Raw genomic sequence first — 144,179 nt, 5'->3', positions numbered from 1 at the left:
ATGTATCTGTACATTCTTTTATGGATTCTTGGTTTTCATCATGTTTATAAACCCTTTACCAAACTTAGAAAACATTTCACCCGTTTTACTCCCATACTTTAAGAGTTTCATTCTTTACTTTTAAAATCATGCGCTGATCTGGAATTTGTAGTGATATAAAGAATGCCAAAAGGATCCAACATTTTTTAAAAATTACCAATTGTCCTGCCATGTATGCCTAATTAACTTTTCCCCCCTGATTTGAAATATCAGCTTTATTGTGTTTGGTTCTAGCTCTGGGATTTATTTGATTCCCTTAATTTGTCTAATTCTGCCCAGGACTAAACGGTTTTAATTACTATAATTTTATACCCTATTTTGGTAACTGGTAGGAGAGTTATCTCTGCTCGTTGTTCTTTTTTCAGAATTTGCTCTGTTGTGCTCACATTTTTTGTATTTCCATATGACCTTGAACTTTAGCATCATTTGGTTGGGTTTCAAAGATAAATAATCTCAGTATTTTGATCGCACAATCATTAATCCGCATATGCTCGCCACCTTTATACAGAATTCAAGATACTCTCCCAGGCTGTGGAGAGAGAGAGAGAGAGAGAGAGAGAGAGAGAGAGAGAGAATATCATTGGCGGCTGTAAAGATTTCTTAACAGATGGGATGTTAAGTTGATTGTTTTCAGTGGTCATACAACCTTTTTTCATACATACTCTAAGCCTCAAGCCCAGAATATGTTTTAAAAGAAGCTGTCCTATGATTCAGGGTCATATTGATTATCACAGAATATCCTCGGGGTTCAAATAATGTTGCAAAAGCTACAGGAAGTTTTTAGCCAGTATAATTCAGTGCTTACCTTGTGCTGGGGACTGTCTTACGTGCTTTACATGTGCTTCTCGTGTAATAATTACAACTCCGTGCTTTTGGTACCATTGTTAGCTCCACTTTACAGATTGAGGCACAGAGAGTTTAAGTGGCTTTCCTCAGGTCACACAGCTTGTATGTGCCAGAGCCATGATTTGGACACAGGTAATTGTCTCCAGCGCCTGTAACCACTATGCTGGTTTTCAGTAAACTCGAATAAGACAGATCAGGTTCCCTTACTGTATGGTGTTCTAATTGTTCACAGGTATCACTTACCTTTGAGCCAGGTTAGCAAACAGGAGTGTTTTAGGACCCAGAGGAGTACAAATGGTAGAGAAGGAAGTAGGGTGAGTTTAATCTGAACTGCTATAAGGAAGTGAATTTGCAGGTAGCTTTTTTGGCCTCATTCTGTATCCACAGGTACCGGCTACAGGTAATTCTCATTTGGGGTCTGGGTAGGGTCACAATTAAAAAGGCTAAGAGGATCCTCTGTCACAGATTTTGCATTTTGATCATATAATTAGCTACATTTTCTTTATGCAAAGAGCCAACATTATATTCATTTGTTTAAAAAATATGTAAGAACCGCCGAAACCGGTTTGGCTCAGTGGATAGAGCGTCGGCCTGCGGACTGAAAGGTCCCAGGTTCGATTCCGGTCAAGGGCATGTACCTTGGTTGCGGGCACAACCCCAGTAGGGGGTGTGCAAGAGGCAGCTGATCGATGTTTCTAACTCTCTATCCCTCTCTCTTCCTCTCTGTAAAAAATCAATAAAATATATTTTAAAAAAATGTAAGAACCATATTAGGGCTAGGGGACAGTAACATTTTATTTACTAATTCAGTTTGGACCAAAGAAATTCTTCAGAGGAAATGGTAGACCTGTTTTCCTATTGGCCAATCGAAAGAGATTTACAGGATCTCTTTGTAAATCATAGTGCGCTTCGGACCAAACCTAATTTTCTGCATTCGCATAAAACTGATGTTCGTTCCTAAATGGTGGTTCGTAAATACACATTTTCTGCAGAATGTAGGAGAAAGACAAAGCCTACAAGTTTTTCTTTGGAAGAAGTGACCGTGGACTTGGCAAAGAGAAAGGGAAGTGGCTTAGTCATAGAGGAAGCCTGGCAAGGCTGTAATGCCTGCTCAGCCGGCTCAAAGGTAAACGATACCTGAGAACAGTAAGAACACCACCATACAGCGAGGGAAACCGGTCACAAGGCCATCTTACATAAGACGGGGACTGAGTGTGCAACACATTAAAATAGCCTCATGGCCCTAGCCGGTTTGCTCAGTGGGTAGAGCGTCGGCCTGTGGACTAAAGGGTCCCAGGTTCCATTCCGGCCAAGGCCACATGCCCTGGTTTCGGGCTCGATCCCCCCCAGTGGAGGGCATGCAGGAGGCAGCCAATCAATGATTCTCTTCATTGATGTTTTCTATCTCTTTCTCTACCTTCCTCTCTGAAATCAATAAAAAAATATATTTTAAAAAAATAATAAAATAGCCTCATGGTTAAGACATCTGGATAGTACAGGTTAGTTGCCTGAATACTATCTTTTCCAGTGCAGAATACTATAAATCAGGTATCTGGCTGGTTGTAGATATGAGGGAGAAGAGATAAGGCAAGTGTTTTGTAAAATTACTTCTCCTGAGAAATAGCAATTAGCATAACCCATTTTTCCACGTGTAACACCTCGTATGCCAAGAAAATGAATATTGCCTGACTGTGATGTAACAAGGTAAACAGACTTGAAATACATTGAAACCCACTTTATTTTCATCTTAATTCCAGACAGCTGTTGGTCACAGTATGGTATCCGCTACCTTTTAGTTTGCATTTCAATTTCAGTTCTTTTCTTCTGAAGGGTTTCAAACACTTCCCTTGTTTGCTGTCTCATCGATGTTCATAATCCCTGTGAATGATTACTTTTCTACATGATTGGTCTTCAGTTAGTTATGCTGCCTGGTAAATAATCAGCAGGTGAAATTTCACTTCATCTCTAAAGCAGTATTCGCCGATTTTTCAGAAGCTAATTGTAATCACATGCAATCCCTCCCCTTTTTAATTACTCTACACATACAGGGTGTCCCCCCAAAAAATGTATGCACACTATGTCTGTAGATTCGATTTCATTTTGAAAATGAAATGTATTTTAGTAATACTACTGCCTTTATAATTATGCCAAGTGTGTATCCATTTTTGGGGGGCACCCTGTATATCCACACCCCTCATGCTGTTCACACCTGTCTTGGCACCAGTTCTGTGCTGTGGACCTGAGGGTTCAGTATTTTATTCCCAGCGCACCACAGTATCTACTCTTCAAGGAAGATGGTATATAGTTCCAGCCCCGGAAGCACCCACCACAGTCTTTGCACGTCACACACCTCGTTCCTAAAGCTTTCTCGCGTGCTCCATCGGCTTGGACCTGTTGCTTCCACGTGTCCCATCTGCAGAGAGAGAAGACTTAGAGTTTTTTGAGAGCTATTGCCAAAATTGGGGTTTTTCCAGGTCTCTCAGAATGATCTCTACAGTTAAATGGGGCAGTCCCAAGTAAGCATGCAATATACACTGAGTGGCCAGATGATGATGATCTCTGAATGCATAATAATCTGGCTACTCAGTGTATATCCTATATAATGAAAGGCTAATATGCAAATTGTCCCCTGGACCAGGAGTTCGACCAGCAGGCAGGCCAGCCAACCGCCCATGTCCCTTCCCCCTGGCCAGGCTGGCCGGACCCCCACCCATGCACGAATTCATGCACCGGGCCTCTAATACACACACACACACACACACACACACACACACACACACACACTGAGTGGCCAGATTATTATGCGTTCAGAGATCATCATAATCTGGCCACTCAGTGTATACGTACTGAATTGAATTCAAGTAAATAAAAGCCAGTGGTTGGCTTTGAAAGTAACAAAACCTTTCTCTCCCATTCCCTCTAGGGCTGACCATGGCTTCCGGTCACACCGTGCTGATGCGGTTGGTAGCCTCCGCATATTCCATAGCTCAGAAGGCAGGAACCATCGTCAGACGTGTGATCGCCGAAGGGGACCTGGGAATCGTGGAGAAGGTACTGAGAAATCTCATCGTATTTCGTACCGACTTCGTTTTTGCTCCTTGAGGTTTTGCTCAAGGATGTATTAATCTGGACAGACTTTGGTAGCTGAAATAATCAATGGCTCCCTTCTGGAGACTGCGGAATGGTGGGGTCTGACACTCTATCAGTAGGAAGAGCAGGAAATATTTGCCCTAGGAAGAAAAGAGTAGGAATAGCTTCCTCAGATAGTTAAATGGCTGCCAACGTGTGTGTGTTTCTCTGGAGTGGTGGTCTCTAAACTTCATGGATATATGTCGTCTTCCAATTCAACAATTCTCTTCAGAGGTTTCATTCAGCAGATACTTATAGAGTACCTACTGTGCGCCAGGCATCATTCTTTAGGGAATGAAACAGAGATCTCTACATTGGAGCACTTTGCATCGAGATAAGCAGCAAACCGCAGTCGGCCATAAAGGAGTTGATTTTCATGATCATTGTCAAACTCGTTCCAAAGCATTATAAAAATTCCGCTGTGTACGGAAATTCATATCATCTGTGAATTCGCCTAACCAGGCATACGTAAATTACAGCTAGTCATAGTTCTCTGAAAGGAAATTAGCAAAGGAGGTTGTGGCTGTCAATTCTGAGATTTTGCACCGTCTTTCACTAGCATGACTCTCTGGATTGAGTGAGGGTACCATAGGTGAGCAGCATATTAAATATTATAGTTGTTCATTTTTATGTTTCAGGAATAGGAATTTTTTTTCTTTACACTGAGGAAGTGCCCCCTTGAGTTACTAGGATTAGGATTAGTGAGTGAAAGTTATGGAAGAATCCACACAAAGAATACCTTTCAGGTAACTAAAAATACAGTTTTTCTTTAGCTTTGACCGCCTTGAAGAAGTTATGGATTTTCTATCTCTTAACCTGTTTAAGCAAAAAAATTATCTAGAGATCTTACGAAAGCAATTTCTTTTCTTTTTGTAAAATATGTTTTTATTGACTTTAGAGAGAGGAAGGGAGAGGGAGAGAGATAGAAACCTCCATAGAAACATTGATCAGCTCCCCACGCCCCCTACTGGGGATCGAGTCCACAATCCGGGCATATGCCCTGACCGGGAATCCAACTTCTACCTTCTCATGCGCAGGATGACACTCAACCAACAGAGCCATACTGGCCAGGCGTGAAAGCAATTTCTGAATTGGGAAGAAAATCTGATCATTTGAAAGCTCCTCTCCAAACTTTTACCTCTTTGAATCCCCTGAGAAAAACCAAGACGAGAAAATAGTTGACCATTTGATGTTAAGTCCCATGAATCTAACAATAGACAGTGTCATTTAAATGACACAGACACTCATGCCTTAGGCATCGGAGGACGACCTTGCACACGAGCTCTGCTAACATGTGCCTCTCTGTTGCAGACCAGTCCAACGGACCTGCAGACCAAAGCCGACCGACTGGCGCAAATGAGCATCTGCTCCTCCCTGGCCCGGAAATTCCCCAAACTAACAATCATAGGGGAAGAGGTGAGAGTTGGCAGGGATATGGTAATTATTTAAGTGCCTGTTTACCATATGGATGTACAGTTGCCACTTTAGTGATTCACATACCACTATTATGATCTCAAGCATTAGATCTACCATTTTAATGCAAACATAATTATATTCCTTGAGACTTGAAGGAAATGTTTGATTATGAAATAATGTGGTCCATTTCTAGGCCAGATGTCTCAATTCTTGACCATCAAAGACATGGTGTCTGTTACAATATTCAGCATCTGAACTAAAAGATGGGCAGAGTTCTAGAAGTTTAGAATAAAATGGGTTTTGTTTCTGTTTTTTTCAAAACATATTTTACTGATTTTAGAGAGGAAGGGAGAGGGAGAGAGAGAGAAACATCAATGATGAGAGAGAATCATGGTTCGGCTGCCTCCTGCATGTCCCATACTGGGGACCGTGCCCCCATCCCCGGGCATGTGCCCTGACCAGGAATCGAACCATGACCTCCTGGTTCATAAGTCGACGCTCAACCACTGAGCCATGCCTGCAGGGCGTCTGTTTTTCTAGTTAGGCTTACGTACATACTTAGCCGAACACCCTAACACTGGGAAAGTAAAAGAATGGATGGCTCATGTAATTGAGAGAGAAGTAGCTGATATCAGAACCACTTATTTTGAAAAGTTTATAGTACTTAAAAATTCTTTTCCTTCTCACTGTTCAGCATAATGAAGTTGGGACTCTGTGTAGTCAGCTTTGACGAGCCCTGTCTGGTTGTGTTTGCAATTTTACTCGGTTTGCTTTATTTATTTATTTATTTTTAAATATATTCCATTGATTCTTTACAGAGAGGAAGGGAGAGGGATAGAGAGTTAGAAACATCGATGAGAGAGAAACATCGATCAGCTGCCTCCTGCACACTCCCCACTGGGGATGTGCCTGCAACCAAGGTACATGCCGTTGACTGGAATCGAACCTGGGACCCTTGAGTCCACAGGCCGACGCTCTATCCACTGAGCCAAACCGGTTAGGGCTACTGAACCTAAATGGTAGGACCAGGGAAAACGGATGCTGCGATTTCTTCCGTCACTGGCACCGAAGCTCGGTAGACACTCGGCAGCTGCAGTGACCCGTGTTCTCTGCTGCAGGACCTGCCTTCGGAGGACGTGGATCAGGAGCTGATTGAAGACGGCCAGTGGGAAGAAATACTCAGGAAGCCATGCCCGGCCCAGTACAGCGCGATTAAAGAGGAAGATGTATGATCCACATCATTGCTTAGCTCTCTGTTCACCGTTCTCGGTGGTCTTTTTGTGTTTGTTTCTGCCATAGTAAAGGGAATAAGACTCACCTATATTGATGGGAAGTCAGTAGTTGTAAAATAGGGGCACCTGGGACTTGGGAAACTTTCAGAGCCAACGTGGAGTGTCAGGCACCACATGGAATGTCTGACCTGTTCATTTCGAGTTCAGTTTCTCATGCTGTTGGTTTCTTCTTCTTCACTCTAAAGCTATTATTAAAACTACTTTTAGGGAGAAAATCTAATTTTTAAAAAATATATATTTTATTAATTTTTTACAGAGAGGAAGAGAGAGGGATAGAGAGTTAGAAACATCGATCAGCTGCCTCTTGCACACCCCCTACTGGGGATGTGCCCACAACCAAGGTACATGCCCTTGACCGGAATCGAACCTGGGACCCTTGAGTCCGCAGGCCGACGCTCTATCCACTGAGCCAAACCGGTTTTGGCAGAAAAATCTAATTTTTAAAAATATATATTTTATTGATATTTTACAGAGAGGAAAGGAGAGGGATAGAGAGTTAGAAACATCAATGAGAGAGAAACATCGACCAGCTGCTTCCTACACACCCGCTACTGGGGATGTGCCTGCAACAATGCCCTTGACCGGAATTGAACCTGGGACCCTTGAGTTCACAGGGCGATGCTCTATCCACTGAGCCAAACCGGTTAGAGCTGAAAAAATCTAATTTTTTATGTAGTGGATTTGGTAGTAAAACACTTCATTGGCAACTGGGGCCGGAAGGAGACGAAACAGACCACTGCCTTATATTTGTGGAAGGCCGTGAAACTCGCCTCGCTTGCGTTTTGTCCTTGCTTAAGTGACATCTGTGACTTCAGCTAACTGTCGGACTTCTTTGATTTTCTACTTTGAATTTGTTTCACTCACACCCATTGAATACTCACTGTGAGTAAGGCACTTGGCTCTGGGGTCTGAAGGATGCAAAGGAAACGAGACGCGTCTTTCATCAGAAGTAGCCCTCGCTGGCAAAGTCACGTCGCATTACAATTCTAGTGGTTCATGGCCGCCTGGCCTGAATCAGGTGAATAGTCCCAAGTAGAAGGGACTCCTTTTTCTGTCCACCGTCAGTTATATACACTGTGGGTTTTTACTTGTCATATACAGACGGTGCCCGTAAGTCAGTCACGTGGTTGTTTTTTAAATCGGCATACTTTGGTGCCACTGTGGAGTTTCCCCGTCTCACCATTTAGAGCTCAGTGTGTACCTGGCATTGTGTCCAGTTGCAGCTGACAGTCAACTTTCACCCGGAAGCACTTCATTTTTAACCCTTTGCACTCGCTTGCTTTTTTCTCGATTCCTTTATTCTACTCGGGATTTAATTTTTTAAATACCCCAGATTTTACAAAGCGCGGCAGTAGAATAAAAAACTGGTGTTTCTTTTCATACAAACTTATTTATTTGGATTTTTTTATATTTCAAATTATTGATACATTCAAAGAGTAATTTTAATCTCGACATCCGAGTGCAAAAGGTTAAAATTCTTAGGTCGGACTTTTCTCCAACTGAAGGGGACTTTTTCCATGACTGCAAAACAGTACGTTTCTTTTTACTGCCACAAAACTGATGACCCTGGCGTAAGCCATCCATAATACATTTTCAGAACTGAAATAAAAAGGGAGTTGTTTTGGTCAGTCTATTTAAGTCTTTTCTTTTTACATATGTATATTTTGGAGACTTAATCTGGATATTTCCTTGTGTCTTTTAGCTCGTGGTCTGGGTCGATCCTCTGGATGGCACCAAGGAGTACACGGAAGGTTGGTACCTCTTTCCTGGTTGTATTGGAAGCACGAGGGCTAGCCTGTGATGTTGAGTGTAAACATTTACTGTTCCTTATGTTGTGTGAAAAGCCGGTGTTACGTCTCATGTGTGTGTCCTCAAGCTGTATTTGTGCCCATCCTAGCTAACTGTGGTTATACATCAGTGATTGTCACAAGACAGAAAATTCATCTCCTTCTAGAACCGCCCCCCGCACCCTCCCCCCACACACAGTCTACCAGCCCCACAATACTAATGGCCTGACGTGAGAATAACTAACATTGAACCAGTGTTACCAGACGGAACCCCAGCTTTGTTGGTGTAGAACCCCAAAGGGAAGCACAACCGTACTGCCCTTGTTCCTCCATTGGCCCTACCCACCGCACCCCCCCCACACACACACACCCACACACCCGCTGCCCCCTCACTGTCTTTTGGTACAGCCTCCCCTTTAAAGATGGGTTTGGTAACACAGTGCAATATTTCTCTCTCCTGAAATGACTGAAGATGAGAAAAAGAACAAAGCAGCAAATTAACATAAAATGGGCAACATTAGCATAAGCAAGACCAGGCTCAGAGCCCAAGTTTTAGATTTTACGAGCATAACGTAAGCTTTGAGTTTTATTTCTGAAATAAAGATCTGCCTGGTTTTTCTTATGTTGGTTCTCAGCTTCATGGCTTGAAAAAAGAAAATTTCTCATAATTACTGAGAAAACTTCTCTGTCCTTGGAGGAGACGTATCTGCAATGAGTGAGTCCTGCAGAGTGTGTGTGTGTGTGCGTGTGTGAGCACGTGTACGCATGCGTGTGCGTGTGTATATATGTGTGTGCACTGAAGACATCTCCACTGAGAAACGGAGGCTCTGGACAGCTTTAGGGTACATACAGCACCTACACAGCTTGTCTAGATCCCCACCTCCCCCACCTCTGGAGATTTTGATTCACTGGTTCTGGGAAAGGGCTTGAGAACCTGTATTATAAAAGTGACTCCAGCAGGCAGGAGTGAGCTGGATGGTGGCAGAGGGGGCACAGGGATCCAATGATAATGGCTGTGGAATTATGGCTGCTCAATTGAACTGGTTTTCAGAGTGTACTGATGAGACCATTGTAGCGATCCAGTGAAGTGGCCCTAGACCCCTCTGCTCTCTCTGGCCAGCTCTCTTACAATTTGTGCATTTTGCCAGAAGTTGGATTGATCATGGATGAATCACTGTGGATCCCATACCTTTTCTGCAAAAATAACCCGCAGCAATTCACGTGCTGATGACGAGTCATAACATGAAAAAGTTACAGAATAATTGATACTCGTTTCTTCTTTATAGGTCTTCTTGACAATGTAACAGTTCTTATTGGAATTGCTTATGAAGGGAAAGCCATAGCAGGTGTTATTAACCAGCCATATTACAACTACCAGGTATGACTCTAACTGATACAGTTGTTTTTTTTTCTTTCTTGTTTTGTTTCTTTTTGGTGTCAGAAGTGGGATACAGTTGTTTTTTTTTAATGCAACAAGGACAGTTTATTTCAAGAGGCAGCCAGATGAGAAGGGAGAAAGCCCGACCCGCTTCCCCCAGGCAGATGAAGGTTATTAAGGAGCTGAAAAGGGGTCTTTTCATGCAAAGGGAGAGGAACCAAACAAGTCTAGAACCAGGTAAAGGGAGTTAGTGATTTGGTCTGGAGGGCAGTTTTCACGGGACTCCTGTGCTAATTCTTCCCCATCGCCGTGGTGCGTGGTGTCTGAGGAGCCGTCCCCTGTTAGAACAGACTACTTGGACTCTCCTGGGTTTCCCTCCATACTATCTTTAGATTCAGTCTCCTGATTCCCGATGTTGAAACAGACAAGCCACGTTTCAGCATCTCCAAGCCTCAATGGCACCTGCTCACATTTCTTTCCCAATTGAATCACTTCTTTTGAGGGAAGCCAGATGCCAGGAAGCAAGGCCCCTCGAGCAGGCTATGGAGGGGTCCAGGGGTCAAGGAACGGAGGACTCTGGCCAGTGACCAGTGAGGACGGAGGCCTCGCCGTGCACCTGGCTGTGCTCTCCTGCTCTCTCATGCGGACATGAGAGCTAAGCTGAGGTGGCCAGCAGGTCGACGTTGCCCACACATGGCAGCCCCCACCAGCAGGGAGGTGGCAGGGGAGCCACACACAAATATTTTATTAGATCAATAATTATAGTGTTATGTGGTTCCTGATACTATCCAGTCTAGTGGTTTCTAGCTTCGTTGCACATGCATTCATCTTGTCAAAATACACCCCACACCTCTGGAGTCAGAACTTCTGGGGCCATTGGTACCAGGGATGCATATGTAATGCACACAGCGTATGCCTTAACACTCAAATGCAGACATTTGGGAATTACTGATGCGGTTCTGGGTTAGCCTGGTCACTGAGACACCTGATTTACAGGTGGTCCTTCCAGCACATTGAAGAAGTGAGCCACTCGAACCGAGACAGATGCTAGCCATGTTGTTTTCCAGGTAATACTGCCTCGCGCCTAAACTGTAGTCAGCGTTGAAGCAGAACTAAGGACGCTCTTGCACCCTTCCTTCCTTTTACTTTCTCTCTGGTGGAGTTGGGCTTTCTACTATACTCCCAAGAAATTGTCTTCCTTAGAAGCAGGAGATGAATGTGCTTCCAAAGCAGGAATAGATCATTAGATCCCATTAAAGTTAAAGGAAATGATTGAGATAATTGCTTCAGGTTTTGGCATGAGTCTGACCTTAAAAGAACTTTGGAGAAACAAAGTAATCGGAGTGAGGACTATTCCTTCTGAATTTCCTATTTGAGTTGAGAGCAACCGTAACCTCTACTTCTAAGATAGTTTTGTTTTATTCTGCCATTTGTATGATAATAACTGTAATCATGTTCTTCTTAGCATTATTTCGCAAAACTAGTTATGCATTATGGGTAAAGTTTCTCATATTAAGTATCCACTAAGTATTTTACTATGACTTTAATGTTTATGTAATATTTTATACAGATACAAGTCTGTGGCCATTATGGAAACTTTAAAATAAGTTAACACTGTGGCTTGAAAGACACTTTTTAAAAATATATGTTTTATTGATTTTTTTACAGAGAAGAAGGGAGAGGGAGAGAGAGTTAGAAACATCGATGAGAGAGAAACATCTATCAGCTGCCTCCTGCACACTCCCCACTGGGGATGTGCCCGCAACCAAGGTACATGCCCTTGACCGGAATCGAACCTGGGACCCTTGAGTCCGCAGGCTGACGCTCTATCCACTGAGCCAAACCGGCTAGGGCAAGAGAGAGAGACACTTTTATTCCTAGATCACATTGTAATGCATGGCACCTTTCATCAACAAAGGATCTGAGTGCTTAGAAGTTGTTAATAATGTCCATCCCTCCCATCCCTTCTGAGATGAGAAAAATTGTATTCATTTTCCACAGAACAATGACAAGCAGAAGTTGAGGGAGCACAGCAAGGAAGCAAAGGTGAGCGGAATAGCTAGGGCTTTGGCTCCACTAGCTGGCAGCAGAGAGGTAGGAAACCCGTGTCGCCGGCCAGTCCGCGTGGAGCCCACGCAGCCGCCCATCCTCTCCTGTTCTGCTTCTCCCCTTTGTCGCCTGTCCCTCCACCACGTTCCCTTCTGTATACTCCCGTTATCCTTTCTTCCTTCCCTCTTGCTTGTGCCTTGAAATACGTTGCAGCCAGGAGAAAGTTGCTCAGCTCTGTTGGTGGTGCGCAAGGCTGAATATTCAACTTCCAGTCATCATTGTCATCACCATCACCATCACCATCACCATCACCATCACCACCACCATAGTAGCTAAAATGTATCAAGAACTTATATCCTACCGGACTCAAGGGGTTCACATGCATTATCTCATTTAATGCTCACCATCATCCTTTCACCTTGTCCCTGTTTTATTTTTTATTTTTATTTTTAAAATATTTTTATTGATTTCAGAGAGTAAGGGAGAGGGAGAGAGAGATGGAAACATCAATGATGAGAGAGAACCACCGACCGGCTGCCTCCTGCACACCCCACACTGGGGATCGAGCTCGCAACCTGGGCATGTGCCCTTGACTGGAATCGAACCTGGGACCCTTCAGTCCTCGGGCTGATGCTCTTTCCACTGAGCCACACTTCTAGGGCCCTTGTCCCTGTTTTAAAGAAAGAGAAACTAAAGCAGGTAACTTCCCTGGGTCACCCAGGTTGTCGATGGCACGTCTAGAATTCAAACCCCAGTCCAACCTTTTTTTTTTTTTTTTAATATATTTTTATTGATTTCAGAGAGGAAGGGAGAGGGAGAGAGAGATAGAAACATCCATGATGAGAGAGAATCATGGATCGGCTGCCTCCTGCAAGTCCCCCACCGGGGATTGAGCCCACAACCCGGGCATGTGCCCTTGACCGGAATTGAACCTGGGACCCTCCAGTTCGCAGGCCGACGCTCTGTCCACTGAGCCAAACCAGCTAGGGCCCAGTCCAAGCTCTTACCAATTCCTCTACATTGCTCTGTTGAGCTGGATGATCGACCTTTTAAAACTCCATAATTGCTTCTAACAGATACCGAAGCTGGTAGGCAGTTGAAGGAAAACTTGGCTCAGTGCAGAGAAACCCAATGTATCTAAATGGGAGCTAGCTTCTTAGCCGTTCTGAGTCTTAATTAGCTCATCGCTAAGGTGAAACGAGTAGCCTCGTTGCCCCCAGAAGGTTGGTGGGGAGCCTTTGAGGGAGAGAGACAGCGAGGAGATGGAGATCAGGGGCACAGAGGACGCGGCTGGCCGCCTCGTGGGCCTGCATGGCCCCGCCCACCAGATGCCGGATCCCATGGCCCCGTACTCTTTGCCTCCATATCATTTATGTGACTTTTTCAGGCCCAGAATACTCGTGCCCGCTGTTTGTATTGCTTTCCTTCTTTCTTCAGAATAACGAAAGCTAAGTAAGTAGGCTTCCTGAGGATTCGTCTCAGCAGTCAATCTGAGGCCTAATGAGCACCCAGAGCCACCACTGAGCCCATCGGTGCGCGTCAGGCTCCAGGGGCAGGGGGAGCCCCCAGTGCCGGCCCTTCGGTGCCTTTGGTGCCCCATTTGCAGGGCATGATACCGGCAGGCAGCCTCCAGGGATTGCAGGGCAGGATACTGCCGGCGTCCTCGGGATCGCTCACCTGTAAAGAGCTGCCTCGCCCAGTGGCACGCTCCTTCCCAAGCAGCCCACTTCCGGTAACTGATGAGTGCAGGACGAAGGCCTGGCATTTCACCCCGGTGGGTACAACCCTGAAGGGCCAGTCTAGCTCCAGAGCTCCCGTAGGGTCGACGGAGGCTGTTGTTGGGTCTGCATCACAGCTCAGTTTCCCCCTCTCTCCACTCCTGCTGCCTTCCCTCCCTCCCACGGATGTTGACCCCAAGGGCACTCCTCCATCTCCATCCTACCACCTCAGGGTCCTGCTGCGGGACACACAGGGAGCTGTGTTTGAAAGCTTTTCGCAAGGAAAGTGAGGCAGTCCAGCCTAATGATGAGGAGCTTGGATAGGATCTTCCTAGAGTCCTTGGTCAGGTTATTTAATGGTTCCAATCTCTTTTATCCTCGTCTGTAAAATAAGGGTGATAACACCTACTTCACGGGGTCGTTTTGGAGATTAAATGAGATACTACATGTAAAGCACTTCGTATGTGTCAAGTATTCAGTAACCTACTTATGTCTGTATGCCTACCAGATATGTCTATTATCTATAATAATAAAAGCATTAATATGCTAATTAGACTGGACTGCCGAATGACCTTCTGGATGAACTTGCACGAATTTTGTGCATCGGGCCTCTAGTGTTAAGTAATGGTCTTTTGATGACTTTGCATTAATCATTTTATGCATCAGTTTTACTTGTAATGAAATAGCAGTTATGGGCCCTAGCTGGTTTGGCTCAGTGGATAGAGCGTCAGCCTACGGACTGAAGGGTCCCAGGTTCGATTCTGGTCAAGGGCACATGCCTAGGTTGTGGGCTTGATCCCCAGTGGGGGACATGCAGGAGGCAGCCAATCAATGATTCTCTCTCATCATTGATGTTTCTATCTCTCTTTCCCTCTCCCTTCCTCTCTGAAATCAATAAAGATATATATTTAAAAAAAAAAAAGAAATAGCGGTTATGTTTTTCTGCATGAAGTGCATAGTCATAAACAATGTGGTGGAAAATGCTTCGAGCTCTGCAAAGGCAAGTACAGATTCTAAGGCTGCGTCATCATTGTCATTTTACAACCCCCATTGGCAGTGAAGTCTGTGACCTTGACCTCCATTATCCAAGCTGCTCTTCGGTATCAGCCGGTTCAGCTGTTCTGTCTCTGTAGCAGCAAAATGCATTATCACCACCGCCTATGCCCATGTCAACAGGATCCCGCCTGCTTCTCGGATATTGGAAAGTACTAATCAATACGTGCGTTTCATTTCCTGGGGACTTCAGTGCCCTTTGCAAAGAGCTATTTCAAGTATGATAATGAGCTTGTTCGACGATTCAGAGAGCAACGGGAATTACCATATCTCCTTTCCCGGGGACTCCAGGGAATAACCAAAAGTTCCCTTCTATACCTTTGAAACCAAATTATCAACCAGAACAGCAATGAGAACAACCCGTTGATTCTCTAGGGAAAATTTCTCTGTCGGTGATATTGTCTTTGTGCTCTGGTATAACATGATCATGTTTTTTTGATCTAAAAGTTAGGATGCTATGCTAGCTCAATATTCTATTTGTGGCTGCCATGTTCTCCCGGTAATCACAGGCTACGCTGGTGTTTCCCCGTTTCCACAGGCAGGGCCGGGCGCTGCGCTGGGAAGGACAATCTGGGGCGTTCTAGGTTTGGGTGCCTTTGGGTTCCAGCTGAAAGAAGTGCCCGCTGGGAAGCACATCATCACCACCACCCGGTCCCACAGCAACAAGCTGGTCACCGACTGCGTCACTGCCATGAACCCCGACGACGTGCTGCGCGTGGGCGGGGCAGGAAATAAGGTACGAAACAGTCCGACACCCCCTCGGAACGCAGTGGAATCCCTGAAAGGAACACGGAGCTTTTAACCAATGTCAAAGAGGAGTTTGGGAGGAGAGACTACAGATTGTAATTTGCCATTCAGAGCACGTTTCAGCAACATTTTTGAATTTTTTTTTTTTTTTAATGTGAAGGTTCAAATCTCTTGTGAAGACAGTTCAGAGAAAATATGTCAACTGGCTGGTGTGCTCAGTGGTTAGAGGGTCTCAGTTTTGCTTCCCCCCACCCCCTTGAGGCACGTGTGGGAGGCAACCAGTCAGTGTCTCTCTCTCACATAGATGTTTCTCTCTCCCTCCCTCCCTCCCTCCCTCCCTCCCTCCCTCCCTTCTACTCTCTTTGAAAAGCAATGGAAAAAATATCCTCAGGTGAGGCTTAACTAAAAAATATATATATATAAAATGTCGTTAGGATAAGATCCCATGCCTCTTGCCAACCCTTTTTTTCTCAAGGACCCTCTTGGATTACCTCCTAGATCTCTCTTTAAAGATTTTAAAGGTGCTCCCCCCCCCCCCCCCCCCCCCCCGGCCAGGTACTTCGCCCATGATTTCCTCCAGGTTCCCATCCTCCTGAGGAAATTGTGCAATGGAACACAGTGTGATCTGCATTTCTTCTAATTGCCCCCCAGATACCATCATGATGACATCTTTCAGGCTCTCAAATTCAGCATGCCTGATTGGAACTCACCTTCTTTCTGCCTGACCCAGATGTGTTCCTCTCCCTATCCCTTTCTGGTTTATGGTACCAGCATTTTCCCAACTGTTCCAGCTGGGAAAGTCATCCTAGACTCCTTTGCTCAGGTCCTATCAATTAGTCCTAGCTATAGATTATATATATTATTGATTTGGAGAGGAAGGGAGAGGGAGAGATAGAAACATGAATGATGAGAGAAAATCATTGATTGGCTGCCTCCTGCTCGCCCCCTAGTGGAATGACCAGGAATCGAACCATGAACTCCTGGTTCCTGGGTCTACACTCAACCACTGAGCCAGGCCAGCAGGACCTAGCTATAGATCTTAATTCTTCCCAAATGTCTCTTGTCCATCTCAACTGTCAGTGCCCCAGTTGCAACCTATCATCATCCTTCACCAGACTTTGCAGAAGCTTCCAGAGTTTTATGTCATGCAATTTCTATCAGTGGCCTCAGTTTTATGTGAGTATTACAAGAATCATTAAGATGACTATTTAAAAATTCACATTTTGGCAGTGCAACTAATAATGGATCTGAGCCCAAAGACAAATAACTAACTACTTGTTAGATTGACTAGTCAGCATCACACATCTCTTAGGACCTATTACAGTTGACACATTATTGTACTAGTTGATACTTCTCTATCGCTTGTATAATAATGGTCAATTGTTTATTACATTGAATAACTTAATTTTTCTACAGTAAATACAGGGTGCCCCCTCAAAAATGTACACACACTTTAACAAGTGATACTTCAATTTTGAAAATGAAATGTATTTTATTTATTTATTTTTAATATATTTTATTGATTTTTTACAGAGAGGAAGGGAGAGGGATAGAGAGTTAGAAACATCGATGAGAGAGAAACACCGATCAGCTGCCTCCTGCACACCTCCTCCTGGGGATGTGCCCGCAACCAAGGTACATGCCCTTGACCGGAATCGAACCCAGGACCCTTGAGTCCGCAGGCCGACGCTCTAGCCACTGAGCCAAACCGGTCAGGGCATGAAATGTATTTTAATAAACACTGCCTTTATAATTATTCAAAGTGTGTGTATACATTTTTGGAACTATATATATACATATATATATTGCTTTTACAGTAAGAAAGAAAAACAAACATAAAAAAGCAAACTATTTTTTCTCTAACTTGAAATATGGAGACTGTTCATTCACCCTTCTTGTAGCTCATTGACCACTTTTTCCCCTTGGATATTATGATGCATGTATTCTGTGTGTTTCTTCATAATAGTCCTGTCACTTAAACCTGCTAAAGGCTTTCACCTAAGAGGAGTCTAACAGAGGAGTTGAAATATATTTCATAGAAACAAGCAATTCTCTCATTGTCGAGGGATAATTACCATCATTCACTTTACAGATCATTCAGCTGATTGAAGGCAAAGCCTCCGCTTATGTGTTTGCAAGTCCTGGCTGTAAGAAGTGGGACACTTGTGCTCCGGAAGTTATTCTGCACGCCGTGGGAGGTGAGTCCATTTTATTAGCGGGGATTACAGTTTTTACGGTAATGCCACTTTACCTAGACTCTCAGGACATAAGAGCTAGAAGGAAAGTTGGTGATTATCTGTTCCAACCACCACTTTTCATAGGCGAGAAAGTAGATTTTCAGCCAGATCATTGTTCTTTACATATAGTTACTTTTTTTGGACCTTGATCTGCATATAGTTAATTTAATTAAACCCTTATTAATTATGGCTTTAATGCTTTTAGGGTTTTTAAATATATATATTTTTATTGATTTCTGAGAGGAAGGAAGAGTGAGAGAAATAGAGACATCAGTGATGAGAGAGAATCATTGATTGGCTGTCTCCTGCACACTCCCTACTGGCGAATGAGCACACAACCAGGGCATGTGCCCTTTGCGAGAATCGAACCTGGGACCCTTCAGTCCGCAGGCCAATGCTCTATCCACAGCCAAATCAGCAAGGGGTAGGGGTTTTTTTTCTTGAAAAAACCACCTAATTTATTTTGAACCAATGTCGGTAAATATCTCAGGTCATAGAGTTAGAATTTTATAAATCTGACTAAAATATATTATAAATATGTACATAGTTAGGTGATTTTAAAATTTCAAATAGACATCAGGTCAAACCTTGATTTTCTTTATTTTTATTTTTTTATCTTCTCCTTTTTCTGAGTACATTATTTTATCAATATCTCATTAACATTACATGACAAGGAAGTTAAATTCATCACAATCCATTTTCATTAGAATTATTAAATGAAACTAATATAATAGTTATATTTTCTGAACATACTTCATTTAAACTCTTACCAAATAAAGTGTTAATATTAAATGGTAGAATAAAGAAAGTAGTTTTAAAAATGGGAATAGTGACGATGAAGTATAACCAATAGAAAAAGCAATCAGCTCAGGAAAAGAGAAAGGAATTGATACTGAGAAATAAAAATTGAAAAGGCTAAGTGAAATGATTTTAATCAGAAGAAAACATGTTTTATCCTTCAGTTAGTTAAAATGGTTCTGTGAATTAACACTTACCCATTATCTTCCTTCTCCAGAACGAATTGGATATTATTGCACAGGGAAGCGAAAGGCGCTTACAAATAATGAACTGTAATGGTAGAATCGGCCATTAACGTCCTGTGTTTTTTCTGTAGGCAAGTTAACCGACGTCCATGGCAATGCCCTTCAGTACGACAAGGAAGTGAAGCACATGAACTCCGCCGGGGTCCTGGCCTCGCTGAGGAACCATGACTACTATGCCAGCCGCGTCCCCGAATCTGTTAAAAACGCTCTTGTTCCTTAAGGCACGTCTCGTTGCCTTAGCTAGGGGGACAGCTGCGGAGGAGAGGGAGGAGAGAGGACTACGTTCCCGAAGTCTCAGCCTTGGATGAGGATGTCCTGGAAGTTGATGCTGACACCCTTGGACTTGGGCAGTCTGTCCAGCCTGCAGGTCACTCAGCCGACCATTGGGATGAATTTCAAGACACCACGTGGAGCCGTTGGAATCTGTCTGCTGTGCTGCAATATTATCAATAAATCACAGACAACCTAAAAACATGCACTCATTCTTTAAGGGAACATTTCATTTACTTAGCTAGGAGAAGGACTTGCTTCTCAAAATCATACAGTTTAAGACTCATTGGATGTAATCAGAGCTCCACCTTCATTCTGCATTGATCAGTGATCTGTTTTTAGGTACTTAGGAGTAGACAATAGATTTTAAGAACTTGATGATTAACTCATCAACCAGACCAATTTTAGCATCTGGAGAATCTATAAAGTCTGTCTGTGACATTTCTGTCCCTCCTTTTATTGGGAGAAGTAAAAGAGAAGTTTAGTTCCAATTGACTATCCTTGTCAGTTGTTTAATCAACATTCCTATTGTATGAACCAGATTTTTTTAGGGCACAGAAGCACAAGTTGTTACCTGAATCTCATTCTTGTTTTCACAGTAATTTTTAAAATTTTCCAGTTACGAATATACTAAAATATTATGTATGTTGATGAAACAGATTTATGGAAAAAATGGCTTCTTTATAATAAATTATTTCATTCTAACTGGTCTCTGTCCAGTGCTTTTATTATTTTTTTAAATTTAAATTACAGTTGACATACAATTTTATTTTAGTTTCAGATGTACAACATAGTGATTAGACTTTTATATAACTTAGAAAATGATCAACCCTGTAAGTGTAGTACCCATGTAACTGCTTTTAAATAAATTGTTCTGTTATTGGATTAAGCAAGTGGCTGAAATTAATCATTCCCAACCCCAACTGCATCTCGGAATCAACCTAGGAAGCTTTGCAAAAATAGTCACAGGCTCCATCCAGCAATTGTGATTCTGAATCATTTAAGACAGTGGTCAGCAAACTGCGGCTCGCGAGCCACATGCAGCTCTTTGGCCCCTTGAGTGTGGCTCTTCCACAAAATACCACGGCCTGGGCGAGACTATTTTGAAGAAGTGGCGTTAGAAGAAGTTTAAGTTTAAAAAATTTGTCTCTCAAAAGAAATTTCAATCGTTGTACTGTTGATATTTGACTCTGTTGACTAATGAGTTTGCTGACTACTGATTTAAGAAGACTACTCCAAGGATTCACTTGGCATTAAAATTCAGAACTCCCTCGATGAGATAGTATCATTTTACGGAGAGCATCAGTAATGGAGCCTGAAGAGGTCTTGACTTTGACACCTGTGTCTACTCCCTCCTGCAGTTTTCTCTTCATCCTGATATTTTCCCTCCCTTTTCTACCAATTCCTTCTCAGTTTCCTTTCTCAGTTTTTCTTTATCTTCTTTCCCTTAAGTATCAACATTCCCACTAAAATCAGGAATTAGATAAAAATGTTCTTGTTCAACATCATCATGCCTCTTATTCAACATTATACTGAATTCCTAGACAAGGAAAAAGATGACCTATAAGGGATACAAATATTGGATAGAATCCAGCCAGTGTGGCTCAATGGTTGAGCATCCACCAATGAACCATGCCTGAGTTTTTGGCTCAGTCCCCAGTAGGGGGCATGCAGAAGGCAGCTGATCAATGATTCTCTCTCATCATTGATGTACCTATCTCTCCCTCTCCCTCTCTGAAATCAATAAAAATACATTTTTTAAAAATGTGTTGGATAGAAGGAAAAAATTATCCAGAAAGTGCAACCTAACTAGAACTCTTGGAACTAATTAATAAAAGCATCCAACAAGATCTCTTATCACTAGCACTCTTACTGGTATGTCTTGCTTTCCTGAAAGCAGGTTTCTATTTGTGTACCACAGCTCTGAACTAATTTTTTGGCATGCTTTCTACAAGTCATTTTTTATTGATGACATCCATTTTCTTGATTCCATTCTCTCAAAAATCAACAATGATAGATGACTTGGATGCACTGAGTGATAGAGGTGGAAATAAATGATCTCAAAAGTTAAAATTTAGCAATGATATTCAAAATGAGAAAATTAGTTCTATTAAATCCAGTATGGACCAAGACAAGGGTAAATGAATACATGCAATGTCTTACATTAGATAACTGGAGATTGGGGGACTCTGGGGACTTGTTTACAATCTTGACATGAGTGGACACTTTACTGTAGCTGTAAAGAGCGAATGTGGTGCCTTAATGGCATTGTAATGGGCAACATTAAGAGTGTGCTTCTACCAGCACTCAGCCCCCATCACACCACACCCGGAACATTTTGCTTAGCTCCGAGTATCACATTTCAAAAGGCACATTGACTCACAGGAGTATATTTGGAAAAGGGCAGCTGGAATAGATTGAAACTCTCATTTGAAGGATTGTTGAATGGACTGGAGACATCTGACCTAGGGAGCAAAAGCATGGGAGACAGGACAGCCTTTGACATATGAGTGTCAGATGGGGGCTCCAGACCTGTTCTGGAGAGCCTGAGAGGAAAGTGGACAGAGGTATGAAAAAGCATTCTTAGGTTCATAGTAATAGGTATTTAGAAACAGCGGGTCCTGTCTTGGGCAGCATTAAGTTCTTCAGCACAAAGGGAGGTAGAAAGATGAAGTTTCGTGTGCACAGAATGACCTAGAGAACTTCATAAAATGAGATTATGGATCCTATCCCTAGAATTCTGATAGGAAGGTAAGGGGAGGGTGGAGAGGGAGGAGTCTTGTTCTGATGCAGATGCTTTATCTACTCTAGAGGCTGGCTATAAAGAGGCAGCCACCTTCGATGGTGGGTTGGAACAGATAGAAATAACTTCTCTATAGCTGCATTAAGTCCCACAGTTAAGCAGCACTATAGTAAAAACAGGGGTGTCTTTAGGAGGTTAAAAGAAAGTGGGGGTGGTGATGAGGTTGAGATGATTTTTGCAATCAATCCTCAGCCCCTTGAGCTTGACTACCAGCCCCTGAAGTGTGTGTGGTCATACACACACACACACACACACACACACACACACACACTCATTACTGAGGATTTAAGAGCAGGAAACAGATGACCCTCTAAAAGGATAGCGCAGTTCAGGCAAACAACGCCAAGACAAATTGGGACAGGGGCTTTTAGTAGTAATGCCTTTTGTCAATAAATCCTTTCTTTAAAATTTTTTTCATTTTCAATTACAGATTACATTTATTATTATTTTGTGTTAGTTTCAGATATACAGCGAAGTAGTTAGACAATCCCCCTGATATTTCCAGTATCGAACTGGCACCATACATAATGATTACCATATTATTGACTATATTCCCTATGCTGTACTTGAATCCCCATGAACTATTTTGAAACTATCAGTCTGTACCTCTCAACCCTTTCACCTTTTTCACCCAGTCCAATAAATCCTTTCTTTATAACTATTACTTTCAAGTACGAAAAGAACTATTGAAAATGCATTCTCCTTTTGAACAAAAAATGGAGGAAACACGAGATAAGTTCCCGCATCCACAGTGTCACCACAGCTGTGGGCTTGGTGTGTGCGCCCAGGACTTGTTCTGTGTTCACATACACACCGTGGGTACGGGCTGCCTGTCACTACTTGAGCCAATTCGGCAGAGACAGGGTTGAATCATATCTGAGCGTTTATTCCAATAATGCCAGCAGCATGGGAAAGCAGCAGGTCACCCACAGAAATCTGCTCTGCAGTCCGCCATAAGCCAGCTGCTTGTATAGGGTAGGACAAAGATTCCATGGGGAAGTAGGGAGTACAGGCATGGAGAGGTAGGCAATGCAGGCTGGGGTGGGACTCCATTGTTTGGGCAACAAGGTTGTTAATCTTTCCATGATAATAGGAAGTTCTTGAATGAGAATGGACCACATTCCAAAGTTGACTCTCAGGTGCAAGGTTGACTCCTAGGTGCAAGGTGACTCCCTGGTCCCAGGAGCAAAAAAATTTTTATTTTATTGATTATTTTTACAGAGAGGAAGGGAGAAGGACAGTGAGTTAGAAACATCGCTGAGAGAGAAACATTGATCAGCTGCCTCCTGCACACCCCCCACTGGGGATGTGCCCACAACCAAGGTACATGCCCTTGACCGGAATCGAACCCGGGATCCTTCAGTCCGCAGGCCAACGCTCTATCCACTGAGCCAAACCGGTTTCGGCTAGAATGCCCTTTCTTTAACCAGCACCAGGCAATCATGGTAACAGAGCATGATTAATATTTCCCATAACCATAGCTAGCCCCCAATATTCTACTTTTGCTCCTAGCACTCAGGACAATAAACACCACCATTTGTTTATTTCACGTTGTACTTCACGTGAACTTGGCCTCGCCACCTGCTTTCCTTGCTTTACGGAATGTCGTAAATGCCGCGGCTGCAGCGTCTTTCCCATGGCAACCAGGAAGGCCACGTAGGCCCCGGGGTCCCTAGATGCGGGGGGGGGGGGGGGGGGCGGGGCGAGGGGGGAGGGGACGGGTTGTGGGACGCAGAGGGCGCGCGGCGATGACGTAAGCAGTGTGCGCCAGGACGCGGCGGCCACGGCGCAGGGGCGGGGCGAGAGCTGCGGCTGCGTCAGGCGTGCGCACACCTTGCGGCTTCTCCCCGTCGGCGCGTCTGTCCGGAGTGGATTCGGCAGCCAGGCAGGCGCAGTAACAGGTGGACCCGCAGACCCACGGCGATGGCGACGCTGTGTCTGACCGTGAATTCAGGGGACCCTCCTCTGGGTAAGGGCCCGAGGCCCCGGCCGGGGCGGGTTGCATCAGCCGGGGAGGGTGCGGGGCGGGAAGGTCGCGGCGCCGGGCTGCGCAGTGGCGATCCTGGTCCCGGAGGCCAGGCCTCCCCCCACACACCTCCCCCCACACCCCCACATCCCCACACCCCCACACCCCTGAGCTCCGAGTCGGCTCCGCGCCCCTCGCCTCTGCCTCGGCGGGTGGACCCGCTCCTGAAGCCCGTTCTCTCGGGCGCGGAGGGCGACGCTGGGCTCAGCCCGGGACCTTCTCTCGGTCCGGGGGACCACTTCCAGCCGACTCCCTCCCTCTTTGAAGTGGTTGTCCCCGGAGAACCGAGAGCTGCTCGTAGGAATAACATTTCAAAACTTCAAACCCCATTCTTCCCTCCCTCCCTCCCCCACCGTTTTTAGACTTTTCCCCCCATGAGTCTCTCTATCATCTCTCCTTCCCTCGCTTCCTCCTGAAAAGCTCTTCAATCCACTGGCTTTGACTTTTCTTTACTTTTCGTTGGGTTCAAAGGGACCGGGGCGGACGATCACAGCAGCATTTACAGATTCGACGGAGGTTGTATTTATTTTTTAATTGGAGGTGACGGGCTCATGACTGGAGCACCCCAGCACCCTGCGGGCTGGCGGGGTTGCTTGGCTCCTCGCCCTGTAGATGGAGGAAATGTCAGGAGCTGTCATCTTCCTGATACGCCTTAAGTTCAGTCTGGAATTGCATTTTTGTGGAGAGAGAGCTTAGAATTTCTGCTTTAATTACTTTGGGAAAGTTGCACAAAATAATTTAGTTTCTTGATCTCATATGTGTTAATGCCTATAGATAGTATAGACAAATGGGCACTTTGCTAATGTTTAAGAAGCCCAGATCTTCATTCATTTCAGAGAGGAAGGGAGAGGGAGAGAGAGAGAGATAGAAACAGAAACATCAATGATGAGAGAGAAGCATTGATTGGCTGCCTCCTGCACATCTCCCACTGGGGATGAGCCTGCATATGCCCTGACCCGGAACATAACCGTGACCTCCTGGTTCCTAGGTCCACGCTCAACCATTGAGTCATGCCGGCCTGGCCAGATCTTTGGATACAGTTGGCCACAAAGGGCTAATGAAGTATGCATTACATTTTCAACTTTGGTGGTGGTCTGAGTGGACTGTAACATAAACTACAATTGAAAAGCCATTTTAAACATTCTTTTTTAAAATGCTATTGTTTTAGCATGTTGGTTCCAGTAATTATGGGCTAACCTCACACAGATCAATGCACTTTGAAAGAAATGGGTTTGATTCCCAAGCTGAAAAGCACTAGGCAGTGTGGTCTCACGGTTGAGAGCAAAGACGTTGGTTCCTGGAGACCTGAGTCCATTCCTGGTCGCCACTTGCTCATGGTGGGAGCATGGCAAGTCCCTGGTTTGGCTGCCCCCACGGTTTCCTTGAGGAAGGAGGAGTGCTATCTTCCACATGGGGTTGGTTGCCAGATCTAAGGGACAAAGGATTAATGAATCAATTTAGTAAACTTTCGTATGTGTTGAGAGGCAGATGACACCGTGTTTTAGATTTTGAATTCTGGACTGCTTTAGACCTGCATTCAAATACCAACAGCCACATATTTGGCCAAGGACTTTGGGCTAGAACTCCTTCAAGCCTCAGTTTCCTCTCCTGTAAAATGGAGATAAAAGGTGTCTATTTCTTAAGGTTACTACAAAGATTAAAAATTTTAAAGTCTGTAAAACATTAAGCACAGTGCCTACCACATGGTAATCACTCAAATATCATTAACAATAGCTTTCTATAAAGCACTATTCCAATTTTTTCTTCCCTCCTGAAGGAGGGAAAGATTAATTGCAGAGTCCCTAACTGGAAGCTGAGCATCTTTGAAAGCAGTTGGACTGTGCCAGGGAATGGTTTCTGATTTGTTTTTTTCTCCAAAACCAGAAGATTAGTACTTTCTGTTTATAGACTCCTAGGAAAAAAGATTATCCTTTTCGAGACTTAATATTGGTGTGTTAAGTCATCTTTATTGCTTTATGATTCAGGTTTTAAATACTAGAGTATTTATGAAGAGAAATCTTTCCCTCTTGTTATTTTTAGGTGCTTTGCTGGCAGTAGAACATGTGAAAGACAACGTCAGCATTTTTGTGGAAGAAGGGAAAGAGAATATTCTTCGTGTGTCTGAGTAAGTACTTTTATATCTTTGTTTTCAGTACTCAACAGCATTTTAAAAACACTCAGGATTAGATGTTGTAGCTTGTTTTACTTGCTAATTGGTAGATGGTCCCTAGAAAGAAGAATGCTTTTCTTCATTCTAAAAGAACTCTGTTTAGAGACTTATATTTATAATCTGTTTGAAAGAAAGTAAAAATATACAGAAAGATATATATATTTATATATATGTAGATTTTATTTTTTTAATTAAAAAAATCATTGTTGAAAGTATCTATAAGGATTTAAAATTCCATTATAATTTATTCTGATGGGGAATTATAAGAATTTAAAGTCAATGGTAATAGGAAATAAATTTAGTAAGAATTATTTTATTGTCTCTTCTCATCTTTTTTTCTTTATGGTTTTGGATCTTTTAAAATACTTCTTAAAAACAATTTTGATGGGGTTTGATCTTCTATCTTTACCTGGAAGTTGATAGAACTAGCTTCTCTCTGAGAATCTATCCTTGACTTTGTTACTTTGATTTATTTTAAACCAGTTATTCTCAATATTCCAATTATATTTTCATATTTGCACCACTGGATAGACACATAGAAACTAATAGGAGGAGGATGCATCATATAGATAATCTACTATGGAGTCAGTTGTTGGATTCAGCTGAACATTTCAGAACAAATTGGAATTTGATAGAAATGGAGTAAAGAACAAATTACATTTTTTGGCTGTAGTAGAAAATACCTGGTAAATGGGAGATTTCTATCTTTATATTTCTTCATAAGTCTCATGAGTCTTACTAATTTGCTAGAGCCCGTAATATTTTGTCTCATGCTTATGTTCTAGAAATGTGGTCTTCACGGACATTAATTCCATTCTTCGATACTTGGCTAGAGTGGCAATGACGGCCAGGCTCTACGGCTCTAACCTGATGGAACACACTGAGGTGCGGAATGAACATTTTCCTGGTGTGATTGGTTTTGATTTATGCTTCTGCTCTTTTGAGAACTTCATTTTACCACTGGCTTATGTACCCTCCTTCTATTTAAGGCTATTGACAGAGTGTTAGTTATAGACCAAGTTAAGGAATTCTGAGCCCATTTTTATTTTCAGAAAAAAACTTCGCTCCTAACTTGGAACATTTAATCCCATAGTTGGGTCATTGAGTGCTTTTTTCCTCTTCCTAGATTCCTAGAATTTCGTAGCTGGGTGTGACCATGTCGATCATTTTATGCAATTCCCTTACTTTACAGATGAGGCATCAGGCCTAGAAAAGTTCAAGTTAAGTTTTCCCACGGTCACACACGTAGGTTGGACCCCATTTTCCTTTCTAAGTATATACCTTATTAATTACAGCTGTTACTATTCTAATTATTATAAAATTTAGAATACAAAGAATAGTTTCCAAGTGTTTACTTTTAAACCCTGCAAGTGGATGACTCTGTTTCGTCTAGCTACCACCTATTGGGTCCAATCAGTTGGTTATTCTTTTCTGCTGCCAGTTCTATCTTTTTCTTTTTCTTCCCTGAAAGTGCCCCTTAATGTCCTGCAGAAAAAAATAACATAGAAAAATAACCACAAAACGTGTTTGTAAACGCCAATTTTGATCCCATGCAATTAGAATTAAATCCACATAATGGTAAATTCTGTCACTTAAAAGAAAGGCATGGTTCTAACTGAGGTTGTTTGTTTGTTTTTTATTAAAACCTAAATTCCAAGATGCATTTCTTTTATGTTCACAGATTGATCACTGGTTGGAGTTTAGTGCCACCAAATTGTCTTCATGTAATTTGTTCCCTTCTGCCATCAATGAGCTCAATCATTGCCTGTCTCTGAGGACATACTTGGTTGGAAACTCCTTGAGCTTAGCTGATTTATGTGTTTGGGCCACCCTGAAAGGTATCAATAATTCTCCTTGAAGAAGGTTGTGTTTTAATTAATGTTTTGCTGGATAAGAAGTACACGTGCTTCTCTGTATTTGAATAAACATCCATTTATCTGTCTTATCGGCAGACACTTAGGACTTTCTTACAAAGAAATTACCACCCCAGCTATTTTATCCCTGTCCAGTTACAGGGTTTCCATATCTGTGCCCCTGGGGGTCATCTCTCTCACCATCTCAGATGCACTCTTGCCTCTGGAGTTGGCCTTGTTCCTGCTAAAGATGCCCTCATCCCATTTATGTTAGACCTCTCCTTTCTCAGCCATTACTGTGCTCCAAGCACTGTTGTCTAATTGCTCAGTAGGAGTGTGAGTGAGGGGGTGAGCTGGAGCTGTCTGTTTCTCATGGGACTAGTTTGCAACAGGTAAGGATATAGGATTGAGGAGCGGTACAAAGGGGACCTGAATTTTGTTAATTTACTTTCTGTAAAAACAAACCTGAAGGAAATATGCCATTGTATTTTATTATTCTTTGGATTTGGGTTATGTGGGGTTTTAAAAATATTTTCTATTCATTTTTGTGGCTTAAACTTTTCTCCAAATTAAATTGTTGTTACAATAACCAACATAAACTGAAGGCCTTTTCTAGTTAGACCTTTTCATTGATAGGTTTGTCATGACATTTTTGTGTATATTGATTTTTGACTTAATGTTTATGAAAGAAAGATATCTTAAGGATGTAACTTTGTGATGTTAAAGTTAAATACATTTCCTTCAGTACCTGTTTTTAATATTATATCTGAAGGAATGAGCTGCTTCTTGATCTTAATTTTTATTTTGATCTCTAGTTGACTTCCTTAAAGCTTTTCCTTAATGCTGAAATGTAGCAATGGCCTTACAGTGGGCGTGAGGCAGTGGTGAGGGCACGGTTTACTATTGATTTCAGTGACTTGAATTGAAAACATTTTTCTGTTAGGAAAGTGGGGGGAGGGAGAGAGAGACAGACAGATTGCCTCCCGCACACGCACGGACAGTTCATGACCTTGACCAGAATCGAACCTCTGACCCTTCATTCCATGGGCTGATGCTCTAACCACCAAGCAAAACTGGTCAGGGCCTGAAAGGTATTCTTAATGAACTTCTGTGAATTCTGTAAAGTATATAAAGTTTTGGAAAACAATTCAGTGTATACCCTGATTTCATTCATTATAGAAGCACAGCTCTGAGCCGTCTCCTTTCCTTAAATTAACCCCGACTAGAGCTTTGCTCTTGAAGTTGCAGACTTACTGAGTGATGTTAAAACTATGTTTGCTGACAGGAAACGTGGCCTGGCAGGAGCAGCTGCAGCAGAACAGCGCTCCGGTTCATGTAAAGCGCTGGTTTGGCTTTCTCGAAGCCCAGCAGGCCTTCCAGTCAGTGGGTACCAAGTGGAATGTCTCAGCCACCAAAGCTAAAGGGGTAAGCCTGTTTCACTTGTACAATGCTGACGTCTTTGCTGTCAGAGACCCCAGATCGGAAAAGAAAGTTCTTCCTAGTCTTAGTTCATTTCTTTTCATGAATAAAAAAGGTCGTCTTGGATGAATCTGCCATTGTAAGTCTTGCTTGCCTCTGCAGCTGGTTAACTACATATAGCCACCATCTACATAATTCTAGGTCTAAACAATGATGATCATCTAGCATGTGTCCCTCAGGAATTCCAAACTCCAAGTTACTTTTAGGTATACCATCTTTTCTTCCTCCCAAATCTCCTCTTTGGTTTTTGAACCACTGACCATCGGGTGCTGGGCTTCTGCAGAGCATTCTTGTCATTTTGGGGTGTGGGGGGGCGTGGGAAGGGTTTAATATGTTGAATTAATATATTCCTAAACATTTAACCATATAACTCTTTTGTTGTTTGTTTTCAGGCACCTCAGAAAAAGCCAGATGTTGGGAAGTTTGTTGAGCTTCCAGGTGCTGAGATGGGAAAGGTTACTGTCAGATTTCCTCCAGAGGCTAGTGGGTAAGAAAATAAAACTTAAAATTATAATAGTGGAAAATCTTTAGATAGTTCTACAGTATTTTTTAACATGAATAGGTTAATATAGAATAAAAAATTTTAATTGTGGGAGTTAAAATTTTAAGTATTTTAATCCTTTTTAAATTATTGACAGTTAATGTATTAAATTTATAGTTTTAAGTTTATTAATTCCAGGAGAGAAACAGTGTTTGTGTTTTACCCCAGCCAGAATTTTAATTATGATAGAAAAATCTCCATAAGTAGAAAGGCTTAAGTTTTACTTACATTTTGAGATTTTTAGGTTTTCATTTAATAAAGACTTATATTTGTGTCATTAGTAGTAGAAGTTATGGTAGAATTCTTTTCAGTTACTTTTTCCCCAAATAAAGGAAGGGGGGGGGGTCCTAAAAATTATTAACGGGTTTCTCCATCCTTTTCACTCTTGGCGCCCACAGACGATAATAAGAGGTCGCTAGCTCATTGGGAAAAAGACTGTTGTGGCTGGAGGTCAGCCGCCTGGAGCTGCTTCGGGCCTTGCCCAGCATCCCCAAGCCTGGGGGAGTCTCGGCTTTCGCACACCTGTCAGCCTCTGGGAGCACAGGAGACAAGCTTTGTAACGGAGCCCTTCACTGATACTAATATGATTCAGTGCCTCTTGTTAAAGCAGTTAGCCACGGAGCTTAGCCATTAGGAAGGTATTATACACATTTTATAAATGAGATGATTATTTTTCCCCAAAGCATTTTATTTAATTTCAGGTTTTGTATTGTATAGCCAAATTCTTCCCAATATGTGGCTAATGGGATGTGTAGACAATAGAAAGTGGCAGATACACAGTTTTTTAGCCATTTATTCTTAACTAGAGTCCTGTTGCAGGAAGATTCCTGCAAGAATAGGGCTTCCTGTGGCCGGAGTGAAGCAGAAAAGGGAACTTCGCTCCTGTCTCCGCCACCCCACTTGCTTCCCTCCCATCTCCGCCGCTCTGCTTGCTTCTCCGCAGCTTCCCTCCCTTCTGCAGCGCTTGGCTTCCTTCTATGCTGTCTTCAGTCTTTGCTCCATGCCTGTGTATGCAAATTAACTGCCATCTTTGCTGGGTTAATTTGTGTACTTGCTTTGATTGGCTGGCGGGCGTATCGGAGGGATGGTCAATTTGCATGTTTCTCTTTTATTAGTGTAGCTAGTTCTTCACAAACTATTTCACAAGTGCCATTAACGGCAAAGCCAGTTTTAGAATTGCCCGTTTTCTGTCTGCTTTTCTAAGTTTGCTGATTTAGGTGGTGAAATAATGGGTGGGTAGAGGAGATGAAAGAGAAATAATGATTCTGGAAAATTCACAGACTAAATCATTAAGTGATTGATTGGTAGTCGACTGGATGGAATCAGTCATCATTACCTATCTTACATGGTTTAATTCCCACGGAGCCTGCCCCGTTTTCTGCTCCTGTGTCCCTGGGGTGAGAGGTCATGGCTGTCCTGTTGGGTAGTGACTTCTGTGATTTGATAAAACCCACTTTCTTAGCAGTAGTTGTTTATAGCGATGCCATTTGAACATTTGTCCTTTTTGAATCTTTTTATATTTTCTGTCACTTGGAGTAACGAGTTCCTCATTTGTTCTAAATTATGTCAGTGTCAGAGCATGGTCTTATCTGAATACAGGTTTTGGATTTGGGAATATAAATCAATGTTTAGGTTGTCCATGTTTTTTATCATATATTCTTATATTGCTAAAGAATTCTTTAATTATTTTTTAATCACTTTTTGGTCTTGCATGCAAGGCCAGAAGGCTTGACTCTCGCCCTTTATTCTTATTCTTAGCAGACATGATATATACCTTTTTTGTGCAAATGCTACTGAGCACTTTACATATAGTAACTTATTTAATCCTAATAAGCCTGTGAGAAAGGCACTGCTAGTATCTCCATTTTACAAATGCTTTCCGAGGCTGATTCATACGATGTTTTAGTAACTTGGCCAGCTCAAACCTGCACTGTCTGGCTCTAGAGTCCCTATGACTTAAAATTATATGCCTGTGTCTGTCACGTGTGGCAGGAGCCCAATCCAGCATCAGTACTAACACAGCATGAATCGTATTTTCTTCAGCTATTCTAATACAGGTTGTCTCTTGGGAATGAATGTTTTACAGTCCTGGTAGCTTTCTTGAGATTTGAATTGTTAGAACTGCACACATTATTTCAGAGTCAGAAATACCTTAGAGTTTACGATAATGGTTTGATTTTATCACTTCTCCTAAATTAATCTCTGTGTGTATTGCCTAACACATTAACTGCCAGAAGCAAGTAGTCAGTGATTATTAATCTTTTTTTCCTTAACAATGGGGGGGAGTAACATGTTATGGGTTTAATGCTTTCAGTGAGAACTGAACACAGTATTTCTGTTTGTTTCTTGAAACTCAGTTCTCTATTTTATTTTTAATGAATTTTTTATTTTAGAATAGTTCTAAATTTACAGGAATGTTGCAAAAAAAGTACAAAAAGTTCCCTTACACACTGTACATAGTTTTTCCCTAATGTTAATGCCTTACATCACTGTTGTACCTTTGCCACAACTAATGAGCCAGTATTGATACGTTATTATCTTCTAAACTCCATATCTTTTTTAAATTTTATCAGTTTTTTCCTAGTGTTCTTTTTCTGTTCTAGAATATCATCTGGGATACCGTTTACAGCCCTTTATTTTATGCAGAAAGTTTTGAATAACCCTAAATGTATTGCATTGTACTTGTCTACTTTAACCTGTGCATATAAACTCTTAAAATGGAATCATTGATTTAGAATGTTATATGAATTTCTAAGAAGGGTTGATTTTAAAAATGATATAGGGACATACAGAGTTCTGTATTTTTTTCTTCCTTGTTGATATTAACCAAGATCAGAGGTGTGTGTGACAGTAGGTGACTGTAGAACAATGTGACTGCAGCTACCTTTATCAATTGAAACTAGTAAAAAGGAGTGAGAGCCGATTAAAGTTCCATGCTTCATACCTTGTTTGCTGGCAGATAAATTATGTTTTCAACAGCAATAGTGGAGGTATTTCTTTTCACTCACTTCATTGGTAGAGGAGGGTGTTGATGTGTGTGCCATTATCAACATTGCCTCTGTTTATTTTATATCTTATAATTGTCAGCTGCCCTTAGGAGCAGTCATGTTTGCATAGACTGTGGTTTACGGAGTGAGACCTTAGTACTGGACGAGACCCTTAGTGAGAGTCCTTTTGTAAAGAACTTGGTGAGCTTTTACATATGAAATGATTTCTTAAGGTAAATGTGGTAGTCTGTTTTTCTTCCTGTCAAGGTCAGAGTTCCTATCCCAGTACCTTGTGTTCGAAAAGAAAATGCGGCTGGAATACCAGCTAGAAGCAGTTTTGTTTAGTTCTCATCTCCTCAGAAAGGTTAAGTGTAAGTCTTCAGTCAAGACGTGTTAATGAGTGTCTCTGTGAAATGTTTTTGTTTTAGTTACTTACACATTGGGCATGCCAAAGCTGCTCTTCTCAACCAGCACTACCAGGTTAACTTTAAAGGGAAACTGATCATGAGATTCGATGACACAAATCCTGAAAAAGAAAAGGAAGATTTTGAGAAGGTAATTAAAGGTGTAGTGATAACCCTTTGTCAGAAAAGTTAATTTCAAATTAGACGGTGACCTGATACCTTCATGGTACGTGAGTTAAATAGAAACTTAATTCCTGACACTAAATTAAGTTTGTTCTCATAGACGCTTTTTTCCTTCATCTGTGTATTCTGTCTCAGACCTAAGACCTGAGCTCCGATACCAAAACCTTCCATTTATTTGTTCTTTCTCGATTGTTGTAGAATTTACCTAAGTACTCCCCTTTTCCTGTAAGTACCAATTTCTTAAATGAATGGGTAACTAGAGGCAGGTTTCCTTTCTGTCATAAAATTTTAAGTTTATGGCTGAAACACACACCGACTCTGTATCAGGGAATGGGAAGGTCTCCTCACCTCTCATATCATTTTTATCCAGAAGCACTGCAAGGTGTGCAGAGAGGGCACGTAATTGTCAGAACGGCCTTTTGTAATAACCAGCTTTTCCAGAGTAAATGGAAAGCTCCATCAGGAGGCCACTTTCTCAGCTGACCGTTCAGAAGTTAGTAGAATGAGTCTCTTTTTCTTTTCCGACCTAATACAACTTCCACAACCATTTTCAGGCTAAATAAGACTGATGGTGTGTTATTACATTTTGCCCAAATACAGTATCAAGGAATGAAAAGACACAAGGAAATGTGCACGATAAACTGATGGTGATTTGGGGTTCCCGTTGCAGGTTATCCTGGAAGATGTTGCGATGTTGCATATCGAACCAGATCAGTTTACGTACACTTCGGATCATTTTGAAACTATAATGAAATACGCCGAGAAGCTAATTCAGGAAGGGAAGGCTTATGTGGATGATACTCCTGCCGAGCGGATGAAAGCTGAGCGAGAGCAGAGGACAGAATCCAAACACAGAAACAACTGTAAGGCACAGTCAGTGTTTGATTGATGTCCTTGTGCTTTGCGCCTTTAGTAGAACGTGGTTTCTTTTCTGTGAAAGACGCTGTTTTGAAACACATTTGGGAACATGATTCATGCATTAGTTCATCTCTCACCAATCTTTTTGCTTTCTCTGTCATCTTTATCTTATTTTGGAAGAATCACAACTGCGCGTGAGGTACGCGTGCCCTTTGCATCTCACGTACTACGTGCAGCCTTGTGCACTTCATTCATTCTATTTGAGTGATTCCTTCTGTGGCATTTCTGTATTTTCCTCAGTTGAAATGCTTAGCCTTTGTAAAGTGTTGGGTGATAATATTATTCATGCCTTAAACCTTTCAGCATGTGGGTAAATGTGAACATAATATATAATCTTGGTGTTGCGCTAAATCTCGGAAATAGCACTTGACAAATAGGCACATCTTTCTTATTACTTGTCCTCGGGCTTCAGAATTGGCCTATATTCATTCTGTAATTATGTTGCCAGAACTTCCACACTATTATAGTTAAATCTTGAATGTCACATTTGGGAAGTAAAGTCAAATAGTTATAGAGGTCTTTTATCAAAAAGTTATAGAAGTCTTTTTTCTTTTGAAGCTTTTCTCAGTTACCAACTGGACTTTTAGACCTTTGGGAGCAGGTCACGTGTCCACCGTATTTCAGTAGTTTCCCCAGAGAATCATTGTTTAACGGGTCTTTTTATCCAAAAGATTTCGCTATTCTGACATAGGTAAGACCATAGTCACTTGGGATGTAGCATTCTTTTTCTAGGGTTAAACTTGTATCGCTATCTGTTTTCTGTCATCTCATTTTCTTGGATCCAAGGGTGTCCTGCTTCCCACTGGAATGACGGATTTTCAGGGAGTCCCCAGGCTCAGGCTCTCAGCCCACGCCTGGTCTCCAGATGGGCCCCATGGACCGGGCCAGACCGGGCTGTCCCTGGGCAATAGGTGGCAATGGAACAGTGCTTCCACTTCAAAGGCACAGGGTTCATTGGAGGGGGGCCGGCCTGTTGGGTCATGATGGGAAATGCGGATGAGAGAAACCTCCAGGCCTCATGCTTCTTGTCCTAGCCTTCATCAGTGCTACACGTAGAATGTTTGACTTCTAAAAGATGTTTATAGAGGGCATTTTCTAAAAAAAAACACCTGTGCATTTACTTTTGGTACCAGATATTGGAACTATTATCGTACTTTTAAATTGCTGATAATATAAAACCAGAGCATGAACACTTATATAAAATTACAGGACTCTTAAATTTGAATTCAACTCGATTAGTAATATGCTAGATAAACTAATATAACTCTCATTTTATAGCTGTTGAGAAGAATCTGCAAATGTGGGAAGAAATGAAAAAAGGAAGTCCGTTTGGTCAGTCCTGTTGTTTGCGAGCAAAAATTGACATGAACAGTAACAATGGGTGCATGAGGGACCCGACACTGTACCGCTGCAAAATTCAGCCTCACCCGAGGACTGGAAATCGATACAAGTAAGGTGATCGCCTGCCAGGCTCTGCTCTGTTTCTCCCTGTAAACTCAGAGTCGATAGAGAAGAGAATAGTTATGATTCCTGATCTTTGTTCATCGCGGATGAACTGGGCTTGTGTAAAGCAGGCAGCCTCTTGGGAAAACACCAGTTAAGGTTCCACATTATTTCTAAGATGCCTTGTATCTATAAAAGTCCTCGAGGCTGCCTGCAGTTGCTTTGTAATGTATTGATTAGATACACTGTGGTATCTATTTTTTATTTCTCTTTAGATGAAGATGCTAGGCATAAATTCATTCATAAATGTGATGGAATTGAAAATTTACAGAAATAGGAACAGTAAAAGAAAGGATCATGTGTTTTTAGTTTCTATTAGTTTTCTGTGTGGGTTTTCAGGTTAATAGAATTTTTTCTTTCAAAAGTTCCTCCTTCATTAGTTTACTTCATAAAGTAATCATAGGATATATTTTCTTATACTTTGAAGAAGCCTACTGCATACTCATACTGACTTATAACTTGAAGAGATTGTTGAATACAATGATTACCTGGTTAGTTAGTGTGACTTTATGTAAACTTGGGCAGTGTTGATGTGTGGCTCCTTGTTTTACTAAGCAGATGCTTGGAACACACTTGGAAAAGTGAGTTTGCATCCACATTTTCAGTATCAAATAATTGCGAAGCCTAATGCAGGAGCATCTTCAAGAAGCTGTATCTTAAAAATTAGGAGCCTTAACGCAGTAATATGTTTTTTAAAATTCAAATTAAAACTGCGTATGTGCTGTGTACATTTTTTTAGGCCGAAATTTATTTTAGGTGTATTCAATCTTAAATGGAATTTTAATTTACCTAATTTTTTTCCCTCTTATCTCTTCTTGAATGCAGTTATTACAAAAGTAATTTAGTTTACTTGAGTGTGAGATTAATAAGATATTGAAAAGCTAAATTCCCTCCAAATGATTATATCTTGCTTCCTACCATGATGTACATTGGTCATTACAGAAATATGGTTGTACAGTTGGCTGTGCTAATACCCGATTGTCTATTAACCTTTTGCAATCGGATGTCTAGTGTGACTCAATACAGTTAGCATCGGTAGCAGCTCGTATGTCGAATTGTATTGAATGTATCAATAATTTGAAATATAAAAAAATCCAAATAAATAAGTTTGTATGAAAAGAAACTCCAGTTTTTTATTCTACTGCCGCTCTTTGTAAAATCTGGGGTATTTAAAAAATTAAATCCCGAGTAGAATAAAGGAATCGAGAAAAAAGCAAGTGAGTGCAAAGGGTTAAATTGCAAATTTGCTTTTTTGTTTGAATATTGAGTTGGGTAACCAATTCATTATTCTCAAAATCTAATAATGTTTTGATATACTTTGATTATTAATAGTCATAAAATATGTTGGGTTTTAAGAGCTTCCTAACTTGTAAAGATTATGTTTTAAATTAGTATTGCTGCTTGTAATACCTAATCTATGACAGAAAGGCTAAAATGCTTCTTGTTGATTTGTTAAATATTCCCTTTTTCCCTAGTGTTTATCCAACATACGATTTTGCCTGCCCTATAGTGGACAGCATCGAAGGGGTTACCCATGCCTTGAGAACAACAGAATACCATGACCGAGATGAGCAGTTTTATTGGATTATTGAAGCCTTAGGCATAAGAAAACCGTACATTTGGGAATACAGTCGGCTGAATCTCAACAACACAGTGCTGTCCAAGAGAAAACTCACGTGGTTTGTAAACGAAGGACTGGTGGATGGATGGTATGTTTACTGTTGCCTTGAATGGGGGGGAAGCCAGGGCGTGGTATCTCAGCGACTTTTTAACTGCTGGGAGGGCTGGGAGGGCTGGGAGGAGGTGGAATGCGAGGCCTGTAGGGTTTCTGTCCTTGTCTTTGTTTGCTCCAGTGCATCAGGTCCCCCTTCCCCTTTGTTTCAATGCCACAAACATAGAGCACTTTGTGGGCCATGGTGCGTGGGAATGAAAAGCACATGGGGGTACATCCCCTGGAGATCTCAGCGTTTCATAGCAAAGTACTTGTGAGTCTGGTCCTTCAGAGACCTGGTCTCCTGGTCGTATGTACAGCAGGGACCTTGAATGTTTGTGAAGTAAAAAGCACCTACTGTTTAATGCCCGGATTTTCTGTAGTTGAAGGTGTCACCCTGTGTCTTTCTTCAAATGTACTTGTACTGTTTCCAGTAGTTGACTGGTGAGCAGCTTTCCTCTTCCATGCACGTGGGCTCTGGGTTGTGATCTACCCAATTACTACAACCACCTCTCAGTCCAAATATTTAACAAGCTGAATGTAGTATTACTCGTTAAGGTATTTTGTACTCTCTGCATCTACACATTAAAAAAAATCTCACTGATACTGAAAAATGTCTGTTTCCCAGGGATGACCCCAGATTTCCCACGGTTCGTGGTGTGCTGAGAAGAGGGATGACAGTTGAAGGACTGAAACAGTTTATTGCTGCTCAGGTGAGTGATGGTTCCTTTCCCAGATTGTCTGCTTGGATTTTCAAGTGTCTCTTAATACCTCCTTGGTATTTACTATTTCTATTCTTTCTATTCCTTCTTTGTTCCTTATAATGCAAGGGCAGAATGTTTTTTTTAAAAAGAGGCTGTTTAGTACTGTTTATACTCTGAGAATGGGAAACTGAGAATGTCCTAAACTCCTAAGCTGGGGTTGGACAAAGGCAGCTGGAGTATTTTTACCCAGTGCAGTATGTGACTGTTGACTCTACCTATTGAAGGTACCAGATTAGCTTGTACATAATAAGTTTATATTCCAATGGAAATAAACTTGCAAGCAGTTATTGGGCTTGTTTTTTCTAACATGCACAACTAAAGTTAAAGGGAATATTTTAATTACTTCTTGTCCTTTAAGTCATTTTATTACTGTTTTTCTAGGGTTCCTCGCGTTCAGTTGTGAACATGGAATGGGACAAAATTTGGGCATTTAACAAAAAGGTAAATGTTCTGACTCTTAAGCCTCTTTTCTCATGCCTAACTCCTACCTGTAGAATTCATTAGCATCTCATGGTAGAGACAGTTTTGTGAAGAATATTATCATTTTTGCAGACTTACAGGAAAATGGAATGTTTTCCTTTTTTAAACATGTAAAGAGCGTTAAGCCTATTAACTGTACCAAACAGTGATTCAAGCAAGCAAACTTGGAGTGATGGGGAACAGTAACGGTTTTTCCTTAAATCGTTTATGAACACTCTGCATTCATTTTTCTGCTTTCAAGCTGCGAACTCTCTGTAAGAAGGTATTAATGCTTTTATTCGCCTTACTTAGCACAGAGCTTCTAGCATATCTTATAACCTGAGCTGTTGTACAGCTTTGAAGCACAATCACATTTATGTAAGACTTGTTTATACAAACCCATTGAAAATGCACTATTCCTAGTTTTAAAAAATGTGGCCAAGGGAAGATTTGACTCTTCCACTGTTCCCTTGTGACCTGAGAGAACAGAGTTTTAAAGTTACAGATTCCATTGAGTTGTATTAACTATGATTCCTGTGTCTTACTCAATCTAGCTTTTAAAAAAGCGTTTCTTAAAAGAACTCAAATGAGGAATACTGCATATTGACACTCTTAATAAGACTAATTGGAAGCAGATGCTTGGACACTATAATAAGGCAAATCATTGAAGTGCTGTGTTTTAGACTGTGGTTTCTGTGATTGTGTTCTGTAAACTCTTTCGTGTTGCTGCTTGATTTGCTGATGCCTGGCCTCAAGAAGTAGCTGCTTGTCTTGCATGTGTCTTGAATTTATTTTATTTAGTCTTTTGTGTTTAGTCAGTTTTTTGATCCATAAAGGAGTGATTAATTGGTTCTTTCTGTTGCTGCAGTTACTAATAATAAATAAAGTAGAATTTATAGGCAAAGTTAACATTGATGTACTTTTTATTAATAGTCCAAATTTTAAAGGTTTTAAGTTTTAATAAAGTTACAGATGTATACTTTGTTCTAATATATGACATGCATTTCACTATAGTCATATAGTTCTAAATATTCCTCTGTCTTCCTTCCATTTTCTGTCCCTGCACAAATCACTTTCAGCTCCTTCAATAACTCTTTTGGTATTTATTGCCCGTTTCTCTAAATGATGTCTGTTGCTCCTTCTTGACTTTTTAGTTCTGGGCCTCATCAATTGACTTCCCACCATGCAAGAGGAGGTCTCTTTCTTTTTCTCATAACTTTGTTGGTGTTCTTGTAGCTGATTGTTTTGGTCGTAGTGTGTCCCCCGCCTTCCCGTGTTTGTTGAGTGCTCTACTTCTGTCTCAGATTCTGCATAAATTGTCTAACTTTCCTACCAAAGTGTTTGCATGCCTCAGGTACCCTTCAGCTTCAGGTTCCACCTGGAGACATCTCTCCCCAGCCTCGGAGCTGCTGGGCCTGCTCCCTACCCCCATCAGGCTTCCTCCTCTCCCTGCAGTTCCCTTTGCTTTTGTTCGTTGGTGGAGCGTCTGCTTCGTGGATCTTCCTTCTCTTTTACCTCAGTAGCTCCCTGAGAAGGGGGCCTGGGATGAAGGTTTTTGAGACCTTGTCTGTGGCCTATGTGTTCGCTTTGAAATTTCATGATGATGTGCTGTGGTTTGGGTCTGTTTTCATCCATGTCCATGGGAAGAATATAGGGCTTCCAGTCTGTAAACTTATTCCTTCAGTTTTGGGAAATATTCTTGAATTCATTCTTCCCTTCCTTCTTTCCCCCCCCCCCCCCCCCTCTAGTAAGTTTTCTTCTCTCTGGAACTCTTCTTGAGCAAATGCTGGGCCTCCTGGACTGGTCCTCTGATTCTATTTTCTATCTCTCCATTTGACTCTACTTTCCGGGAGATCTATTCAATCATCCTTTCGTTGAGTTGTTCATTATATTGTCATAGTTCCAAGATTTCTCTTCTGAATTTTCAAAATAACTTCCCCCTTCATGGTTATAATATTTATTTATTTATTTATAGAAACATCAATAGAAACATCAATGATGAGAGAGAATCATTGCCTCCTGCACGCCCCCTATTGGGGATTGAGTCCGCAACCTGGGCTTGTGCCCTTGACCAGAATTTAACCCGGGACCCTTTAGTCTGCAGGCCGACACTCTATCCACTGAGCCATACCAGCTAGGGCTAATATTTTTTTACTTAGAGCATTTGTTTCTTCCAGGTTATTTATTTTGGTTTTTCGTTGATATTAAAGGCATTTTTTCAGATGTCTGGTTAGCACTGGTTATCTGCTCAAGTTTAACATGGGAGACTAAAAGAGTGATTGGAGGCCTTAAGAGTATGCGTTGGGCTTGCCCAGCCCGTGTTGCTCAGTGGTTGAACATCATCAATACATGCACTGAGAGGTCACTAGTTCGATTCCCGGTCAGGGCACATGCCTGAGTTGGCTCGATCCCCAGTAGGAGGTGTGCAGGAGGCAGCCAATCGAGATATTTCTCTCTCATCCATCTTTCTATCTCTCTATCCGTTTCCCTTCCTCTCTCTTTCAAAATCAATAAAAACATATTTAAAAAAAAATAGATTTCCACACTTCAGATCCTTAGAATCATAGTCTTTTATGCTTAAATGGCCTGAAAAATCTGTGCTAGCCAAAGTCTAAAGGGTGATTATAGCTCGTTAGTGTGAGAGCCTTCTGCTCTTCGTCAGTTGAGAAAACAGCTGCAGGAGACAGAAGTTTCTCCGGTTGGTTTTAGCTTTAAAACAATTGTATCTCACTGTCTTAAACACGGAACCAAGTGGTCACAAGTTAAAATCTTTGATCATATAAGAACCCTTAACTAGGAAGAATGACCTGTAAGTCTCCAGGAAGGCGAAGCTGAAGCTGTCAACCTAGAGAGGCTGGTGCTGAGTTGGTACGGGGGAAGGAGAAGCAGACAAGGGAAATTAACTAGCTTTTCCTAGTTTTGTGAGTGACCCTCTGAGAATGGTTTCTTCTCTGAGTTTATTCAGTTTCCACAATGTCATGTTTTCAGAATACTTTTAAAGCAAAACAAAAAAACGAACAAAAAAATGAGTAAAAAATAAAGCAGTCATAGCCACTATTTCCTGCATCCTTCAAATGGGAAGAAATAATTTCTATTCCTTTTAGATACATTTGCTTCTACCTACATTTTTCTTCCATGTGCTTCATTTGGTGTTTTAAACACTGCTTTTGTGATTGGTCATCATGGAAAATTTTAACTTGAGCAGTGAAGTGAGAAAAGTACATCGGACCCAAAGGCCATGCTCCTGCTGTGTTGGAGGGAGAGTAGGTTAGAACACAGTGACGAGGACAAGTCATTCAGTTAATCTGCAAATATTTATTGATTCCCTGTATGTGCCAGGCCCTTGCTAGGACTGGGAATACAGTGGTCCCTGTATATAGAGCATGCAGATACGTAGACATATTTTGTTTATATTTTTAACCTACAGAATTGCCTTATTATAGTGACCTAATGCTATTCTGCTTTTGATGGTGATGCATTACCTAAATCGGATTATAGAAAATTATACTAAGACACATATTTATATTCCTTCAAAATGGACTTTTCCAACAATACAGAATTGAAGATCATATCTACCTGTAGGATTAATATATAATCCCACGGGATAATCTTCCTTATCTTCTAATTGCAGAGTTAAAAATTATTTTTATCCCTGGCCGGTGTGGCTCAGTTGGTTGGGCTTTCTCCTGTGCACAGAAAGGTTTCGGGTCTGATTCCAAGTCAGGGCACATGTCCAGGATGCTGGCTCGATCCCCAGTAGGGGCGTGCAGGAGGTAGTGGGTTGATGTTTCTCTCCCTCTAAAAATCATTTAAAAATAATAAAAGTAAGAAATTATTTTCAGAATACTATTATGCTTTAAACATTTGGTTTCTTTCCACCTGTCAGTCCTCATTCTTGGAAAGGCGGTCTCGGTCCTTCCTATAGCCTTTATTTACGATTGTTCCTCTTTTCTACTCGACAGTCAAAATGCTAGAGTTAGTTGATGAATAAAGAAATTAGTAAATGCAGTAACAAAGGAAGCCAGTTAGTGTGCCTGTGCTGTGGATGAAATGTAAAGGAATATCTGCATGTTCTCACATGAGGGCACCTTTGTTGCAGGTCATTGACCCAGTGGCGCCACGCTACGTCGCATTACTGAAGAAAGAGGTGGTCCCAGTGCACGTCCCTGACGCTCAGGAGGAGATGAAAGAAGTGGCCAAGCACCCCAAGGTCACCTGCACACTCAGTGCCGCTCTGTCTAAGAAAAGGGGCAGGATAGTAAATAAAAGGGAGAATGTGCTTTGGTGGCCAGAGCGTGGCTTGGGGATCATTGCTATCCAGCATTATTTATCAGGATGAGGTACTAATTGGAGAAAAGACTGGGGATTTCTTGCTGAAGAAATTTATCCTAGTAAAATCTACAGCACATCACACAGCACTTACACTCAGTTGGTGCCTGATTTATTCTGTAGAGAGAGCATATCCGTGTATAATAAGAATGCATCTCTTCTTGGAGGCCTTTTGAAAGATGAGGTATCAGAGTTCACGTTCTTTTCTTCATGTGGAAGCTGAGGTGCATTCTCTCTTAACTAGGTTATTCACTAACTCTTACCTTTGTCTTTAAGCCAGAACATTGGACCTAGTAATATTAAGTCACAACTTGTACCCAGAGTTTATCACACTGCTCTTTGCTCTGTTTTAGAAAACATCAGTAAAGTGAAAGTGTTATCTGTCTAAATTCAGAATGTAAGTCTTAAATACGGGTAGCAGGGAGCTCCTTGTAGTCAAGCTATGCTTGTCATCTTGGATGGTCATGACTTCCTGGGTTGTCTTGAAGCAAAAGTAGGTCCTTTTATTCCAGCTTTGTGAGTGGTCTGTAAATACCCTCATTATACAGTGAAGGTTATGTTCATAGACCCCGTCATACACCAGCAGACTGATAGACTCATGACCTTACTCATTACCGTATTATGCTCCTAGATTCACTCACACATATGGTGCTATGCATTATGAAGAGCTATAAATATTCTAGGCTGTAGCCTTAAGTGATTGCCTTTCTGTGTGTGGCATTAGCTGTTTTTTTAATTTTAAATATTTGAGTTATTTTAAGGGGAACCCTAATAAGATTTGGGGCAAAGAGGGGGAGAGGGCTTGGTTGATTTGGCTTTGCCTTTATCTTGAATCTGATTATTCAGCTAGGTGAACAGTGCCATATGATATATCATATATCACACACTACAGTTAGCTTAAATGTGAAGTTCACTGAATGTTTTAAAATGTAAATGGTGAGGGGCTTACTTGTTAAAGTGACTGTTGTAGTCAGATAGCCTGAGTGACGTTAGTGCTTATTATTAAACAAGAATTAATTGATAGGGAAATGTACTTTATATGATGAGTGGATTACTCAGTTTGATCTGTGAAATTTTCATTGTCATCATTTCCCTCACAAAGGGTTCTATGTTTACTACACTTGATCTTAGCCAAAAGGCCGAGAAGCGATAGGGTTCTATGTTTAGCCTACCAGTATTCTATTCTGACCCCAGCATAATATAAGTTGTTAAAACATACTGGTTTTTCTCAGATGCATTGGTCCAATTATTGAACAATTATTAAACACATGCTATCTAACATTTATTTCAAAAGATCTTCATTTTTTTTTTTTTTATTGATTTCAGAGAAGAAGGGAGAGAGAGATGGAAACATCAGTGAGAGAGAATCATTGATTGGCTGCCTCCTGCACGCCCCCAACTGGGGATTGAGCCCACAACCTGGGCATGTGCCCTTGACTGGAATCGAACCTGGGACCCTTCAGTCCACAGGCCGACGCTCTATCCACTGAGCCAAACCAGCCAGGGCCATACTTTTTTTTTTCCTTTTGAATTTTCTGAAACAAAACCTGAAATTTAACAAGTATCATACTCTTCTTATTCCCCAAATCTCTTTACCTTCTTCATGTAATATATACTGAAAAGGCAGAAAATTTATCTATAGCCAGTGGTCGGCAAACTGCGGCTTGTGAGCCACATTGCCGCTCTGTTGACTAATGAGTTTGCCGACCACTGACTTAGACTCTCGATTCCAATAATTACAAGCTGTTGCTGTTCCTTGTGATTAAGCCCCTATCCCAGTGGTCGGCAAACTCATTAGTCAACAGAGCGGCAAACTGCGGCGCCGCAGTTTGCCGACCACTGATCTATACATATACAGTTCTGTCTTTAAAATTTGTCTTCTAACACACAAAGGTCCCTAATTTCCTGCTAAGGTGTGATATCTGTCCTATAATCTGTAGCAGAGGTCAGGAATGACTTTATTTTCTCCTTTCCTGGAAAAGCAGTGAGGTTCTGAGGATAGCAAAGCAGATTCTGGTCAAGGACACTTAGTGACAACTACTTCTGTTCCAGCTCTGAAAACAATGCTTTAGGTTGGATGTAATCTCGGGCAGGCCACCTCATCTAACTCCATGGCATCAGTGGTCAGTTGACTGACCCAGGTCACAGGGCTGGGATTCCTGCTAGCACAGATAACTTGGTGAAAGAATAAAATGGAGGAATATGTACATTTCCACACGGTTCAACAAGTTGTCGTTTTAACCAACACTTGTCTTTATTCATCAGAATCCTGACGTGGGCTTGAAGCCCGTGTGGTACAGCCCCAGAGTTTTCATCGAAGGTGCTGATGCGGAGACGTTGTCAGAGGGGGAGATGGTGACATTTATAAACTGGGGCAACATCAACATCACCAAAATACACAAGTAAGAACCTTCGTTTGTCTTCAAGTAAATATGGAGTAAAAGTGTGCTATGTGTATTCACTTATTAAAAATTACATGGTTCAGATATATTCATGTGGCTGAGTGGTAAATTTACCCAGGCATAAGTACTGCAAATTCTTGGTAATGTTTTTTCCATATATGTTCCAGTTTACTAAGAGGGTATCAGGATAGCTTTTGCTCATGATGCTGAAATTTATTTCATCTAGATGTAAAAATAGTTTTAATGTCCCTGTTGATCATCTGATTCTCATTTTATAGTTGCCTGGTGGAGGGATTCTTTGGACAGAGTTTAACATATTCTTTATACAGAAATCAGCTTTAAAATGAATTGTTTAATGATGAGTCTGAACTTTATAGTGGTTATAGTGTGCTATACTTATAATTTTAAGATTACATAAATGGAATAAAATATGCGAAGATTAATTTATGTACACTCCGACATCTTAATTGCCCAGTCATTGCATATGATTTTAAGTAATTGCTAAATGTTTTAAAATATATTATTTTAGAATTTTTTAAATGCTTAGTATGGCTGACTTTAAAGTTTGTAAATATGTTCATGGTCTTCACCAGATGTATGTGGGTCTGTTGTCCAGTGGATTCTTAGTATCTTGATAGCAGGAATTATATTTTATTTATAACCGGTATATGCCTGGCACATAGGAAAAACTCAAATAAGTGTTTGGTTTGAAATTTTTACAAAGAAAATTCCTGATCCGTTTGTTACAGATTCTGTTATAGCAGTTAGGGTTTATGTTTAAAAAACACTTTCAATCTTATACCTAGAAACGCAAATGGAAAAATTGTATCTCTTGATGCCAAATTGAATTTGGAGAACAAAGACTACAAGAAAACCACTAAGATCACCTGGCTTGCAGAGACAGCGCATGCTCTTCCCATCCCAGCGATCTGTGTTACGTACGAGCACTTGATCACGAAGCCAGTGCTGGGAAAAGACGAGGACTTCAAGCAGTATGTCAACAAGAACAGTAAGGTAACTAAAAGAAACTGTACTTCATCTTTCCCTGCTCCGTAATCTTCTCTTTACAATTTTTAAAATTAGTTTTAAGTATTTGGTTCCTCAAATACAATGGAAGAGTTTTGTAGAATTTTATTAAAATAAGAAGATGTGAAAGAGTAATGTTTACATTTTACAGATGATAGTAAGGCACAGTGAGGTTAAGTGTATGCCTTACTATCATATGCCTTACTAATGGCCCGTATGCACACACAAGCTGCTGAGCATCATTAGTTGTATATGAGTTGTATCTTTATATATGAGGCAGACAGTAAATGGTAGAGCTGGGATTCAAACCTAGGCATCCTCGCTCTAGAGCCCTGCTCCTTAAATGCTTTTCATTCTGTTGTGCATCGTTCATATTTATGGTGGGAAACTTTTTTATACCTGCAGGGACACCAAGCAAGTTAGCTTAAAGGTTTTCTGAAGCTAGTCTGTTTATAAATGTTAACTGCAAAAATTACAATAAATGTAATTGTTATTTATTTTAATACTTCTCTGTTCTATTATGTGTGCTTAAGTAGTAAAGTTTTTAACATCTGTGTAAAATAGGAATATTCCAGCTCTTGGAAAAACTGTTGCATTTAGTGCTCTGATTTTGAGAATGTCTTTTCGTCTTATATCACCTTTACAGCATGAAGAGCTGATGCTCGGGGACCCCTGCCTTAAGGATTTGAAAAAAGGGGACATTATACAGCTCCAGAGAAGAGGGTTCTTCATATGTGATCAGCCTTATGAACCTGTGAGGTAAACAAATGTAGCTGAACAAGTAAATGAAAATGCTTAACGCTCTTATAGTAAGTCATACTTTAAAAATTGAACTTCACGAAAATGTTGTACCTGGTAATGCTCTCTTCAGTTTGATTTGTTCTTCTGTATTTACTATTTCAGACTTTAGTGATATCTTTTTTTTTTTTTTTAAATATATATTTTATTGATTTTTTACAGAGAGGAAGAGAGAGGGATAGAGAGTTAGAAACATCGATGAGAGAGAAACATCAATCAGCTGCCTCTTGCACACCCCCTACTGGGGATGTGCCCGCAACCAAGGTACATGCCCTTGACCGGAATCGAACCAGGGACCCTTGAGTCCAAAGGCCGACGCTCTATCCACTGAGCCAAACCGGTTTCGGCATTTAGTGATATCTTTGAAACAGCATAATATTCACAAATTGATTTCTAAAACTAAACCATCTTATAATTTATCTTCATGTAGTCCAAGTATAAAGAAAAAATTTCTCCAAAGCAGATACACAAATGGCCCGTATGCACACACAAGCTGCTGAGCATCATTAGTTGTTAGGGAGTGCAGATCAAGGTCCCCGTGAGATGTGCTCCAGACCCACTAGGATGGCTACAACCGGAAAGACAGGCAATAGCAAGTGTTGAGGATGTGGAGAAATTGGAACCTTCTTACGTTCCCGGTGGAAATGTGAAGTGATGCAGTCACTTTGGAAAACAGTGTGGCAGTTCTTCCAAAAGTTTAAAACATAGACTTACTATTTTACCCAGCAGTTCTACTCCCAAGTATATACTTCAGAAAAATAATGTGTTCACACAGAAACTTATACTCATAGCACCATTATTCATAATAGCCAGAAGGTGCAAACAACCCAAATGTTCATCAGCTGATGAATGGATAAGCAGAAGGTGGTTTGTTTGTGCAAGAGAATATTATGTAGCCATAAAAAAGAATGAAATGCGTACTGACTTACGCTAAAACGTTCATGACCCTTGTAAGCTTATGCTAAGTAAAAGAAGCTGATCAAAACACACCACATATTTATATGAAGTGTCCTGAATAGACAAGTCCATAAAAACTATGCAAATTAGTGGTTGTCAGGGTCTAGAAGAATGGGGGACTGGGAGTGATTGACAAAAGGGTTCAGTTTCTCTTTGGGGAGTGATAGGCATGTTCTAAAATTAGATAGTGGTGATGGTTGCACACTTCATATCATTGAGTTGTGGATTTTCAAAGGGTAGATTTTCATTTTATTTTATTGACTTTAGAGGAAGGGAGAGAGAGAAACATTGATCGGTTGCCTCTAGCACGTGCCCCGACTGGGGATCGAACTCACAACCTGGGTATGTGCCCTGCCCAGGAATCGAACCCGCCACCTTTTGGTATATGGGACGATGTCCCAACCAACTGAGCTACCCTCCCAGGGCAAAGGATGAATTTTTTGTTATGTAGATTACATCTCAATAAAGCTGTTACTAATAAATATTGAAGAGATGCACAGATCCTATTGTTACCACATTTCTCTTTTTACTTTGGCATTTACTGCAAAATTGGAATAAATTCTTTGCTTGCAAATAGTCTCAGGGCAGTGGAGTTTGCTAATTACCATTTAGAGTTGAGAAATTCTCATAAAATAAACATTTTGCAGGAATGGTTCTGCTTCTAAGCAGATTAGGTCGATGAATTACCTTTTATGTCAAGAGCGAGACCGTTAGCATCCACTGATGTCCTTTCTGGTGCCATGTGCAGTAGACGCACTTTTATCCTGGGCTTAGCATGCTCGCATTTATGAACGTGTATAAACTGGAAGTTTATAATTAGCACGGTTGATTTTTATTAACGTAGTTATTTTTAAACTGCTCCGAAGAACCTTTGATTTGAATAAGAGAATGGACTATTTGTTTATATTTAAGAGCATGAACACAGTGCCATCAACTCAATCTAGGAATTCAGTTTTAACTGCTGTTGAGAGAATTCGGTTCAAATGCACTTTTCCGGCCCTTCCTGTTCTCAGCCCACATAGCTGCAGAGAAGCGCCCTGTGTCTTAATATACATCCCTGACGGGCACACCAAGGAAATGCCGACTTCTGGGTCCAAGGAGAAGACCAAGGTGGAAACAGTGAAAAATGAGGTAAATACTGTCTCTAGTAAGTAGTTAAGTGCAAACAACTACATACATATTATATCCCAATAACTTGGTAGTCATTTGAAAAAATAATACATGTAAGTTGAAAGAAAAGAAAAACATTTTATTTTAAAAATACTTTGTTCTTAAATGTTTAATATTTTTATTTCACATTTGTTACATGTTCTAACCTTTTGCTTATTTTATTTTTTAAATATGTTTATATTGATTTTAGAGAGAGAGGAAGGTCAGACGATGGAGAGAGAGAAACATCGATGGGCTGCCTCATGCACACCCCCTACTGGGGATCGAGCCTGCAACCCGGGCATGTGCCCTGACTGGGAATCGAACCAGTGACCTTACAGGTCGACACTCAACTACTGAGCCACACTGGCAGGGCTTTATTTCACTTTTAAAGTGATATACAAAATGAAAGAAATACTTTTATTCTTCCTTCAACCTTGGACTCAGATTGGACACTACCGTTTCCTGTTCCACAGTGATTTGTCCTGGCATTTGATTTTTACCACAGCAGCTGTGAAAAATCCAGCTTTGCCAAGATATGACGTCATTGAAAGAATGTAGCACGCTCTAATGTTACAGCTGAAACACCTTGAGCTTGTAGTACACACAGATGTGGGCATATTGTTCTGTTTGCCTCAGACACTTACAGTATCCGTGGCACCTTGTGAATTTTCTGTGGCATCTGGAGCACCTGATGCATAGTTTGGATGTGGCAGTTGGGTAGTGATTGAAGAGTTAGCATCAGTGAGGAAGACAGTTTGGAGGGTGGGTGGGATGTAGGACTAGAAGGTGTTATAAGTGGTTAGAGGATGAGAGTATGAAGGATAGAGTGTAGGACATGGATCCTGGGAGTAGAACTGTTAAGACTGTAACTTCTAGTTTTGTTTTGGTGACTAGGTAAGTAAGTGGTAAAATATCTGAGCTAGGTACGGCAGGAGCGTGCAAGTTTATTAGGAGATTGAAACTACAATGGGAATGTCATGACTTGAGCTTTTCATTTACACAGATTAAAAACTGGTCTCTGATTTTAAAGTTTTAACTTGAAACAAAATCAGTTTGATTTAATTTGGGGGGGAGACATTGACCATGAATTAATTACCATGCTTTTGGTTTTCTGCCTCCGTAGACAACTACTCCTGTGAAGGAAAGACCAGCGCCCCCTTTGACTAACGCTAGTGCTACCTCTGAGGACCCCGTGGCCCTTTACAACAGGGTGGCTGCCCAGGGGGATGTGGTTCGGGAATTGAAAGCCAAGAAAGCAGCAAAGGAAGATGTCGATGCAGCTGTGAAACAGCTGCTGGCTTTGAAGGCCGAATACAAGGAGAAGACGGGCCAGGAATATAAGCCCGGGAGTCCTCCTGCGGTGGCGGCGCCGGCCGTGTCCTCTCCATCCTCGGCCAGCCCCCCGGGAGGCAGATCTCTGTACGACGAGGTTGCGGCACAGGGGGAGGTGGTGCGAAAACTGAAAGCGGAGAAAGCCCCTAAGGTCAGTGTTCGGGGGCCCCCGGCAGCCTTGTGAGGAGGCCCGTGACCTCCAGTGCTAGTGCAGACGGGGCTCCCTGTGGGACGTGATGTTGGGAGACTGTCTGCTTGGACATTTCGTCATAACGGTCAACATTGACTGACACCTGCCGTGTGCCAAGCCCTGGAAACATTAACAGGCAGCAGCTCGCCATCACCTGGTGGCAGGGGGAGGCTGGGGGAGACGCATGCTGGCACAGTCCTGTGCCGTGTGACCGTGATGTCTAAATTGCTGAGAGATGCTTGTGCGCAGTGGCAGGGAAGGAGGAAACAGTTCATGGCGTCGAGCCCAGCGGTTCGCTATCTCTCTGTTGGGAGACATCCTCTAGTTTTAGAATTTCATTCTACTTTTACTCTTGTTACTGGATTGTCTTCGTCGTAATGAAGTCATTTGGCCATCTTAATTTTCTCCTTTATAACATTTCAAGATATAGTCTTGCCAAACAAAGGTGTGGTTTTTTGTTTCCCTGTGTGAAATGTGCGCCATCTGACTTTAAACTCAGTGAATACTTCCAGTGGAGAAGGGGAACTTATTTCAGATGGGCCTCTTTCTGTGGACAGGGTTGCAGGAAAGCCTCTTCACTTTCCCCCATTTCCTTTCTTTTAATGGATGGAAGTTTGTGTTTTTCTTGAGTCTGGTATGTCTGATGAACTATCTCCTTTTTCTTAGGATCAGGTAGGTTTTGCTGTGGAAATACCCTGGATTCTAAAGTAATGTGAATGAGAGACAGGTCGGGAGTATCAGACAGCCTCCCCGCTCTCTGTGTGCGATCCCCTTTCCCTGTGCTCGCTCCGTTGTGCTGCTGTGACAGGCGCCAGGTCTGTAGGCGGCAGAACACTGTCTCTTAAAGTAGCCGCACAAGGAAATGACTGCCGGCCCGGGAGGCCCGTTCTCGGAAGGCATACCCCTGCTTCCTGCCTCCTCGGCCCCACGTGAGTTTCCTGGCTTCCATTGGGGGCTCTCAGCTCTGGTAGAATTGGCAGTAAGACTTGGGTAGGGTGAGTCGCAGGTGCTCTTTCTCTACCGTGGCTTCCCGGTGGCATGTTGGTTTGTGGTTAGACAGTACTGCCATCAGGTAAGGCATCTGGCTCGAGGCCTTTGCCTGCGTGGCTGGCCTTCCCTGCTGGAGTCTCAAGGGTCTCATTTGGGTGTTTTGTTCTTTTTCATGATGATTATGTTGAAGTATCAGAGGGAGTGATGTACCTGTTCTTCAGTTGGGCCCAGATTGTGTTTTTTTGCAGTGTTGTATTTACCGTCTATTTAGAAATGAAGAAAATAAGGTTAATATTGGCCAAGCCATTGGGGTGGTCTGTGCTCCGGTTTTATAAATTCTGACTCCTCTCCTTACCCAGGGCTGGGTCGCTGGCAGTTTGCTTGGCTGTCCTGTCATTTATTTGTTTACATAAGGGAGAAGAAAAGTTACAGTGCTAAATATTTATCTCTTCTTGACCGCAGGCTAAAGTCAATGAAGCTGTCGAGTGCTTGCTTTCGCTGAAAGCTCAGTATAAAGAAAAGACCGGGCAGGAATACGTGCCTGGCCAGCCCCCGTTACCTCACGGCTCAGGGTCAAGTCCAGCCGGGAGCTCTGAGCCTTGTGGGCCTGAAACAGCGGAAGCCAAAGTGCTTTTTGATCAAGTAGCTTCTCAAGGGGAAGTTGTTCGCAAGCTTAAAGCTGAGAAAGCCTCTAAGGTGCGTGTGCTGTTCTGTGTTTGTTTTCCACGTTACCCGCTGCTTTCTTTCCCTGGAACACTTCTGCCCCATGGGATCTGGCTAACTTCCCCTGTTTCCGTTTCCAGCTCTTTGTCTTGTCTGCTAGAGACGCCTTCAGTGGCCCTTTCTCCCCCAAGGAGATCTGACTGGACAGTCTCCTAGGACACTGCCTTTCTCTGACATAATACTTACTGCCCGTTATTTTAATTGTTCTATTTCTGTTTCTCTCTGGTCTGTAAGAGCCTGGAGAATAGGGACCTAGACCCCAGCCGTGCCTGGCTCACGTAGGCCCTGACAAGTCCGTGCTCTCTGTTGGACTCATTCTTCTAAAGCTCGTCAGTCTAGAACAAGCATGTCAAACTCACATGCCTCTTAGTTGGCCCGTGTTAGCCTTTGAGTTTGACATGCTTGGTCTAGAACGACAAGTTTTATTTTGAACTATGGTGTGGTTTGTGCTAATTGTATTACCTTTATACAAATAGGACTTTTTGGTACAGATTCATTTGAGTGGAAGACAGACAAGGTTACAGGTTTTGAAATTTGACCAGTAATATAGCAACTTGACTGCTTTCATCTTGGTAATGTGCACCTGTGTAATTGGGTGGCTCTTACACTGCGGTGGGCCATGTGCTCTGCACGAGGGCCTTCTCAGAGGCGTGCTCCGTGACAGCTCTGTCCCGTACAGCAGTGTGGCCACTGTGACTGCGGAGCTGGATTGCTAATTGATTTACTTAAGTTCAATTTAGAGGTAACTCCCCAAGGGGGCTAATGACGACTATTTGGACAGTGCAGTTAGAGCACGATTTCTAAGTCGCTCTCTTGCTCAGTCCTGTCCCTCTTTCTCATATTCACTTACTTCTTTTCAGAAGTTAGCACCTACAACATTCTCCCCCTACCACACACCCCTCTGCCTTTAGTGGTGTCCTCAGATCTGCTTCTAAAGCTTTGGGCAGGGCTTTGAATTAAACAGATCCTGTTCTCTTGCCGAACTGAAGGACCAGGTGGACGCGGCTGTGCAAGAACTCCTGAAGCGCAAGGCGCAGTACAAGTCTCTGACCGGCGTCGAGTATAAGCCCATCTCTGCCACGGGGGCCGAGGACAAAGACAAGAAAAAGAAAGAAAAGGAAAATAAATCCGAAAAGCAGAATAAGCCTCAAAAGCAAAATGACGGCTCAAAGAAAGAGCCCTCTAAAAGCCAGGGCGGTGGTGGGCTGCCACCCAGCGGAGCCGGCGAAGGGCAGGGCCCCCGGAAGCAGACCAGGTAACCCCCTTGGGGACTCCCTTTGCCGGGAAGCAGTGTTTGGAATGCATTCGACTCTTACATTAAAAAAGGAGTTTTTTGTGGTTATTTGGACTGTCACACTAAGTCAGAGAATGCTAAAGGTGTGGTGTCAGCAGGTAGCTTTTGTTAATTTTCTGTTTATTTACTTAAATGGGCAACACATTCACTTGCTTGGTTCAAGAGTCTCAGAATAGAAAAAGTTCAGTGAAGTCTCCATGCTATGCTTGTTTTCCATCTTCCCAGTTCCTCCGACCACCGTAATGAATTACTAACCACTGTTAGTAGTTTTTTCTGTTCCCACTGAGGACCTAACTAAAAGCAAACATATACATGTTCCTTCCTCTCCCTTTTAACACATTTGGTGCCTAACTAGACATGTTTGCACCCTAAACAGGTCTTTTGAATGAAATTCTTTTGTGAGGACTCGATAGGATTTTAAAGTGGGTGTAGTTGTATATAAAACCAAGCTTGTTCAAAAACAAAATGGTGGGATAGGTGGTGTTCCAGTACTTTCCAATCTGTGCAAATTATGTGATTCTCACCTCTAAGCCCCATCCAGAACGTAGAGTGAACCTTGTGCTTGGTTCCTTGAGCGGCTTAGTAAGAGGAAGCACTGTTACTAACAGCTTGTGTTTTGGGAGACTGTGTTTTAGATTTGTTTAGCTGAAGTTCAAGTTCTGCCTCATGCTCACATCAAACACAGCCTCTTAAACAAGAGGACACAGCAGTTGCTTTTCTTGCCTATTGATGGGGTGATCAGATGCACAGAATAGTGGAAGAAAGACTAGAATTTCCATCTTTTACCTTATGACTACTTGTGAAGGGGCAGGTCTAAGATGGGCATTTTTTGAAATGTTTCAAATGGAGAATTCAAGTATAAATACACTAAGATTTTAAACCAAGAAAGCCTTGCTTACAAACTCTAAAACGGTGTACTTTTTTATAAAACAACTCATGGGTACATTTTTCTGTGTCCATCATAAGATGGTTCCTGAATAATTGTTTGTGTTTCAAGAAAAGGATTATTGTCTAGAATAGAATGAACATAGAAGAGATATCAATACAGAAATAACTTACACTAAAGAAAAATGAATTATTTTGACCTTTAGAGGTTTCTTTCTGTTCAATCTAGAAGCAATTGCTGAATGAAGGAATTTATATTTTACTGTTCACATCTGCAGGTTGGGTCTTGAGGCAAAAAAAGAAGAAAATCTTGCAGATTGGTATTCTCAGGTGAGTATGCATTCATTTGATTTTTATGTATTAAATTTCTCAAAGGCAACTTTATATTTCAGTTCTGAAGTCCAGACACAAAATAATAAAGTATAATGCCTTTAATAATACTTAATATAGAAATCTAGCCTGTCACAGTTTCGAAGCATCTTCACATAAGTGTGGCATCACGAAGTAGCCCTATGAGGTAGTCATTGTTTTTATTTTTGTAGGGTGAGGTGACAGTATAGTCCAGGGGTCCTCAAACTTTTTAAACAGGGGGCCAGTTCACAGTCCCTCAGACCGTTGGAGGGCCGGACTATAGTTTAAAAAAAAAACTATGAACAAATTCCTATGCACATTGCACATATCTTATTTTGAAGTAAAAAAAGGGCAAAAACACCCGCATGTGGCCCGCGGGCCGTAGTGTGAGGACGCCTGGTACAGTCCAAAGCCACAAAGATAGGAACCGCAGGAGCAGGATTAGAATTCGAGTCTTCTGACGAGTGTAGGGCCCGTGTTTCTGAGGAGGGAAAGGTCTGTTTACCTGCACATGAAGAGGATGTACCAGCGCTGGCAGCCTCCGGGGGGCAGCGTGGCTATCATGCTCCCGGCACCTGCACTGTAATTTTGGTTCCGTTTCGGCCTCACAGACTGCATTTTTCTTTTACAAAGGTCATCACCAAGTCAGAAATGATTGAATACTACGACGTGAGTGGCTGCTACATCCTCCGTCCCTGGGCCTTTTCCATTTGGGAGTCCATCAAGGACTTCTTCGACGCCGAGATCAAGAAACTGGGCGTGGAGAACTGCTACTTCCCCATGTTCGTGTCCCAGAGCGCCTTGGAGACGGAGAAGACGCACGTGGCCGACTTTGCCCCGGAGGTGGGTGCGCTGGATTGACTTTTGCCGTTTTTTCTATATAAACTCAAAAGTGTATTTTCAGTTCACCCATGAATAGTAATTTAAAAGGCAAGTTATAATAGCCGATTTAGAGAAAATTTTTTTAATTGAAAGCCATTTTTAAGCCATTATGTTTCTGCCTTTAGGGCAAGTTCTGTCTGATTCTGTTTGTTACATTAAGTAATTAACTGGCTTCTACTTTGCTCTCGATGTTTGTAAGGACAGTATCTATCTACCTTCTCATAGTGAATAGCAGCATTTACCTTACCGTCACTGAGAGAGCAAAAGCTGAACTACCGAAATGCCAGCATTTGTTCTCCTCTGAGTGCTCTTGTGGAATGTGTGAACAGTGATTTCTCTTACTAGGTTGCTTGGGTTACAAGATCTGGCAAAACAGAGTTGGCAGAACCCATTGCCGTTCGTCCTACCAGTGAAACAGGTGAGGAGCGGCCTGGGCGCAGGAGGAAGCGCGTTGAAGCGTTAGAGACAGTGTGTAGAGTGGGTCTCCCTTCGTTCTGTGACATTTACAATCCCTGTTGCCAATACGTAAAGTTTCACGAATGTGTATGCCAAGATGAGTGAATGCAAACTGACATAGAATGTTATTCTGTACAGCACTCATTACAGAGCTCTTCAGCAATAGGAGAAAGGTTTTTTGTTTGTTTTTTAAACACACCACAGGCCCTAGCTGGTTTGGCTCAGTGGATAGAGCATTGGCCTGCAGACTGAAGGTCCCGGGTTCGATTCTGGTCAAGGGCGCATGCCTAGGTTGTGGGCTCAATTGCCCAGTAAGGGCCGTGCAGAAGGCAGCCAATCAATGATTCTCTGTCATCATGTTTCTCTCTCCCTCTCCCTTTCTCTCTGAAATCAATAAAAATATATTTTAAAACAAAAAACACACCACAGTTTTATTATTTTGTTTTTATGCTATAATTTTTCAGAACTTTCCAAGGAATTGTATTCTTAGGATAATTTTTATTCTTTAAATTAGTTATAAAATTGCCAACACGAATGTTTAATGTCATATTTATAAATTTTATTACTTACTTTAGTATTACATTCACATTCATGTAGGGTTTCTATAGGTTACTAATTGTTGTATTTCTATCTTGTATTACTCTTACGAGTAGTGAGGAAGGATGAGGCAGCTGCTGTTATCTCCAAGTGGCAGGTAAACAGGTCTGAAAGGTTAAGTGACTTTCCTAGAAGTACACATAGCCGTGGAGTTTGAGCCTTTGGGCTTGTCAGTGTCTTGAATGAGATTATCCATCTGTAGTTCAGGGTTATTGGCTCTTGGATACTTCTGGTGAAGCTCTTATGTCATATTGTAATGATGCATTATTGAAATTAAGACACCAGCTGTTTTTCACATACTAGATTGGCCAGGTTTTTGTGTGTGTGTGTGTGTGTGTGTGTGTTACTAACTATAGGCAGTCCTGAGTAGGCCATGATAAGACAGGCGCCTCACTCAGATTAGTAGTTCAGGCGAGAGCTTTCACACGCCAGCTAGATGCATCAAACATGCAGATTCACCCTAAATTCTGGTTCTCCCCGTAACTGCTGACTTAGCAAGCTCTTTAACGTCTTCAACCTCAGTTTCCACGTCTTTAGTATTGAGGTTGTGATAGCAACTTTCTGGGTTGAACGTGAAAATTGAACAGGATAATGATTGCAAAGACTTTAACATAGCACGTGGTATATACTATACATCTTCACTTAAGTGTTTTTAAAAACAAAACGGCAGAAAAGCAAATTAAATGTTAAATGTAAATCTCATTGCTAAAACACAAAATATGGTCAGGTTTAGATAATGTTCTTGATGAACCTGCTTTATGAAATACATAATAATACCATTCACTGACCATTACAGACGTTGGAAACACATTTACACAAACACGATGTTCTCATTCTGTTAATTATGTTGCAGGTTAGCTAAAACCCTCAGTGACTAAGCTACCTGTTTCCCTGTGTCTTTCAGTCATGTATCCTGCGTATGCGAAGTGGGTGCAGTCACACCGAGACCTGCCCATCAGGCTCAACCAGTGGTGCAACGTGGTGGTAGGTGCACACCCTCCTCTCCGCTCCCATTGTCCTGCCTACTCATTGGTCTTTCCTTACATGTCTGTTCAAAGGATTGGGAGTATGGAAGCTTTTTGAAGTCCTTTGGATCACATTGTGACTTCTGATTGCTTACACATAAAATTGCTAATGAAAACGGCAAAGCTCTCTCTAACGACCACATTGTCTTCCTGCCTGTTGCAGCGCTGGGAGTTCAAGCATCCGCAGCCGTTCCTGCGGACTCGCGAGTTCCTTTGGCAGGAAGGGCACAGCGCCTTTGCCACGTTTGAGGAAGCGGCAGTGGAGGTATGAAGAGGGGTCGTCCTGTTCAGTTCTGTGTGTGTCCTTTGTCCACTCTGTGCTGCTTTTTCCAGCTGTGAGTAATGCAGGATGTCTATGATAGGTGACCATTCAGTATATCACTCTAAGCTGAAACTGATCTGATCCAAATAGCATTAAAAGAATTTCTTGGTGTGAATTAGTTATAATTGTATCACCTTAATGTTAAGAGAAAAAACTAGTGAATGCAAATGTGTATGGACTTCAAGAAATTACTTATTGAAATTTTTTTAGAAAATGCTATTATAACTTTTCAGATGCAAGTCTTTTTGGACTTCAGGGTGTAGCAGAAATTACAATCCTGTGGGTGAAATGAATTATTCTTCAGGAGACTTTCACCCTGGTTACTGTGCATCTTTCAAAAGCATTCATTTTCTCTTGCACTCTCAATTTATGTAGGTTTTTAAAAGTAAGTAACTTCTTTTCACACACTGCTTTGTTGGAATGTCTTCCTTAATAAATTCCCACTGGCTGCTTTAACCTTTCCACAAAAAAGGTTTTTATAGTTTGAAGTGCTTTTCCCACCACAGTTAGTTTTAAATAGTACAGGTTTATATGTCTGTAATAAGTATACCAGAAATTTGAACACTTATGCATTTAAAATGTTGTTACAGGTCTTGCAGATACTTGACTTATATGCTCAGGTATATGAAGAACTCCTGGCAATTCCTGTTGTAAAAGGAAGAAAAACTGAAAAGGAGAAGTTTGCAGGAGGAGACTATACCACCACCGTGGAGGCGTTTATATCCGCCAGCGGGAGAGCCATCCAGGTACCGGCTGCCGCCCCGGGTTCGTGGGGGAGTCGAGTCAGCACAGCCTGTGGGCAGAGCCAGCACAATCTGTGGGCAGACCAGCGCCTTTCTCTGTCCTCAGGGCAGTAGGCTCTTTTAAAAACTCAGTGCTTCATGAGCTTCTAGCCCACATGCTCATCTCAGGCATGTCTGCCCCATTTCTCTAAGTCTCCAAGGTCAGTTATTAAGTCCAGGCCTGTGTTCTGAATTGCCAAGGCGTAGAATCCCACTTAACCTTCGTAACTAACGCTCTTCCTCCGAAAGGGTTTGCCCAGAGCAGCACACTTCTCCAGCACTTCTTGATTAAACCTACTCTCTCTGGTGTATCAGCTACACTTTAAAAATGTGTTCTATATAAATAAACCAAGGAAGACAACATAGGTCATTTTAAGGCATGTGATTTTATAATCATTTTCGCAGGCGTAATAGGTTATTACAATTAAAGCTCCTATTTCTCTTTATTTCAGGGAGCAACATCACATCATCTCGGGCAGAATTTTTCCAAAATGTTTGAAATCGTTTTTGAAGACCCAAAGACGCCAGGAGAGAAGCAGTTTGCCTATCAGAACTCCTGGGGCCTGACCACGCGGACCATCGGGGTCATGACCATGGTCCACGGGGACAACATGGGCTTGGTGTTACCTCCCCGCGTGGCCTGCGTCCAGGTAAGATGGTATTTCTGTTAGCACTTAAAATACAGGTCAGATCTACTAACAGACTCGAAAGGGCAGTTTTCGGAATATCATCTGGGTAGATTTTGCCAATGGAGAAACAGCATAGAATTCAGTCTAGACTTCAGTTGTGTAACTACGGATATCATTTGTGTTCTTGTTTTTTACTCTTAATTTTTAGCTTCTTTATATAAAACTTCTTTAGAAATCATTTTTTTTGAAATGATATATTTAGCACAGACAAGCCATGTGCAGCTAATTGATGGACATTCTATATAGATTAGAAATCGCACCAGCGATTTATTGTTTGTGTATGCCTTTGTTTTGTTTTTTTATTACTAGCGGCCCAGTGCATGAAATTTGCCAGCCGTGAGCCCGACTTCTGGCTAAGCGGTGCTCCCCTGTGGGAGCGCACTGACCACAAGGGGACAGCTCCTGTGTTGAGCGTCTGCCCCCTGGTGGCCAGTGCGCATCATAGTGGCCATTTGTTCTGCTGTCAGGCAGAAACCAGCTCTGCGACATCCTCCGAGGGGTCCCGGATTGTGAGAGGGCGCAGGCCAGGCCGAGGGACCCCACCTGTGCACAATCGGGGCTAGGAAGGATGCAGGAGGTTGGCCAGCCGGGGAGGGACCACAGGAGGGCTCCAGGGCGTGTCCGGCTTATCTCGCTCAGTCCCGATCGGCTGGACCCCAACAGCAAGCTAATCTACCAGTCCTAGCATCTGCCCCGTGATGGTCAGTGCACATCATAGCGACTGGTCGACTATCTGCCCCCTGGTGGTTATTGCATGTCATAGCAAGCGGTTGAGCGGCCTTAGCATATCATTAGCATATTACACTTTGATTGGTTGAATGGCTGGCTGGACGACCGGTCACTTAGCATATTAGGCTTTTATTATATAGGATTGTCAATAAAACCATGAAATTAGTCTACATAGGGTAGGCAAAAGTAGGTTTACAGTTGTAATACAAATAATGCTATAATAAATGGTAATCAAGAATAAACTGTTTCGTGAACTCACAACTGTAAGTCTCCCTTTGTCCCCCTTGCCCCCCACCTCCACCTGTGTTGATTTGTGTTGTGATTTGGAGGCACGTCTGTATGCTGTTTCTTTGTGTGAACATACGCTGTTGTGCTGGGTTCCAGGTGGTGGTCATTCCTTGTGGCATCACAAACGCACTGTCTGAGGAAGACAGAGATGCTCTGATTTCAAAATGCAATGATTATCGAAGGCGGCTACTCAATGTTAACATTCGCGCCCGAGCTGATTTGCGAGATAACTATTCCCCAGGCTGGAAATTCAACCACTGGGAGCTCAAGGTAAATTCTTCCATTGGATTTAGATTTTCTTTACGTGTGTTTATAAAATGTAAGTCTTTCTCATGACTTCCTCTGTTTTGATCGTTATGAGTTCTTCACTGAAACTGCGTTTCAGCACAATTGCAAATTTGAACTCGTTTTTGAGGAAGCTTATTTTTATTTTGTTTTAATAAACCTCAGGCAGTACAGTTTTCTCTTAGGTTTATGCCTTATTGGAATGGGTTTTTGTAATGGTTCAGGAATATTGCCTGCTTTTTCTTACTGTTTGTACATGCCTTTGTTTCTTTATTATTTATGTCAATAAAGCCATGAAATTAGTCCATATAGGGTGGGCAAAAGTAGGTTTACAGTTGTAATACAAATAAACAATGCTATAATTAACCAGTTAACTGCCACACATCCAAAACAGGACAATATTGGAATTAATTCCATATGCGCTGGAATATTTACGAGTTTAAGTTACCATAATTTTCTATACACACCCAGAGATGTCACTAACAAGTCTGATTTTAAAATTGGGCGACCAGAGTTGATAGGCGAGGTTTGCGGCTATAGACGTGCGTGGCGTGTGGGGAAGGTCCGCTGCTTGTGTCTTTAGACACTTATGGCGTACAAAGGGTTAACAAATAATAATAATACAAGAATAAACTGTGTTTTGTGAGCTCACACCTGTAAGCCTACCTGTGGTTCCCCCCCCCCGCCCCTCCCGTGTCCAGTTGGAGATGTGTATGTGTCACCTTAGCCGCCTCTTTTGTTTCCTAGGGAGTTCCCATTAGGCTGGAAGTCGGGCCACGTGATATGAAGAGCTGTCAGTTTGTGGCCGTCCGACGAGATACTGGAGAGAAGCTCACAGTTGCTGAAAATGAGGCCGAGACTAAACTTCAGGCTCTGTTGGAGGACATCCACGCCAATCTCTTCAGAAAGTCAGTTCCTCAGAATGAGTCGCTCACATCTCTCATCTTCCAACCCTAGGAGATCTGTCCCAGGAATTCTTTGCCCCAACTGGAAGTCCTCTTTCCCGTGGTTCCAAATGCGCCTTTCTTTTTGTGTTTTGACTTGTATTATGAGCGTTTTTCTAAGTGCTTCCTGCTCCGTACCACGTTTGCAGCAGTGGACTGGCTGGCCCAGGGGCTAATTTGGGTTCGTTTTAGATCCAGGCTTTTATGACATATGAATCTGAGGAAGTGAGGCATTGATTCTCACCTGCTGGCTACCTATGAGCAGCCCCTGGGAGGCTTTAGAAACTACCAGTGCCTGGGCCCCTACCATGCGATGTTAGCATAATTGGTGTAGAGCTGGGCTGGTGCCTACAGTAGTGAAAGCTCCCGAGTGATTGATGTGTGGCCAAGGCTCAGAACCGCCTATGGGGATTGGGGGTGGGGGACTCAGGGCTGCCTGACCTATGGGAAGGGGTCTTAGAATCGCAGGTCTCATGTAGAGGCACTAGAAGATGGGTCCTTGTGTGGCGCCTTCCTTCCTTTCCTCGTGTCATGCATGACTTCAAATGCAGAAGAGAATAACATTTATTTCCATTTCTAAAAGAATTACCTAGTGGATGAAAATAGCTTGAATAATGGATATTTACGAGTTTTTCCTTTTCAAAACATTTTCACGCCTTCGTGTTTGATTCTCAGAATCCTGTGTGGGTAATTAGACTTACTTGAGTATTTTTCCAGGTTTGTAAAAACTTAGCAAAGTAAGACCAGAGAGGTTTAAAAAATAACACCCTCCTTCCCCCCCAAAATTTTTTTTTTAAGACAAAAAAAAAAATACACAACTCAGCCTCTCAGGTAGTTAGTGTTATAGCAGGACTAGAATGTTGATCAGTAGAGATTTAACAACAATAACAGAAGTAAAAATTACCTGTTGTGTGCTTGGCAAATTCCTCATCCATTTCATGTTCACAATCATACAATGATGAGTTCACTGAGGTTTACTGAATGTCATTGCTAGTGACAAAGTCGAGGTTCAAATTGAGTTCTCACTTCCAGGTTATTGTTAGTTCATTTAACTATGCGTGTTTAAAAATAACATCATATTATTAGGAGAAATGATGTGTTCTTTTCTCATTATTTTTTGGTAGGGCTTCTGAAGACCTTAAGACTCATATGGTGGTGGCAAATTCAATGGAGGACTTCCAGAAGCTGCTGGATTCTGGGAAGGTAAGAGACTTCTGAAAACAATTGAATATAAAAATATTTCAGTAAATGGTGTTTTAAGACCCACTGAACTTAAGCATGGTATTAATCCCCTTTTCAAGGCCAGTCACACAGGATTACATAGTATTCAGCATTTTTTAAAATATATTTTTATTGATTTCAGAGAGGAAGAGAAAGGGAGCGAGAGGTAGAAACATCAATGATGACAGAGAATCATTGATCGGCTGCTTCCTGCATGCCCCCCACTGGGGATTGAGCCCACAACCAGGGCATGTGCCCTTGACTGGAATTGAACCTGGGATTCTTCAGTCCACAGGCCCAACGCTCTTACCTATTGAGCCAAACCAGCCAGGGCCATTATATACTCTTTCAACTGGTTTTCTTAAAACTTGACAGTATATCATTTTTGGATAACACTGTGAACCGATTATGTGAAAGCTTTTTCTCATGCTTGATAGGCATAGTTTTAATCGGTTATGATTAAAACCTCAATATGTCTCAGTGCGTGAGCTGGGTGCATGTCAATCTCGCTGGCTCAGCTGACTAACTTATAAAATGGGTGCAGAATAGTTCATCTCAAAATGCCCTTCAGATCCATTATTCTTCTGTGTCCAGCGTTCTCTTATGCTTGGAATATTGCTTTTCATCCTCCCCGCTCTGGTTTCTGTAACTTGTCACGTGACTCAAGCTCCATCCTTCTGAGAGAAGGCTAGAGAATATGTAGCCACTGATGCCGTGTACGTTTCTCCTTTCACTACAATTGGTGATTATCTTATTTTTGCTCCATTATTTACTGAATTTTAGAATTTCCTGTATTATAGAAATATGGAGTCACTGTGCCAATACAGTCTGTGAAGACATTGCATAAGAGTTAATAAATCGATAGAGTCAACACTAGTTAGTCCATTGCTCTCAAAGAAATGAGTCTCAGCAGATATTAGTGGAACCATAGATTTCCGTATCTGTCCTAAAGCAGAATACATATTTTAGTTGTATGTCCAAAGAGCAAAGCGGCCAAAGCACATTTTGTTTCTTGAATTCAGTAGCCAATTCCGTCCGCATCTCATATTGCTTAAATATGTTGACTGGCCTTCCAGCAACCTTTGAAGTTACTGTAAATAAAATGGTATTTACTAAGAAGGGAGAAGGTGGAAGGGATCTTTGGAACGTGAATGTAGGTGAAAGTTTGATTTTCTACTTTCCCTGTTGGTTTTTATAAATGGGAAAAAAAAATGTGTAGGACTTGATTTCAGGAACTTTTCCAAGGGGATGGTCTTAGTTAAATGAAAAATACATGTTATGTATATGTGTAATACATGTTTACTGTTGACTACATTACTAATCTATTGATCATCGTAATTTTAGAGTCTCGTTATTTTTTGTCATTAACATTTTCTGCTACAAAATGCAAGATACTGTGTGTTGCAAAAGATTGTATCTTTTAAAAACATAGATATAGAAATTATAAAAAATAAAAATTAAGAATCTTTCCACAGCTGAATAAATAGCATAAAAATGTATACTGTACTTTCATATTAATGACTTATATGCATAAATAGAAATTTTAGGTCTTATTATCTATACTTTGAAGCTAGAAAGAATTAAAACATGGTGTTTTACAAAATTATCACTTATGAGTCCAAATACATTTAATAACTTCAGTTGAATTTTTTACATGCTACATCATTTTAAATTTTAAAAAATTATTTTAGGAATACCTTCTCAAGGCTTAGTAATGTTTTCTCATGAGAAGAAGAAAATAAGACTATTTACTGTAAAATTTATTAGTTATTAAAAAATATAGCTATGTTGTGAGTTAAAGTAAAAATATCTAAGAAATCAAATTTAGTATCCAAAGGCATTTTTTGTAATTCTCTTAATATTCTTATCATTGCCCATTTTGTTTTTTGTAATGAATTTTAAACAATACTTTGTGGAAAACAAATACATTTTTTTCATGCTCTGTGATTGCACAACTGCTAATGATTCCCAAGTTTCAGGGCTGTCACTTGCTGTGATTTCAGCTCTTACACCCAGATTGGTCTTTGCTTCAGTTTGCATTGCACAATTTCTCTATTCGATTTTTTCAGAGTATTTATTACTACCAGCCCTTCCACCTTCCCTTTACCCACTCATTCCCTCCCTCCAGGATTTGCCTTGAAATTATCACCTCTTTATCATCTCAAGGCAGATGATCAAAATGACATTTTACCAAGTTGGGGACTTGGGCTAATACACACTTTGCTGAATGAACATGAGAGAAGTAGGTAACTAACTTCCTTACCCTGCAGTAACGTTCATCTGATGAATTATTCAGCTTTTTATAATTTCTTCGTCTCCATTTCACTTTGTTCTTAGAAAAGCCTTTGGGAACATGTTTTAACCAAGTGCCAAGTGCAAGGAAGAGTTTGCAGGAGGGACTCAACTTGAGCATGGGATGGGTGGCTGCAAATAATGGGTGTCCTGTTTACAGCCTGGAAGGAGTGATACACACTATATATTGTTCCTTTTCCTATTAGATTGTCCAGATCCCCTTCTGTGGGGAAATTGACTGTGAAGACTGGATCAAGAAGACCACGGCCAGGTAAGTGCAATGAACAGATAAGACGTGTGAGGTGAGGCTGTGAAAAAGAAGAGACATGCACAGCTTAAATGAATGGCATTCTCGTTTGTTTTCATTTCAGGGATCAGGATCTGGAACCTGGCGCTCCATCCATGGGAGCCAAAAGCCTCTGCATCCCCTTCAAACCGCTCTGTGAGCTGCAGCCTGGAGCCAGATGCGTCTGCGGCAGGAACCCTGCCAAGTACTACACCTTGTTTGGGCGGAGTTACTGAGGACAAAGCCACGGCCTGTCTCCAGCCCTCTGCACTTTTTAAAAAATTGATACTAATTTCTTCCCAGAGTTTTATGATTTTTTAAAATAAAACTTCAAAAAGGAGGTCACGAGATAAACACCTATTCTTATGTCTCAAGTAACAGTGGGAAAAAAGACTTTTCTGTAAACCACCCCAGTAATAAACATCATGAATTCATTCGTTCTATGTATTCGTTCGTTTCTGAAGTGTTGGAGTTACGTACTACAAGGCAATTCCTACAAAGAGATGAAAATAACCTCTATTCGTAGGAATTTCCTGAAGCTTCCGATGAGGAGAACTAAATGCAGAAAAGTTTGAAGTTGGCTGCTTCAGAGGAATTCATTATTTAAAGGAACTCCACAGTAAGTGAGTATGTGAAGGGCAGAATCTTTTACCCTAAATCTACATGTGATGGGAGAGAGACTTTTCCCTTTAAATAGAGATTCAGCTAAAATATCCGAACTTTCCAAACATCTGAGAAGTGGCGGTGCTTTTCCAGGGGATGCAGAAGCCTGTGGCCAAACACTGGCCTTCAGGAAAGGGCCACTGTTTTGCTCGCAGATGACAGCCATTAACTAAGATACATGGCTGACACTCACAGGCGTGAGTGTGTGCCTAGTGTTCATTGCAGTAAAAAGAAAACCAATAGGCCAGGTATCTTTGCTGGAATTGGACAGCAGCATGTTGTAGGGGGAGACAAGTCATTAACAAAGACGTCACAAAACCTGTTGAATTGGTAGAGGAGTGAAGCGGGCAGGCTTCCCTAGTATGGGTGGGCCTCGTACAATCAGTTGAAGAACTGAGCAGACCCTCCGGATCCCTCCTCCTGCTGACGGCCTTCAGTAGGGGAGAGACTGAGTCTTGACATCAGCAGCAGAAAACATTCCATAAGACAGCGAAGAGAAGGCATTTGACTGGAGAGTCTGGAGTGTCTCTCCCTCTCCCTGCCTCTGAAATCAATAAAAATGTATTTAAAAAAGAAAATAAGAAACACCTGCTGAGGGAGGGAGCTTACCTCCTTCAGGTGTTCACTCGAGCATCTCAGTAAATTCTTCCCTGACCACTTCATTACCATCTGAAATTCAATACATATTATGACTTGTTTTGTTAAATATCTGTCTCCCCACTAGACTGTAAGCTTCATAAAGGCACTGGTTTTTGTCTTATTCATTGCTGTCTTCCCCGGAGCCTACAACTGTGTGTGACATGTAGGTACTCAGTAAATATTTGTTGCATGAATGGATGAATGAGATAGTCTGGGTGCGATTTGATACACAGCCTGGTTGTATTAGAAGTCTGGAGATGAATTGGAGGTGATATATGAGATGCTAAGGAAATTATTAGGGCTACATCTAAGTTGTGAGGATTTGTGCATAATTGACTAGTAGAGTTTTCCAGGTAAACAGAACCAAGAGGATGGGCGTATAAATAGAGCTTATACAGAATTGCGGTTACGGAGGCTGAGGAGTCCTGAGATCTACAGGGTGAGTCAGCAAACAGGAAACTCGGGAGAGTCTATGGGATAGTTTCAGTCTGAGGGCCACTGGCTTGAGACCCAGGAAGGGCTAATGTTTCAGTTCAAGCCCTAGGTCTCAGCTTGAAGGCAGTCAGCAGGAGGAATAGGGAGGGTCTGCTCTTCAGGCCTTCAACTGATTAGATGAGGCCCACCCACACAGGTGGGCAATCTGCTTTATTCAGTCTTTGGATTCAAATGCTAATCTCATCCAAACACCCTAACAGAAAACCCTCAGAACAATGTTTGATCAAATGTCTGGGCACCTGGTGGCCCAGTCAAATTGACACAAAATTAATCATCACAGGATTTAAATTCAGAAAACACTGGGAGTAGTCATTTCAGTCTCATTTCTTTAAAGGATTGACTGTAGGCAGGCTGCTCAGAACAATAGAGGCCGCTATTGTTTTAAATATTCAGGACCCAGCAAACCTTTGAGTGTGAGTGACAGGTGATAAGATTAAAAACAAAAAGATTTCCTTGTCTCAGTGAAGTCATTATAATTTGGCTTTCTTCCTGAAATGACTGGGGTCATGTCTATAGGTCCTCCAGTCTATAAAGTGTTTTATCTTCCCTGACCATGAGGAATTTTTAAAAAATATATATTTTACTGATTTTTTACAGAGAAGGGAGAGGGCTAGAGGGCTAGAAACATTGATGAGGGAGAAACATCGACCAGCTGCCTCCTGCACACCCCCTACTGGGGATGTGCCTGCAACCAAGGTACATGCCCTTGACTGGAATCGAACCTGGGACATTTCAGTCCGCAGGCCGATGCTCTATCCACTGAGCCAAACCAGTTTCGGCCATGAGGAGTTTTTTATTTTGGGGTCTTATTTGGGAGAATGTGTGGAACTAGGTGCTTGTGTATTCCCGATCAGCACCCAGGCAATAGAAAACTCCCCCTCGATTCATGTTTGGGTTTCACTTACGGTAACTGATCCAGAGTGTCCCCTGACCCAGGCAGTGGACAGCACTCAAAACTTTGCACACCAGGTAGACAGGATCTGATGGCCTTTGTCAACCGACTTGTCTCCCCAGTTACTGTGTGAGTGGAAGCTGGGAGGGCTGAAGCCACCGGTGAGCCACTGTGTGACTCGAAGACACAGAGGCTCCCGACTTCTGGGATGAAACACACAAACAAACAAATTCCTCCAGTCCCTATCCGTATCTGAAGCCGAGCCTTCCCTTTCCAGAGTCCCAGCTCACATGACATCTCCCGCTTAATTGCCCTTTAAACTGCTTTATGGCTTTATGGCAGCCTATAAAGGGTGATTTCTAAATCTGACAAGCTCGCTGAAAGGCTGAAGGGGAGAGTTTTCCAGGAGCTGTAATCTCAAGATCTGTAGCTGCTCCCTTCGGAGCGCAGCCTTCCCCGGAGAGGAAGAGGGAACGGCCCGCCAGCCGGAGCCATGGGCCGGTATTCCGGGAGGACCTTCCGCCTGGTCTTCATGTGCGTGGTGAGCATCCTCCTGTTCGTGATGGAGCTGGCGATCGCCCACATCGGCAACTCCCTGTCCTTGGCCTCGGACGCCTTCGCCGTCCTCTCCCACCTCCTGTCCATGGTCATAGGCCTGTTCGGCCTGCGGGCCAGCACCATCACGCGCCACAGGAAGAGCACCTTCGGCTTCCTGCGGGCCGACGTGGTGGGAGCCTTTGGCAACACCATCTTCGCCGTGGCGCTCATGTTCAGCATCCTGGTGGAGGCCATCAAGAGGTACATCAACCCCCAGAAGACGGAGGCGGCGCTGCTGGTCCTGGCTGCTGGCATTATCGGGCTGTTCTTCAACGTGCTCAACTATGTCATCCTGGACTGTTGCTACTGCTCAGCAGGTCGGCCCCCGGAGGAGGACCCGGCCACAGGTAAACGCAGCAGGTGGGCGGGCAGTTTCCTGGGGTTCCTGGTGGATGCATTCCTTTGGGGGGGGGCTCCTCCGATGGGGCCATGGAGGGGCCCCTTGTCCCCATGACTTTGCCAAAGAGTCGCCTCCAGGCTGAAGTTCCCTGTGAGCAGGCTGGCAGCAGGCTACTTCCATCATGAGGGTCTGCTTTCGCTTTTGGTGGGTGACAGGGACGGAAAAAGGGTCCAGGCAGGTAGAGAGAGAGAGGCGAGGCGCTCACCGCAGGCACAGAGGGAGCGATGAGAAAGAAGGTGGACGTGGCATTGAGAACAGTCTCCTTTAATGACTTACTTCTGTTTACCCAGATATGGCCCGGCTCTGTTTGGATTTAAAAAGAACGTTTTAGTGTCCCCATAAAGTATGTTTAGAAAGTACTGGACTCGATGGCCAGCTCAGGTAGAGAAAAGCGTGGAACCATTGGCTAGGATGGTACACTCAGGACTATGTTCAAGGAACGTTAAGTAACAAGGAAAGGCAAAAGGAGATGGCCTAGTAAACTTAGTTCTTTTCTGGATGGAACGATCTGTACGTGTTTCTAAATCTGTCCTGTTTGAGAAGGAGAACTGTGTACGTGGATCTTTGGGGGGCTTCAGTTCGGGTACCAAACTTACTGGATCGTCGGTCAAAAGGTGGGATTTTAAATCCTGTAAGAGCACAATAAACCTAAAACAATCCACAAGATAAACTATTAGCTAGAACCATGTGTTTCCTGCCATGAGAGGAGTTCTTTTGGAAAATACATAAAAGCTCTGGCAGAAGAGAAAACCCCAGTGCTTTGAAAAGGAGGCCTATGGCGTGAACAGACCAGGTTCAAGGCACGGCTCTACTGTAGGGCAGTGGTCCAGTGTTATTGCCAGCCTGGGTGCCCACCTGACCTGTGGGGGTCACAGGAGTAATGAGATTCCGAGGCGTTAGCTCTTAATAGGCACTTGGTAAAGAATAACGATTGTTTTTCAAAAAATCAAACAATGCAAGCCTTTGATTAGGTGAGAATCCAGTACTGTTGGGTTTTAATGGCTCATCTGGGTTTTAAGAAATTTCAGCGTTTTCCTTATTGGATGCTGGTCAGTTTTCTCTCACGAGCCGGGGCCTTAACTCGCCTGGGGAACCTGAGTCTACGTTTGCATTTTTTACTGTATTCCTCCTGTCTTTGCGGCTACTGTAAGTCATGTCGGCTGGGTCCAGTCCTTTTCCTATTTCTGTCTAAAATTTCCCACTGGTGGGATGCATGTTTTGAGAGCACCTATAGTATGTGTTAAGTATAAAAGGGAACAAACAAGAAACTAGAGTCTGTCTCTTTATTCAAACTAAGGAATCAATCAGGGCCTGTCTTTTTAAAAAGACAATTATTAGTTAATGTGAGACCTTGTGCCTTGTTTACATTAGTCATAGAAAGAATTACTACTTGAGGTTCCACATCATAAAATTCACATATTTCATATATATATACACTGAGTGGCCAGATTATTATGATCTCTGAATGCATAATAATCTGGCCACTCATGTATATCCTATATCCGTGGTCGGCAAACTGCGGCTCATGAGCCACATGCGGCTCTTTGGCCCCTTGAGTGTGGCTCTTCCACAAAATACCATGGCCTGGGCGAGTCTATTTTGAAGAAGTGTCGTTAGAAGAAGTTTAAGTTTAAAAAATTTGGCTCTCAAAAGAAATTTCAATCGTTGTACTGTGATATTTGGCCGACCACTGTTTGAGAGAGTTTGACTTTGCCGACCACTGTCCTGTATAATAAAAGGCTAATATGCAAATTGTCCCCTCAACCAGGAGTTCGACCAGCAGGCAGGCCGGCCAACAGCCCATGTCCCCTCCCCGTGGCCAGGCTGGCCAGACCCCACCCATGCACGAATTCATGCACCAGGCCTCTAATACACACACACACACACACACACACACGCGCACACACACACACACACACACACACACAAAGTGGCCAGGTTATTATGCGTTCAGAGATCATAATAATCTGGCCATTCAGTGTATATATATATTTGTTGCTAACTATAAATAAAGGTAAGAAAGCTCACATCAAACAAGTGCTCCTACAGACAATAGCAGTGTCACCATGACTAAACATTATGTTTTTAGTTCTAATTTGTCTTTACTCTCGACATATTTTTCTACACATAACAAAAACAATTTAGGCAAAGGGTTTGACTCTGGCCAACAGGAGAATTGGTAGACAACCATAGTTCTGTTTTTATAAACCTGATGCACAAAATTCATGCAAGAGTAGGCCTTGCTTACCTCCGGCCTCGGCTTCGTCCAGAAGGACATCTGGAAGGACGTCTGGTCTAATTAGCATATTAGCCTTTTATTATTATAGGGGATTATTGGATAGGTCTTAGTTCGGCTCTGTGTCCATGCTAACATAACAACAAGAGGCTGAAGACAAATATTCCACCCTGACTATATGGGTTTTTCTTGTCTTAGTTTCAAAGCTTCTGTCTTTTTTGGAAGTGTTTGATGCTATACAGTATTCTACTTTAAATAACTAATTGCGCCCTGCCGGTTTGGCTCAGTGGATGGCCTATGGACTGAAGGGTCCTGGGTTCGATTCCGGTCAAGGGCACATGCCTGGGTTGCGGGCTCGATCCCCAAGTAGGGGGTGTGCAGGAGGCAGCTGATCAGTGATTCTCATCATTGATGTTTCTATCTCTCTCACCCTCTCCCTTCCTCTCTGAAATCAATAAAAACATATTTAAAAAATAAAATACCTAAGTGCAATAAGAACTACACACATCTAGCTAGTGCTTTAAGGTTCATGTTCATTTTGGCAGCCTTTGGTATTGCTGAATTTTTCTATTAGGAATCTTAGAGTATTAAACCCCTCTGAGTAATTTTAGGATAGCTAGTTAGCTTCTTAGCATTTATTTATGTCTCAAGGTATTTATCACTTTTACCAAAACATACATTTTTAAAAATATTCTTTTAACCACCTAAAGAAGCTTACAGTAAAGAGTAAACATTTGGGTTAGATGGTCTCAAAAACTGACATTAACCCAATTTCAATTGTCTTCTATTCCAAGAAGAAATGTAATTAATCCATACATACTGATTTCTACTAGGAGGTTTCAAATACGAGGGAAAAATGATTGTTGGCTTCAAAAGACTTAACGTAAACATAGGATAAAGAACTTCTATATGTCTAGAATCCTGGCTTGAAGCATCGTGTGAAATGCCTCTCAACTAGAGAACTGTGGTACCTCCTGGTTTAGTGATCGGAGTCAGGTAATCATCATTTCTGTGAAACCTGTGGCCGGGGAGAGTTTGTGACTTAGCAAGCCTTCCGCCTTCCCTGCTTCTGTGGACCGTGTATTTGTCCTGCTTTGTCTATCTGGTGTAGGAGTTGATGACACCGGTTATCTTTCATGTTTGCGATCCTAGAAAAGTAAAAAAAGACTACCAACTTTAAGTTAAATATTAACAACACAGACTGTACACTGAGTGGCCAGATTATTATTTTGTGGCCAGATTATATATTTCACAGTATATATTAGAGGCCCGGTGCATGAATTCGTGCATGGGTGGGGTCCAGCCAGCCTGGCCACGGGGAGGGGACATGGGCGGTTAGCCGGCCTGCCTGCTGGTCGAACTCCTGGTCGAGGGGACAATTTGCATATTAGCCTTTTATTATATAGGATATACACTGAGTGGCCAGATTATTATGCGTTCAGAGATCATAATAATCTGGCCACTCAGTGTATATACAGTCGAGACTAAACATCCCTGGGACTCATGGAGTAAATTCATTGGAGAACCAGACAGACCAGCCAGACATTTTTAAAAACACCTGGGAGAGCCCAGCCGGTGGGGTTCAGTGGTTGAGGGTTGACGATTTGATTCCTGGTCAGCACGCATGCCTGGGTTGCGGGCTCGCTCCCCAGTAGGGGGTGTGCAGGAGGCAGCCCAACAATGATTCTCTCTCATCATTGATGTTTCCATCTCCCTCCCTCTCCCTTTCTGAAACCGATAAAAATATATTTTTTTAAAAAAGAGCCGAAACCGGTTTGGCTCAGTGGATAGAGCGTCGGCCTGCGGACTCAAGGGTCCTGGGTTCGATTCCGGTCAAGGGCATGTACCTTGGTTGCGGGCACATCCCCAGTTGGGGGTGAGCAAGAGGCAGCTGATCGATGTTTCTCTCTCATTGATGTTTCTAACTCTCTATCCCTCTCCCTTCCTCTCTGTAAAAAATCAATAAAATATATATATATATATATAAAAAGAACGCCTGGGAGAAAAGAATGTCTGGAAGATTTGCCTGCGATGAGAGGGCCTGGAGGTTTTGGACTAATATCCAGTCAGTGTGAGTTCACCCTTGACACACAAAAATGATGGCGAAGCAGGAGCTTGGGGCTAACGTGAAGGCAACATGAAAAAGGCAAACATTGCAAGCATGAAAGAAAAAACAAACAAAACAGATCTACAGTCCAACATGTGGGCGACTCTGTGTTATGTTTGGGGAAGGGAAGGCGGGGACCAGCATTCCTAGGATTCAGACCCTGGGAAAGAGGTGGCCCCACTCTTTTCTCTCCCTGGGCTGAGGGACTCAAGTTGCTTGGAGTCTGTGCTTTTCTCCTCCTTGTTTACTTTACTTGGATTTCCTGTCTTTTTATGTTTGTGTTTTATTTTGGATATTTTTCCAGGCTTGGGTTTTATTTAAAATGTCACGAGTAGCCAAAACCGGTTTGGCTCAGTGGATAGAGTGTCGGTCTGCGGACTGAAAGGTCCCAGGTTCGATTCCGGTCAAGGGCATGTACCTTGGTTGCGGGCACATCCCCAGAAGGAGGTGTGCAGGAGGCAGCTGATCGATGTTTCTAACTCTCTACCCCTCTCCCTTCCTCTCTGTAAAAAAATCAACAAAATATATTAAAAAATAAAATAAAATAAAATAAAATGTCACGAGTAGATCTCTCTGTGCCCTTGACTTGTACCTGAACAGACACCTCGCTGTGCCTTGGCCTTTATTTTAAAACAAAAGTACGTGTGCAGTTCCGTCGGGGATAGCTCAGGCTTCCCGTTTGTCGAATTTATAAATGACAGATTGACATCAGAAATACCTGCTTACTTTATTATTTACGTATGTATGTATGTATGTATGTATGTATGTATGTATTTTTACAAAATGCCTTTCCTCCGAGTTCATTTAAGTTACTTTTGTTTTGACTCCAAATCTTTTTATTTCTTATTAAGGTATTACATATGTGTCCTTATCCCCCACTGCCCCCCCACCCCACCCCCTCGCTCATGCCCTCACCCCCCTGGTGTCTGTGTCCATTGGTTAGGCTTATATGCATGCATACAAGTCCTTTGGTTGATCTCTCCCCCTTACCCCCACCTTCCCCTAGCTTCCCTCTGAGGTTTGACGGTCTGATCGATGCTTCTCTGTCTCTGGGTCTGTTTTTGTTCATCAGTTCATGTTGCTCATTATATCCCACAAATGAGTGAGATCGTGTGGTATTTGTCTTTCTCTGACTGGCTTATTTCGCTTAGCATCATGCTCTCCAGGCCCATCCATGCTGTTGCTTTCTCTCTCCGTGTCTGGTAAACACAGCACATCCTTTACCCGGGAGTGGCATTTACCATACTCCTGCCTGCTACAGAGTTTGAAAATTTCCATGATATTCTAGGCTCGAAATTAAAATATATATATATATATGATTTTATTGATATTGGAGGGAGAGAAACATCGATGTGAGAGAGAAACATTGACGGGCAGCCTCCTGCACGCCCCTTACTGGGAATCGAGCGAGCAACCGGGCCATGTGCCCTGACCGGGAATCAAGCCAGTGACCCTTCTGTGCCTGGGTCGATGCTCAATCCACTGAGCCACACCGGCCAGGGCAGGGCTCCAGGTCTGTTGGTGGCACGTTCCCTGAGCTGTTTAGGCCCGTGAGTCCTGCTCCCTAAGGAGGTTCCTGGTCTCTCTCCTCTTTGTCAGGGCCTGAGGGGCAGCCTCGGCAGGTTTCCCAGCTGAAGCTGCTGGGACTGTTGGACGCTTGTTGGGGGGCGCTTGTCGGGGGGCGCCTCTAGATGCTGTCTTTCCACAGCTGCGCGTCGTGGGCCTTGAGCAGTGCATCATCCTGCATCAACCTTCTATTTGGAACCTGGGGAGATGCGTCCAGTGTTTGCCCCCTGGGCGTCCGCCTCTCGGGAAGGCTCGGTGGCCTTGTTAGCGTTGAATGGGTTAACCCAGTTCCTAACGCTGTTTCCTTCCTTCTCCATCGCTCGCTCGGAGGGCTGAGGTTGCTGGTGGACTTTTCCCCTTTGCCTTTGCCATTGTTTTCTGGGTCAGACATTTGTTTGCCAGCGTGGATGCTGTTGTTGTGATCGCAGTGCGGGGAATGAAGTCAGTGTGTCCGGGGTCTGCCAGCAGCAGCTCTTGTCCAAACACATCTTGTCCATCTCACCTCTCCCAGCTGGACCGTCTCACTCGAAAGGCATCTCCAGCGAAAGCGAAGGTCGGGCCATCGGATGCTCTCCTCGACCACCCTCAGCGTGTCTCATTCTTCCTGCCCCTTCCTGGAGCCCGAACTCTGTTTATTGTCCTGTTCCCATGGGACATAGGCAACCCCCTCCACCCACAATAGTTGTTTGTTGTTGTTGTTTAATATTTTTATTGATTTCAGAGAGGAAGAGAGAGGGAGATAGAAACATCAATGATGAGAGAGAATCACTGATTGGGTGTCTCCTGCACGCCCCCTACTGGGGATCGAGCGAGCAACCCTGGCATATGCCCTTGTCCGGAATCGAACCTGGGACTCTTCAGTCTGCAGGCCAACACTCTATCCACTGAGCCAAACCAGCTAGGGCCACAATAGTTGTTTTTTAATTTTTATTTTTAATCCTGACTCGAGGATATTTTTCCATTGATTTTTAGAGAGAGCGGAAAGGAGGAGAAGAGACAGAGAGAAACATCGATGTGAGAGAGACACATGGATTGGTTGCCTCCCACATGCGCCCCAACCAGGGCTGGGGATCAAACCTGCTATCAGTATGTGCCCTTGACCGAAATCGAACCCGGGACCTTTCATTCCGCAGGCCAACGCTCTATCCCCTGAGCCAAACCAGCTAGGGCCACAATAGCTGTTGTGCTTTGAAGCGCCATGAGTAATACCTTAAACGTCCATGGTAACCTTTATATATATATATATATAAATATATAAATATATATATATATAAATATATATGTATATATGTGTGTGTGTATGTGTATGTATATATATATATGATTGATTTCAGAGAGGAAGGGAGAGAGAGAAATATCAGTGATGAGAGAGAATCATTGATTGACTTCCTCCTGTACGCCCCCTACTGGGGATTAAGCCCGCCACCCGGGCATGTGCCCTTGACCAGAATCAAACCTGGGCCCCTTCAGTCTGCAGGCTGATGCTCTATCCACTGAGCCGCACCAGCCAGGGCCTGGCTCTCATCTTTGAAACGTCTGCACAGTCTGCCCTCCAGCTGCAGTTCAGGTCACTTCCCAGACGGACACGCTCGCGGCTCCTCAAGGCCCCTAACATCTCGCCGCCTGGGCATCAGCCTCGCACCCAGGATCGCGTCGTCTTCCTTGGGGCCTGGGCCAACGGGGCTCCGCAGGTGCCGTCCCCAGGTCCGGCTCCTTGAGTCCTCCCTCCACGCGTAGTTCTGTGAGCCGAAGGGACAGAGGACCCGCGGTCCACACACCCAGCGTACAGTGGCCGGACAGACACGGGAGCTGCCGTAGTCCCCAGTGGCTTGTATTTTGGAGTATTCACAGCTTTAAGGGGGTGATTTTCATACTCCCTGGATCTGGCTTCCTGTGGGGGTGGTGGTGCATGAAGGGGGGGTGGGGGCGGGTGTCCATTCCGATCTCAGGCAGCTGCAACTTGCCTTCCTGTCTCGGGTAATGTGCCTGTATCCCAGCCCCTGATCTGATCTGATCTAATTCCTCTTTAAGAATATTTCCTGGGTTGCAGGTTTGATCGCCAGCCCCAGTTGGAGGGAGTGTGGGAGTGTGGTTGGCAACCACTCAATGTTTCTCCCCACATTGATGTTTCTCTCTCCCTCTCCCTCCCTCCCACTATCTCTAAAAACACAACGGAAAAAATTCCATAGGTGAGGATTAACAACAACAAAATAATATTTAGGTATGTGAACGTTTCCTTCCCTTCCCCTCTCTCCCTCCCTCCCTCTCTTCCTTTTTCCCTTCCTCCTTTTCTCCCTCCCTTCATTCCTTTCTGTCTTGCATCCGCCTCCCCTCAGGAAAGCTAACTCTTCCTCCAGCTCAATCTGTTGCTTCTGACTACAAACTACTCTCCCTCTCCTCATTTTCTTTGCACAGTTATGACCGAAGCATATAGTAAAACCCAGTCTTAAAAACTCGCACTCACGGAGGCCTGTTAAAACAGCCCTCTCTCTCTGTAACAACCCCCATTCTTCTGAAGGGAGCACAGAGGAATTGCTTGCTGTGATCTGCCAAGGTCAAAATACTGCCTGGCTCACCCTGAGATAGGTATACGGCTTAGGTGTTTCCCGAGGTAGAGATCAGACCCATGTAGCAGAAAAGGTATTCAAAGATATAATAGATGAATTTATTCTGAACTAAAGGTAGGTAAAAAATCTGCCAATCAAAAGGGAAAACAGATGTGGAGCGGTCGATGCATACATTCTGGAAGTTTCTGGGGCCTTAAAACCCACAGCTTGTGGCCTGGTCGTACCGGAAGCCTCAATCTCCCTGTGTTACTTTGGCCTCTAGCTTCTCACCTTTATCTTCTCAAGGTTCCTGCCAACTCACCAGTGTGTTAGGGCTTTGGGGACTCATAAATAACACAGGGTGGGGCAGAAGTGGGTCGACAGTAGTTTGTATGGAAAATAATGCAAAAATTAATAAAGAATAATAATACAAGAATAAACTCCGGGTTTCGCAGGCTCACAACTGCAAACCTCCTTTGCTCCACCCTGAACTCTTTTCTTACCCTCTGGCGTTTGGAAGCCGTGGATAGGTAAGATCTAGATGCCTGCTGAACATAAAGTGTCAGCTTTATGACAGATACTGAAGGCTGTGGCTTAGAGCTTTTTTTTTAATGCTCTTTTAAAATATATATATTTTAATCTATTTCAGAGAGGGAGAGAGAGATAGAAACATCAGTGATGAGAGAGATTCATGGATTGGCTGCCTCCTGCATGCCTCCCACTGGGGATCAAGCCCACAACCCAGGCATGTGCCCTGACTGGGAATCGAACCATGACCTCCTGGTGCATAGGTCGACGCTCAACCACTGGACCATGCCGGCCGGGCAGCAAAGAATTTTTCAATAGTCCATCCCAGAATTAAATTCACCCAGTCCCAGGCTTCCCTGCACAGGGTCCAGCTGCCCCATCTGGTTGCCCTCATGTACACACAGACCAGGAGTTCAGGTGTCTGTGGGAAGCATATCTGGGAAAAAAGAAAGCCTAGAGCAGTGGTCGGCAAACTCATTAGTCAGCAGAGCCAAATATCAACAGTACGATGATTGAAATTTCTTTGGAGAGCCACATTTTTTAAACTTAAACTTCTTCTAACGCCACTTCTTCAACATAGACTCGCCCAGGCCGTGGTATTTTATGGAAGAGCCACACTCAAGGGGCCAAAGAGCCGCATGTGGCTCGGGAGCCGCAGTTTGCCGACCACGGGCCTAGAAGAATTGCGCTCCTCTCTCTCTCTCCCGGGCTCACTGACCTGAGCAGTTACCCTGCCTCTCCTTTGTCGGGGAAGTGACAGCAAGAGGCCAGGCAGGTTGCTCCTGTAGAGGTGCCCGAGGAGAAATAATTGGGAGCTTGCGGAGCGGAGTGGAGGGTCTCTTTCACATACGCACAAAACTGACCTGGGTCCAAGCCTGTTTGGCTCAGGGGATGGAGCCTTGGCCTTTGGACTGAAAGGTTCCGAGTTTGATTCCGGTCAAGGGCGCAAGCCTGGATTGTGGGCTCAGTCCCCAGTAGGGGGCGTGCAGGAGGCAGCCGATCCATGATTCTCTCTCATCATTGATGTTTCTCCCTCTCCATTCCTCTCTGAAATCAATAAAAATATATTTTTTAAAAACTTGTGTGATACTGATGTTATAAGCCTAGTGGAAATGGAATTTGCATACATTTTTTACATGAAAGGGAAAGATAAAATTGTCTTTATTTGCAGATGATATGATTATTTAGCTTAAAAATACCAGGAAATCTATGAAACAACAATAAAAAGTGTATTTAGCACCCTAGCCAGTTTTGCTCAGTGGATGGAGTGTCAGCCTGTGGACTGAAGGGTCCTGGGTTGGATTACAGTCAAGGGCACATGCCAGGGTTGTGGGCTTGATCCCCTGTAGGGGGGTGGGGGGCGTGTAGGAAGCAGCCAATCAATGAATCTCTCTCATCATTGATGTTTCTGTTTCTCACTTTCCCTTCCTCTCTGAAATCAATAAAAATATATTTATTTATTTATTTATTTAAAATATATTTTATTGATTTTTTACAGAGAGGAAGGGAAAGGGATAGAGAGTTAGAAACATCCATGAGAGAGAAACATCGATCAGCTGCCTCCTGCACACCCCCGACTGGGGATGTGCCCGCAACCAAGGTACATGCCCTTGACCGGAATCGAACCAGGGCCAACGCTCTATCCATTGAGCCAAACCGGTTTTGGCAAAATATATTTATTTTAAAAAGTGAATTTAGCAAAGTCAGAAGGTTAATATTAAAAATCAATTAGAATCTTATACATTAGCAACAAGTAACTGGAAAATAAAGTGAAACTAACAATTGCATGCATGTTTGTGCAATGTTTATGTGGTAATTTGACCCACTATACATACCCATACTCTTAGACTTAGTATTTCTAGGAATTTGTACTCCAAAAGGTGAAATGATATATGCACAAGGATACACATATACCATGGATTCTTTACTACATAATCACAATAATGACCACAATGATGAAAAAATACAAGTGGATTAAAATGAAAATGAAATATCCACCCGTGGACATGAGGGCTGCTTAAATAAACTATAAATCTCTACTACCACATGGCAAAAGCAGGAGAAAAGAATGAGGCAATCCTGTGAGGACCTCCCTGCCAGGGTTTCATAATAACAGTGCCTTTTATCTGTCTATCTGTTTGTTTGTTTTTGTTATTCCTCACCTGAGGATATTTTTCCATTGATTTTTAGGGATAGTGGAAAAGAGAGGGAAAGACAGAGAGAAACATCAATGGGAGAGAAATACATCGATTGGTTGCCTCCTGCACGAGCCCTGAACAGGGGCGGGGCTGGGGAAGAGCCTGCAACCAAGGTATGTGCCCTTGACTGGAGTCAAACCTGGGACCCTCTGGTCCACAGGCCAGCGCTCTATCCACTGAGCCAAACCAGCTAGGGTGCTCCTGACTTTAAGAATGGCCCACAGCCCTAGCCGGTTTGGCTCAGTGGATAAAGCGTCAGCCTGCAGACTGAAGGGTTAAGGGCACATGCCCAGGTTGCGGGCTCGATCCCCAGTAGGGGGGGGCGTGCAGGAGGCAGCCGATCCATGATTCTCTCTCATCATTGATGCTTCTGTCTCTCTCCCTCTCCCTTCCTCTCTGAAATCAATAAAAACATATTAACAACAGAAGAAGTCAGCAGCTAGGCCCTGGGCTGGGCATGGAAGACACAGCTCCCTCCTGTGGTCCCCCCCGCCCCGCCAACCCCCCCCCCCCCCCACTGGCTTTCTAGTTCCCTCAAGGCCCTCCTGGGTCCATGACATCGTTCCTGTTATCTGCCCAGATACCTTTCTGCTGACCTCAGGCTTTTCTTTCAGTTGAAGTGCCATCAGCAGGGGATGCTCAGCCTCACAGGCACGCCATGCCCCTAAGGCTTCCTCTCTCCTTTGACTGTCCTGCTAGCTGTCCTGTGGCATGTGTCCTGCTAGCTGTCCTGCTGCATGTGTGGGAGGTTTCTTAGTCGGAGGCCAGTGAGAAGCAGAAAGGGGGAAGTGGGCGGTGCCTGGTTCACCTCTTCCTGTATGAGATTAGTGTGTCACCTGTGACTCCACGGTAATTCTCTGACACATGTGCTGTCATAACACTACCACGCTAATGATAATGCGGGGACCTCTGGACCTCTACCCTTCCTTTCTCCAGCCCAGTCTTTCTCCTCAGCCTGCACCTTCGTTTTCTTCCTGTCAGCTTTTTTTTTTTTTTTTAAATAAGCAGCTAGCATGTATTGAGTGCCTCTTATGTGCCAGTTGCTGTTATAATCACTTTACCACTATTAACCCAATTAATCCTATTACTTATTCTCTCTCTGTCCTTTTTTTTTTTTGCAGTGAAGACTAAAACTTTTTAAAAATATATATTTTATTGCTTTTTTACAGAGAGGAAGGGAGAGGGATAGAGAGTTAGAAACACCAATGGGAGAGAAACATCGATCAGCTGCCTCCTGCATACCTCCTACTGGGCATGTGCCCGCAACCAAGGTACATGCCCTTGACCGGAATCGAACCTGGGACCTTTCAGTCCGCAGGCTGATGCTCTATCTATCCACTGAACCAAACCGGTTAGGGCAAGACTAAAACTTTATAGCTCAATTGGGATACAGCACAGCTGTGAGGTGGCACGAGGTGGGGTGGGAGGGCCAGGCCCCTCTGGGGCTCTGCTCCTGGCCGGCCTGCTTTGCATTGTGCAGGTAAGCTCTGAGCTGTGCCAGTCTGCTCTGGTCTGCTCCAAGGAGACATCTCCAGCCAGTGTTTCAGCTCAGCAAGGGAGAGCCAGTCTTCACTCCTGGGTGGAAAGAGGAAGTGTACTCCCAGAGTGGGAGCGTGGAGCTGGCTTTTATGGACAGAAGTCCATGCTCCTGGTCCCTGATTGGTCAGTCACCATGCAAATGAGGACTCCAAATTCTTGCAGTTTGATTGGTCCAAAAGGCAATGTCCTGATTGGTCAGATTAGAGCTGCTCTGATTGGTTGAAGCTGTGGAAATCAGATGGGATGGGGAAAGCCTCAGGCCTATTGGTTGAAGTAGGATTTCCAGAACTTTTTCATAAGGGGCTGGCTCAGATCCAGAAACACAGTGCAGGCCGTTCAGTGCAGGCTTCTCCTTGAAGTGCAGTTTGCATGAGAGGCCTCTACCTAGAATGGCTGGTGGGCTCTGTTATTGGGGGTGGGGGGAGGGGGAGAGGGTGTTTGTTTTTGACTTTGAGCCCAGTTAGCCAGCAGGAGCCCTTTTTAGTAGGTGTCTTCTTTGTCAGGGTTCACACTCTCTTATTTTGTTCAATGTCTTTCTCACCCTCTTTAGAGTGTAAGATCCATGAGGGCAGGGTTTTTGTCTGTTTGGTTCATTACAATAACCTCTGCTCCTAGATATTTACTCCCTTTTAATAGCAGTGAAAACTGGCTCAGATACTTCAGAGTCTTATACCAGGCTACACAGCTCCAAAATGTTCATCTTTTTCTTTTAAACTATTGATCATTTTAGTACTGATTTTTAGAGAATGCTCTACATAACCAGTTTCCTCAAGGTCTCCTGCAGGGTTATTTTTTTGGAGGTGGGGCGGGGGGATGCTTAACAGGCACCCTGATTGGACGCTTACCTGGTAAAAGGTGAGGCCCTCAGATCAAGGCTGGTTTAGCACAGAGAGCATTAAAAAACAAGATGCGCCCTAGCTGGTTTGGCTCGGTGGCTAGAGCGTTGGCCTGCGGACTGAAGGGTCCCAGGTTCGATTCCTGTCAAGGGCACATGCCCGGGTTGTGAGCTCGATCTCCAGCTGGGAGCGTGCAGGAGGCAGCCGATCCATGATTCTCTCTCATCATTGATGTTTCTATCTCTCTATCTCTCCCTTCCTCTCTGAAATCAATACAAATATATTTAAAAAAAAAACCACCCAAACAAACAAAAACAAGACTGTGCTTTCCAAGGCTGAGGCAGTGAGAGGGGCTAGAATTAGAATGTTCTGCTAATGCATTAGTTCTGTGCTTTCTTCATTTCCAAGCCAAAACGCAGTGTGTTTTTGCAGGAATGGTTCAAGCTCAGGGGCTGGGGATCGGGGAGAGGGAACAGAAATCGCCAGACTTCACCTTCAAATCCTTTCTGGAACGAGACAAGTTGATACAAACCAACAAAGCCAACCACAAGGGCTCCCCCACCCCACGCCCTAAACTGCCAGAGCAAGCAGCCTTTTGTCTGCCGGGTTCACTGCCGCAGTCTCTCCGAAGGTCCCTTTCCCGGCCTCCCGCAGTCCTGGGGCGGGACGGTCCTCTTTAGGATAACTTTTACTTGGAACAGATCCTTTCGTCAACACCAAAGACTCTGTTTGGAATAAACCTTCCTGGAGGGCAGTCGATTGACCTGTGAGCGGTCAGGCCGTGCTGTGAGGGACACGTGGGGTGAGCGGAACCTTCCCTCCAGCGGAGAATGGCAGGAGCACACAGCCAGCCCGGCCCTGGCTTCTCTGGTGGCCCAGGGCCCTGAGCCTCCCACGGAGATCTGGGGTTCAGGGTGCTGGGTGGCAGAGCCACGCTTACAAAAGTGACGGGTGCTGTCCCCCTGGGCTTAGTTCACCTGGGAGAGGTGGCCTCGTGAATGAAGATCCTAAAGAGGGGTGAGGCCTTAGCGGGTTTGGCTCAGTGAATAGAGCGATGGCCTGGGGACTGAAGGGTCCCGGGTTTGATTCCCGTCAAGGGCACATGCCTGGGTTGTGGGCTTGATCCCCAGTAGGGGGTGTGCAGGAGGCAGCCGACCCATGATTCTCTCTCATCATGGATGTCTCAATCTCTCCCTCCCTCTCCCTTCCTCTCTGAAATCTATATATATCTATCTATATCTATATCTATAAAAAAGAGGGGTGAGGGGTTGGGGGAGTGGCTGTGCCAAGAGGGGGTGACAGAAATGGTAATGTGCCCTCTAGGAGGGCTGTGAGCAAGCAGAGGATAAAATAGTTATACCACGGGTGGGCGTGGGGTGGGAGCGGTGAGTGAGGGATCAGATCAAACCTCACCAAACAGGAAGCGCCCTGGAGGGCAGGGCTGGCCAGCTGGGTGCCCTGGCCTTCCCCGGTTAATGAGGAGTCCAGTGCCAGCGGCTGGTGTCTGGGCACGTAGGCCGAGGCGGCCCCGTGTCCAGGACAGCGATCACACCCAGCAGCCCTGGTGGCCCTTATCGCTGAGGGTCAACAGTCAGGCTTCTTCGGTGCTGGAAGGGCCTGGAGAAGCCAGTAGGTGCTTGGGTGCATCCTACCGGCTTGGGGGCCAGGACTGGGGGTCTGGGGGACGTGACATCCAGACACACACACACACACACCCCTCTTCTCTGCAGCTCCCTGCTGTGCCCAGCTCTGTCCCAGAGGGACAGACATCGGCCCGTGGCAGCCCGCCAAGGCACGGGAGGGAGGGGGAGAGGCCACCGCCGCGGCGGCGTGCGGTCTCTGTAGATACGGCCGCCGCCCGGCCCCCTCCTTTAGACTCTGGCCGCGGGGACCCGGCGCGCCGCTCCGCCTTATAAAGAGCCGGGGCCGCAGGGCAGGGCGGCGGGAACCCGAGGCGGTGCGGGCTCCGCGGGGGCCGGGCGGGCGCCGTGCGCGCTGCGGGCGGGGACGCACCATGGGCCGCTACTCGGGCAAGACGTGCCGCCTGCTGTCCATGCTGGCGCTCACCGTGGTGTTCTTCGTGGCCGAGCTGGTGTCGGGCTACCTGGGCAACTCGATCGCGCTCATCTCCGACTCGTTCAACATGCTGTCGGACCTGATCTCGCTGTGCGTGGGGCTGGGCACCGGCTACCTGGCGCGGCGCGCGCGGCGGGGGCCCCGCGCCACCTTCGGCTACGCGCGCGCCGAGGCGGTGGGCGCGCTCAGCAACGCGGTCTTCCTCACCGCGCTCTGCTTCACCATCTTCGTGGAGGCGGCGCTGCGCCTGGCGCGGCCCGAGCGCATCGACGACCCGGCGCTGGTGCTCATCGTGGGCGCCCTGGGGCTGGCGGTCAACGTGGTGGGGCTGCTGGTCTTCCAGGACTGCGGCGCCTGGTTCGCCTGCTGCCGCCGCCGCCGCCGCCGCCGCGGCCCCCCGCCGCCGCCGCCCGGGGCCCCGGGAGCCGTCCGCGCAGCCCCCAGCCCGGACTCTGGCGCCATCCTGCGCGTGGGGAAGACCGCGGAGAAGGGGGCGACGGTGTTCGCCAACGTAGCAGGTGCCTTTCGGGTGCATCCTCTGGCGTGCCCTCCCCATCGCCCCCATCACGCGGTCCCCTCCTTCTCTCCCCCCCCACCCCCCACCTTCTTTCCCTTCCTCTCGGCTTAAAAAGAAATGCATTTCCTCTGCAGTCCCGCTCCAGCCCTCTAATGCTAAGCCAACATTTCCCCCACGATTTCTTTTCTTCTTTTTTTTTTTTTAAATATTTTATTGATTTTTTTACAGAGAGGAAGGGAGAGGGATAGAGAGTTAGGAACATCGATGAGAGAGAAACATCCATCAGCTGCCTCTTGCACACCCTCTACTGGGGATGTGCCCGCAACCAAGGTACATGCCCTTGACTGGAATCGAACCTGGGACCCCTCAGTCCGCAGGCCCACGCTCTATCCACTGAGCCAAACCGGTTTCGGCACCCCCACGATTTCTTGTCATGCCCACGACTTCTGTTTTTCTCCTGGATCCGTGGGTCCGCTTTGCGTGTATTCCCTCCCCACCCCCTGTCCTTTCTGGACAGTATTGATTGTCTTGGAAATTAGTATTTATTGGGCAACAGATATCACGCCCCACCCCTCCCCCCTTCTTCAGATGCGAGCTGCACTTTTTTCTCTCTCCCCCTTTTGCCCCCATCCTTCCGTTCCCGTTCCCCGTGGGGGTGATGGGTTTTGGGGTAGAGATGGGTTTCCCCACTTGCCTCTCTGTGTCACAGTTGTTTAAAAGTGTGAATGAGTCCAAAGGTGGATCCCAAGGCTGATGTCCAGGCCTGCAGGGCCTGTTCCTGGCTCTGAGCCTCTGTGTGTGTGTGTGTGTGCGCGCGCGCGCGTGTGCGTGTGTGTGTGTGTGTGTGTGTGTGTGTGTGTACAGGTATGTGTGTGGTGTGTGTGTGTGTGGGGTCAGATAAGCTAGGAGGAATTTGAAATAACAAGCCTCTTTTTTTGAGACCACTGGTTCTTTTTGTTTGTAGAACTTATACACAACACAAGGTTTCTTCTTTGAATGCAGGTGATTCCCTGAACATCCAGCATGAGCCGGAGGAGACGATGAGAAAGGAGAAGAAGTCGGAAGCCCTGAATATCAGAGGTGGGGTTGACCTTGGGCGGATTTCAGCGCTACACCTGGTCTGCGCTGGTCTCTTCACTTTCCGTCCGCCTCTGAGCCAGTTAGAAAGTGGGCAGGCTCCGTGCGTAGACTATGACCCCTGCTCTTGCCTCACCACCACATCGATTGGGAGGGAGACACTCATTGCTAACCATTGACCCTTGCTCATTGAGACCCGCCCCAGCGCTGCCTGCTCAAGAGCTTCCCGGATGGGTGACACGCTCCCGTTTCTCGTGATTTTGCCCACCTGTGGGCATTGCTAACCGGAAATGCAGCCCATTATCACTGAATGTCATTTTGATAAGGTGGGAAGTAGGTAGGTGGGCAGAGCTATACAAGGTGGCATTGCTGAAGGACCCTCATGGCCTCCCTCCGTTATTTCTGCCCAAAACCTGCTTCTGTGATGGGTCTGTTGACTCCCTTGAATCGCCACGTCCAGGTCCAAAGTGGGCGGTTCTGGGGAGACCCGTGGAAGGCACATCCCTAGCATTCCTCCTACCAAGAGCTCAAGGTCACAGCGCTGGGCCAAGGTCAGCCCTGGAGGTTCAGAGGTGAATTTCTCACCAACTTTTCAGACAATGACTGCTTTGCTTTGGGTCAATGCCCAACCTTGATTTTGAGAATTTCAAAAGGCTACCTTTTACTTTCAGGTGATTTGGGGAAGACGAGGGCTTAGATGGAAATAATATAAAGAAAAATTAATAATCCAGGAAATGTCTGTATTTTTGAGAGTCTCACACCTGTTTTACAAAGTGATACCCAGGAGGGATCTATAGGGAAGATCAGAAAATAACAACATGTGAGCTCCTAAAAACTCCAAATGAATTAGTTTTAGAAATTTAACTACAACAGAGGAATTTTTTTATATTTAATTATTTAATTTTTATTTTTATTTAAAAAATATATATTTTATTGATTTTTTACAGAGAGGAAAGAAGAAGGATAGAGAGTTAGAAACATCAATGAGAGAGAAACATCGATTCAGCTGCCTCCTGCACACTCCCTACTGGGGATGTGCCCACAACCAAGGTACATGTCCTTGACCAGAAATCGAACCTGGGACCCTTCAGTCCGCAGGCTGACAGTCTATCCCCTGAGCCAAACTGGTTAGGGCTAGTTTTTATATGATTATGAAATTAGCTAAGGGTAAGTTCTTAGAGTAGAACAGGATATATAGACATTTCTAAATAATGAATTAACATTTTTAAGCTCTGTAGTCTTACACCCATAGAGTCAGCCAATGATGATGAAGGCTTTAAGTTTATTCAATAGTTTTGGGGTTTGAAATGACATATGACTTAGTGACATGATTTTGTTCTGGACAATAGATAATCTGCTCTTCTCAGGAGTTGGCAAAGTTTCTTTTAAGATCTTGAGTCCATCACCCACTATTTTTATTATTTTTTAATTTTTAAAAATGTTACAGTTTACATTCAATATTATTTTGTATTAGTTTCAGGTGTACAGCAGTGTGGTTAGGCAATCGTATACTTTACAACAACAAGAGACTTTTTAAAGAGCTTGGTGGCGAGTCTTTTTGGAAAGAGAATCTGTAATTAAAAAAAAATCACTATCCTTTTATTTATCTTTCTTGTTTTAGGTTCAGTTTAAAAGCAGATACTGTAGGTTTTTAATTTTGAGTTCGCCATCACATCGCTTTAAGTCTCTGAAATCAATAAATATATATATATATATATTTTTAAAATTGAGTCCATCCTGCCGTTCCTGCCCAAAAGAAAACAAATAGCAACAGATCTTCACAGACTTGGGACCCCGCTCGCACGGAGCGTCCCGTGGCCCCTGAACTTGGACGTGCGCATTAGGGATCTTGCTTTCTTCCGGCAGGTGTGCTTTTGCACGTGATGGGCGACGCCCTGGGGTCAGTGGTGGTGGTGGTCACGGCCACCATCTTCTATGTGCTGCCCCTGGACCCGGAGGCCCCCTGCAACTGGCAATGCTACATTGACCCCAGCCTGACCATCGTCATGGTGATCATCATTTTGTCGTCTGCCTTCCCACTCATCAAGGAGACCGCCATCATTCTGTTGCAGATGGTCCCCAAAGGGGTCAACGTGGAAGAGCTGAGTAAGTCGGACGGGTCTGATCTAGAACCACTGTCCACTTCCGGTTCTTCAGGCCAAAGGGCCTGCGTTATTTCAGAGCAGTGTTTGCTGCCGTATCCTCAATTTTTCCTTTCAGCGGTGGAGGCATCCCTCGTCCTTTGGAGCTTAGTGAGATGAATCACAGCTCCAGGAACCAAAGGTCCTTTGCAGCCTATGATTCTATGACTTACCTGCACATTTTTAAAACATATATTTTGGCCTTAACCAGTTTGGCTCAGTGGATAGAGCGTCGGCCTGCGGACTGAAGGGTCCCAGGTTCGATTCCGGTCAAGGGCATGTACCTGGGTTGCAGGCACATCTCCAGTGGGGGGTGTGCAGGAGGCAGCTGATGGATGTTTCTCTCTCATCGATGTTTCTAACTCTCTATCCCTCTCCCTTCCTCTCTGTAAACAATCAATAAAATATATAGATTTTAGAGAGAAAGGGAGAGGGAGAGGGAGCTAAAACATCAATGATGAGAAAGAATCATTGATCCGCTGCCTCCTGCAGGACCGGGGATCGAGCCCACAACCTGGGCATGTGCCCTGACCAGGGAATCGAACCGTGACCTCGCTGCTCAACCACTGAGCCACACCAGCTGGGCTCGCCTGCACATTTTTTGAATATGTAGTGCTCAGGCAATACCTGTTCCTGGGCTACTTACCTGGGCTACTTACCTTCATGTCAAGGATTTATTTTCATCCAAATAAGGTGAACTCCATTTTTATTCTCCCCATTCTGAAACCATGAATCTCTTGTGTTCTAGATCCTGCTTTCAGGTTGATTAAAAAAAAATTTTTTTTTTTAATTGATTTTTAGAGAGAGAGGAGGGATGAAGGAGAGAGAGAGAGAGAGAGCGAGAAACATCGATGTGAAAGAGAAACATCGCTCAGCTGCCTCCTGCACGCCCCCTACTGGGGATCGATGCTGGCAACCCAGGCATGTGCCCTGACCTGGAAGCAAACTGGCAACCTTTTGGTGCATGGCACGACACCGTCACCTGAGCCACACTGGCCAGGGCACCCCGGGAATTTTTTTCTTGTTCTTAAACTTACTTTCTTGAATTGCCTTTTATGGCCTAAAAATGTTTGGTAGAGGAATTCCAAGAGGAGAAAGATGATGGGGCAATGTACGTGTATAGCTGAGTAGGTAAGGCTATTTTTCTTCCTGTTAATATTATTATTTTTTAATATATATTTTATTGATTTTTCACAGAGAGGAAGGGAGAGGGATAGAGAGTTAGAAACATCAATGAGAGAGAAACATCCATCAGCTGCCTCCTGCACACCCCCTACTGGGGATGTGCCCGCAACCAAGGTACATGCCCTTGACCGGAATGGAACCTGGGACCCTTCAGTCCGCAGGCCGACGCTCTATCCACTGAGCCAAACCGGTTTCAGCGCTTCCTATTATTTTTAGTAAATACATCATTTTGGTGAGAATGCTTAAAGGGACCACACCCCCTCGCCCCTGAAGTAGCTCCATGTTTTGGTTCTAGCTCTCACCTGGGCTGTCGCTTGCTCTTCCCTGTCCTAGTGAGTAAGCTGGCAGCCGTGCCGGACATCAGCAGTGTCCATGAAGTGCATATCTGGGAACTTATAAGTGGGAAGATCATTGCCACCCTGCACGTCAAGTACCAGAAGGACAGGGGGTATCAGGACGCCAGTCGGAAAATTCGAGAGATCTTCCACAGGGCGGGGATCCACAACGTGACCATCCAGTGTGAGGGCGTGGACTCGCCGGAGCCCCTGGAGCAGCACGACACGCTGTCCCTCTGCAGCTCCCCCTGCATCGCCAAGAGCTGTGCCAAGCACCTGTGCTGTCCGCCCCGGGCCCTGCCCCTGGCCCACGTCAATGGCTGTGCCGAGCACAACGGCTGTCCCCCTCTAGACGTGCACCACAGCCACGGCCTCGGGAGACCAGAACTCTCGGAGGTGGCGATCGAAGTATCTCCGGGTGGCCGTGTGAGTGACCACGGACGAGCTTTCACCAGAACTCAGGAGGACCAGCGTCATGCCAACAGCACGCATTTTTAACCCGCGGAAGCAGACTTGATGGGCGAGGCACGTGGGACCTGCAGCTTGGCTTGTGGGAACCGCCCTGTGGGTTGCAGGCACTGACCAAACCCACGGTGGCCACTCTGTGGTCAGTGAGGGGTTGGCTGTATGGGATGCTCGTTGACCGTGTCTGTTCGTTTTTACGTGACTCAGAAGGTAACCATTACGTGGTCCTGGAGGTCTCAGGCTGCTCTTCAAGGGTTTGCGTTCGCTCATTGATTTTCTGGAGCAGCCCGCACTGGGGTGTGTAGCAGGCTGGGACTCAAAGTCGTTCTTGTTTCACACCGATTAGAGCTTCCAGCTGACTCTCAGGTGAGCTCATTGCCAAGTATATCGCACAAACTCAAGAGCCATAATGGCTGTTTTGGTGTTTTTTTTTCCATTCCACTGGAAGATTATAAAAGAGGAAGAATAGTCTTGTCACGGCAGCAATTTTTTCTTTGCATTGTTTTTGAATAAATGTAAAATGGATACCTATTAAGGTAGAGACCACTCTCAGCATGAGAAAAAGTGGAGATTATGGGGGCCAGGGGAGAGAGCAGGAAGAAAATGCTATTGGGCATTTCGTTTTGTGAGGTGGAAAGAAAATGAATATTTCTGCTGTGAACTGGGCGTTTCCAATGTTTAAATATATAAAATATTTTCCTTTTTTCACTTGGAAATATAGGAATATTTCTACTTAAGTATGACACAAGTGCTTTCATACTGTCTTTGAGATTCAGTCCATTGGGACTGCTTTCATTTATTTGCTTAATAATGACTTACTTATTTGTCCAAATTTCCTTTGAGTCTTTTTTTCTTTTTAATACGATCACTTTAATCTATGAGGCATTTACCAGGAGAAAAATGAGCATTTCTGGGTAGAAGAATATATAATATTCTGTACTCATTCCTGCACCCGAATTAAGCTAGGTTGATTTTTCTTTAATTAGACGTATTTAAAAGTATTTATTACAATTGCCAACTGATAACTTGATGGAAAAGTATATGGAAATGAGAAGGAATTTCATTGCTGACTTTACCAAATGTGTTTTGAGGAGCTTAACCTTTTATGTGCCTGACCCGTGTTACCATGTTCAAATACATTTATTAGACTCTGATTCGGATCCATGACCATAACCGACCTGTGTTAGTATTGGAGAAGCATCTGCTGTGCATTTAACACATAGTTCAGGCAGAATACTTTCATCAGAGCAGGCTCAAAATAGGTTGGAGAAAATGGGAGGTACCTCACAAGAGAACTAGAATCTTCTTTGATGGGTTGCAAAGTTGACTGAAAATGATCCCCTCTGAGGCCCTAAGCATTGAGTCCTGCAGAGTATTCATCAGAAATGCTGGGCTGGTAACAGAAAAAGCACTCACATTTCCCAGCACAAATATCACTAAAATAATAATAATAATAATAATAATAATAATAATAAATTCTAAGGCTAAAATACGTAAGCATCTATCCTCAGTAGCATAAGAATAGTTTTATTCCTTGAAAATCTATTATCTGAGTTTAAATTGGCCATGAGTTAGGTAAATTAGAAAAATGCCTAAATATGTTTTATCTCTAGGAGTTGATTGGACTGGGCTATATAATGCTTATTGCTAAAAAAAAAAAAGTGTGTGTGGGGGGAATATATGACATCCTTTTATTTTTAATATTAAAAGTGTGGCAGGGACTCACACAAAACAGGGGCTTTTGAAACTCCCCATGGTGATGCGTGGACCCAGTTCTCCTGGATAAATGTTATTTGAAAGGCCCGTCTGGAGCCAGAGAAGAAATTTGTCTCTTCCTCCTCCCAAACTTGAAGGTTTGATTTGATTTCAGGTTACTCCGCTTTCATTAAAAGGGAAAAGTGATCATTTTCTAACTTTTGCGCGACTGGCTACAGGAATGCATGTTTATTTTCTGGAAGGGAAAAGGCACTTCATTCCAGTCTCATTAAGTCTAACCTCAGGAAGGTATCTATGAACATAGCAAATTATGCAGAAGAGCTGATGTGACGTAATACCGTTGTAAGACATTTTGACTGAGAGCATTTAATAATGTCCAAGCAAGCTAAGCTAGTGCTATATTTTTTTAAAGTATATTTTATTGATTTTTACAGAGAGGAAGGGAGAGGGATAGAGAGTTAGAAACATTGATGAGAGAGAAACATCGATCAGCTGCCTCCTGCACACCTCCTACTGGGGATGTGCCCGCAACCAAGGTACATGCCCTTGACCGGAATAGAACCTGGGACCCTGGAGTCCGCAGGCCGACGCTCTATCCACTGAGCCAAACCGGTTAGGGCGCAAGTGCAATATTTGTGTGACGGGTTCGGTGCATTACTTACCATCCCAGGCCCCGTGGTACCTGCTGTGGGTGTTTTTACTTGGGTTTCCCTAGGCCTTTAGTTGTCCTGCACTTTAATTCTCCCCAGGAAATGCCAAGGGCTTCTTTCTCCCTTTGAATCGGCCCTGCTTGGTGGCAGTAGCAGCTGATAAACCGTGGATTTAAACAACTCTGTTTTCATCTCTGAGATGAAAAAATAAATACTGTCACTCAGTTTAGTGTCCCTGTGTACTTAGGTGAATTGCAGAAAATTCTGTCTCCCTTTTTTTCAGAACTGGAAATGATTTTTTAAAAAGTCTAGGGCACCGTCTGTGTGCTGATCAGCCTGCATGCTAGCCTGGAGGATGCAGGGATGACATTCTGCATTGCTCCTCTGTCCTTCTATTTCTCCAAAAAGAGTTCTTCCCACAGAATTTCAGCACAGCTGCAGGAAGTACTACATCCACTTTTATTTTCCAACTTTCCATTTGTTTTTAAAAATAGAGCTTAATTTTTTTTCCATGATAATTGCCCATCATGAATATCCACAGGGCTACCAGGCTCTATTGCTGATGGAAAAAAAAATGTATTATCCCTCTAAATTTTTTTGATAAAATGTCAATAAAATAGAGAAACATTGTTTGAAGAGCAATTAAAGATATTCTCCATATTTAGTTACTTTTTTTTTTTTTGGCCACCAGCTAACTGAGTTCTAGTTGGAATAAATCAGAACTTCAGGAGGAATGGGTGCTTTGAACCTCAAAGAGTTTACGGGAGTCGATTGTGGATTATAATACAGCAGCTGCCCTGGGAGGTAGTAAGGGCTTTGGGTCTGCCTTCTCAGCCTGGGCTTTGCTGACGGGTTGACCTGGCTGATTCCCTGTTGTGTGCGCCTATCTTGTGCAATGCAGAGTTTTTGCAGCTTCTCTGGCCTCACCCACAACATGATAATGTCATTCCCCCCCCCCCCCCCCCCATGGTACAACCAACAATGTCATCCTGGGGCGGGGAGGTGGGGGGATTTCCAGCCCTTGTTCTGAACCGCTGACTCAATCTAAGGGTGCTAGAGGGATATTGTTGACAAAAACCCTGCCAACGCCCAATAATTCTTGTAATATAATCAATTCTGCAGAATCCTCTCTTTTAGAATATATTGTAAAAGATGAGATCAAACTATTTATAAAACTTATAATTTATAAAAATTATAATTTGTAAGAATTATAATTTATAAGAATTATAATCATGCCATCTCTAAATATCTAAAGTAAGAACTTTAGATATTTAAAGAAAAAAATATAATTTGTACAAAAGGCCTTACAAATTTGATTGTATAGATCCGTCATTACAACGTGGAATGAAATGAAGAAAAAAGCATTGCTCTCACTGGTCTGTGATGATCTCTTCACCTCGTGAATATTCTCAGCCTGATGCACCCACTACAAAGTGGCACCCAATAATATCAGACCATTGGGTCTTTGGGGTCAAGGTGCCTAATTCTCTGCCAGTTTTTAAAAAAATGTATTTTTTTATTGATTTCAGAGAGGAAGGGAGAGGGAGAGAGAGATAGAAACATCAATGATGAGAGAGAGTCACTGATTGGCTGCCTTCTGCACGCCCCTTACTGGAGAATCAAGCCTGCAACCTGAGCATGTGCCCTTGACTAGAATTGAACCCAGGACCCTTCAGTCTGCAGGCCGATGCTCTATCCACTGAGCCACACCGGCTCGGGCTCTCCACCAGTTTTAAACTTCATGCTGTTTCTGGTTATTGGTCCCTGACAAACAACTTTGCATTCCAGTGGGAATAATCCAACAGGGAGGATGCTTTTTGTTAGTACTGAGGACAAATTCAAGTTTTTATCCTTTATGGCTCACTTAACCCTTTGTCAAATCTATCCATTTCCCCCCCCAGAGGACAAAATGCATTTCCTGCTTTGAAAGCATTCTGCCTTTAAATGTATCTCCACACTTTTGCAATTGAAGGCTGCAAAAAAAAAAAAAAAAAAGGTGTGTGTGTGTGTGTGTGTGTGTGTGTGTGTGTGTGTGTGTGTGTAGGAGCTGGTTTGGAAAAAAATGGGGAAGCATGACCTGCTTTGTGTTTGGAATTTAGGCTGAGGAATGGTCACTGACCCATTGTCAGGTCTATTGCCATCGTAGCCCTGATACATGGTCACCTATTGGTGCCTCTCAGTATATTTGCATGTGAGCAGCCCCAGGAATGAAGGAGGAATTAAATCAGGAATTTGGCTGCTCAAATGGAACTTGCTTCAAACCGTAACCCTCATGTAATCTAAATGTTCTTATGAATTGGGAGTTGATGCAGATGTATCGTTTTCTGGAGCGTCCCATTTTTAGGTGTTTTATTCTGGACCTTTTTGTTTACACGGAACTTTCTTGAATGTTGCTAGATGGATGGACCTTCTCTGCTTGGTCCAGAGCCAGGCCGGAGACTGGGTACCTGCTTTGCATCCTAATGGGAATAATCCAACAAGGACGGGGATGTTTTTCCTGGGAGAGCGACCCCCTCCGGGAGGTCTCCAGTTATGTTACAGTATTGTGGAGTTTTGTTGCTTCAAGTCTTCCCTCTGTCCCCACAGGCGATGTTTGCCACAGTGTAATTGTCACATTTTGGGGGGGGGGGGGGGGATTAGGAAAACGCTAAGATATAAAGTGGAAATAACTCAGTTCTAATTGTACGGGAAGTCCCCCAGATTAATGTATGCGTACCTCTGACAGTGAAAGATGTTCGATGGTGCTGTAAATAAACATTTTGAAAAGCAAGCACACGGCTGAGATGTTTGTGGGAATTCACCAGGTAGCTCAACGTCTTTGTCGCTTACTCTGGTCAGTTTACTTATTTATTTATTTCACTGATTTCAGAGAGGAAAGAAGAGGAATAGAGAGAGAAAAAAATAAATGATGATAGATAAATCACTGATCGGCTGCCTCCTACACGCCCCACACTGTGGATAGAGCCCGCAACCCAGGCATGTGCCCTGATCGGGAATTGAACTGCGACCTCCTGGTTCATAGGTTGATGCTCAACCACTGAACCACACCAGCCGGGCCCTCTAGTCAATTTATCACTCAGTATCTCTCTAGGTTGGTTTTACTAATGTGGGGCTTATTTTCTGTCCCTGTGCCATAATCATGGGTTCCAATACTGAGCCAAAATGTTTTTTAAGCTCAGATGCAAGATATACATTTGCGTGGATTTATAACCACAGGGCTGGTGACGTTTTGCCTACATTTTCTTAGGGAAAGGGGATGGCGGGGGAGGAGAAAATTCTCAGAGTGGCCTGAGCTGATACAGGCTTGCAGTGATGACGAAAACGACCAGGGCTCTTATCTGCCTCAGAAGACTGGGGACCTAGAGACGGGCCTGCTGGAGGGCGGTGAGTCTGTGGCTGCAATTTCATGTTCAAAGATACTCAGAAGAAGCTAATATGACATTAAATATATATATACATTTTATTGATTTCACAGAGGAAGGGAGAGAGAGAGAAACATCAATGATGAGAGAGAATCATTGATTGGCTGCGTCCTGCACGCCCCCTACTGAGGATAGAGCCCAAAGCCCAGGAATGTGCCCTGACTGGGAATCCAACCAGGAGACTTAGAAAGTCCGATCCATAAAGTGGGAGGAATGAAGCAAGGCTCCGGCTTGAACTGGCAAAGAAGCAGCAGTGAGGCGGGGGTTTTGGACGATCACGCGGTGTTCCCCTGGGCAGGATGGTTCATCGGACTCCTTGTCTGTCAGAGTCGGAGTGGAAGAATGAATCCATGGACGGGAGGTGGTATAGCAAAGGTGGAAACTTACTGAAGAACAAGTACAGACTCCCACGTGGGGAGGGGGAAAGAGTCCCACCGAGGCTCTTCTTCCACAGCTTATAAAGGCAGCAGATCTTTGTGCCTGGATATCCCCCCCCTGATGGGTCACTATGCCCTGAGCCTGGTTACTATAGTAACTCCTGAGCTCAAAGGTGGAACCTCACAGGGGACATGTGAGGTTTTCCTCCCCTCCCCCGCTTCCTTATTGTTTTCCTATTCCCTTTGGGCTTTCTTCTTCTCCCTCTGAATGAGGGGCGCCTTCCCTTTATTTTGTAAATATAGACCTTCTGCTGTTCCCAGCTCCCTCATTCCATGGAAATGCACGTGTTGTAGCTTTTCAGCTCCCCTATTCCCAATGCATGTTGAATACATGAATGAATGAATGAATGAATGAATGAATGAAACAATAAAGTGTAGTTCACCTCTTACCTCACAGTCTATTAAGGGGGCATTTTCTTTCTTTTTTTAATTTAAATTCTTTATTGTTTAAAGTATCACATATGTCTCCCCCCCCCCCCCGCCCCCATTGATCTCTCTTCTGCCGCTCACACCCCCCAGCACATGCCCTCAGTACCTTCTGCTGCTCTGCAGCTCTGTACTTCTTCCATGCTCCCCTTAATGTCTAAAATTTCTAACATTTCCTAACCTGTCTTTTTCACCCTTAAAATTCCTGTCTCAGTAGTCACTCAGATTGTCCTGGACAAGGGATTGGCTGGTATTTTTGTGGTTTGTGGAATGTTCTTGTTGTTTCTTCTTTTAAAATATATTTTTATTGATTTCAGAGAGGAAGGAAAAGAGAGATAGAAACATCAGTGATGGGAGAGAATCATTGATTGGCTGCCTCCTGCACGCCCCCCCGCCCCACCCCTCTTACTGGGGATTGAGTCCACAACCCAGCATGTGCCCTCAGTCCGCAGGGTGACGCTCTATCCCCTGAGCCAAACTAGCCAGAGCTAGTATTCTTGTTTCTGTCGGTGCTTAGATGAGAGTCCAGAGGGGCCTCCTGTCCGGCTGGGTCTGGTGTTTGAGAAATTGGGTTTGACAGCAGAACACCCCAGCCTAGCCCTGAGCGTCGGGCCAGTGCTAGCGGCACCAAGGCCCAGGAGTGTCGGTTCCCTGAAGTTAAGGGACCTGCTTGTCTCTTATATTTCGGTCCGTAATATATTTGTTGGTGCATTTTATTGGAGCAGGTTATGAGCATTGAAATCCTGATTAAAAGGCCACTAAGAAGTGATGAGACTCTGGGCAAGTTACTTGGAGTGTCACGATCCTCCACATTTTCCACGTGAGGAATGATACCCTTTTTTTCCAGGGGTGCTGTGGCTATTCCCCGAGACCCTGCATGTTCGTGGCAGAGGGTCAGTGATTTAAAATGCCAGCTGGTTTTCTGGAGCCCCTCTGTATATGTCTGCCTCCATGACTAGCTCATTTCAGAACATAAATCAAATGCACTGTCTTGTTTTGCCTTGTTTTTATTTCCTTCCATCATGGGAGTAGTAAAAAAACCCCAAAACCCACACCTTTAAATATCATGCTTAGACCTGCCAGACACCTAATGTTATGTGTTCCTTTCAGCTGTTACCACTATGATGGTGTCAAATATGAACTGGAGAGAGTGAGGCTGGCACGCACGTGTGTGTGTGTGTGTGTGTGTGTGTGTGTGACAGCAAGAAGGTCACATGGCTTGTGAGTGGTTACTCTATTATCCAGCTACTCAGGTCTCTCTGTCTGCCAATCATCAATACATGTTGAATACATGAATGAAGGAATGAATAAATAAATGAAACAATAAAGTGTAGTTCACCTCTTACCTCACAGTCTATTAAGGGGGTATTTTTTCTTTTTTTAATTTAAATTCTTTATTGTTTAAAGTATCACATGTCTCATTCCCCCCCCCCCCCCCCCCCCCCATTGATCTCTCTTCTGCCGCTCCCACCCCCCAGCACATGCCCTCAGCCCCTACTGTCTGTGTCCATTGGTTAGGCTCATATGCAAGCACACAAGTCCTTTGGTTGGTCTCTTACCCACCCAAGGGGGTATTTTCTTTGTCCTATGACACCAACATTCAAATGGGCTCCATTGAATAGATCCCAAATCATGTTTAACACGTCAATGCAAGAATGGTCAAAGCAGATATCTGCCGGCTCTAGGACCCCAGAGAGGTTCGGGGGAGCACACTGCTATCTCCCCTTGGCAGAGCCTGGCTGAGGCTCCCACACCCACATGTGTCTCAGGCCCCTGCTGCGTTTGAAACAGATGTTCTGAGCCCCAATGCTCACTTGATAAGATAGTGTCCTTTGTTACTCTGGGGGCTTTGATGGCTCTTATTCCTCTTTCTCCCTCACTTTCCTTTATGTTCTTTTTGTCTTTCTTTAGAACATTGTTTTTCTTTTTCTTTTGGCTTCAAAACTTAAAAAAAAATAATTCTTTGTTCTTGAAAATATTACATATGTCCCCTTATTACCTCCATTGACCCCCTCCAGGCCGTTCCTGCACCCTGCTCCAGGCCCTCTCTGCCCCATTGTCTGTGTCCATGGGCCATGCATATATGGTCCATGGACACAGACAAGGTCCTTGGCTGATCACCACCCACCCACACTCCCCCAGCCTTCCCTCCGAGATCCCGCACTCTGTTCCATGCTTCCATGTCTCTGGATCCACTCCAGAACGTTGTTTTTATGGAAGCCTGTGCCTTTATTAGCTCCTCGAGGGGGATGAAGCGGGAGTGGGTGGCCCCAAGGCGGGGCGGCTGTGTCTCCTGGGCCTGGAGGTGATGGAGAACTCGCCCAGGTCGTGGCTGATCATCATCTCAGGCTCGATTTCCACCGGGTGGACGGTCTTGCTGTTGTACGCGCCCACCAGGCCGACCACCGTCCTGGGCAGGATGGGCAGGTCCCGCAGGTGCATCTTCACTACCTGGGGCTTCTCCCTGGGCGGGGCCTCCTGCCTGGGCGGGGCCTCTCCCTGGGCGGGGCCTCTCCCTGGGCGGGGCCTCCTGCCTGGGCGGGGCCTCCTGCCTGGGCGGGGCCTCTCCCTGGGCGGGGCCTCTCCCTGGGCGGGGCTTCCTTCCTGGGCGGGGCCTCCTGCCTGGGCGGGGCTTCCTTCCTGGGCGGGGCCTCCTGCCTGGTTTTGCGCAGGCGCCTCAGCAGCCAGTGCAGTGGCTACCTCAGCAGGCCCGGGTTCCCCGTCGCTGGGTCACCTGGTCCCAGAAGGAGTCCAGCCGCAGGTCAAGGTCAACGCCCGGTAGGTGAACTTGCACACGGTCCGTGTCACCTTCTGCTCCACTCCCGCCATCTGTCGTGTTGTTTCGAAAGGACATTTTAAAAATCACTAAATGGTGTTCACACGGGGCAGACACGTATGAAGTGTCTGAGGTCCTTCCAAACCTCAGAGGAGAGCGTGCTGACGAACATAACCCTTTTCCCATTATGCATTTCGGACTTCAGTTTTCTTTTTTATTTAAAAAAAGTTTTTTAAAACCTTGTCAATTATAGTTGGCATTCAGTATTTTATTAGCTTCAGGTGTGCAGCACCAGTGGTCGGCAAACTGCGGCTCGCGAGCCACATGCGGCTCTTTGGCCCCTTGAGTGTGGCTCTTCCACAAAATACCACGGCCTGGGCGAGTCTATGTTGAAGAAGTGGCGTTAGAAGGAGTTTAAGTTTAAAAAATGTGGCTCTCCAAAGGAATTTCAATCGTCGTACTGTGGATATTTGGCTCTGTGGACGAATGAGTTTGCCGACCACTGGGTTAGACATTTATATAACTTAGGAAGTGCCCCCCCCCCCCCACCCCCCATACATCGATGACTCACCTGGCACCATACACAGTTATTGCAATATTATTGATTATATTCCCTATGGTGTACTTTACATCCCCATGATTATTTTGTAACTGCCCATTTGTACTTCGTAATCCCTCCACCTTTTTCATCCGTCCCCCAGCCCCCTCCTCACCTGTCAACCATCAGTTTTCAACTTGCTTTTTAAAATTAACACTATATTCTGGCTGTCTTTTCCATGTTAGGATGTAAAGGTCCACTCTTTTTGTATTATGTAACTATCTAGTATTCCGTGGTACAGCTGTCTCAACTTAAATATCGACTCTCCTGTTGAGGAATTTACTTCCTTTAGAAAACCACTTGGACGTTATTCATTTTTAAAAATTGATTTCAGAGAGAGAGGAAGGGAGAGGGAAAGAGAGATAGAAACATCAATGATGAGAGAGAATTATTGATCGGCTGCCTCCTGCACACCCCCTACTGGGGATCCAGCCGTGACCTCCTGATTCTTGGGTGGACACTCAACCACTGAGTCACACCAGGCGGGCAATCACGTGGCCTTTAAATTCCATTGGCATTACTCTAACACTTGATGGGTACTGCGTGTGTATGGATTTGGAATTTAATGCCATTAGAATGCTTATTCTTTATATTTTTTTGCACCCAGTTTTCCATAATGAGTATCTGATACTTATATAATATCAAAAAACAGTTATTTAAAAATGGTCTTGGTTGGTTTAAAAAAAAATGGTACTTGTTTCACACATGTTTTGCTCAGTTCTGAATTCCAATGGTACTTACAGTCTTACGACACCATCTCGTTTTTGATTCTATGCCTCATCCCTTCAAATAAGTAGTATCTTCCTTGAGAACATGGATTGTATTTTAATAATAATGTTGACTGAGCACCTCTGCGTGCCAGGTACTTGACATGTATATGTGATCTCATTTAACTCTCAGGAAACTCCTGGGCAGTCCGTTCCCTCTTTTAGTGAGGAGGAAAAGAAAGCTCAGAGCGTTTAGATGACTCACTCAGCTCAGGTGCAGTGGGGGCGGGATTAGAACCAAGCTCTCCTGTACTCCAATGCCTGGCCCTTTTCCCCGCCTCGGGATGTCCCCTGCTTTGAAATTCCCCTGCAACATCTAGCCCAGAGATAGACACGCAATATACTCTGAGTGGCCAGATTATGATGATCTCTGAACGCATAATAATCTGGCCACTCAGTGTACTTCTCTTAAGTACCTCATTTATTTGATATCAAAGATACTATAAATCATGCACCTGATCAGTTTTCCCCTTTGCACTGGCTGATAGAAAGCTCAGGGCAAAATAGGTGGCTGATCTCCAGCAAAAGTCTAGAATACGTTTGGTACCCGTTTGAGATACAGACACACTGAGTGGCCAGATTATGATGTGTCCAGAGATCATAATAATCGGGCCACTCGGGGTACGTGTAATTGCAACTTGTTGATTGAGTCTGACAGAGGGCAGTACTTCCTCTAAAGACACATCTCCCAAGTCAGTCTCCTCAAAGACCAAGCCTATAGGATATGCCCTGACCACGTGGGTCTCCACTAACACTTCTTTTCTTGACAGTATTATCGACCGACCGAATCCTCTTCAGCGCCTTGGACTTGAGACATCACACCAGGGAAGGGGGAGAAACGGCAACCGGGGCCAAGGTAAAGTGGTTTCTGAAACCGGAAGCATTTCCTGGGAGACAGAGGGTGAAGCTCAGTAGATGAGAGCAAATGACTGTGTTGGAGCCCTGGTTATTGACGTGGAAATGTGGGGGTGCCTATTAATGAACCCTCTTATCTAACAGTTGTTCATTAGAATACACCATTGCCTTGTTGTAAAAGAGGGCTTGCTTTGGTAGCTGCTGAGGAAGCAAAAACTCTGGACTTCTTAATGTTTTGAACCTGCTATTCCTTGGGGCAAGAACCACACCTCATGGTGACATCATCCAGGCGACAAGTCATGTCTTGCAGTGGAGTCCTGGTCCTCCTCCTCCTCCTCCTCCTCCTCCTCCTCCTCCTCCTCCTCCTCCTCCTCCTCCTCTTTCTCCTCCTCCCCTTCCTCCCTCTCCTCCTCCTCCTCTTCTCTTCTTCCTTCTCCTCCTTTCCCTTTGATGTTCTTCTTTTTTTGAGAATCTCTAATTGTGTGAGACATACAGTCGTCTGTCCTTAACTACAAGCTCTTATTTTATAAAATTCGAACTTAAGAAGGTTTATTTCTGAATGTCTTTTCAAGGTCTGGGAGAATTTGGATGCTAGAGCATGCAAAATGCATGTCAGCTCCCGAGGGGGTAATGTGAAAGAGAGAGAGAGAGAGAGAGAGAAAAGAAACAGTCGACAGAGCAGAATTAGAGTTGTTTGCAAGGACTTCTTAGAAAAGATAAAAGTAAATGAGGGAAATTAACCTTGGCCTTGAGATTGCATGTGCGCTGATGGTGTGCTTGAGAGGAGCCAGGGTCAGGGAGGGCAGGGGCTGTGGAGGGAACTACTAGAAGGGCAGAGGTGGTCAAAGGCTGCATCTTGGGAGCAGGTTTGGGAAACATTTGCTCAGCTGAGCACGGTGCCCACAAGTTACCCAAAGCTTCCTGCATTTCCATGTCAAATCCCAGAGCCCGTGGAACCCCTGAGTCTCCAGAAAGCCTGGATGAGACTGGGGGGGTGGGGGGGAGGGGGTTGCGAGGCAGCGGGTAAGGACTCCCAAGTCTTCACCTTTGGCTCAGGAAAAAAATGCCTCGCAGTGTGAGGCTTATCTGGTTCAGAAAACAAACAAAACTCAACATCAACCCCCAACCCCCACCACCAAAAGAATGGCCATATAGGGATTCAGGTCTTGATGTCATCGGGCTACTGAGCCAAAGTCAGTAAGTAGCTGATGATCTCTTAGGCTTCTTTATATATGAGAAGAGTAAAGCTGTATATTTTTTTTAAGATCCTGTTAGTAAGTTTTCTGTTATTTGAAGCTCAAAGCATTCCTAACTGATCTGTAGTGCCCTCATTTCCTTATTCCCCCTTCACACACACTAGCCTGCTCAGGGACTCGATATTCACAGTTGATAGTACCGTGTATATTGTTTCAGCTTTGTCTTGTACTCTCATGCATTGCCAAATCACATTTTCAAGAATCGTTATCTTTTCTTTCTTCTTTAAATATATATATTTTTTGTTGATTTGAGAGAGAGAGGAAGGAAGAGGGAGGGAGAGAGAAACATTGATGTGAGAGAGAAACATCCTTCGGCTGCCTCCTGTACACACCCAGACCAGGGATCGAACCCACAACCTGGGTTGTGCCCTGACCGGAATCAAACTGATGACCTTTTGGTGCATGGGTCTACCCTCAACCAATTGAGCTGTACTGGCCAGGGCAAGAATCATAATCTTTTCAATTGATTTCCATACTCTAGGCCGTGGTCAGCAAACTGCGGCTCGCGAGCCACATGCGGCTCTTTGGCCCCTTGAGTGTGGCTCTTCCACAAAATACCACGGCCTGGACGAGTCTATTTTGAAGAAGTGGCGTTAGAAGAAGTTTAAGTTTAAAGAATTTGGCTCTCCAAAGAAATTTCAATCGTTGTACTGTTGATATTTGGCTCTGTTGACTAATGAGTTTGCCGACTACTGCTCTAGGCTGTTCTACCTGAAATTACCTCTCAGTGTTTGATATTGTAAGAGAGCAAAGATATTTTGTGAAAGTCAGGGAAAACCCTATGTCGAGAGTTTTCATAGCCTTAATCATAATTGGGGCTGAACACTTTCAGTCTAAACCCCTGTCGCATCCTAAAACTCCCCGATGGAGCCCTACATTAGCCAGGAAAAGGACCAGGTCCCGGGTCCTACAGTCTAGATCAGTGGTCGGCAAACCGCGGCTCGCAAGCCACATGCGGCTCTTTGGCCCCTTGAGTGTTCTAACGCCACTTCTCCCAAATAGACTCGCCCAGGCCGAAAACCGACTTCTGCGCATGGGCCACGAAGTTTCAATCGCACTGTCCGTGTGCGCCCGCACGTGGTATCTTGTGGAAGAGCCACACTCAAGGGGCCAAAGAGCCGCATGTGGCTCGCGAGCCGCGGTTTGCCGACCACGGGTCTAGACGGCCAGCAGCAGGGCTGGATGAAGATGAACATGGCCATGGTCCTGAGGCTGACGGGCTTTTTACGCAACGGGTTTGGGGAAGAAAGATGGAAGTTGTTTCGAAAGAATGAACATTAGCTCTAGATACAGGGGTGGGAAAAGTGAAGCGGGGACCCTTCTAGAATAGGTGCCCCGTCTGCGAGGAAGACAAATGTACCGCCTCTCGAGCGGTTGTGGGCAAGAGTCCGCAACGTTCACGCACAAGCTGAATGCCGTGGCATCCGGAGGTCGGCTACTGTGTTCAGTAGCCACCTGGAAGTCGACTCCAAGTTTGCAGGAACATTCAGGAATGTGAGAAGTCTTGGGGCATCTCAGAACTTTTTCTCTTGCCAAGCGGGCTCTATGGAAATAGTAGCCTTGCAAACACTGTGTTTTTTTTTTTTTTTTTCTGTTTTGCTAATTGGTTTTGGCATCTGCTCCAGTCCATCCCATTTCTACCCTTTGGTTCTCTTAACTTTATCTTCTTCTTTTTTTAAAATATATTTTATTAATTTTTTACAGAGAGGAAGGGAGAGGGATAGAGAGTTAGAAACATCGATGAGAGAGAAATATCTAACAGCTGCCTCCTGCACACCTCCAATGGGGATGTGCCCGCAACCAAGGTACATGCCCTTGACCGGAATCGAACCTGGGACCCTTGAGTCCGCAGGCCGACGTTCTATCCACTGAGCCAAACCGGTTAGGGCTTAACTTTATCTTCTTTCCCATACATCTAGGAAGCTTAAAACTGCTTCCTCCATGGTAACCTTTAAATGCTCAGCTTTGTATGATCTCTTTATGAATAGCAAGCAGCCTGGTGTGGGGACATGATTCCAAAGTAGGATGAGGTATGGGAAATGATTTCAGGTGATACATAAACATTTTTATTTAAATATTATTTAGCCCTAGCCAGTTTGGCTCAGTGGCTAGAGCATCGGCCTGCGGACTGAAGGGTCCTGGGTTTGATTCCGGTCAAGGGCACATGCTGAGGTTGTGGGCTCAATCCCCAGTAGGGGGCGTGCAGGAGGCAGCCAATCAATGATTCTCTCTCATTGATGTTTCTATCTCTCTCTCCCTCTCCCTTCTCTCTGAAATCAATAAAAATATATATTCAAAATATAATAAATATTATTTATTTATTTAGTCTTAATTTTTTTTTTTTTTTTACAAATGCAGTTTACCTTCAATATTCTTTTGTATTAATTTCAGGTGTACGGCTTAGTGGTTAGGCAATCATATACTTTGCAAAGTGTTCCCCCTGATATTTCCAGTACCCACCTGGCACCATACAGAGTTATGAAAATGAAATAGTATGCATTTATTTTCATGTTCATGGAAATATAATGGTCACATCAAGTTTGTACTTTCAGGATTATGCTATGAAAATCTCACCTTCTAAATACATCTCCTTAAGTAGCAAAAGCCTGATTTGAAGGAAATTCTGAAATGATACGAGTGAACTTTGAGCCCTTACTCGAGGGCAGTGGTTCTCAACCTTTCTAATGCCGAGACCCTTTAATACAGTTCCTCGTGTTGTGGTGACCCCCAACCATAAAATTATTTTCGTTGCTACTTCATAACTGTCATTTTGCTACTGTTAATGAATCGTAATGTACATATCTGTGCTTTCCGATGGTCTTCGGCTCTACAGCAGCGGTTCTCAACCTGTGGGTTGCGACCTGCTAGTGAAAAACACAGATCAAGTGCAGGGTAACCAGAGCGAGGAAGAGAGTGCAGGCCGTGACTGGAGCCGGGCGGCTAGAGAAGGCGCTGTGTTCCCATCAGAATAGAGGGAGTGGGCGAAGGAGAGGGAGCTGGTCTCCTGGGGTCTGACCCAGTCCTGGGAGTTCGTGTCTGGGGAGCGTCAGAATTCTTTTGTTTGCTCCGCGTTTCACCGTCAAGTGAGGTGCTTGACCGGCAAGGTGTAACAGCGCCAGCTGAGGTTCAGAATGGGAAATGCCTATAGCAGCATTCTCCTGGTAAAATATTTCCAGATTTTACAACTTTGAACCCATTATCCCGGAGGGAATAATACAAATGGCTCCAGACTGTTTACTCAAGTGATTACAGTGGCATATGGTAGAGATAGGGCCGTTTTATTCTTCACCAATGATTAAACCTCTATGACTAATGCAGGGGCAATTGCATTTTCAGAAAATAAGTTTGATTTGCTAAGCATTTTGAAAATAGCCAGATGCCCTGATATAATAACTGAAAAGGAAATTTAATGCACCTTGATTGAAAGGCTATAATTTTATAAGCCCTCCTTCTCCCCTCATGAATATATGTGCCTTAAAAAAAAACAACTTGCCCTAGCCGGTTTGGCTCAGTGGATGGAGCATCGGCCTGCGGACTGAGGGGTCCTGGGTTTGATTCCAATTAGGGGCACATGCCCAGGGTTGTGGGCTCGGTCCCCAGTGGGGGGCATGTGGGAGGCAGCCAATCAATAATTCTCTCTCGTCGTTGATGTTTCTCCCTCTCCCTTCCTCTCTGAAATCAATAAAAATATATTAAAATTACACAAAAACAAACAAACAAACAAAAACAACTTGCCTGGCTGGTGTGGCTCAGTGGTTGAGTGTCAACCCATGAACCAGGCAGCCGATCAATGATTCTCTCTCATCATGGATGTTCCTATTTCTCTCCCTCCCTTCCTCTCTGAAATCAATAAAAAATAAATAAATAAAAAATACTTAAAAAACCCCAGCAACTTCATTCTCCTTGACTTCCTTTGCATACAGGGAAAAGCAGAATCGGGGCCCAAAGCTCCACATTCAAGTACATGCTCTTCCGTGTAAGGCAGCTGCTTGACCTTGGAGGACTGGAATCACACAGAGCTGGCTCCCAATCACAGCTCCTCAACAGAGTCATTGTGGTGAATCTTTCTCATCATTGATGTTTCTCTCCTTCTCTCCCTCTTCCTTCCTCTCTCTGAAATAAAAAGAAAGAAAGAAAGAAAGAAGAGGAGTAAAGACGCCAGTGACTTGATAGCTGAGGAACAGTCCGTTGAGAGGGTCCCCATATGGTGGTCTCTGTTTTACTCAGAAGTGGGGGTACTTCCATTGAGAAGGTACAGGCGTGAGCCACTTGAAAGTAGAGAGGTGTGAGGGATGAGCAGAGGGGAAGGCTGACTGAGACTTAAGGGCAGGGCCAGAGTGAATAGGGAATGAGAGATGAATGTCCGAGAGTGGGAACTTGAAGTTTAAGGTCGCAGACGGGGAGCAGACTCGGTGGAAAGGGTGGGTCCTCAGACTGGGTGGCAGCCGTGGAAGGCAGCTGAAGGTCCTTTGATTCGAGGAATTAAAGCGTGGCCCTGGGATGGGTGATCCACTTGCATGATGGGGCGATGGCAAGATGAGAAGATGAACAGGTGCCCAAGTTTAAAAAAATTGGCAAGAGAGAGACCAGGAGGTGGGAATTCCATAGGCTCGGGGACAATGAGCAGGTGGCAACCCCGGACAGCGCAAGGTCACGCCACCGATGAACAGCTGACCCTTGAACAGATGAGTTTGAATTGCGCTGGTCTGCGTGTCTGCAGATGTTTTTCACTGGGGTCAGTGCCCTTCACCCCCGTGTTGTTCAAGGGTCAATTGTCTCTCTAGTCTCCTGGGTGTTTGTACCTCCTTTTTGCTCATCCTGCACAACGTTCCCAGAGTTCTCTTTACCAAGAGCAGATCCGCCTGGGCCATTTCCTGTCTCAGAACCCTTTACCTCGTTCCCATTGTCTACCAGGAAGAGTCTCAACTTCGGATTGGAAATCAAGTTCACCTTTCCTTCCCAGCCTTCATCGGCTTGAAGTGCTGTTTCTCTCTGTTTTAGTAGTTGTTTTTTTAAAAAATATATTTTATTGATTTTTTACAGAGAGGAAGGGAGAGGGATAGAGAGCTAGAAACATCGATGAGAGAGAAACATCAATCAGCTGCCTCCTGCACACTCCCCACTGGGTATGTGCCTGCAACCAAGGTACATGCCCTTGACCGGAATCGAACCCAGGACCCTTCAGTCCGCAGTCCGATGCTCTCTCCACTGAGCCAAACCGGTTAGGGCAGGCTCTTTCTCTGTGAACGGCTGTCGTGTTGCATTTGCGTGTCTTTCCTGGCCCTCGCCGCATCTGCTTGTTTTACACGTTTCTCCGTGTGCACCTGATCTCACTATTGCACAATCTTTTTTTTTTTTGAAAAATATATTTTATTGACTTTTTACAGAGAGGAAGGGAGAGGGAGAGAGAGTTAGAAACAGCAATGAGAGAGAAACATCGATCAGCTGCCTCCTGCTCACCCCCCACTGGGGATGTGCCCACAACCAAGGTACATGCCCTTGACCGGAATCCAACCTGGGACCCTTGAGTCTGCAGGCTGACGCTCTATCCACTGAGCCAAACCGGTTAGGGCAGTTGCACAATCTTGAGTGCCAGGACGTTGTATTGGCATCAGGCACATATGTGTGTAAAATGTTTCCAATAGCATGTTTACTAATGTGGTAATTCATATTGAGTATAGGAAAATTTGAAACCACAGAAAAGCACCCCCCCACACACACACATATAAAAGGAAAATAAAACTCCCCAGTAATTATAGACTCAAGAGGAATGATTGCTGACATATTAGCAGGTAACCTTCCAACTGAAGGCTTGCATTTTAGTACAGTCTGCTCTTGGTCACATCACCTCAATCCTTGGATATACGTTTGAATCACAGGAGGAGTTTTTAGGCCTGGGTCTCTCTCTCAAAGATTCTGATTTAAAATTGGTCTTAGGCCCTGACCGGTTTGGCTCAGTGGATAGAATGTCGGCCTGCAGACTGGAGGGTCCCGGGTTCGATTCCGGTCAAGGGCATGTACCTTGGTTGCGGGCACGTCCCCAGTAGGAGGTGTGCAGGAGGCAGCTGATCGATGTTTCTCTCTCATCGATGTTTCTAACTCTCTATCCCTCTCCCTTCCTCTCTGTAAAAAAATCAATAAAATATATTTAAAAAAAAAATTGGTCTTAGGCGCGGCCTGGCCATGTTCTTTTGAATACTGTTCCAAGAACTTTATAAGAATAGTAGCAAGTCATTGCATCCTCCAAATGATCACATGAAATTGATAGACTTATTGCCTGCCTCCTTTCTCCCTACTGCTAGGTGAGAAAACGAAATTACCAGAAGTAAGTAATTTCCCAAAACAAGTGTTAAATGGTAGAGCCAGGCAACAAAACCCAGACATTCAGACACTAAAACATTGAAGACCCAAAGCAATGCCATTTTAAAAATTCACCTTTTCTATTTGCTTTCCAAGTAGTTCGATTGCCTTCATTTCTCTTTCCTTGTCATTTTTATAGCGAGGTGACATTTAGCAAGGGACAAGTCAGCCGAATGATGTGTCTTATATATTTTATTAGATGTTTGAACTTGTCTTGAACTCTGGTTTCATAATCTCATAAAAGGAAGCCTTGCATTTGTTTCGGAGAAAAATTGTCTATGAATTTTCTGATTGGGTTCCAGTGTTTTGCTGTGACTACCCAGAGGCTAAAGTTCTCCTATAGTATTCCTGGAAATTCCTAACCTTATCTCATGTATATTTGATTTTTCTGAAGTCCCAGAAGGCTATCAGGACATCAATATGCAGTTTAAGCAGATTATAATCTGTTAGCTTCTTCCTTTTAAAAGCATTTTTCAGCCCTGGTCCGTGTGGCTCAGTTGGTTGGGCGTTGTCTGGTGCACTGAAGGTTGCCAGTTTGATTCTGGTCGGGGCACATGCCTGGGTTGTGGGGTAGATCCCTGGTGGGGGCATACAGGAGGCAGCCAGCCAATCAATGTTTCGTACTCACATCAATGTTTCTCTCTCTCCCCCTCTCCTTTCCTTTGTCTCTAAAAATCAAACAATAAACAAACAAGAACATTTTTCAAACTAGAAATCATTATTCATCAAGCTCAGTGCATATACTAGTACAACTATTGGTTTATAATCTTCTACATCAATGATGGAGTTATCAGTTGTGAAAAACAGATTTTTCCCAAGATTGTTCATAATGTACTTGTAGCTGGTGGAGGAACACATAGAGAAAGATGGAAAAGCAAAAAAGAATTTAAGCTCTTCAGCATCTTAGGAAATTCATGCCAGTTGCCTGGAGCTTATCACTGTTAACTTAAATTTCACTGGAAGAAATCTTTTAAAAAATGTAAAGCAATTACAAATTAAAAAATAAGTAAATAAGTAAATAATAGAGAAATCTTCTCAATCCAGAACATGGAAGAGATTACTAGTTATCTGTCAGTACTCATTCTCCTTATGAATAGAACCCTGAGTATTAGCTCTGGGTACATACTCAGCATAAAGACTACATTCCCGGTCACCCTTGCAGCTTGATGTGGCCTGTGACAGGTGATAGAAAATGGAATGTGTGTAGAGGTGTCGTGTGTAAATTCTTCCCTCTTCTTTCTGGCTGGTTGGGACCCAGGGACGGGATAAAGAAGTGCAACCATTTTTTTTTTTTTAATGTGGATCAATGCCTTTATTGCATCTTTACTGTGAGTTTTGAAAAAATGCAGAGCACAATCTAATATATAGAAAAGTAAGATTGTGGCAAAACGAACTGTTTAGGGAAATTAATTGTATACTAATATTTTTCATATGTACTCAGCAGTGAAAGATAGTAACATTCTCAGGTGTCACTTCTGTGGTTACAAAAAAGTTTAAGTTAATTTACAGTGCATATTGAAATAATACAAATTTCAATTTTTGTGTTAATAAGGAAGCCCCCGTTTGCTAAAGTAGCATTAATGCCATTCACATCAGATTTTAAGTTGTTATACATGCTTGTAGTTCAGCAAATGCCCTTGATAATGAATAATAATTAAAAAGTATTATTTACTTAGGACAAAAATAATGATCTGTATAGAAAGGGGGGAATGCAACCATTTTATAACCAACAAGCTATAGTCATTCTAATTGTAAGTGTTAAAGTATCTTATCCCATCTGGTGCTCACCTTTTTTAACTCTCTTAATAATGTCTTTTGATAAACAGAATTTTAAATTATAATGCTATTCAACTTATTGGATTTTATAAGTTGGTGGGTATTGTGTGTATTGTTTAAATAGCTTTTTCCTACCATAAGATTGCAAAGATTCCCCTGTGGTATTTTCAAAAGACTTTGTTTTACAATTCACATTTAGATATGCAGTTTGTCTGGAATATAGATGTTGGAGCTAACATTCATTTATTTTCTATATACGCATTCAATAGATCCTATATCATTTATTAGAAAGATACTCTACTGCTCTTCAGTGTGACCTTTGTCATAAATCAAGTCTCTCTCTCTCTCTCTCTCTCTCTCTCTCTCTCTCTCTCTCCATATATATATATATATCTGTTTCATAATTCTGTCATCTGACATTGGTATATTTGTTTATCCTTTGATCAGTACTTGAGTGTCTTAATTGCTACAGCTCTATAATAAGTCCCTACATCAGCTACAGAATTTTTGGTCAGCAGTGATTTTCTTTTAGAGCTTCAATATATTATTCTGTTGTCTTCTGGCTTTTATTGTTTCTGTTGAAATGTCAACTGCTGTTCTACTGTTTTGATGAGTCTTTCCTTTTATCCTCAAAAATTCCTCTTGAGATATTCTCATTGTCTTTGCTTTTCATCAGCTTTACTATAATGTACCAAGTGTGGATTCAAAAAAATTTTTTTTCTACTTGGAGTTTATAGCCTTTGAATCAATCATTTGCAGTTTTCATCAGCCATTATCTCTTCAAATTTTGTTTCTGCTTTTTCTTCTCCTCTTCTTCTTTGAGTATTTATAATTTAAACCTTCTCACTGTATCCTATATATCTCTTAGGCAATCATCTATTTTCCATCAGAACTATATTCACATCATGGGCAGTGATTTAGTTTTAGCAATATATGATTTATTACATTAAATTGATGCCATCAATGTGATTTATTTTGTTGCCATTACATTTTTAAATGAGTTGGTTGTATATTTTAGGAGCTAAAATATAGAACCTAATTTATGTTTTTTATACATTTACTTAATATTATGACAAATATTGTCATACTTGTCATAATATTAAGTAAATGTATAAAATGATAACAAAGATAGAGCCATGATACACAGCACTGGAAAAATTGGGAGAATAAAATGGAAGTCCTCAAAAATTTTTGTCCCCAAGTATAAAACATAGTAGTGTACTTTTGTGTGTGTGTGTTTGTTTGAAAAAAATCTCTTTTTCTTTCTGGAAGAAAGAGGATCTTTGTTTCTCTCCTCAGTCCCCTGAGCATTAGCAGACTTCTGGTTGTACAGAGGAGTTAACAGTGTGAGTCAGAAGAACTGCTATCCTGGCTAAAGGACTGCATGTGAGGGGTTCTCACAGGCTTGTCTGCAGTAGCTCCTCCCAATAGCTCCTCCGGCTGCCTGGGTGACTGAGCTGTGTAGACGCAGAATCCCAGCTTCCCCTTGCTCCCCACGGCGGCTTTATTGAGTTCAGGAAGAGAGGGACTGCCCTTTGATTCTTAAAGAAACTCGGTGCCTTTTCGCATCACGATTACAGATTTGTCCTTCACCCATCCCTCTTCCGTGTGTATTTCCTTCAAGGAAAAAAAGATGAGCAGGCTGCAGGGATTTATTCTGCTCCACTGAGATGGCAGAAGACTTTAAAAAGAGGGGCAACTACATGATGCAGACAGGGTGACGTTGAGCAGGGACCTCTGTGTTGCTGCTTTAGGTATTCATTTCCATTCTTGACTTAATTAGCAAGGGGGGTGAGCCCACTTTTCTGTGCCAGGAGCCATCGCTGTTAGTATAGCCCCGAGGCGACTTCGCAAGACTTGAATCCAAATTGAGCATCATTTTCAGAGACTTTGTAGACTGATTCTTTGGTGAGAAAGAAAAGGTTTCATGAAATTGGTTTTGGATGCTATCAGATATTTTTACCAGTATGCTAGGACCTGTTTGCAAGTCTAGTTTATTCTAGCAAATAATAGATAATCACCAAGTCTTTCTTGAGTGAATTCATGAATGAATCTTTCCTTCCCACGTGGTACTTTTCAAATGAACATGATTTTGGCATATGATTGACAGGGGAATATACTTTTCCCATTGGGACCATTTACAGGGAGATATCTCTCACGCCTTAAAAACCACTCATCTGCACCTGGAATTTTTCATAGCATGTGAATAAGGTAACAGAAAAATATGTTACACTCCTCAACAATAACCACATCTAGTAATACAGTGTTAGCATCAACCATCTTTATCTTTTTTTTGTTCACAAATTAATAGCTGTCTCATTTCCAATCCAGTTGCCAGACACATCATAAACAAAAGCTCCAGACAGAAAAAACTGGCTAGTTTCTCAAACAGCTGAATTAGGTGCAAAGGAAAGAGAAAAGTTGTTACCTTGTGCTGTGCTAAGATATTAAAGATGAATGAGAACAAAGATAGACCCATGATACACAGCATCGGAAAAATTGGGAGAATAAAACTCGGATGAGACTAAAGGCAAATTTATGAAAAGCATGTCATCGTTAAAAAAATAGTAAGCATTAAAAAAGAAAAGAACAACAAAAAGGTTAAAAAAACAAAACTAAAAAAAGAAACACAAATAGTAAGCATATATGAAGTACTTCCTTCACACCAGCCACTGCCTGTCTTAAGCTGTTTACAGTTTAAACTCATTTCCCCCCCCCCCCCCAATGAGTCAATGAGGCAGATATTATTATGATCATTCATCCCCCTGTGACAGATGAGGGCAACTGAGCTGCAGAGAAGTGAAGTGATTTACCTAAATGTGTCCAGCTAGTGAGTGACAGAGCCACGCTCTGAATCCAGGTAGTTTAACTCCAGTGCCCCCACTCTTGACCTTGAGGCTGAACTGCTTCTCGGAAGACGACTGTGCGTGTATCTCATGCTATTTATCCTCAGGTTGCTACTGAAGACCAACTCTCACAAGTTATGCTTTGAAACAAGAAATCAGAACACCATGGTCATTGCAAAAAGGGTCTTCCTTACCTTTACTATCTTTATTTTCAAGAGGATAGAAGGGTTTAGGAGGTAATACCAGTGAGATACTTGGAGCTTTCTACAAGTTAAATATAGGGAGACTATTATGGCGGGTGCATTTTAGCAGCTAGTATATACTACGAAGGCACACAGAAAGGTACATGTAATAAGTGAAATGAGAAAACAGGTATCAGACACAGAAAAAACCAACGTCCTTACTTCCCTCCCCTCCTCCCCCCCCAAAAAAAAACCCATACAAGGGCACAAAGTTAACAGGCATGTACTTTTCACTATATTATAGATTAGACTACATTATTTATTTTTCTGTCAAAAATCAGCTGGAACAATGGCTATAAAGAATTATTTGATGCAACGGAAATACTTTTGTTAGTTTTGTTCCAAAAAAGACTACAAAAGGTTTCAGGTGATAGACTGAAATCCTGGCCATGAAGACCTAAGGTTTCAGAATAGAGACAATTTCCAATCCGCTCTAACTCGTTCCTAGACATTGTTAGTGTTTTAATTTGTGTTATCGTTGAATTTCACTCAGGAAGCAAAGGATGCAGATGCCATTAAAAAATTACCCCAAAGCTGCCAAAACCGGTTTGGCTCAGTGGATAGAGCATCAGCCTGCGGACTGAAGGGTCCCAGGTTCAATTCCGGTCAAGGGCATGTACCTTGGTTGCGGGCACATCCCCAGTGGGAGGTGTGCAGGAGGCAGCTGATGGATGTTTCTCTCTCATCGATGTTTCTAACTCTCTATCCCTCTCCCTTCCTCTCTGTAAAAAAATCAATAAAATATATTTAAAAAACATTACCCCAAAGCAACAAATATCATAAATCAGACATTTCATTTTATTAGAGAAAATAAATAAATTTATTATATATGGTTACTAATTACACCATGAGAAAAGTGATATGAATGCACTGCTCTTTAGGTATTTGCTTTTGATTTGCAAGGTGGCCAAGAACATTACCCAAGCATTTTGGTCAGAGGCTAAGGGAAAAGAAATGGTTGATAGTAGTAACAGCTGTAGGAACATTCTATTAGGCAAATGAGCTCTTCTGAATTTCATGCTGACGATAATTCCATTACATTTCTTAAAACCGTTAGCTTCTCTGGGGCTGCCTGGAAGCTAAGGATTTTAAGAAGGGAATTTTCTTTTTCTTTTTTTTTTTAAAGAAGGCAGTTTTCAGTATGTAGTTACTCAGATGTCATTCACTAAGGTTTCAAACCAGAAATATTTAAAGAATGAAACGTTCATTTGATTGCCAAACCGTCAATGAACTTACCCAGTAAGTTAATTCTCTTGTAGAATCATCAACACATTTTGTAATCATGTGAACATTCCATATGAAATGGAACTTAACTTGTCCACGTGTTTTCGTTTTCTTCTTTTAAAAAATATTTTACTGATTTTTTACAGAGAGGAAGGGAGAGGGGTAGAGAGTTAGAAACATCGATGAGAGAGAAACATCCATCAGCTGCCTCCTGCACACCCCCCACTGGGGATGTGCCCGCAACCAAGGTACATGCCCCTGACCGGAATTGAACCTGGGACCCTTCAGTCCGCAGGCCGACGCTCTATCCACTGAGCCAAACCAGTCAGGGTTGTTTTCGTTTTCTTGATATCAATTTTTATATCCAGCATCATGCTAACCTGACATGAAACTAGCATGAAGATGCCATGGATTGTGAGTTCAGTATTTTCCTATATGTCTAAAACAGTTTAGAAACGAATATGAAATACAACACATCTCCTTGCTAACCATCTTGTTTCTCTTCTTAGGAATCGGTCATTTCCCATTAGGCATCTCATATCATTTGGAATAGTTTAGCATGTTTTAAAAGCTAAAAATATTTAATCCTTAACATAAATTCTCCCTTCATTTAGGGATGGTCGGTTGTAATACTCTTGGTGAAACACAGGTATTCACAACTCCTCATTTCCTCTTCAGGATCTTTCTCTATTTAGGTTTTATTTATTCCTAATAAGTTTTGAATGTATACACCCTACCAAATTGGATGGGGACCTTTAACATTTTTTTTTTTTAGCACATTCTACACTTTCTCATTCATGTTTTTGAGTTGCATATTGGAGCTGTGCTTGGTGTTGTTCTGAAAATGTCTTAGGGGAAGTGACATGACTTAGCTAAAGAGAAAACAGAGACATGCAAGCCAACTTCTCTGACTGGAGAAGACACTGCCTGTTCATTCCTCTTCCCCTCGGAATTTGCACCTGTATTCGCTCTGTGTTACTCTGCAGCTTGCTGATATGGAGCCTCACGTCGTGCACACGTCACATGGTGTCTAGAAACTTCGTTTTGTAAGATTAGAACTGAGCACGATGAGCGCTCTCCTTCCTCCATTGACTTGGGTTCCTGTGGCACGCCCTGGTGTTTGCCCAGTTCACGGACTTTAGTTTGAGAAGATCTACTGTATTCGATCTGTTCTGTGTATACTTGTATGTTTTTGGCAGGACCCAGGAAAAATGAAAACAGAAAAGGCTGAGAAATGAACCCCATGCTTTTTCATCTCTAGACACTTTGAAAGGGAGAAAAAAAAAATCCCTACAAATGCAATGAAGAGATGATTTGATATTTTAACATGTGAACTTGTACTGGATTTAGTGTAAAACAGAAAACAAACAACCACTTTTTGTTTGGAAGAGAGGGGCTGTTTATCTGGGGATAGAAGGGAGGAATGCCTGGAAGGTACAGGGATGTTTTGACTAAATTCCTATTTGCTGCACATTTTTTTTTTTTTTTTTTTTTGGCATTGGTGGCCTCGGACATTGTCCACCATTCCTTAAGAAACTGTTAACGTAAAAAAAAACCCATTGAAACCTGTAAAGAATTTTTGTGAGTTAATTTGAGCCAAACTGTTGACATGTGCCGGGAAGCAGAACCTCAACGAATTGAGATAATGATCCGGAGAATGGCGGGTTACACCTGTATTTATACACTGCCATCAAAGGAGGGACATAGGTGGGTTACATGAAATCCATTGGTGATAGATTCAGGAGGTGGGATAAAGCAAAGTGGTGGGAAACCCCTGGGATTGGACAAAAAGTAAAATGATGGACACATACTTAGGTGGGTGCAGGGACAATTAACATGATAATGACGGAATTTGTGGTATCTGTCCTGGCGCCCAGCACATTTGGTTGTGCCCCAGGGGCTCCAGAAAAAGGGAAGTTACAAGTTACCCAGACATTTGAAGGGTATGTTATCCTAGATGCAAAAAGACAGACAGGCTCAGTTAAGGTAAAGGTTGACCTTGTCAGGGAAGATACCGGCCTAGGACGTAACTGCCCACCATAACTGCGTTTAGTTAAAGTTTAATTTCAGACCATCCTTTGTGGTTACTTTAGGTCTCTGAGTTTGCAAGACCGCCATGCAGGCCTCCCCTGAGCTGTCAGGTCAGCATGTGGCCCCTTTCGTCCACAAAACGATGCTATTGGATGTCCAACTATAAAGAAGCATCTTTACCATTTTCAGGGAGTTCTGATTCACGTAAAATGTTGTAACTAATCTTTAATACAATTATATTGTTAGCAGTGGATAGCTATGTGGAAGACACTGATAGCTTTGTTATTAGTATCATTATTCTTATACATTTTCATTCTGGCATTGCATATTTTTGCAAAGAAAGTTTCCACCGGTTCTTGCGAATTGGATGGGTTTTCACAAACGCTCTGGAGTTACTAGTAGATAAATTCACAGCAGCTGCAAAACCTGTAATTTCTGAATGTGTCTCTTGAGAAAAATTCTGTTCTTGTGGCCACAGGGCAACAGGTTGTAGTGATTGGGAAGTTAAAGCAGCAAGGAATCCTGAGCCTTCCTCTAACGGCTGGCAGCGCCCCCTTATGTCCAGGAACTAGAATATACAACACATTAAGCCTTGTTTGAGGAAGAAACCAAGAAGGGCTTTATCTTCCTGATGTCCCATTGCTATCCCTGAAGACCCAGCATCATCATCTGGTTTTCTCTCCAGCCTCCCCAAGTCTGTTTTTTGAGGGCATTTGCTAGACCAATTAACATCAGATATAATGTGCTGAGTCTGAATGTTCTGGTCCCAGGCAATGCTGTAAAAAGGGGTTGTTCCCCAAAGTGTGGAATTTCTGGGACCACTGAGTCAGGACAGGAGGGCCAGGATCCTGGTGAGGCGAGGGAGGCCGAACCGTCCAAGGGCAGAGTCCAAATCTGTCTTTATTTCCCATGTCAACATTCAGCTCATCGTAGATTGCTTTTTGCATTCATTTTTGCGTTTTAAAATATTGCATCACCGTGTGGTCGATCTGGATGGGCCAGTGTTTTGATCCCCCTCTTCGGTTCTGCCCCCCAGGCGGGCGAGTGCCTTGCCTGCCTTGCCCGCGCCCTGACCCACTTAGCAGGGAGCGGTCCTGAGTTCTAGACATCACACCACCAGGTTGCCGCCCAGTCACCTCCCCGCTGAACCCGGTGACCGCCGGTGACGAGCAGGTTCACGTGTTCATCCGGGGTGCCCAGAGCAAGGGAACCGACCTGGGGGCGTGCCGCCGGCCCAGTGATGTTGGAAGGGTTTAATGGGTTCATGTAACCAGGGAGGAGGAGGTCCTTGGGTTCAAAGGATCGTAAAGCCATAAAGTTACAGAACATTCGCACGGCTCTCACCGTATTGCCGTGTTATCTAAGAACTGGAATGATCTTTGCAGCAACTGTTCGTAACATTTCTAACTGTTGGCTTTTTTCTTTTCTTTTTTTTTTTTTTTGTGTGTGTGTGGGATAAAACAGATGTAACCATATTAGGGCAGGCATTCCGAAGGGCATAGGGTTTAATATTAACCTCCTAGGCCAGTGGTCGGCAAAATCATTAGTCAACAGAGCCAAATATCAACAGTACCATGATTGAAATTTCTTTGGAGAGCCACATTTTTTAAACTTGAACTTCTAACGCCACGTCTTCAAAATAGACTCGCCCAGGCCGTGGTATTTTGTGGAAGAGCCACACTCAAGGGGCCAAAGAGCCGCATGTGGCTCGCGAGCCGCAGTTTGCCGACCACGGTCCTAGACGGCAAGAATGAGAGCTTCCAGTGGGCGCCAGGGCTCAGCACGCCCGTGGTCAGACTGTGACCACATTTCAGCCTTGAAAGGTTACCATCTGGGACTTCTGAAATGTGTAAGTCCCCCCTTATTTGTGGGGGATACGTTCCAAGACCCCAGTGGATGCCTGAAACCACAGATAGTCCCGAACCCTATATATAAGGTGTCCCCAAAATGTATACATACACTTTGACTAATGATAAAGGCAGTGTTTATTAAAATAGAATTCATTTTCAAAGTTGAGCTGTCAGCTGTTACAATGTGTATACATTTTTTTGGGGGGGCGGTGGCACCCTGTATATTATTTTTTTTTTAGATATACTTACCTATGATAAAGTTTAACTTATGAATTAGACACAGTAAGAGATGAACAATAATAACGAATAATGCAATAGAATGATTCTAACAATATACTGGGATAAAAGTTATGTGAATGTGGTCTCTCTCAAAATACCTTATTGTTGCCCTAACCCAGTGGTCGGCAAACTGCGGCTCGCGAGCCACATGCGGCTCCAGAGCTGCGGTTTGTCACTCTGTTGACTAATGAGTTTGCCGACCACTGCCCTGACCGGTTTGGCTCAATGGATAGAGCGTCGGCCTGCGGACTGAAAGGTCCCAGGTTCGATTCCGGTTCAAGGGCATGTACCTTGGTTGCGGGCACATCCCCATTAGGGGGTGTGCAGGAGGCAGCTGATGGATGTTTCTCTCTCATCGATGTTTCTAAGTCTCTATCCCTCTCCCTTCCTCTCTGTAAAAAATCAATAAAATATATTAAAAATATATATATATCTTATTGTCCCATACGCATCCCTCTTCTTTTTCTTGTGATGATGTGAGGTGATACAGTGCCTACATGATAAGATGAAGTGAAGTGAATGAGACATTTTATTTTATTTTTTATAATTATATTAAACAATGTTTTACTATAAAAAAAATGCCAATCTTACACATTTTCACCACGATCCTCCCTCCGGCTTTCTCTATGCTTCTTTCATCACTGGTTATAGTTCCTCTTTATACTTTGGGAAAGAATGGGGAGCCTGTCAAATATTTTTTAAAAATATATTTTATTGACTTTTTACAGAGAGGAAGGAAGAGGCATAGAGAGTCAGAAACATCGATGAGAGAGAAACATTGATCAGCTGCCTCCTGCACACCCCCTACTGGGGAGTGCCCGCAACCAAGGTACATGCCCTTGACTGGAATCGAACCTGGGACCCTTCAGTCCGCAGGCCGACGCTCTATCCACTGAGCCAAACTGATTAGGGCCAAATATATATATATATATATTTTTACCTCAAAGATGACCTTAACCAAATAGCGAGACTGAATCAAATAAACAGCCCCATGGCAACAATGAAGATCTGTCCAACATTTTACAATGTGTTCTCTAACCAAAATGCTCCCTAGGTTATTTCTTGCCTAATCTATGTATTTTGAACGAGACATTATTCTGTAAAGTAAGAGGTACTGGAACACAAGCACTGTGATACTGTGGCAGTCGGTCTGACAACCGAGATGGCTAGGTGACGAATGGGCCGGGAGCATGTACAACGTGGAGATGCCGGGCGCAGACGATTCACACGTCCCGGGCGCAATGGAGCGGGATGACACGAGATTTCATCACCCTACCCAGTAGGTCGCGCAACTTATGAGTTATTTCTGGAATTTTCCATTTAATAATTTCTTTTTTTTAAAAAATATTTTTATTCAGAGAGGAAGGGAGAGGGAGAGAGAGAGAGAAACATCAATGATGAGAGAGAATCATTGATCAGCTGCCTCCTGCACTCCCCCCACTGGGGATCGAGCTTGCAACCCAGGCATGTGCCCTTGACCCCTCAGTCCTCAGGCCAACGCTCTTATCCACTGAGCCAAACCGGCTAGGGCTCCATTTAATAATTTCTGACTGTGGCTGACCACCAGGAAGTGAGATCTTGGAGAAGGGGGGACTGCAGTACATGGTCAGCAGCCCTTAGGATTCAGAGGGGGTGCTTTTTTGAGTTGAACCTGTAATGAGTTTTGGGGGAGTTTGTTTTTCTCCCATTGAGATAAAAGTTTCCTGGTTTTCACCAAATTAGGAATCCAGAAAGCTTTTGACTGCTGGGCGAGAAGGCGGGGCTAGACAGAAGACACTCTTGAGATCAAATCAAGAGTATAAATTCACTGAGGCCTTTGCTTTTACACCTGAAGAATACATCTACTTTACACTTCATTTCATTTTAGTATGACTGCAATATAATCATCAGGTGTTTATTGAGAATTAAAATCTCAAGGGTCAGGGTCTAAGAAATCCATTTAGGAGCTGTTTCAGACTCGCTGTGGGAGAGTCTACACGGAATAAACCGGTCTCATAGTTGACCCATGCTTGGTCAGCAGCAATGAGGACATCCCATGTGTGTTTCTTATTTTCTATTTCCACTGAAGTCAGAGAAAAGAAATAATTTAACACTACATCAGGAATTAACTTCCTCTCAGCTTTGTAAATATGGTTTAAATATGGGATTCCTTAATTTTGATTTTCTAAACTTGAATAATTGATATTGTAATTGGATAGGAACTCAGCTAAAAACCCTCATATTTTATTTAACAAAAGTTTCAAATTAGTGTCTTAAAATTAAGAGAACAATCTGTTTGAAATAATATTAGCTGCCACACAATTTCATAAGTAAGAATAACTGGCACAGAGTATAACATGAAACTGTATCGATTAAGTATTTCTATGAGGCAATACTTCTGCCTGGAAAAAGCAAAGTTAAAACTCCTGGAGTTAACATGCATCCTAAGGAAATTTCATTAATCTTATACTCTCTTGCAATTATCCAGAAGGTCACCAAAGTATTTCTACAAAATCCCTCATTTGGTTATTTTTCTATAATTAAACTTTCCAGTATGTAACTCCGAAACTTCGGATACATAGATAATAGTTACAAATTAAATCTGTCTTTCTCAATATATTTAAGTGATAGCATCATAGTAACAACACCTTTTTTTATTGCATATTCACTTTTTCTTTGGCCTATGTTCAGTTAAACAGATTCTTGTGACCCCGCCTTGCAAATCCACCACTATTTTAAACACCCATACCATGGGAAAATTCCTGGCCGGCATGGCTCAGGGGTTGAGCATCAACCTTTGAATGGTCCCGGTTCAATTCCTGGTCAGGGCACATGCCCAGGTTGCGGGCTCGATCCCCATTGGGGCCTGCAGGAGGCAGCTGATCAGTGATTCTCTCTCATCATTGATGTTTCTCTCTCTCTCTCTCTCTCTCTTCATCTCTGAAATAAATAAAAATATATTGTTAAAAAAATACCATGGGAAAATGAAGCAAGTTTCTGAAATATAGTATTTGCATTAGGGGATGCCTCTATTTGTCATAGAGAATCATGGACCCCTCGATAGTCAGGTTTTCTTATTGAGGAATCACAATGAGCTCAGTTGAAGACCATTTAACCCAGAGAATGGTACCGGGGCTGGGCTTTGCTGACATGGTGTGAGCCTGTTAGGTTTGGTGTTACTAACCATGAAGACAGAGCAGAGTGACTAATATATAATATATAAACAATCCTATATAATACAAGGCTAATATGCAAATCGACCCAACGCTGGAACGACCAGTCGCTATTACGTGCACTGACCATCACGGGGCAGATGCTCAATGCAGGAGCTGCCCCCGGGTGGTCAGTGTGCTCCCACAGGGGGTGCGTCACTCAGCCAGAATCCGGGCTCACGGTTGGTGAGTGCAGTGACAGTGGTGGGAGCCTCTCCCACCTCCATGGCAGCGCTAAGGATGTCTGACTGACGGCCTAGGCTTGCTCCCTGTGGGGAGTGGGCCTAAGCTGTCAGTCGGACATCCCCCGAGGGCTCCTGGACTGCAAGAGGGCACAGACCGGGCTGAGCCCCCCCCCCCCCTCTGCCGGAGTGCACGGATTTCGTGCACCGGGCCTTTAGTTCTTGGATCAGGGCCATCATGAGGGTTTTAAAACATCCCTCATAGGATTAACTTTATTCATGTGAGACTAGATGGCCAATGGATTAGTTGGCCTGGGGACTTGGGGGGTCATAAAGGAAACTTTGTCTTGAAAAAGTTTAAGTGTGTTCAAACTCACCTGCATATTTATTTATTTATTTATTTATTTATTTATTTATTTAGTTAGTTAGTTAATCCTCACCTAAGGATATTTTTCCATTGAATTTTTAGGGAGAGTGGGGAGAGAGAGGGAAAGACAGAGAGAAACATGGATGTGAGAGAAACACATGGATTGGTTGCCTCCTGCACGAGCCCCCAACATTGCCTGGGCCGGGGAGGAGCCTGCAACCAAGGTACATGCTCTTGACTTGACCGGAATCGAACCCAAGACCCTTTAGTCTGCAGGCCGACGCTCTTATCCACTGAGCCAAACCGGCTAGGGCTGCACATTTAATTAGCGGCAACAATTGGAGTCTCCCCCTTCCCCTCTGGTGTCTGACAAAACTCTTAGTGTATGTCCATTGACTCCTGGAGATGGTGGTGGGATGCGTGGGCTTGAGAACGATATTTGAATCCTGGGTGCTGCCTTTTGGATATTCTAATAGTTATGATCTGTCACCGTGAAGAGTGACTTCAGCGCTGCTGGATGCATATATATATATATATATATATATAACTTACATTTTGATTCCATGTAACTAAATTAACCTCGCAACCAAGGTTTGCCAAAGCAAATACTGGGGGTAATAACAGACTTGTGGACCTGAGGTGTGAGGCTCCCGCCTGATAACAGCCCCATAAAAGCGCTGGATCGGGATTACCCGTGAGGGCGAATCTCCCCAGCGGGCGCCTGCCTCCGCTGGAGGTGTTCCCTGAGAGCAGTTTTCCTGGAAGGAGGAGTCAACCCCGGGCACTCAGGTGGCAGGGACAGAGAAGTGGGGCCTCATTCTCATTGTTCCTTCTGTTCGATGACTCTCAGATATTTTCCAAGAGCTCCGAGCAGCCTCCTGTACCAAAACCCATGGGGTAGCTGAGCCTCTTTGCAGAGGATCATTTTATTTAATTTATCTTAAATGTTCACTTCTTTTTTTTAAATATTTTTTTTATTGATTTCAGAGAGGAAGGGAGAGGGAGAGAGAGAGAGAAACATCAATGATGAAAGAGAATCATTGATCGGCTGCCTCCTGCACGCCCCTTATTGAGGATCGAGCCCTCAATCCAGGCATGTGCCCTTGACTGGAATTGAACCCGGGACCCTTCAGTCCACAGGCCGATGCTCTATCCACTGAGCCAAACTGGCTAGGGCGCAGAGGGTCATTTTAAGTGGCCTGGCTTCCTCTCCTATTTTTTTGGCCACAGGACGAAGTCTGCACACCCAGCCACTGTGGAGTCAGACAAGTCGACTTGGCTCTAGCACTTATGTCAGCCGGGTGACTCTGGGCAAGTTATTCAGCCTCAGTTTACCCCTCTGTGAACTGGGATAATAATGATTCCTCCTTTACAGCTCTGTTGTAACTAAATAGCTTCCATTATGTAAAGTGCTTGGAAGGGTGCTTGGCAGAGAGTCCGTGCTCTATAATAATAGTAATACTAAATAAACAATACTTTGTTATCTATTTTTTAAAATTAATTTTTATTGATTTCAGAGAGGAAGGGAGAGGGAAAGAGATAGAAACATCAATGATGAGAGAGAATCATCCATTAGTTGCCTCCTGCACGCCCCACACTGGGGATCCAGCCCACAACCCAGACATGTGCCCTGACCTGGAATCGAACCGTGACCTCTTAGTTCCTAGGTCGACACTCAACCACTGAGCCACGCCGGCCGGGCAATACTTTGTTATCTATTAATTATCTATAATAATACGTAATAGTAATTATTGTTAGTTTTATTATTTGTCTGGAGCCTCTGGAAGCTCAAGGTCCTTCTGTCTCTTTCACTCCTGACCCAGTCACCTTCCTACAACTCATCCTTCAGTTTTCCATCCAATGAACTTCTCCAAGAAAGGCCTTTCACCCTTCCTTTCTTCCGCACACAGTGCAATTGACCTCACAGCGAGTGAACCATCAACTCAAACCTGATTTGACTGCCAGTTGGGGGCTCTTTACAACCCTGCCTCAACCATCTTCTCCAAACTCATGGCAGAGGGAAGATGTAGTCACGCACGTTGGAGGGTTTCTCTGTTTTAGAGATAGCAGCACCCTCTACTGGGCGATTTTTATTCTGAATAAAGCTGAGCATCAGCCTTCTAGACTTAGGGGAGTTAAACCATCTTTTTTTTTAAAAAAATATATATTTTATTGATTTTTTACAGAGAGGAAGGGAGAGGGATAGAGAGTTAGAAACATCGATCAGAGAGGAACATTGATCAGCTGCCTCCTGCACACCTCCCACTGGGGATGTGCCCGCAACCAAGGTACATGCCCTTGACCGGAATCGAACCTGGGACCTTTTAGTCCGCAGGCAGATGCTCTATCCACTGAGCCAAACCGGTTAGGGCTTACACGATCTTTTATACCATCCAAGGCTGTGGCTCCCCACCCCCAGCTATACATCAGCATCACATGGAGAGTGACAGTGCAGATTCTTGGGCTCCACCCCAGGTGCCTAATCATTGGTTACTGGTGGGATCTCCGTGGAAGCAAGGCCTCTGGGTTCCCAGTCCTGGTTCTTCCGAAGGCTGTTCTTGATGTCCAAAGCTTCCCTCTGGAGCCTGACTCTGGAGTCTCCCATCGGGGCCTGCCCCTCCCTTTCCTTCCTGCCTGTTAGCAAAACGGCTTTCTCTGTGTCTCCTTCCCTCTCAGAAATCGATGCAATTGGAAAGTGATAGGTTAAAATAAGCATGCGCATTGAAAAAAAAATTCTCAACTCTAAATGGTAAAGTTTGAAATGAAATGGGTTAAATCATAAAATTATAAGTTTGTGAACATGAGAACGGAATCAGTCAACGCAGAGGGATATGAAAGGAAAAAGCAAAACTCCTTTCACTTCTTCTCCCCTGTGCCCAACCCCCATCCTCCACTCCCAGCAGCCGGACTGTCCCTTTAAGATGGGGTTGGATACCACCTGTCCTCTTTCAAAAATACCTCTATATGTCTATGTCTATATCTATATCTATATCTATATCTATATCTATATCTATATCTATATCTATATCTATATAAAAGCCTAAGCGACCGTTCAACCAGTTGACCGGTAGCTATGACGTGCACTGACCACCAGGGGGCAGACACTCAACGCACAGGCATGGAAACATGGAACAGACTGATGAACCTCAGGGGGAAGGGGGAAGAAGGAGGAGGGTGGGAAAAGATTAACCAAAGATCTTATATTTATACTAGAGGCCCAGTGCACAGATTCGTGCACTGGTGGGGTCCCTCGGCCTGGTCTGCGGGGATTGGGCCGAAACCGGCAATCTGACATCCCCCGAGGGGTCCTGGATTGCGAGAGGGCACAGGCCAAGCTGAGGGACCCCACTGGTGCCCGTGCACCGGGCCTCTGGTTGAGATATAATTGGCATAGCACATATTCAAAGCACACAATTGGATAGGTTTCGACAAATGCCCAAACTACATGAACACATCTCTCACTTCCCAAAATGTGAAAGCAGGGTCACCACGTGGGACCTGTAGTTCTACACATACTTGGATCCGTTTCACTGCTTTGAAGCACAACACACACAGACTATTCCCCAATCCAGATTCCACTTCCAATACTCGAGTGTGTATTTTCTATATGGCACTTTTTTAATTAAATTTTTTTTTCCAATTACAGTTTACAATTCAGTATTATTTTGTATTAGTTTCAGGTGTATAGTGTAGTGGCTAGGCACTCGTATACTTTACAAAGTGTTGCCTCAATATTTCAAGTACACACCTGGCAACACACGTAGTTATTATACTATTATTGACTATATTTCCTACGCTGTAATCCACGCCCCGTGACTATTCTGCAACTACCAATGTGTACTTCTCGACCCCTTCACCCCCCTCACCCAGCCCCCCCACAACCTCCTCTCATCTGGCAACCATCAGTTTATTCTGTTCTCTGTATCTGTGAGTCTGTTTCTATTTTGTTGGTTTATTTTAAAAAATATATTCTTATTGATTTCAGAGAAGAAGGGAGAGGAAGAGAGAGAGAGAAACATCAATGATAAGAGAGAATCATTGATCAGCTGCCTCTTGCATCCCCCCCCACCCCCACTGGGGATGGAGCTTGCAACTGGGCATGTGCCCTGACCAGGAATCGAACCGTGATCTCCTGGTCCAAAGCTGGGCCACACCTGCCTTCTGACCTCTGGGAAGACCCCACTCTCCTCCGTGCAGGAAATGGGGAGGCGCCGTGGGAACTGTGGGTTTTCTAACACACCCTCTGGCAGGATCACGACCTGATTCCCCAGCAGCTCTTACAACGTGAGCCCTGGCGCTAAGTGCACCCGTGAAATGAGAACGTCTAATTTCCCGGTCTCAGTGCCTACTCTGGGGAGTTGTAATGAAGGTTTGATCCTTCTCCGTGGGCCGAATCTTGGCACGAGGGCTTCCTGGAAATATAAAAACGTCACCTGGGCTTGCTTGCATTTAGGTAACTCTTGCTGGAGCAACTTAGTTTGAGAGAAACCAGGAGACCCTTCTGGTCCAGGTCTTGCAAACCGTTTAACTCTTAAACGTGCACAAACCCCAGTAATGGTCCTTTTGCAGTTGATTAAATTTTCTAGGTGCACAGTTCCCGGAGCGAGTATTGCTTTATAAAACCCAGTTACATGCGAATGTTCCTCTCGGTTCCAAGTTTAGCACGAGGCATTTTCACTGCATGCTGCCGTTGCTAGGAAATCCTGGAATTTTACATTGTTGGGTGGATAATTGGGGTTTTCAAAAGACATTGTACGAGCCCTGGCTGGTGTTGTTTAGTGGTTAGAGTGTCGGCCCGAGCACTGAAGGGTGCAGGGTTCGATTCCTGGTCAAGGGCGTGTACCTGGGTTGCAGGTTTGATCCCTGGCCCCTGTTGGGTCTGGTGCGGGAGGCAGCCAATTGATATGTCTCTCTCACAGGGATGTTTCTCTCTCTCTCCCTCTCCCCCCCCCCCCCCCACTCTCCCTCCCTCCACTCTCTTTGAAAATCAATGGAAAAAAATATCCTCAAGTGAGGATTAACAAATAAATAAATGACATTCTGCATTTTTACCTAGTAGGGGGAAACCTTTTTAAAAATATATATGTTTTTATTGATTTCAGAGAGGAAGGGAGAGGCAGAGAGAGATAGAAACATCAATGATGAGAGAGAATCATTGATCGGCTGCCTCCTGCACGCCCCACACAGGAATCAAGCCCACAATCCGGGCATGTGCCCTTGGCTGGAATCGACCCCGGGACCCTTCAGTCTGCAGGCCGACACTCTATCCACTGAGCCAAACCGGCTAGGACCCTCCCCCCCCATTTTTTTTCTGTATAAACATCAGAATTTTGAAATTCCAAATTGCAAAGTCTGAATGGTAGAAAATTAAGTCAAGCTTACACTCACTCCACCCGTGTCCTTCAAGATGGGGCCTTGAAGGACAAGGACGGGCAGCGGAGGAAGGTATAGACATGAACCCAAGGCACGGAGCAGGCGGAAGGAGGATTGGGTAAGTGAGGAAAGGTGGTTAAAGGAACTTTTTTTCCTTTCCATTTGTGGTATCTGCTCTTAAAGCACCCAGGGGGACTTAGTGGAAGCCGCTCGGGGATTGTAAACCCGGCCCAGTCGCTCGGTTAACGGACGTGGGGAACAATAAGCTTTTCAGATGGACACTCTTGACCCCTCTGGAGGCCATAGCCCAGCGGGGTGCCAGGAAGAAAGCTTAGCAGAAACACATTTGAAATCCAAGGAATCTTGAAAAGTCGTTTAAATCTCCATGGAAATTCCTATGAAATTTCTATGACATGCAAAGGAATGATTACATTGCTTGACCCTCAAATTCCTCATCAGTGGTTTAGCCACCACAAGCTTTATCCTCAAGGTAGTTTCCAGGGTGACCAGATAATCTGTTGTGCACATTGAGATCCCTCTGAGCGTGAAAGGGGTGCTGTTAATCATCACACTGGGGCCACAGGCCGCCTGTCCCAGCCTTGTCCTCAGAAAGCTGGGATGAATGAGCACCATTGTTTGGCCACCTGCCCCATCCTCTGTTTCTCTCAAATTCTCACATCCTCTGGGCCGCCTGCCTTCGCTTTCCCTTCTAACTAACTGGTCTGTTGGGTTCATTCTGGTTTTCAAGAGGAGCCAGGATGTAAAACACAGCTTTGCCCGTTCCTGGGATCAATACAACAAAAATCCGATAACTGCTCCGGTTTCATTCCCGTCACTCTCCCTCTGTCTCATCGACGTTTGAAAAGAAAGCCTCTTGGCCCAGATGCAGTGACATTCGAGGAGCACACCAGGCCCCCAGATCTTGTTTTCTAATTACCTGTCCCCCAAAATGGGAGCCAGGGATCCTTGGAGAAATAATAAATAATAAGCTTAGCCCTAGCCAGTCTGGCTCAGTGGATAGAGCTTTGGCCCGAGGACTGAAGGGTCCCAGTTTGATTCCGGTCAAGGGCACGTACCTCGGTTGCAGGCTCCATCCCTGGTCCTCATCAGGGTGCATGTGTGAGGCAACCCATCGATGTCTCTCTCTCACATCGATGTTTCTCTCTCTATGTCTCTCCCTGTTCCTTCTACTCTCTTTAAAAAAAAATTAATGGAAAAATATCCTCGGGTGAGGATTAAAAAAAAGCTTATTCTAGGGACAGAGCAAGGAGAGTCCAAGGTTTGCCTGGAGACTTGTAGTGGCAGGAAATAAGGACGTGGTCAAAAACCAAAAGCATGGAGGCACGTCACGGGGACTCAGGCACCAAACTGAACTCCTGGTCAAAGCTGGGACAATTACAACAAACACATATGTAAAATAGAACCATAACTCAAAGGATAAAATATACATGCTATAAATAACTTATAAATTTGTAAGATAAATAAATGGAGAAGTGACAAACTTTCCTTACAGAAGAATTCCAAATAATATATGTAGATATTTCACCCTCTCCTGGAGATGGCGCTTAATCTTCCCACACTCACCCCCTCCGTGCCCCCAACAACGTGTGGGCTGGACTACCAATGACCAGAACATAGAAAGGGGAAAAGAGTCATTCTACAGTGGAGAAACCTGGAAGTCACAGCCTTAACCAAAGCGATCAAGGTCAATGCCCCCAGTGGTAGGTCATGTTGCTGGTTTGTTAGGATGTGATCACAAAGGGTTTTATCTCCGTGGTATTCTTCCCCCAAACCCCATAACCCGTGTCTAATCATGATGAAAACACCCCCTAACCTCAGATTGGGGTATATTGTAAAAATTACCTGACCAGTATTCCTTAAAATGATTGAGGCCATGAAAAACAGAGAAAGATGAAAGAAACTGACAGAGGAGAGTCAACTAAGATGCCATGTGGTTCTCTGAACTGGATTCAGGAAGGACATCAGGGGAAATTGGCAAACCCTAACGAAGTCTGGCGTGTTTAGTTCATAGTAATACACAATGGCTGGTTTCTCAGTTCTGACAGATGTAGCATGGTAACGTAGAATGGTGAGGAGTTGATGTGAGCTGTCTGTACCATTTTGCAACTTCTCTGTACCTCTAAAATGACTCCAAAAGTATAAGTTCATTACAGCAGCCAGCTTGAAGAGGCTCCCTTTAGCGAAATCTGGGCCAATTTGAGCATCACAATTTGGTTACAAACCAATAAATCCAGTGAATATTTATGATTTGCGCTAATGAATAAATGAGTGAATGAATAAATAAGTAAATTGGAGAGATGGGAGCGGTCTTCCTTACATTATGTTGCCAACTAATACACGTAGAAGGAATAATGAAGTTGGAAAATCGGCAATGAATGTTATAACTAGTGATTAAAAGTTGATGAGGAAAGGTATGATAGTCTCCAAGTATTGACCTACAAAGAACATACAAAGGAGAAACAGGTAATTTTATTTATAGTGAAGAAACTTGGCACACATCCCTCAAGGATCAACGTTAATATCACCCAAAATGGAAAAACCAATAACATGGGCTTCTGGAAGTAATTCACTAAGGACACCTCGTCATGCCAGTAGTTTTCCTGTCTCCCAAATGCATCACTTGAATCAAATCATGGAGGAATATCAGATAAGTCCAAATTGAAGGGCTTTCTGCAAAAGAACTGGCTTACTCTCTCATAAATAGCATCATTGAAAGACACACACACACACACACACACACACACACACACACACACCCATACACACAAGGCTAAGGAACTGTTTCAGGTTCAAAGGGACTAAAGAGACATAACATTTTGTTATTGCATTTAAAAATATATATATATATTTTAAAAAATATATTTTATTTATTTTTTATAGAGAGGAAGGGAGAGGAAGAGAGAGTTGGAAACATCGATAAGAGAGAAACATCAATCAGCTGCCTCCTGCAAACCTCCCACTGGGGATGTGCCTGCAACCAAGGTACATGCCCTTGACCAGAATTGAACCTGGGACCCTTCAGTCCGCAGGCCAACGTTCTATCCACTGAGCCAAATCGGTCAGGGCTAAAATATATATTTTTATTAATTTTAGAGAGGAAGAGAGAGGGAGAGAGATATAGAAACATCACTGAGGAGAGAGAATTATTGATCAGCTGCCTCCTGCATGCCCCTTACTAGGGATCGAGCCTGCAACCAGGATATGTGGCCTGACCGGGAATCGAACTGTGACCTCCTGGTTCATTGGTCGACACTCAACCACTGAGCCACACCAGCCGGGCTGAAATAAATAAGTCTTGATTAAGGGAGGGGATGATGTTGGTGAAGGTCCTCCCTACAGCTGGCGGAGCCCGGAGTGTTGAAATGTAGAGAGTAACTCTGGCCGGCTTCTCACAGAGTAATTGGGAAGAGTTCCGCCTTTGGAAAGAGAATTTTCTCCATTAGGGGACATAAAACCGTAATGAGAGTAAGCACTTGGTAAATTCCGGAAATCAACTTCAGCTTGGGAAATCCCCAAACGGAGTTTGTTTTGGGGGTTAGGGAACGATTTTCCAGGGCTGACCTTTGGTGAAAGGAAACTTCTGATTTTCAGTCTTAAAGCTCCCACGGGCGAATTCAAATTGCAGAAGGGGGCGAGATTTCCGCGGGGATGGCTGGGAAAACATTTGCATACTGTACACCAATTGCCTGCGGGCTGACGGGTTTTGCATTTTGGGGCCTGTGGACTTTTTTTGTTCATTTCCACCACTGAGTAAAAATATTCCCTAAATCAATTCTTATGGAATGTGATGAAATAAGTGTAAGCCAGATTAAACTTCCTGGATTAACTCTTCATCATATTTTAAAGGGGAGATACTATACATAGAAATAAATTAATCTCCCCAATACCCCCTCCCCCCCCCACACACTACATAAAAGGTACCCCAATTCCTTCTCCTCTCTCTCTGAGGAGATGCAAATCGCCCCACACCACTCCCTGGCCTTTAGTGACACCCTCCCACCCCCAGTGAACCTCAGCATAAGTAAATTGAAGCTCTTTGTCCTGTTTCCCATTGCTCCTTGCCTTGAACTTGACTCCAGGAGACCAAATGACTGGTAGGCTGGGCACACACCATGGCATTAGACTCAGGCCCTGCCTCCTGCCTGAAGCACCCTTCTGCCATCCCTTCCTTTCTATCTGTTACATGTCAATTTCCATTCATCTTTCCAGACAGAGCTGTTGCTTTCTGCAAGGAGACCTTTTCCACTTGCTTGGCTCTCCTCCTATTTTTTTTAAAAATATAATAAAAGGCTAATATGCAAATCGACCAAACAGAGGACCGACTAGTCGCTATGACTCACACTAACCACCAGGGGCCAGATGCTCAATGCAGGAGCTTCCCCCTGGTGGTCAGTGCGCCAGAAGCTGGGCTCGTGGCTGGTGAGCGCATCGGCAGTGGTGGAAGCCTCTCCCGCCTCTGCGGCAGTCAGACATCCCAAGAGGGTGCAGGCTGGGCTGAGGGGAACCTTCTCCCCCAACCCCCCGCCCCCGTCCCGCTTCACAAGTGCACGAATTTTGTGCACCAGGCCTCTAGTGTTCTCATATGACCTTGGATATACTGCAAAGACCACTTGGACTCTTGTATGTGGAAATTAATTATTTCTACTCTCCTCATTCTCTACCTGCTGAAATTAGATTGTAAGTTCTTTGAGGGCAGGAAGCATATCTTATTCATATATTTTTTTTTATCCCAGTATCTTGACTATGGAAGGTGCTTGGTCATTTTTGATGGACTCTTGAAGCTGAGTCTGATCTTGTCCTCAACTGGCTCAGGAGACAGGGACTGAGGCAGTAGTGACAACCGAGGGTCTGGGTGATGCGTGCACAGGAGCTTGTTGGAACACAGCAGATGGGTCCCTACTCGGTAGAGCTGACGTTGACATTGATACATCTACTTACAGCCAGCTTTTAGATGAGATTGTTATCATTGCTGCCACTAAGTTTGCTTTCCTTTTTTTTTAAATTGAGTTTTATTGGGATGACACTGCTTAACAAAACCATACAGGTTTCAAGTGTACAACGCAACAAAACATCCTCTGCACACTGCACCGTGCACCCATCACCCAAAGGTTTGGTTAATTTTGAAAAAATGTTTATCCTTTCGTGTGCTTTCTTCTTTCTAATTTTCTATGAGGCTTTGGGGTAAAAAAAAAAAAAAGCAGCTTTACTGATGGTATTTGAAACCTACTGGTTGAATTTCAAATGACTGTAGTCCGAAGACTATGGTTAGATGCTTCTTTGGGGAAAGAAATGGAAAAAACAAAAGAAAAGAAAAAAAATTAAAAAAAAAGGGAACTAAGGAGTACTGCATGACATCATTCTTAATAAAACCACGCGAAGGAGTCCAACTGGAAAGGTGGGCGACTTTGTAGTAACTGTGTGTGTGAGTATACCAGTGAGGTTAGGCGTGTCGGACGCAGTTGGCAGGAGGGAGAGGTCTCACTCTCCTTTGTATTCGATGTCTATGAAGCTTATTATACCTTATTATTTAGAACAGAGGATAACTTAGTGAAACAGAAAGACACTTGAAAAACTTAACAAGTGGAAGTGTGGTTATTTGTCATTCTTTTATCATCTAATCTTGATCTGGCCCTGCCAATCTGATAGGCAGGGTGTAGGCAAGAATAGGTTTACAGTTGTTTGCATGGAAAACAACACAGTAATTAATACACAGTAATATAAGAATAAACTCTGTGCCCTCTCTGGTTTGGCTCAGTGGATAGAGCGTCAGCCTGCAGACTGAAGGGTCTCAGGTTCGATTCTGGTCAAGGGCATGTACCTTGGTTGCGGGCACATCCCCAGTAGGGGGTGTGCAGGAGGCAGCTGATCGATGTTTCTGACTTTCTATCCCTCTCCCTTCCTCTCTGTAAAAAAAATAATAAAATATGTTTTTAAAAAAGAATAAACTCTGTGTTTTGAGTACGTACAACTGTAAACTTACTTTTGCCCAGCCTGTGTGATAATTGGTTTTCCCAGAGGTAATTCTGAGGCTTTGATAAGAAAGAAAGAAAGAAAAAATGCCACTGTGTCTTCTAGTGTGATGAAAATCTTCCTCTCCAACAGATTGTCTGGGTCTTTAGAATGATGATTTTTCTCCTCCATATTAAAAAAAAAATCATTGGTAATTAAACTATTTTTAAATGTTTTTATTGATTTTAGAGAGACAGGAAGGGAGAGGGAGAGAGAGATAGAAACATCAATGATGAGAGAAAAACACTGATCGGCTGCCTCCTGCACGCCCCCTACTGGGGATTGAGCCTGCAACCCGGGCATGTGCCCTGATTGGGAATCAAACCATTGACCTCTTGGTGCATGGAATGGTGCTCGATCAACTGAGTCACACTGCCTGGGATAGACCACTTTTAATTACTCATTTACTTTGTCCTGAAGTGACTTTTCAATCATTAAATGTAGTTTAAAATAAGTTCATGGTGCTTTTGGTATTAATCATGTTTCACATATTCTTTGAACAAAGCTATTCCAAAGCTATTGGCAATCTGTGTATTTGTAAACCAGAACAGTCCATCCCCAGCCCTGCCATGTGACAGGGAGTTCCCCGCGTTCCTTTGGCTGTTACGGCCCATGTGAGACCTGAGGAGGGGATGGGATCCATCCTCAGACACATCTTAGCATTTGGAATCGCACAGATCCCGAAATTCAGAATTAAGACAGGATTTTAAAATCGGGTGTGGAAAGATGTGCCCACTGAGAATTCTACTGAGTTTGTTTATAGAAAATTAAATACGAATTTTGTTAAACGGAATGCATTTGCATTCATTTTCCCAAGTCACCACCAGCTTGCTTAGCAAAAGGCAAATAGAGGCAATGGCTTTTGGTGAGTATGACTTTTCTTTCTCTTAGAAATGCTTCTTTTTTGAAAAAAAATTTAAAAAAAATTGATTTCAGAGAAAGGAAGGGGGGGGGAGAGAGAGAGAGAGAGAGAGAGAGAGAGAGAGAGAGAGAGAGAGAGAGAGAGAGATGGAAACATCAGTGATGAGAGAGAATCATTGATTGGCTGTCTCTTGCACATCCCACACTGGGGACTGAGCCCACAACCCGGGCATGTGCCCTGACTCGTAATCAAACCATGACCTCTTGGTTCATAGGTCAATGCTCAACCACTGAGCCATGCAGGCAGGGCTCTTAGAAATTCTTTTAAACAGGTGTGTGTGTGTGTGAGATACTAGATTTTGGCATCAGTTTACATGGTCAGTTGAAGGAGGCAGCTCTTATTTAAATATTCTCCTTGGCTGATTTTCATTTCATTGCCTGAGTAGGTCAGGTGACTGCTTTGATGGGATAGTTTGTCAGCACACAGAAGACTTACTGTAAGGCCAAGGCCTGACTGATTAGGCTGGTAAAGATGATCCAGACCATTTATTACTTACACAGCAAGAGGAAAAACAGCCGAAGGTACTCAGCTCCCTGTGGTCCTTACCCAACACACCAGCAAGGGCCACACGCACACAAAAGGGGCTGGACCACTGCAGTACAAGTTAGGGGACTCCCCTTGGCCGAGGAGCCAATCCCAACCCGGGGCTTGGTGGGTTTATAGTCTGCATTTCTGCTTTGAGGGAGGCAGGCTCCTAGGCCCCATACCTGGCTAGGACCTGGGAGGTGCTGAGAGATTGTCTCCTGATGTCCTTGCAGGCAGACCGGGAGGTGAGTGGGCCATGACCTTGAAGCAGCTCTTCCCAGGCCTCCCAGGCTCCTCTGTTCTGAGAAGATCATGAGATGTTCAGATGGGCTGTGTTTCAAGCTTTTACCTGCATGGCCTGTGTGGATACATGGAAGGTCGCCAGGGTACCATGGTGGTGCTGTTCTCCTAGGCCCGTGGTCGGCAAACTGCGGCTCGCGAGCCACATGCGGCTCTTTGGCCCCTTGAGTGTGGCTCTTCCACAAAATACCACGGCCTGGGCGAGTCTATTTTGAAGAAGTGGCGTTAGAAGAAGTTTAAGTTTAAAAAATTTGGCTCTCAAAAGAAATTTCAATCGTTGTACTGTTGATATTTGGCTCTGTTGACTAATGAGTTTGCCTAGGCCATGCTTCACCCATGGTCAAGTGGGAAAGACTGTAGCAGGGACTTTTAGCTCCATTTCGAAGCTCTGACTTGTCCTGTTTGCCTGCTTTTCTCATAGGTGCTTGGAGTGTATAGAGAAGTTTTCTTTTTTTAAAATATATTTTTATTGATTTCAGAGAGGAAGGAAGAGAGAGACAAACATCCATGATGAGAGAGAATCATGGATCGGCTGCCTCCCGCAAGTCCCCTACTGAGGATCGAGGCCACAACCTGGGCATGTGCCCTTGACTGGAATCGAACCTGGACCTTTCAGTTCGCAGGCCTACGCTCTGTCCACTGAGCCAAACCAGCTAGGGAGAGAAGTTTTCTTGCGGGCAGATCTCAGTTACTGGCAGAGAGACCTGAGGTCTGTTGCACTTGACCTCCAGGGGATGCCCAGTTTATTAAAAGGCAGGGCACTTTCCAAGCGCTGTGCTGCAGATTGGCGGTACTGCGCTTTCGTTGGTAAGCACAGCCTAACGGACTATGCATTTGAACACTTCCACCATTTACTGCAGGGTGAACTTGAACATGTCATCTAACCTCTGTAGGCCTCCATTCCCTCATCTATAGGATGGGGACAGTAGCATGCTGGTAGGTGTACTCTGAAGTAGTACAGGTAACATGTGTAGAATGGTGTCTGACACATAGTAAACACCCAATACAAGTAGCCCTAGATGTTACTGAGTGTATATTGTGGTGCTGAGCTCTCTGCTGAGCACTTGGATTAGGGGAGGAAGACAAGGAAAGAAGAACCCCAAACTTTGTTAATTTATCAGAGTTGAATGAACTGAACATGGACACGTGTTCATGAAGATGTCAGTCAATGAACGTTGCCATGGTGATAGGATGGTCTTTGTAAAGCGACCACAGATCCATGGTCATAGGATTTCTCTTTTGGTTGGACTCTATGTAATTACAACTCTGAGTTGGCCCCATGATGCGTGGCTACAGGCAGACAGCAGCAGGACACCCAGTGAAGGCCATCATCAAAGAGTACTGTCCACACAGTCGCTTTGTATAATTGTCTTGCCCAGGAACGTTCAGTTTTCTCTCAGAGTCCAGCCCGGGGTATGCCTGCACAACCAGTTTGATCATTTTGACAGAAGCAACTGGCCATTGCACAGCCCTATGGGATGTTTGCAGAGGACACCTAACACGGGTGTGCGGGGATAGAAAGTAAAGGCACAGCCATTTTCCAATTAGGAGTCCCTCAGTTGCCTGAAACCCAAGCACGCGGAAGGAACCAGACGCCCCTGTCTGGAGCTCTGTATTCAACTCGGGATCCAATTCTCAGTGGAAAATTAAAAACAAAGTCATTATTATATATTAGATTTATTAAAAATGCAACTATTACCAAGAGCCTGTGGGCATGTGTGGAAAATGCCGTAATTAAATTAAAGTAAATTAAATCCAGCAGCTAGAAGTAACATTTTCCACTAAGGAGGAGGAGGAGGAGAAAGAAAAAAAAAAAATAAGCCCATAAGAGAATTCCAAACAAGAAAAGTACAAGAAGTGGCCAGGATTCCTCTAGGAGAAGGAAGATGTTATAACTGTGATTATTATTGCTGCCCTGAGATAATGGAAAAGTAATATGTAAATCTGGAACAAGATTGGAACTTTCCAGGCATCAGGAAATGATGTTTATTTGGAAGAAGGTGAATAACATAAAAGCCAGAAATGGAATAGCTACTACGATAGAGAGAGTTTATTTGTAGCGATTATTTAGAGTAATTATTCCAAGAGTGCCTATCAGATCAGCGGGAGAGCAGGGCTCTTTTGAGGTCACCAAGGTCAGAGGAGGGTCAAATTGACCACTGGCAGATTCAGTGGTCATGTGGGCATGATAGGTGATGGGTAAGACTGGAACTTTAATTCTGTCTCTAGGAAAGTTTATGTTCCTTGTTTTGTTTTTCTTAAGATATATTTTTATTGCCCTAACCGGTTTGGCTCAGCGGATGGAGCGTTGGCCCGCGGACTGAGGGGTCCCGGGTTTGATTCCGGTCAGGGGCATGTACCTTGGTTGTGGGCACATCCCCAGTGGGAGGTGTGCAGGAGGCAGCTGATTGATGTTTCTCTCTCATTGATGTTTCTGGCTCTCTATCCCTCTCCCTTCCTCTCTGTAAAAAATCAATAAAATATGTTTTTTAAAAAAAGATATATTTTTATTGATTTCAGAGAGGAAGGAAGAGGGAGAGAGAGACAGAAACATCAAAGATGAGAGAGAGTCATTGATCAGATGCCCCCTACTGGGGATCGAGCCCGCAACTCAGGCGTGTGCCCTGACTGGGATTCAAACTGAATTCCTGGTTCATAGGTCGACGCTCAACCACTGAGCCACACCGGTTGGGCTGTGTTCCTTATTATCATTACACACGTAGTATGAGGGTAGAGGAAAGAAGGCAGAGAGTCCATGGGATGAAACCTGGATGTATCTACATTTTGTCTTCCCCTTTTTGGAGATATGTTGCCACAAAGAGGTTGGATGCTCCCCACAATGGCCCCTGGGCATACTCCCACATTCCATAGGACTAGGAGCTCAAAAACACTTTGCAGGGGCAGAAGGCTTCTAGGTACTTGCATTGCTGGCCTCGAATCTGTGTGGCCTGATTGGCTGGCTCCTTGGGCAAGATCACCTTGGCTATAACTGAAAGATGAGACAGAGGGCTGAAGACCAGGACTACAGGCTTTATTAGAGGAGAAGGACCCTGCCGGGCTGCCTTGCAAAGGAAGAGAGCACATATGCAGGGGTGAAGGCGCCTTTGGAGGGGAGGAAAGGGAAGGGATGGGGCTTAGGGTACTCGGCAAGTGCTGATTGGTGGTTTCATATAAAGCACATGATTAGGCACTTAGGGACTTCGGAATCGGGGGCTTAGGGTGTTTGGCAGGTGCTGATTGGTGGTTCAATGTATAGTCCATATAAGGTGCCTGGTTAGGTGCTCAGGAATGTCCAGGCTGCAGGTGCAGTTTACGTCATACTCCATCCATCAGTTGGGGGAAGGGAGGTTCTATCAATAACTGTGTTGCCTTTTCTAAACTTAGGACAGGTCAGGGGTATTTTTAACAAATGAAGTGGCCGAGGCAGCTTGAGGGTGAGGTCAGAGAGTACACTGAGTTCTTTGGGGGGGCGGGCAGCTCCCTCAAATGCATGGCCCAAGAGGTCCCCTGGGAGCAGTAATGGAAGCCATTGCCGTTCTGGAGGTTGGTGGTTATGGGCCGTCTGGCTAACAGACCTGTCCCGTTAGTCTTGTATCTGAAGCTTTCGTTTTTGTCCCACACCTGAGAAATTTGTTACCCTTCTGAATTCCACCAAGGCTGTGTTTTTTTTCTCCGAACTGGCTCTCAGTTATTAGGTTGGACTTACTGATCCATTTGAAGCTCAGATACGATTGATGGATACTTGGCCAAATAAATCTAATGCATGTCGGTCAAAATGATGGGACCAGTTGCTTGAAGGGAACACCAGATCCCTGGGCCACTCATACTTTGTTTTGCATCAGAGAGTTCTGAGGTCCAGAAAGAATCTCATCTCTTCAAACGGGCCTTCTTGGGGAATTATGTGCAAGGACTGGAGTCACTTTTCTAGGGGTAAGCCTGTGAGGGTTTTTAATGAATTTAGGATGTTTTTAAATATATATATATATTTTATTGATTTTTTACACAGAGGAAGGGAGAGGGATAGAGAGTTAGAAACATCGATGAGAGAGAAGCATCGATCTGCTGCCTCCTGCACACCTCCTACTGGGGATGTGCCCGCAACCAAGGTACATGCCCTTGACCGGAATCGAACCTGGGATCCTTGAGTCTGCAGGCCGATGCTCTATCCACTGAGCCAAACCAGTTTGGGCAGAATTTAGGATGTTTTTAAAAAATATATATATTTTATTGATTTTTTACAGAGAGGAAGGGAGAAGGATAGAGAGTTAGAAACATCGATCAGCTGCCTCCTGTACACTCCCTACTGGGGATGTGCCTGCAACCAAGGTACATGCCCTTGACCGGAATCAAACCTGGGACCCTTGAGTCCGAAGGCCGACGCTCTATCCATTGAGCCAAACTGGTCAGGGTGAATTTAGGATGTTTTAATAGTGAGCTCATTAACTGTGGTTCTAGAGCTCTTCAAAGACAGGGAGGTGGTGAATTCTGGTTTTGAGGCTTTGGGATGCGGCATCTCCATTGCCACGGCTGTGTGTGTGGATGAGTTAGACGGAGACGGTCAGAGCACAGCTTGACCACGGCAGGTGCTTGACCACGAGAGACACCACGTGGCTCCCCAGGCCAGCTGCTCCGTTGCCTTCCCAGACAGGTTGGAGGAAGGAGTTGGGGGTGCAGTGGAGTTTGAGAAAGATCAATGTGGTATGGACGGATGAGGTGAAGATGGATGGAGTAGCCCAGATAGCTTAGACAGCGACTCCAGGCCGAGTGCTGAATGCGACAATGGGGACAGGTATTGCTGCTGACTCGTCCTCGCTGTCATGTCTGCATGTCCAAGTTCAATAAGTATGACGAACCACTCTGCACCCTAAGTGTGAGTCACGTGAAGTGGTTTTGATAGGTTGGGAAACAGAGATGACCTATGCAAGCAGGATCTTAGTCTAGAAAATTTGTCTATATTTCCTTTGTACTAGGCCTCTTATCCAACGGTGTGAACACAGCTTTGACCATGGCCTCTTATTTTGTTTCTTAATCTAGGGAAAGAGAGACAGGATGTAGTGAAGAGCACAGAGTTAGGTCTAGATTTGAATCCCAAATCTATGATTTATTACCTCTTTGAACCTGAGCATGTTGTTCAATTCTTTTCAGCCTTAGTTTTCTTATCTCCAAACTGAGGACAATAACTGTACCTACTCTATCTATCTATCTGTCTATCTATCTATCTATCTATCTATGATCTATCTATCTGCTAGGATTAAATGAGGGGATGGATCAAAAGTGCTTTTCATTTTTCCTGCAATAATCTGCAGTAGGAAACAGATTTTTACATTAGTAATTGGAGTACCTATATGTACACATGGGCAGAGACACACATAACTATAACAAAAATGTCATGAAACAACACCGTTATTATGTGCAACACACTAATATTTCCTGTTCAATTTCTTTTTAAAATTTTATTTATTTTAATTTTATTATTTTAAAATGATTTTTTATTTTTTCAATTATAGTTGACATTCAATATTATTTTATATTAGTTTCAGGTGTACAGCACTGTGGTCAGACATTTGTATCTACTCTATTTCATATTTTAAAAAATCCTGGTCATGAGCCACTGAGTTAATTTTACAACCCATCAATGGGTCATGACCAATAGTTTGAAAAACACAGACCTAACACTTAGTACAATGACTGGCATACAGTCCTTGCTCTGTACGGAGTAAACATTTATTTGGGAGGGGATGATGTCATATAATAGGTTTACTGAAGTATAATTCTTTGGCCAGAGGAAGTTATGTAATAAAACTCTAAAAGTTGCTTCATGAGAGTAGCATGAAGGTCGCCAATATGATAAAAGCACTTTTTTCCCCGATTAATGCACAAAATTAAAAAAAAAAGAAAAGAAGGCAAAAGGTTAGAAAAATCAAAACATTTATCCTCTCTTCTTTAACACAATTTAATTCAATTTTCCTAACTGAAAGATTGTGTGCAGAATGGTTAATATTGACAACTTTGGATAATAAATACTTAAAGCGGGAAAATGCCAAGGAACATATGTAATTATATGTCTCAGAATTGTGACTACAACCCCAATATGAAAGGAAGAGGCTCAAAGTCTCCTACTTACTTTTGAAGGAGAGACAGAGGGGAGGGAGCCAGACCATATAGGAGAATCAAACCAGGGAGAAAGGGTAAGAAGGGAGATGGTGGCAGTTTACATAAGAAATCTAGAGACACAGGGGAATTTTTAGAGTCGCTAGCCTGGTGGGGAGTGAGTGCAGTGTTCATGGAAGAGGGGCTTGCCATCCCACAAGGGTTGCTTTTCCTTCCCCAACATCAGAGAAAAGGACCTTTCAGACCACCATTTGTAAAGCCTAGGTGTGCCTGCTGCCAGGCAGGGAGACCGCACCTCATATACCCAAGGCATCAGACTTGCCGATCTGTCCCCTGAGAATCAGAGAAAGGGAGGAGAATCAGAGGGAGACCATGGGGCTCAGAAAAGGGGCAGCAGCAGAGCCGTAGCCAGCACCAGCACTGGGAAGGGGCTACAAGTCCCCAGTGGGTTGAGTGAACCCTGCAGGACGTGGCTGACCTTGAGACCTGTTGCTGACACTCCATGTCAGAGGGCTGCCCACAGCATGAGGAGACCCCATCAGCAAGAAGCTTTGGATGGAATACTAGTGATGGGAGTTGGGAGGGCAGAAGAGATAG

The 144,179-nt window shown here is 43.8% G+C and overlaps 3 protein-coding genes across 7 annotated transcripts in view; all 3 read left to right on the top strand.

Annotated features, from left to right (window-relative positions):
• The window catches only part of BPNT1 (3'(2'), 5'-bisphosphate nucleotidase 1), a 20,409-nt gene extending 1,219 nt beyond the window's left edge, over nt 1–19,190 (top strand). Inside the window, exons 1-10 of one of the 4 annotated variants that reach the window (XM_079763818.1) lie at nt 1,195–1,285; nt 3,809–3,936; nt 5,326–5,430; nt 6,549–6,656; nt 8,425–8,473; nt 9,796–9,887; nt 11,889–11,933; nt 15,246–15,443; nt 17,547–17,652; nt 18,806–19,190. In XM_079763818.1, coding sequence (XP_079619944.1) covers nt 3,817–3,936; nt 5,326–5,430; nt 6,549–6,656; nt 8,425–8,473; nt 9,796–9,887; nt 11,889–11,933; nt 15,246–15,443; nt 17,547–17,652; nt 18,806–18,954 — 972 coding nt within the window. In that variant the 5' untranslated portion in view covers nt 1,195–1,285; nt 3,809–3,816 and the 3' untranslated portion in view covers nt 18,955–19,190. Of the gene's footprint in view, nt 1–1,194; nt 1,286–2,392; nt 2,590–3,808; nt 3,937–5,325; nt 5,431–6,548; nt 6,657–8,424; nt 8,474–9,795; nt 9,888–11,888; nt 11,934–15,245; nt 15,444–17,546; nt 17,653–18,805 lie in introns of those variants that run through there. The other 3 variants (XM_079763819.1, XM_079763817.1, XM_079763820.1) reach the window with 3 other exon arrangements.
• Nucleotides 19,191–23,596: 4,406 nt separating this feature from the next.
• EPRS1 (glutamyl-prolyl-tRNA synthetase 1) lies at nt 23,597–66,468 on the top strand. Its single transcript, XM_079763362.1, has 32 exons — nt 23,597–23,776; nt 25,874–25,958; nt 26,789–26,888; nt 27,685–27,841; nt 29,142–29,281; nt 29,728–29,822; nt 33,292–33,418; nt 34,121–34,313; nt 35,647–35,818; nt 37,347–37,580; nt 38,211–38,295; nt 38,728–38,787; nt 42,905–43,015; nt 45,400–45,536; nt 46,343–46,550; nt 47,209–47,321; nt 49,331–49,448; nt 50,593–50,952; nt 52,444–52,677; nt 53,694–53,959; nt 55,162–55,213; nt 55,868–56,077; nt 56,462–56,534; nt 58,074–58,153; nt 58,358–58,459; nt 59,107–59,262; nt 59,751–59,948; nt 61,101–61,274; nt 62,037–62,197; nt 63,358–63,436; nt 65,953–66,017; nt 66,118–66,468. Exons 1-32 carry the CDS (start codon nt 23,731–23,733, stop codon nt 66,266–66,268), a joined length of 4,542 nt encoding a protein of 1,513 aa, XP_079619488.1. The 5' UTR covers nt 23,597–23,730; the 3' UTR covers nt 66,269–66,468.
• A 2,662-nt stretch (nt 66,469–69,130) lies between these two features.
• SLC30A10 (solute carrier family 30 member 10) lies at nt 69,131–91,174 on the top strand (the record flags this gene model as incomplete). 2 transcript variants are annotated; one of them, XM_079763364.1, is made up of 4 exons in its annotated part: nt 69,131–69,665; nt 86,870–86,947; nt 88,811–89,050; nt 90,604–91,174. In XM_079763364.1, 4 exons carry the CDS (start codon nt 69,215–69,217, stop codon nt 91,101–91,103), a joined length of 1,269 nt encoding a protein of 422 aa, XP_079619490.1. In that variant the 3' UTR covers nt 91,104–91,174. The 2 variants fall into 2 exon arrangements, with proteins under 2 accessions (XP_079619490.1, XP_079619489.1); XM_079763363.1 differs by lacking the exon at nt 69,131–69,665 and adding an exon at nt 85,289–85,868.
• Between the last annotated feature and the right edge of the window lie 53,005 nt (nt 91,175–144,179).

Source organism: Cnephaeus nilssonii, assembly GCF_951640355.1.
Source record: "Cnephaeus nilssonii genome assembly, chromosome: 23".
NCBI classification, from domain to species: domain Eukaryota; kingdom Metazoa; phylum Chordata; class Mammalia; order Chiroptera; family Vespertilionidae; genus Cnephaeus; species Cnephaeus nilssonii.
The sequence above is the reverse complement of the archived record's forward strand: the minus strand, read 5'-3'. Positions and strand labels throughout refer to the sequence as shown.

Bases quoted from the DNA above. Each gene is read 5' to 3' on its own strand.
- EPRS1 (XM_079763362.1), top strand. From the start codon at position 23,731: ATGGCGACGCTGTGTCTGACCGTGAATTCAGGGGACCCTCCTCTGG. The intron at 61,275-62,036 runs GTAAATTCTTCC...TTTGTTTCCTAG, and splicing joins TCAACCACTGGGAGCTCAAG to GGAGTTCCCATTAGGCTGGA. The intron at 62,198-63,357 runs GTCAGTTCCTCA...ATTTTTTGGTAG, and splicing joins CACGCCAATCTCTTCAGAAA to GGCTTCTGAAGACCTTAAGA.